This window comes from Pipistrellus hanaki, assembly GCF_964339955.1.
Source record: "Pipistrellus hanaki genome assembly, chromosome: X".
NCBI classification, from domain to species: domain Eukaryota; kingdom Metazoa; phylum Chordata; class Mammalia; order Chiroptera; family Vespertilionidae; genus Pipistrellus; species Pipistrellus hanaki.
The window spans coordinates 34,706,455-34,830,262 of record NC_140524.1 but is presented as its reverse complement, the minus strand read 5'-3'; the positions used below and the strand labels follow the sequence as shown (position 1 = coordinate 34,830,262).

The window sequence follows — 123,808 nt, the reverse complement described above, 5'->3', positions numbered from 1 at the left end:
GCAACTCACAAATATTTTGTTATTATTTATTTGGATAATATATTCTGTTCAAAAGCTTCTCAAGTACAATTTGGCTTTACCTCCAAAAAGGCACCTTTACTAGGCTAATCCTGGGGTACCTCAGCAGCCTTGTAATTACTTAATTTCACTGGTGCTGTTACTTGCAAATTAACCCACCTTGAATAGGGTTTTCTCCAATAATAAGCTCCAGAATCTATCCAAATTGAAATCAGCAAGCATTTCTGTTAGTGTCCTCAAGACTTCGTTGTTACTTTAGTAACCTCCTTTCATGCCTCCTGCAATCTCTAGGTCACCTATGGTGACCATAAGTTATAGCCTTCTGATGCAAAAAAATTATCCTTCATAGTCCTGCATTATACATATACCATTAGGGCAGCAATTGCTGGCAACATACTGAAGTCTGAACATTGAGGCTCTTACAGTCCTTTAGTGTGTGACTTTCCATACCTAACTGTCCATTATGTGTCATGGAGGCAGTACCCCACAAGCACATCACAGCTATTGAGACCTCCTGCCACAGAAAAGAGCCAAACCTGGGATCTTTAGTAAATCTCACCTACAGGAGAGGTCATCTCCTCTATTTTCAGTCACTTGCCAAATGCCATGAAGCTGGAGGAGGTCAGTCCTCTCCCAGACCCTTGACTACCTGGGGACCCCTTTAGGACCAACACTGGGAGTTCATACACTTTATAGATGGTATTGCACCTTATACTTGATGAAGTTCAGTAGACAGTTGCTGTTTTTCATCCCTTAAGCAGAATGTCTCTGAAAAAGATACCGCACAAGAGTCAGCAAAATTGAATTGGCCACACTTCAGGTAGTCATTTTAACATTGGATGCCTTGGCAAAAAGATAGTACCATGTGCACATGTTTACAAAGTCTTGGGAATCTCTTGTCTCATAGATATAAATCAAGGTTATGTATATCTCTACATGTACTAAGGCCACAATACTGATAGTGACAAAAACATTCATTTCACTTCTCAGAATCCACAATGCTGGCTCTTAAATAAAATATTCAGTGGAACTTCCACCTCTCTGATAGGCCTTGGGAAGTTGGATTAATTGAAAGACACACTGAGCTCTTCAGAGAACTCTTATTTAAAAGTTTCAAAGTGGCAGATGGATTCCCCACTGGGTGTCACAATTACCACAGGCATTGATTAATCTAAATCTCTTGCTCCTGGGGGCATAATACCAATGCTACACAGGTCCTTCAAATGCCCTTATTGACCCCAAAGGAAGACACCTTTTAAGTTAAGGTTTTGTAATTATCACCTTGCCACACAGCCCTTTTCCTTCTGGTCAAATGCCTACTTATCTTCCTATAGAGGCACTTCTCCTATTCCCTAAAATCTCAGCCATAACAAAGATTTAAATTGATGTCACAATGTTCAAGTGGTCAGTTGTGACCTGACCTAAAATTAATATTAAATGCTGCCTTGATAGCTTGTAAAATCAGAGGGCCTTAAATAGCAAGTTCCCCTCCTCATTCTGTTCCCATGGACAGTGTTCCCTTAGCTAAAAACTCTCCTTATCATGGGGACCAGACACAGTTCTTGCTCATCCCTGAGTAGCAAGACTCAGTTCCATGCCAGCCCATGAAGTTATTCTAACAATCACATACTTGTGGGAACCAAAGGTAACCTCTCCCTCTTGATATTATGTTTGACTCCTTCTGACCCTGCTTGCTCACCATGTTTCCAAATGCAACCCTCTGTGGCCCTAAATGGCCCTCCCCTGGGCTGTGAGTATATGTGACTGATAAACTGCTGTCCATCTCATCTGTCCAATGTTGAATGTTGGATGTTTGGCCATCTCTATAACCCTAGGATTGGGAATCCATTCTTCACCAATGATGTGAAAAGGAGATGACCAAAACAAGACGTTATAAAGAAAAAAATCATGTTGTCTTTTATATTTACCTATTCAATCAGTTTATTTTTTTATGTGGATTCAAGTTACTACATAGTGTTCTTTCATTTAAGCTTAAAAATCCCCCTAGTATTTCTTGTACAGCTTGTCTGCCAGCAATACATTTTCTTTATTTTTTGTTCATCTGGGAATGCCAGTCTTTTTTTAGCTGATAGTCTTTTTTTGTTTCATCAGTTTTAGTGTGTCATCTTACTGTCTTCTGGCCTCCATTATTTCTGGTATGAAATTAGCTGTTAATCTTGCTGAGCAACCCTTATTTATAATGAGTCACTTATCGCTTGCTGCTTTTAAAATGACCTCTTTTTCTTTGTCTTTTGACAGTTTGATTATGATTTATCTAGATGTGGATCTTTTAACATGAAGTTATTCTAACAATCACATACTTGGCTGTATTTTTAGTTTCTTGGATGTGTAGGTTCATGTTTTCTTTTTTACATATCTGAAATTTGGGAAGCTTTCTGACATTATTTCTTTTAAAAATATATTATTGATTTCAAAGAGGAAGGGAGAGGGAGAGAGAATCACTGATAGATTTCCTACTGCACACCCCACATTGGGGATCAAGCCCATAACCCAGGCATATACCCTGGCTGGGAATCAAACTGTGACCTCCAGGTTTATAGGTTAACGCTCAACCACTGAGCCTCGCCAGCTGGGCCTGACATTATTTTTTCAAATATACTCTTTGTTCCATTCTTTCTCTTTTTTTCCATCTGAGTCTTCCATTGTTCCTATGCTTGGTTGTGCCCAACAGGTCTCTGAGGCTCTGGTGTTGTTTTTTTTCCTTTCTGCTTCTCAGGTTAAAAAAAACCCTCTGACCTATTTTTAAGTTCATTGATTCTTTCTTCTGCCTGCTCAATTTGTTGTAAAATCCCTGTAGTGAATTTTTCATTTCAGTTATTCTACTTTTCAACTCCATAAATTCTATTTCATTTATTTTATAATTTCTATCTCTTTATTGTTGATCACTACTTGGTAAAATATCATTTTCATACTTTGCTTTAGATCTGTTAATTTGGGTTTCTTTATTTGAGTATATTTAAAACATCTCATTTAAAGTTTTTGTCTAATAAGAAAACAAGACCCATATATCTGCTGTCTACAAGAAACCTACCTCAGAAAAAAAGACACACTCAGACTGAGGGTGAAAGGATGGAAAAAGGTATTCCAGGCGAATGGAAATGAAAAAAAAAAAAAAAAAAAAGCTGGGGTAGCAATACTTATATCTGACAAATATAAGTATTTTTTGAGATCTCTTAAAGTGAAAGACATTAAAAGAGATAAGGAAGGCCACTTCATAATACTAAAGGGAGAAATTCAACAAGAAGAAATAACTCTGGTAAACATATATGCAACCAATACAGGAGCACCCGAATACATAAAAAAAAAAAAAAAAAAAAAAAAAAAAAAAAAACTCCTGGAGGACAATAAGGGAGAGATTAACAATAATACAATCACAGTAGGAGACTTTAATACCCCACTATCACCATTGGACAAATCCTCTAAACAAAAAAATCAGCAAAGAAACATTAATCCTAAATGACTCATTAGACCAGATGGGATTAATTGACATCTTCAGAAAAATTCATTCCAAAGCCACAGAATATACATTCTTCTCAAGTGCACATAGGTCATTTTCAAAGATAGACCACATGTTGGGACATAAGAAAAGTCTCTTCAAATTCAAGAAGATAGAAATCATATCAAGCATCTTCTCAGATCATAGAGCATAAAACTGGAAATCAACTACAATAAAAATAATCCAAAGAAATCAAACACATAGAGACTAAACAGCATGCTATTAAACAATGACTGGGTTACCAGAGAGGTCAAGGAAGAAATAAAAAAAAACATCATGGTAACAAATGACAATGAAAACACAACAATCCAAAATCTATGGGACACAGCAAAAGCAGTCTTGAGAGGGAAGTTCATAGCTCTACAAGCCTACTGCAATCCTGAGAAAGAAGAATAAAGTAGGAGGGATCTCAATACCAGATTTCAAGCTGTATTATAAAGCCACTGTTCTCCAAACAGCCTGGTACTGGCACAAGAACAGACATATAGATCAATGGAATAGAATAGAGAATCCGGATATCGACCCAAACCACTAAACTCATTTAATATTTGACAAAGGAGGCATGAACATAAAATGGAGTCAAGACAGTCTCTTCAATAAATGGTGTTGGGAAAATTAGACAAATACATGCAAAAAAATGAAACTAGATCACCAACTTACACCACACACACACAAAAAAAAAAAAAAAAAACAAAACAAAAAAAAAAAAACCTCAAAATGGATACAGGACTTAAACATAAGATGGGAAACCATAAAAATACTAGAGGCATCCAAAGGCAGCAAAATCTCTGACATATGCCAAAAGAACTTCTTCACTGATACTTCCCTAGGGCAATGGAAGCTAAGGAGAAAATAAACAAATGGGACTACATCAAAATAAAAAGCTTTTTTACAGCAAAAGAAACCATCAACAAAACAACAAGAAAGCACAACATATTTGCAAATGTTATCACTGATAAAGGTTTAATCTCCAACATCTACAGACAGCTTATACAATTTAGTAAAAGAAAGATAAATGATCCAATAAAAAATGGGCAATGGACCTAAATAGAATCTTTTCGAAAGAAGACAGAAGGAAGGCCAAGAGACACATGAAAACATGCTCAAAGTCACTAATTATCTGAGAGATGCAAATTAAAATGACAATGAGGTACCATTTCACACCTGTCAGACTGGCTATCTTCAACAAATCAACAAAAGACAAGTGTTGGCGAGGATGCGAACAAACAGGAACACTCCTGCACTGCTGGTGGGAATGCAGACTGGTGCAACCACTGTGGAGAACAGTGTGGAGTTTCCTCAAAAAACTGAAAATGGAACTCCCATTTGACCCAGTAATCCCACTCCTAGGAATATATCCTAAGAAATGGAAACACCAATAAGAAAGGATATATGCACCCCTATGTTCATAGCAGCACAATTTACAGTAGCTAAGATTTGGAAACAGCCTAGGTGCCTGTCAGCAGATGACTGGATCAGAAACCTATGGTACATCTACACAATGGAATACTATGCTGCCATAAAAAAGAAGGAATTCTCATCATTTGCAGCAACCTGGATGGAATTGGAGAACATTATGCTGAGTGAAATAAGCCAGTCAATGAAAGAAAAACATTGCATGATCTCACTCATTTATGGATAATAAAGAAGATTATAAACTGATGAACAAAAAGATAGATACAGAGACAGTAAGGAAACAGACTGTCAAATTACAGTGAGAAGGGTAGGGAGATATGGGAGAGATATGAGATCAACTGAAGGACTGGTATGCATGCATATAAGCATAACCAATGGACGCAAAACTCTGGGGGGTAAGGGTATGTATAGGAGTGGGGGGCAATGGTAAGATATGTACACATATAATACCTTAATAATAAAATGAAAAAAATATATAAAGTTTTTGTCTAGTAATTGCAAAGCTTTATCTTTCTCAGAGACAGTTGTTCTTAATTTTTTGCATGTCACCTAATTTTTTTTGAAAACTGGATGTTTTTCTATAATATAATGTGATAACTGGAAATTAGATTTTCCTTTATGCCAAGGGTGCATTATGTTTTGTTTTGTTTCATTTCTCTGTTTTTATTATTGTTGCTGTTCTTTGTTTCATGACTTCTGAACTAATTCTCTGAAGTGTGTATTCTTTGTCATGTGTGACCACTGAGAGTGATGTCAACCTATTTTTTTTTAAACTGGGTAGTGTTTCCCTATGGTATTCATTTTTTAAAGTTTCATTAAAGTTATGCAATAACATTTCATGCATCAAATTTGTATGTAATCAATAATAAAAAGAAATGAGCTATTCAGCCATGAAAATACATGGAGTAAACTTAAATGCATATACTTAGAGTAGCCAATTTGAAAATGTTATATACTGTATGATTTCAACTATATAAAATTCTGAAAAAGGAAAAAATATGAAAACAGTGAAAATGTCAGTGGTTTCTGGGGGGCGGGGAGAGAAGGATGAACATATGTACCACAGAATATTTTAGGGCAGTGAAACTATTCTATATGATACTATAAAGGTAAATATATGTCATTATACACTTGTCAAAATGCACAGAAAGTACACACCATGAGGGAACCCTAATGTAAACTATGGACTTTGGGTATTAGTGATTTGCCAATGTAGGCTTAACTATTAAAACAAATGTACCACTCTGGTGTGGGATTTTGATAATGGGGGAGTTGTGTGTGAGGGTAAGGGAAGAGGGTATATGGAAACTATACCTTCTTTTTTCTTAAGATATATATTTTTATTGATTTTTTTACACAGAGGAAGGGAGAGTGATAGAGAATTAGAAACATTGACAAGAGAGAAACATCGATCAGCTGCCTCCTGCACACCCCCTACTGGGGATGTGCCCAAAACCAAGATAAGTGCCCTTGATCTGAATCGAACCTGGGACCCTTGAGTCTGCAGGCTGATGCTCTATCCACTGAGCCAAACTGGCTAGGGCTGGAAACTATACTTTCTGTTCAATTTTGCTATGAACCTAAAACTGTCCCCCAAAAAAGGTCTATTTAAAAATCTGTATGTATATTTCATAATTTTTAAAAGAGGAAATGTCTAGAGAAACATGATTATAGTTATAGTGCTCTACATTTCTCATTTTTTAGGCGATACATCAATATATTAACTTTACACTTAATAAGTATACTGGATTGTCAACGTCCAAATTCTTACTTTTCCCGTTATACCATCCTTCTTCTGTAGGATCAAGTTTAGAATTATTAATTACCCAAGTTCTCCTAGGTTCAGTCTTGATAAGTGAACAGCCATATTCAGCACCTGGGCTAATTTTTGCAGTTGTCCTAGCTTCTTTTCTCTGCTTGTAAGGGCCTCTTTGCTGTCATGTTTGAAAGTTCCTTCCAATATCATTCTCTCCAAAGAATTGGTTCCTCTTCTTGATCTTCAAGTTACAATAGCTGAGAGATAATGACCTCCTCCCTCATGCCTTTCCCTGAAGCTAATCACCCTTTACCCACTGCTTCGGGGAGGAACTGTGACAGAAGCCTTGGCATACTACTTGGAAAGGTCCCTGACTTATGATCAAGAGGATTAGACTAAGAAAGAGGCCGAGCTAATGATTAAAGAGAGAGTTAGGGATTATGTTTCCTTGCTTCTATTCCTAGCAGTACTGTACTAGTACGGGAATGGTTCAAATTAACACCTGACTTTCTATCTGTGAAACTAGAGATACCAATCTATTTAGGCTCACAAAATACTTGGGGAAAATGCTTTTATTAATACCTTAGGAGTGACTTACCAGATAAGTCTGGGAATTTTTATAAATAAAATAATTATGAATTGGCTTGTAAACACCATGCCATTCCACAGCATCATTCCTTTTTTTAGATAGTTTTTTTTTTTTTTTTTTTTTTTTTTTTTTTTTTTTTTTTGTGTGTGTGTGTGTGTGTGTGTGTGTGTGTGTGTGTGTTTTGTTTGATTTTTTTGTTTGGTTTTTAGAACAGATTGTGCCACCCAACAGATGCAGGCTTTGCTAGGAAGGAAAGGAGTGAAAGTGTGTTACATGTGTAAGGTACAGATATTGCCTTCGAGGTTCTTACAATCCTACTGGAGAGAAAGAAAATTCATGTAGGAGGAGGAAGGATGATAGCAAACCACTGAAAATATCTCACTGGTTTGGAGTGCAAGATCATTGCTTTATAATGATCTTTCTTCCAAGGTGAGGCTGACCTTGGAAGAAAGAGAGTAAGTTTTGTGTAGCTAATTAACTAAAAATTTAGGGCACTTCATGGGTTGCTTAAGAGTAAAGGCCAAAAGATCTGCTTTCAGACTCCTTCAGAAGCTGTGTTTTTTCTTAAACTTTAAGAATGACTGTTAATGTCAACTGGGATCTGTTTTTTCAAGTCCTCAGCATATTTTACTGGTAGAAGCCTTATTTTCCTGACTCTCCTTTTTCTCACAATGCTGCTGCCTGTCTTGGAAAGTAATAAGACTCCACTCCTTGGACAGTGTTCTACATCCTAGCTAGTCTACAAGTTTAGATTGAACTTTTACCTAGTTAATGTTCAGAAGTAAAGTTTGACTCCATCAAGGAAAAGTGGTAAGAGATATGATCCTTTGTGGGACAGTGTATCTCAAGTGAGGCACTGTAGATCGAATAAGGGAAATGGGGATAATATTCTCTTCCATATGTTATGCTTTCCTGATGACCAATAATTTTGATTTATTTGTTTAATGTCTATTTTCCTAACTAAATGACAGATTCTTGGAGGGTGGTGACTATATCTTTTTCATTCTCTGCTGTATCCCCAATACTTAGCACAGTATCTGACACATAGTAATTGTCCTACAAATATTTGTTAACTGAATGAAGAATTAATTAAATGGGACTTAGTTTTTTATAGATTAAAAAAACAGGACTCAAAGAGGTTAGATAATTTGCTCATGGTCACTATTGTGAGATAATTCCCTGTCTATCTCTCCTGTTTCTGCCCATCTTCTGACCAGAGACACTGACTAACATTGTTCTGGACTATTTTTTCAAGAATATTTATATAGTGAACAGCTTTGGAAGATACAGTGTCTCCTTGTGAAACCAGGAAAGACATATTTACTGCTCAGCTTAAAGATTCATTCAGCTCAATTCAGATTCATTAAGCTCAATGTTACTTCCCTGTAACACAACCCATAGCATGTTCACATATCACCTGGTTCTTTTCAAGTAGCTCCTATGAGATTTGGGGGAAATGGGAACTGGCACAAGAAAATGATATACTCTGGCTATTGCTATTGCTGCGTGAAATAAGTTGCCTTATCTCTGATCCAGAAGTCTCATGTATTATGCCAGCATCCATAAAAATGTGGCAGGCTAACTTGTTAGCTTGCAAGTACACATATATAGTGGAATATCACTCATACATAAAAGGAATGAAATCTTGCCATTAAAAGACAGAAAAAGACAAGTAGTGTATGATTTTATCATACTTATATGTAAAATCTAAAAAACAAACAAAACAAAATAGAGCCTGGCCAGTGTGGCTCAGTGGTTGAGCATGGGCCTACGAACCAGGAAGTCCCAGTTCGATTTCCAGTCAGGGCACATGCCCAGGTTCTGGACCCCCTCCCCAGTGGGGGGCATGCAGGAGGTGGCGGATTAATGATTCTCTCTTAGCATTGATGTTTCAGTCTCTCCCTCTCCATTCCTCCCTGAAATCTATTTTAAAAATATGTATTTTTAAAAATGGAAACAAGCCGAAACCGGTTTGGCTCAGTGGATAGAGCGTCTGTCTGTGGACTGAAAGGTCCCAGCTTCGATTCTGGTCAAGGGCATGTACATTGGTTGTGAGCACATCCCCGGTAGGGGGTGTGCAGGAGGCAGCTGGTTGATGTTTCTTTCTCATTGATGCTTCTAGCTCTCTATCCCTCTTCCTTCCTCTCTGTAAAAAATCAATAAAATATATCTTTTTTTAAAAATGGAAACAAACTCAGATACAGAGAACAAACTGATGGTTGCCAAATGGGACAGAGTCAGGGCATGGGCAAAAAAGGTGAAGGGGATTAAGAAGTACAAACTGACAATATAAAAACAGTAATGGGAGCCAAAACCGGTTTGGCTCAGTGGATAGAGCGTCAGCCTGCGGACTGAAGGGTCCAGGGTTCGATTCCGGTCAAGGGCATGTGCCTTGGCTGCGGGCGCATCCCTAGTGGGGGGCGTGTAAGAGGCAGCTGATCGATGACTCTCTCATCGATGTTTCTAACTCTATCGCTTTCCCTTCCTCTCTGTAAAATATCAATAAAACATATTAAAAAAACAAAAAACAGTAATGGGAATTTAAAGTGTAGCCTACGGAATATAGTCAATAATATTGTAATAATTATGTATGGTATCGGATGGATACAACATTTATCAGGGCAATTACTTCCTAAGTTACGTTATATAAATGTCTAATCTCTATGTTGTACACTTGAAACTAATATAATAATGTATGTCAACTGTAACTGAAACTTTTTTAATTTTTAAAATAATACTGTAATAGCTAAGTATAGTGCCAGATGGGTAGATAGACTTATTGTGGTGATGACTTCATAAGGTATATAAATATCTAATCATTATGTTATTATGCCTGAAGTTAATATAATATTGTATATAAACTATAATTTAAAAATAAATTTTAAGATGAGTGGATAAAACAGCCATGGAACATTTACACAATGGAATACTACTCAGTTGTAAAAAGAAAGAAAATTTTACCCTTTGCGACAGCATGGATGGATCTAGGGAGTATTATGCTAAATGAAATAAGCCAGTAAGAGAAAGACAAGTACCATATGATTTCACTCATATGTGGGATCTAATGAAGAAAATGAACTAACAAGCAAAATAGAGACAGACTTATAGATAGAGAGCAGTTAGACAGTTCTGTTGTGGGGGGAGGAATTTGGCAAATAAGAAAAAAGAAAGAGCTTATGAGCATGGACAACAGTGTGGTGATTGCAGGGGTGAGGGGTGCCATGAGAGAAGAAAGATTGTGGTGAAGATAGCCTTGAAAACTATGAAACTCCAAAGCAGCTTTAATTATCACCATCTTTTTATCTTCCTCTTGTATAATGCTCCTGATTCTTCTCTTGATATTGACTTGAAATTCCCTGCACAGTCTACAGGAAGAGTTTCACAGGGTGCTGGTTGGATTGCCTTAGCTTGTTATTATCACTTCTATCAGGCAGAGCTCTTTGTGCCTTGCTACCTTATCTGTCACCAAATTGTTGGGCCCATTCCTGATATAATCAAGGTCACCTCTAGGCCACAACTAGCTGCATTTGCTTTCCTGAGCAGTATGCAGTAAGCATAGTATTGGAGGATGGCAGTCACCATGACTAATACGGTCTAGTACAGAGGACTTCCCTCTGAAGGTTTATGTCAGCCTTGGTGACAATTCACCTGTGAGAGATTTAGCTGAACAGGATAAAAAACAGGCTAGTTCTCTGTGTATATGGAATAGACAGCTGTCTATGCCAGGGTTTCCCAAGTCATGAGCCTTGAACCCCTGCATCAGATTTATCTTAGTGCTTTTTAAAAAATATTTTTATTGATTTCAGTAAGGAAGGGAGAGGGAGAGAGAGTTGGAAACATCCATGATGAGAGATAATCATTGATTGGCGGCCTTCTGCATGCCCCCAACTGGGAAACGATCCCACAACCCGGGCATGTGCCCTTAACCAGAATTGAAACCGGGACCCTTCAGTCCACAGGCTGACACTCTATCCACTGAGCCAAACCAGCTAAGGCTTAGTGCTTTTTAAACATTCAAATTTCTGGGCTTTAATTCAGACCTAGAGAATAAGAATTTTGGAGTTGGGATCAGGGAATCTGCATAGTTAACAAGTTCCTAACATACTCTGTCCACACTAGAGTTGAGAACCTGTGTTCTATAGTCTTCAAGTTTCATTTGATTTGTTGCTTTTTTCTGGAAAGTTCTTTTCCTATTATCTCTGCTTGGCAAAATCCTGCCCCATCCCTGGAGGCTATGCTCAGATGTAGCTGCTTTCATGAAGCTTTCCATGATTACATGTCTCCTTAACTTCAACTATATCCAGTTGCTATGATATAGGGGACATTAAGTGAATAAGAGCTGGGATGCATGGGAGTTTTGAGAATATGAGAAAGCATACCTGGAATAGAGCTATAGGAAAAGATTTGTGTTTAACACTAAAATTTTTATTTAGAAAATTTTTAAAGTAAACTGTGATGAATACCAACGTACCCTTTACCTTTACCTAGAAATTATTAACATTTTAGATTTGCACACATGTTCTTTCTCCATATAAATATACACCCATATGTAATACAAATACATATGTATTTGGTGACAACATTTGAAATTAAATTGCAGTATCACACCACTTTGCACCTAAATGTTTCAGAATGTATCTCCTAAGAACAAGAGCACTCACTCATTATCTTGCATAATCTAATATTATCATATCCAAGAAATATAACATTGATAGAATAATATCATCCATATCAGTTCTATGTAAAACCTTTGCAAATGATCTCTAAAACACCCTAGCTATTTGTATTGATACAGGATTAAATCAAGAATCATGGATTTCATTTTATTATCTTTTCTCTTTAGTCTCTTTTAACCTAGATTCTATAACAGTACTTTTGGCTTTTTTCTTAATGATACCAATACTTTTTGAAGAGTCCAGTTCAGTTGTTTTGTTTACACTCTGGATTTGTCTGATTGTTTCCTCATAATTAGATTCATATTAAACATGTTTAGCAAGAATACTACAAAAGAATGTTGTTTACTTTTCATTGCATCACACCAGGAGGTCCAAATGCCATTGCCCTGTTATTGGTGATGTTAAATTTGATCACTTATTTAAGGTGGTGTCTTCTAGAACTTTTCATTGTAAAAGTACATTTTCTTCTTTGAATTTAATAAGTAATTTGTGAAATAATCATGAATACACATATTTAAGAAGCTGTCAAGGAGATTCTTGAGTGCACTGAATTCCTAATCACATCACAGGGCTCCTCAAAGGCCTTATCTACTTTTGTCTGCTTTCACCATTCACCTCTCACTCCACCTCCAAATACCTCCTCCCTCTTTCCTGGCTCCAAATCCTTAGCATGAGAGACATTAGTAGGCCAAATAGAGTTGTTGCCTTCAATCTGAGGAGGCTTACTTGCTCCCTTTACCACTCATGTCATTGGCCTTGTGATGAAGAGCCCTTGAAAAAGAACAAGGTATTTTTGATTGTTTGACTTGTTTGTATTGTTATCAATAATCATTGTTATTATTTTTTAATGAACTAAGCCGAGCACTTTATATAAATTACATTATTTGATACTTATTCTAATCCAGTGATTTTCCAGATGGGAAAATTGAGGCTCAGAGAGGAAATATAACATCCCTAAAGTTACACAGCTATTAAGAATTGGAACTGGATTCAAATCCATGTGCAATTATAGAGCCCATTCTTTTGTTGTTGTTGTTTTTTTAAAATATATTTTACCAGAGGCCTGGTGCGCGAAATTCGTGCACGGGGTGGAGGGCGGGAAAGTGTCCCTCAGCCCAGCCTGCACCCTCTTCAATCTAGGACCCCTCGAGGGATGTCCGACTGCCTATTTAGTCCTGATTTCAGTAGGATAGGGATTAAACAGGCAGTTGAACATGAGAATGCCAAACACTGCAGTGAAACAAAATAAAACAAAACAAATCACAAAAAACAAGACTCTTTCCTGCTAGCAAGAGTCACTTGTAATTTTGGGGGATGGGGTTATGGCACAATTTATCTTTAGTATCAGGTTGTCCACTTCTTAGTGACAGAAATATCAGGAAAATATCTGCACCTGTTGCAAAGTTTCATCTATGGCTTGAGATAGACACAGACAAATACATATAGAGTATCATCCCAATTTTAGCATATGTGCTGTCAGAACAAGCATATGTACAAATAAAGTATCATCCAAATTTAGCATATGTCATGATACACAAAACAGCATTGCAAATACTGTAGACACAGAGGATTTCAAAGTGGGAAGAGTTCTAAGAGCCTTCCATCCTAGTCATCACCCTCTCCCACCCGCACCCCCACCCCTGTGCAGCCATGCATGCTTAGAACATCTCTATACTGAGATACACCAAACTTCGGGCAGCTCCAGTGACAAGTTGTTGTTTTTAAAAATATATATTTTATTGATTTTTTACAGAGAGGAAGGGAGAGGGATAGTGAGTTTGAAACATCAATGAAAGAGAAACATCGATCAGCTGCCTCCTTCACACCCCCTACTGGAGATGTGCTTGCAACCAAGGTACATGCCCTTGACTGGAATTGAACCTTGGACCCTTCAGTCTGCAGGCCAACACTCTATCCACTGAGCCAAACCGATTAGGGCTCCAGTGACAAGTTTTAACCAAGTTTCAGAAGCAGCTGGTTTCTGTGACCAGCTTTTCTTTTCTTTCCTTTCCTTTCCTTTCCTTTCCTTTCCTTTCCTTTCCTTTCCTTTCCTTTCCTTTCCTTTCCTTTCCTTTCCTTTCCTTTCCTTTCCTTTCTTTCTTTTCTTTTTTTCTTTCTTTCTTTCTTTCTTTCTTTTTTTTTTTTAAACAAAAGCCTTTTATAAAATAAGGTGAAATCCATTCTCCAAGTACCTTCTAGCCTCTGGGGGATACTTCCTTCCTTTGGAGTCACACAGAACAAGGGATCTCCTTTTCCACCCAGGCCCTATCCCTGACCCTAGAGAGGCTGAAACTTCTAGCATCACAGTTCCCAATCAGGACCCTCTCTGCAATAACTCATCTCTCCTTTCAACTGCTCCCTTTCAATGGTAGGCATCTCCAAGATTCATTCTCTCAGTGGGTGCTGCCGCACATATATTGCTCTGCTCCTCCCTGCCTACCAAGCAAGCACAAGGCTTCTTGGTGGCTGGGCCTCTGCGGGCCCACTGCAGTGCTATCACTCTGCTTGCCAAACGTAATTTGATGCAGCAGGTAAGAAAGCGGTTAGAGAGGTACATTGGGTTTCTGAGAGGCACCAGCATAGCTAAGACAGAAATAGGCTCTAACTTAATAATAATCTGCTCATCGCACACAGTAAGAGACACTCTGACTTATTCAAAGACACCGTGGGTGGTGCAGAGGATGAATAAGCATGATTCATTGCCACTCTGACACCCAGGGCACGAAGAATAATAAAACCCAAAGAATTGTAGGCGCGTGAGTAGTAAATTAAGAGATCCAGGGCTCAGCTAGATGCTAGACATCAATGTTACCATGGCAATAAAGGGCTATAGCGTTCAACAGCTATTACAGAGCAGGCATCTAATAGCCTAGTCTATGTCACAGACAAAGCTCAAGGGGCTAGCAAAGAAGACCAATTAGCATATGCTTTCATTAGGGGCTGCTGCACACTTCCTTTAATTCCAGTTAGTTGTTTGTTTGAACCAACATATCTTGCCTGCGTTATACTCATTAGTGCCTTTTAGCCACTGGAAATAGGTTTGAATCTCCACAAGGGCCTCATAATTTCCCAAGTCTTAATTTTTTCCTCTAGGGGTCTAGGTGTTTACAGTCACAAACCCATGGCCCCCAGTCCCTCGAAATGAAAACATCTCTCACTGTACAACTGTACTTGACAGATGGAAACTCTGTTCAGGAATGTGATGTGCTAAGGGTTCTTCCTGGAACCCAGTGAAATGGGGATCTGGGGCCATTATCTGAACCATTTAGGTCAAGAAAATCCTCTGGCCTTAGCCAGAGAGCCTACTGGCCTCACTTGCTGACCACTACTTGGAGACTAGCTACGCGGGAGGGAGAACTTGGGGCACTGGGGACCATATTGACATCATCAAAGTCGGGCAGTAGCTGTTCTAGCTTGAAGGACTGCCCTTCAAGGTGCAGCCCAAACCCTGCCTATTCCTGGTAGCCTTCCCTGACCGTTGCAGCCTCAAATGAGTTCCCCTTCCTCCATATACTTCTTTTTATTTTATTTTAAATAATCTTTATTGTTCATATGATACCCTATGCCGGGCAGCATTCACAGGCAGCCTCAGGCCCTAGGCCAGCCTGGAGTTTCCTCATCTATGACTTCAAAGTCCACTAGGCCATGAATGCAGGAAGGGATTGGTGTTCTAGACAGCACTCAACAATGACTGGGTAACTCCAATGGCACACAACTTTTAAGCTCCACTACACATGATCTCCCAGAGACTCCATAAAGATTTAGCCAATCCCTAGGTAAAGAAAGTACAAAACTGCTCTTCAATGGCTCTGGGACACATTCCCCCCTCCCACCTCACACAATTGTGGAAATAATCCACCAGAACAGATGCCATCTCAGGGTAGAGACAAAGATTCTCTGAAGAGTTCTATCATCTCTTCCTTCCTTTGGGAACAGGAGGACCCAATCCATAAGACTGTTTCTGTTCCACGTCAGCAACCATGTAGTTTTCGGGGGGGGGGGGGGGGGACGATTGTTAATCATCATCTGAGGATATTTTTCTATTGATTTTTAGAGAGTGGAAGAGAGAGGGAAAGACAGAGAGAAACATTGATGTGAGAGAAATACATCGATTGGTTGCCTCCTGCACAAACTCTGAATTAGACCAGTGAACCTGCAACCAAGGTACGTGCCTGTGACCAGAATTGAATTCAGTACCCTTAAGTCCACAGGCTGATGCTCTATCCACTGAACAAAACCAGCTTGGGCAGCAACCATGTACTATCCTAGTGCAAACAGGAAAGGGGGCTTATAGAAGCAGCTGCTAATACTTGTGCCCAAGGACTGGGCATATAGTTTTAGAGACTTGAATCATTTGCCTTTGAACCTACTGTCATATTCAAAGCTTCTCCTTTCTCCCTACTCTCTTGCCTCTATAGCCACTCCTGCATTATGTTCCCATTTGTCACTCTGTCTCCAATCTGCTGCACTGTCAATCAGATTGCATTCCCCCAAAATTCGTGGGATTGATTTCTCCCTTAGCTAGATTTTTTTTCCCTGTGGATTCATAAAGTTTTCTGTCTTTGAAATCCTTTGGGATTTCTTTATTTTACCCCACTCAACTGTCATTCCAGAAGGCAGCCTGGGCTGTAGTCAAAATACATTACAAATATATTAAGTATATAGCAAGCCTCAAATTATTGAGAATGCTAGGGAACAAGAGATTTTGGAGAATGAAATATTTTGTTACCTGAGGTCATTGTTCCAAGTTCCCTTTTATCTTCTCACCCTTGGTTTTTCCCCCCAGATTTATTGAGATATAATCCTATATAATAAAGAGGTAATATGCAAATTGACCATGATGCCCTCACAAGATGACTGCCCACAACCAGGCCAGCGGGGGGGGGGTTAGTGAGGGACAACCAAATGACTCACAGCAGACTGCATGGGACGACCAGGCCTAGGGGCGCCATGAGGGGTGACCAGGCTGGCAGAAGGAGCAGTTGAGGGCTACCAGGCCAGCAGAGAGGGGTAGTTGGGGGCAGTTAGGGGTGACCAGGAAGGCAGGCAGGTGAGCGATTAGGAGCCAGCAGTCCAGGATTGTGAGTGGGATGTCCAAATGCCAGTTTAGGCCTGATCCCCAGGATCATCCTGGCAGTTGGTCATTCACCAAGGGGTCCTGGTTTGGAGAGAGTGCAGGCTGGGCTGAGGGGACCTACCTGCATGAATTTCATACACTGGGCCTCTAGCGGACATATCATATTGTGTAAGTTTAATATGTACAATGTGATCTGATATACTTATTTTTGTTTTTATTATTTTCAATCCTCACCCAAGGATATGTTTTTATTGATTTTAGAGAGAGAGGAAGAGAGAGGGGAAGAGACAGAGAAAGAGAGAGAAATATGGATGTGTGAGAGAAACATAATCGGTTTCCTTCCACACCCACCTGACCAGGGATTGAACCCTCAACCTGGGTATGTGTCCTGACAGGGAATTGAACCCAAGAACCTTCAGTGTATGGGATGATGCTCCAACCAACTGAGACACACAGCCAGGGGTAAAAGTTTGTACCTTTTGACCAACATATCCCCAGTTCTCCTACTCCCAACCTCTGGTAATCACTATTCTACTCTCTGTTTCTATGAGTTTGGTTTTTTAGAATTCCATATGTGAGATCATACAGTATTTATCTCTTTCAGTATGACTTATTTCACTTAGCATAATGCCCTCAAGGTCTGTCCATGTTGTCACCAATGGCTGAATAATATGCCACATTCTTTTTATCCATTCATCTGTAGACAGACACTTAGGCTGTTTCCATAACTCCAATATTGTAAATAGTGCTGCCTCCCACGCTTGATTTCTGAAATCTTACTAACATTGCTATACTTTCTTTTTTGCTTTAGTAAGATAAGACCAGTTAACTAGGCTTTTGTTTGTGTTTTATTTTTTTATTTATTTCAAAGAAGAAGAGAGGGAGGGAGGGAAAGAGAGAAAGAATTATTGATTGGCTGCCTTCTGCATGCCCCGTACTAGGAATCAAGCTGGAAAACTGGGCATGTGTACTGACTGGGAATTGAACTGTGACCTGCTGGCTCATAGGTCGTCACTCAACCACTGAGCCATGCCAGCTGGGCTTTTGTTTGTTTGTTTGTTTGTTTTTGTTTTTGTTTTTGTTTCCAAAGGTTCTCACATTTAATATCAGGAATTGCACAAAAGTCTCAAGTGGAGAAAGTATAAAAGGTAGAACTTGGTATCTACTGAGATCAGGTTATCCCTTGGAATACATTTGCTTTTATTAAAAATCTAAAAAGAGGAATGAGTTTCTTTTAGTTTTTTAGTGGCCTCTCTTCAAATAAAGGTATGGGAGGCTAAGGAAAAGTACCAATTAGTAACAATCTAGTAAATAAAGTCTTTATTTTAAATTAACCACTACCAAACTTATCTGCATCCAGATAGAGAAATCTATTCAAGGTATTGTGTTATTTTTCTTGGTTATGAATCTGCCCAGAATATCAATATATGCAATATTCTTAGTCATCTGGGTGTAATGGGGAGAAAGAGGGAGTAATTTGTGAAGAAAGGATTACAAACTCTACCCAGGCCTTTTAGCCACCCAAATTCCAGTGGGGTGGATCAAACAGCCAAAAATGCTATACACTGTTCTTGGCTGTTTCTATAATTTTTCTTTTGTTGGATCCCACTTTGGCTTCAAGAGTTATGTATGTCTGGGAAACTGACACTGCAAAGTTCTGGCTTGTTCCCTGTCCCGATGCTAAGGGATAAATATAGATCTCAACCACTACAGAAATTTGGCCAGGATTCCAATGGATGTGTGTGTGAGGGGCAGCGACTGATGGGGCCTTTCTGACATGTGGTCTAGAAAAAGGCTTCTTTATGTTCAAGACCCTCTGGTGTGGGGAGGGGTAAAAGTAAAGCCTGGTTTCTAAAATCAGGACCCATAATCTACATTTTCAGGAGCTCCTGGGTTGACATGGATAAATATTGTAAGTGGCTTGGTGTGTGTGGGATGGGGAGAGCAAAGGGAATCTTTCCTGACACCCTAGATCCTTTTGCATGAGATCAGCCTTATGAAAAAAGAAAGTTATTCTTGGTCATCTCCCTTCACCCCCAACTCCCACTCATGCCCCACCTCCTGCACACACTGATATCCAACTCTCAATTGAGAAGAACACAATTTAAGATTTTCATTGGGCCCATAAGTATCTCAGGCACTAGAGAGGGGCAGGGGGTGGGAAGAGACATGAATTGGGGGGACGTGAGTTGCTCATCCTTATGACCCAGAATATCTCCCCCTCCCTGTAATGATGAGCTTGCTTTTCCATAGGGCTTTCCTTTGATTCAGGGAAGGGGCCAACCAATGAGAGAGGGGCATGTTAGATTATTTTGGGGAAGGACTTATGCCAGGAGGGTTCACTTTTACTAAGCAGCAAGTGGCCCCAGCAACCAGTGTCTCCTGCAGAAGCTCCAGGACTCTCACCCACTTGCCTGACTCTGCTTCGCCTTTGCCCACTGAACAGCTATGAGGAGGCAGCTCCGGTCCAGAAGGGCTCCGGTCTTTCCTCACAGTTATCGCTACAGACTTGTGAGTCCCAGGGAACAAAATACTTTGCTACTTCTTTTTAGTGGGGTGGGTGGGGGTTGTGTATGTCTTGGCTTGTGGCTTCTTCTCTTTGGGATGGCAGGAACAGTGAAGTTTAAGGAAGCACATAATTTCGAGAGCCAGCAGTGACTCCCAGCATTCCATTTTACCTTAAATTTCTGGGTTGAAAGAGGAAGCCTCTCTTCCTAAGGAAGAGAGATAAGGGAAGGGGAAGATGCTAGATAATGAGAGGAAATTTTTCTTCAGAGCTTAGAATTAGAATAAACATTTTGGAGTCTGGGAGTAAAGGTTTCATTCTGATAGCAGGAAATTTAACCAAGAGAGAGGGGAAGGGGAAGGGGAAGAGGAAATGAAAGGCACTGCCTACTCAGCTGTCTTGGTCCCTTTTGGTGGTAGCTTCTTAGAAACCCAGCTTCTCTTTTACTAAATTTCTTGTACAGAAATTCCAAACTATAGCTAAAATCATAGAATCCTAGATAGAAGCTGGTAGTAATCCTAAACATCATTTCTCTAGAACCCCTCATTATGTAGAAAAGGCTGCTGGGGCTCAGAGCACAGGAGTGATTGAAAATTAGTGGAAGTGCCAAGGTGAAAATGCAAGTTTTCTCACTTCTAATCTTGTGCTCTTTCCGTTATACTTGCAGTATGCAGTTACCCAACCCTCTGACCCCCCACCACCCATTGCTATCCTGCCTGTTATCCCAACCACACACACACACACACACACACACACACACACAAATTTGATGCCAACATTTATCACCAGAGTGCATTGCATATTTTTTGAACCCAGAGTTTTTTTTACATTTGCTTTGTTATAATTCATTAATACATGCCACACACAGTACTTGTTTGAAGAGGGGTTTATTCTGAAATCTCCCCCCCCCAAGAGGATTTCTATCTGAGCCCCAGGAGGAGATAAAGCTTAATCCATTTTTCTTTGGGAATCACCATTTATATAATCAGGGAGTTAAGTAAAAACAACCAGCAGAGGAAAACATAAAGTATTGTAATCTTATATGCACCTAAAAGGGGCTTCCCTTAACTTTCCAGCTACAATTTGTAAAATCTTTCTTTTGACATCTCAAAATTCCTTCCAGCTCTTACAGCAGTCACAATCTGTAGGACATATATAACTGTTATTTATTTGACTTCTTTTCTGTGTAATTTTGATGATTTGTCAACTGGTTTGTATTTTCTTCTTGTTTATTATTTTAATTTTTCAATTACAATTTACATTAACTATTTTCTGTATTAGTTTCATATGTACAACATAGTGGTTAGATAGTCATGTACTTTACAGAGTGGTTCCTTGATATTTCCATTATCTATCTGGCCCCATACATAATTATTATGATATTATTGACTATATTCTCTATGCTATAATTTACATCTCTGTGACTATTCTGTAACTACCAATTCATACTTCTTAATCCCAATTCCTTCACCTTTTATTCCCAGTCCCTCAACACCCTGCCCCACTGTCAAGCATCAGTCTGTTCTCTGTATCTATGAGTCTGTTTCTGTTTTGTTCCAATTTGGATTTTCAATGCATCAGGGGATCTTGCTCTTTATAAAGAACACAATCAAATTTAAATTTTTAAAATTTTAAAATTTATTTGATGCAGTGAATAATTGTGTGCTAATTTCTCTTTGAAAATTAACAAATCATTTTTAAAATTTATTTCTATAATTAACAGTATTACAGATGCCCTCCATTTTCCCCCTTTCCCCCCCTACACCCAGCCCCTGCCCTACCCCAGGCCTTCCCTACGTTATTGTCCGTATCCATGGGCTATTGTTCAAATGTTTACAGGGTATTACCCAATGCAGGACACAAATTTATCCTTTGGGTCATACTGCTTGTTTATATATTTGTTTATATGTTTATATATTTAGAATTCTCAAAATGGAGCCACCCTCTGTCCTTCAGACTCTTTCCTTTTAGGGCAACATGATGGCCCCAGCACACACCCACTATTATATCCCAGCACATTCACACTATCACATGAGGGCAGTGCCACTTTAGGAAACTGACAAAAGCAGACCCTCTCATTACCAAAGGATTCCTTACTTGATACCGTTAAATAGTTAGTTGCACAAAAGCACCTCTCTTCCACATAATGAGGTTCCCCTGTACCTAGAAGCAGGGGAGTGGGAAAAGATATTTGAGGTTCTTGATACTGAGGCATCTTGAGAGCCATGGGGAAATCAGCTCTGAGAAGGTTAATTCTTCCCTCGAGGGTAAAGCTCTAATGACAAGCCATCTTTAATAGGATTATAATGAGAGCTCATATCTACAAATAAGATCAGGCTGAGGTCAAGGCCAGCTGCCTCCTCTGTGGAGCAGAGGTGGAGGGCTGGCATAAAGGCACAAGGAGAGAAAAGGAAGTTGTTCAGAAAATATAAAGGGAATATAAATTCCCCCGTAATGAAATGTTACATTTTAAATTCTCTGAGATTTTCAGTTGCAGTAGATTCTGTGGGGGCTATGATAACTACCCAATGCAGTCTACATGACTGTTGAGGTTAGAGTGAAAGCTCTGTGAAAACATTTCCCCAGAGTCAGGCAGTTGTTATTGATATTTGTTAAGTACCTACTGGTTACCTAGCTGTGGACTTTGGACCATCGAGGTGTTAGAATATAGACACTGGCCCCTGGTGCTCAGAATACATTTTGGGAGGTCAAATGTGTACATATGTTCACCCCAAGTGAGATATAAGAACTTTCTTAATCCATTCAACATTGAATAATGGAGTTTATTTTCCTAAGCCTTACAGTGTAAGTCCATGTCAGAGTCAGAAATCCTCAGTTATAAGTACCTACTATATTTTGGGAACATAGAATCTAACATATTATTGTTCTCCATAAATCTGCTAAATCACCTTTAGGCACTTGTGCTCAATGTGACGGAGGAGAAACATTATTGTCTAGGGTATCAGGAGGTAAAAGTTCTGGGGCTGACAATTCTATCATGAACTTACTATGTGGCTCTGTTTAGAGCCTGTTCCCTCTTTGAGCCTCAGATGGACAAGGTCACTATCATTTTCTATATAGTGTGTGATATAAAGCTGCATATTTGAACAAATTAGGGAGTAATTTCAGAGTGCTTATAATCAAGAGTTAGATAGGGCTGGGCAGACTGAATGCTGAGTAGAGCCTTATCATTCTATATCACTTTTATTGATTCTGAACAATCAAATTTTCTGAGGCCCCTCCCCATGAATGGCAGAATTGAGTGTCCTCTAAATGGCCTTTGAGGAATTGAGCAGGGAGGGGGCAGCATGGAGCCCCTGGCCTCTATCATTCAACACATCCAACCCAACAGGTGCACAGGCCCCGCCACTCTGCAGATTTGGACAGTTAGAGAGAAGGGAGGGCGACCTCATTTTCTGCTGCTGCAATGAGCCTTGGCAGATCCACAAAGAACAAAGATCCAACTCCCTGGCCTGTGGCTGGGAGGCATTTTAAATACCATTTGGTGAAGTCTGGTTTTTTTCCCCTTAGAACCACTCAGAGAATATTACAGTTTCACATCTCAAGTAATGGCTGCAATCAGTCAATCAACGAATATGTGCCGAGCACTTACTACATGCCCAGATTTTTGCCTAGTGTATGGGGTTTGGGAGGAGAGAGACTAAGGAAGTGTCAGTTGGGGTACTAGCCCTCAGGTTTTAAATCAGCTTAAGATAGAAAGAAATTCCAGACCTGGCAACAGACAGAGAAGCAGCAAATAGCAACCCCCACCCCCATCACTTATTTCTGCTGGGAGTTGGTAAGGCAGTCTACATTTTGAGAAGGGGTATAGCAGTTGGCCTCTCCACTTGATGTCTATCCAAGGCTATTTTTAGCCACAACTTGGGATGGTGAGGTGGAGCAGCTGAAAGTGTACAGGGTGTTAAAATAAAGCTAGTTTGGACTGATAATTTACCATCATAGACACAAATATCTAAAACTACTCCATCCTCCAGCATTGAGCTCAGCTCTGTCCTGACAATCCAGACAAAGTGAAGCAGGAGGCCAAGGCCCCAGGACAGAGTAATGACACAAGCAGTCCTGGAGGAAGAGCCCAAATACCTAACGCGAGAATAAAACTTATACCTCTATGGAAATAATATTGAATCAAAATGGTCATAGAAAGGATATTTCTTTCAAAAGAACAGAGAGAAAGAAAATATCTCTTGTAACAATGGGTATGTTTATGGGGAAGTGGAAATTTGAAGCATCTCCAAATATTAAGTCGTTTTCCATTTATATTTGGCTGATGGACTGTGCCACTGGAAATTTTTTTTCAAAGAGGGGGATTGTGTTTTGTGGCTGTTCCAGGATGATCAGGATGAAGTGAATCAGAATTACTTAGCAGATGAAGAGGAAGAAGCAGAAGAAGAGGCTCGAGTGATGGTGGTACACAATTTGGAAGAAGAGGAGGAGGAAGATGAGGTGAAAGAAGAGGAGGAAAAGAATGAGGAAGAGGGTCAGGGTCAGCCAACAAGCAACACCTGGTGGCGGAAATTGCAGATCATGAATGAGTACCTGTGGGATCCAGAGAAAAGGATGTCTCTGGCCCGAACAGGTCAGAGTTGGAGTAAGTCCCAGTTGTCCCAGTGCCCCACTAAAATGTCCTTTCCTTTTGGCTTGGTGTACAGGACTTGTTTACCATATGTTGGATGGGCTTGTCTGCAAACTTTTCTTAGGTATCATGTAAAAGAATCAATGCTTAGGGATATGTCTGGACTATGGGCAGATGCCATCAGAACAAACTCCAACTGGGTGAACAAAATTGACTGTAAGGCTGAAATCCACTGGGTTCAAAAACATTTGCAATGCGGAGAGACAGTAAGAATGAATTGGAAAGCACAGACATTTTTTAAAGTCCCAACTCTGTCACCTTCCATCTGTGTGACCTCGGGTTTACATTTCCCCTCACTGAACCTCAGTTTCCTCACCCAGCAAATGAACAATCCTTTTCTTGTCTTTCTCACAGGATCAGCCTGAGGCTCCAACAAGATGTTATCATTGTAAAGTTGAAAGTACTCTGAAAACTACTTCGAGGATATGATACTCAAATCCCTGCTAACCTGAGCAAGGATTTATAAAGCCTCATAATTTCACCTAGAAATGTCAGAGAAAGAGTAAAGAGGCCTGCCCCTAAACCCAGCTTTTTGGTGGTTTACACTCCCATGATGTACACAGAGAAATTATGTTTGAAAGGATAATTTCTAGAGATTAAGGCTGAGCCCCCAAATCACTTGATTAATAGAGGAGTCACATTTTTACTATTTCCTCTTTGTACAACATGCTGCCACCACTTCCCACTTCACAACTTCCCCAGCACTCCTCTCCCAGGGTCTTACTCACCTCTTAAACTATTAGTGCTGAGCCTTCTCCTCAGGAGATTTTGCCTGTGGTCAAATTCACACTTGCCACACTGTTCTGTGCAGCCCAGAAAAAGAGCAGCTGCTGGTTTGGAGAAGAAAAAAAATAGAGGACACCATGGATGAAATAAGAGTTCCCTAGTGCCAAAGTTGCTGAAGTTGATGGTCATGCCTTCTAGAGGCCCTTTGGCTGAGAATTCTCTCCCTCATCATTTATGTTTCTAATTCAGTTCAATGAGGGTGCAGTCAGGGTGAAGCTAGTCCTGCTTCCTGGAATTAGGAATAGCAAGTGTGGGACTCTAAACAACATCTACCTCCCTTCACCCTTCCTCAGTTCTCAACCCCACCCCTGTATATCCCTCAAACGCTCTACTGGAACAAATGTACCATTCAGGGAACATTCCAACATTCTGAAGCTGCAAACAAATGCTGGACACTCACTGGGGCTCAAAAGGGGGCACAGCTGTTTCTCCCTTGCCTAAAGAGGACTGGAAAATCAGGCCTTGTGAAAAGCAAGTGTGACTCTGGGAGAGGGTGCCCTACATTAACCCCCAAGTAGCCATCAATTGGAACTTAATCAGATGAGCTTATTCAAATTGCTCCCGTGGAGAAGTGATAGGCCAGTAAGTAGGGATGAGGGAGGAAGGTACAAGAGCCCAGGGAAGATATGGCAATGGGGACACTGCACAGTAGGCCGTATCCAGGCCTCTGGGTGCAGGTCTAAGGACAGTCCAGGAGTTCTGGCTTCTTTTGTTCAGCTACCCCTGTGCAAAGGGAAAATAGTGATCCAAATGTTTTTGCCACCAAGCATATGCCTTGTTGCCCTCTTGCTTGAGAACTAGGTGTCCACTTGAGCTTGTACAGAAACATGACCAACATAATCACCCACTAGTACTAGGGGCCCAGTGCATGAATTTGTGCACCTTAAAAGGAACTGTGGATCTCAAGGCTGTGGTGGGCACAGGGACGGGTCTTGGCCCATCCTCCTTGCCCCCATCTGGACCTTCCCACTGCAGCCACTGGTCCTCTGTCTGCCTGCAGTCCCACTCTTGCCGCCACTGCTCCCACATGCTAACAGTGCCAGCCCCACTCACTCCTGCTGACCCTGCAGAGTGATTGGGGCTGGTGCAACAGATGGGAGTGGGGCCAGCAGGTACAAGCACCAGGAGGGACTGTGGCACAGGGGAACAAAGAATTTTCAGTAACTCCCAGACTCCCACCCCATGACAGTGACCTGCACCCCACCTTGGTCTGGCGCTCCTGCTCACCTGTTCCACCACCCCACTGCGGCCCACACCTGCCATGTTCCGTGCTCTGCTGCCTGCTGCAGATGCCCGTCATGTTTCACATGCGCCCCTGGGTGGTCAGTGCACGTCATAGTGATTGGTTATTCAGTTGTTCGGTTGTTCCACCATTTGGTCTTTTTTGCATATTAGGGTTTTAGATGAACTTTTCTTTTGGTAGCTGGGCAAGCTCTATTCTCAGGAACTACATAATATTTCATTGGATACTGATAAGAACCATTTGAGGTAGTAATATTATCCCCATTTTACAGATGCAGAAACAGGCTTAGAGAGGGTAAGTAATTTGTTTAAAGTGACAGAGTTAATAAGTGGCAGCGTAAATATTTCTCTCTTTTCTGTGTCCAGCGTGGCTAGAGAGCAGTCCAGTTCCTGAGTAGGGGTGGCTGGGGATTGAGAAAATGAAAGGAAGAGGCAGACACAGAAATAGAAAGAAAAAGCCAGGACCGAGCGGGACCACTGTCCTCTGACATGGACAGGGACAGAGACAGTGACCCTGAGCCAATACAGTGTGTTTATTTTATACAACAAAAAATGAGAAGTTTTACTAAAAGTCAAGACAAAGGAGATTATGTGCATTCTTGCGTGGGCCCCAAGTCGTATTCATTCCTGGTGCTTGGCTGGGTTTAAATAACAAAACCCATCCCCTGGCACCTGGGAAAATCGTGTTTCCAGGATATGGCTTTGCCAACACCACTGGATTCAGCTGACAATAAAGAAATGCCCATGTGCCTTGACAGGCGCTCTCTACGTGGCAGTACTGGGAGTCAAACCCAGATTGGATGAATACTAGGATTCATTCTCTTGCCAGAATACTGAACCATCTTCATGAACTGTAGCAATGAGCAAGGCCCTATTGGGTAGAGCCTCAGGAACTGATGAGGGTGTTTTGGTGGGAGGAGTGAAGAGTTGTGATTATGGGTACCTAGTCTATCCAAGATATCCAGGTCTACCCATGTTTGGGTGGAGCATTCAGAATAGAGCTTTGGATTACCTACAGGAGTGGCCAATTAAAACTTGGATGTCCAGAGTATAAAGGGTTGATGGGGTCAATGAGTTCAGATGGATATAGTGCTTGGTTTTGCCTGTGGCTGAGATTCCAGGGCACAGACTCCTGGTTAAGGCTGAGAGGACTCATTGCTAGTGCCATTCTCCCATCTACAGCTTCCTGGCCACACATCGTAGGCAGGAAGGAAGATGTTTCCAAGGGAGTTTACCTGTATTCTATTGCATTCCTTACATCCACGAAACTAAGTATTCCAGTCCTTGAGCATGGCTTCAGCTGTTGATCTATCCTAGGATGGGGATGAGGGTAAAGGAATGGAAGAGATGGCATAGGGCACATCCTATTAGGACAGCCACTGGTCAGTAGCCAAGTATCACAGGCACACAGGTGTTGCTATTTCTTCTCCAGGGACTCCAGCTGAATCAATGCATTCATGTTCCAGTTCTGCTTTAGTTTATCTTATAAACCATAAACATTCCATTTCTAGTTGAATTACTAAGGATTTTTTTCTTCTTTTCCAATCATTTTTGGTTAATTTTTTGGTTCACGGTTCAATTAAAAAATTAATATTTGGAATTGGGTTTCGGTATAGCAAAGTTATGTGGTTTGTTCCAGTTTCTGGTTCATGATTCAGTTCAAATGTGTAGTTCCAACATCATGTCTCCGTTATGAGCAGAGCCAGATATTGTTGGCTGAAAGAGCCCAAGGAGGACTTGGAAAGAGCTTCTCAGCAATAATTTCACTCTTATTTACCTTACTCTGTGCTGCCTAATCCTGCAAATTTAATTCTAATATAGGCCACAGAGGAGGAATTCACACAGTTATGCTTCTGGTCCTATAGTAATAATAATATTAATAATAGTAATGATGAAGACTGCTCTTTATAGAATACTTGGTATCTGCCAGGCAGTGCTATGCTATTTATGTGCATTATTCAAGTTCTATTATTGTCCTCATTCTACATATGAGAAAATTGAGGTTCAGATGTCTAAGATTAAATAGTTAGGAAGTAGTAAGGTCAGGATAAGATATAAGGAAAGAGTGAATTTCAGATACAGTAGTCCCCCTTATCTTCAGGGGATACATTCTAAGACCCCCAGTGGATGTGAACCCTACATATACTAAAATTTTTCCTGTACATACATACCTATGATAAAGTTTAATTTTTAAATTAAGCACAGTAACAATTACTAATAATAAAATGGAACAATTATAATAGTATACTATAATAAAAGTTATGTGAATGTGGCATTATTAAATAAAACTAGAAGCCTGATACATGAAGATTGGTGCTAGAAATGGCTTTCCTTTCCCTGGCTGCTGGCACCACCTTTTCACTCTGGCCCCACCTTCCCACGCTGCCCAGAGGCCCTGAGAGACTGGGGTGGGTCAGAACACCTGCATCGTTGCCATGGCGATGATGCAAGTGTCCCACCCCCATCACTCGGGGCCTTTGTATGCAAATTAACTACCATCTTTGTTGGGTTAATTTGCATGTGACTCCTGATTGGCTGGTGGTGTAGAAGAAGTATGGTCGATTTACATGTGTGTCTATTATTAGTAAGATAAGGGTGACTTGAACACAAGCACTGTGATACTGTGACAGATGATCTGATAACCAACACAGCTAATAAGTGACTAATGAGTGGGTACCATATACAGAGTGGATAGCTTGGACAAAGGGAGGATTCATGTCCTGGGCAGGATGGAGCCGAATGGTGTGAGATTTCATCATGTTACTCAGAATGGCGCACAATTTAAAACTTATGAATTTTTTATTTTGGGAATTTTCCATTTAATATCTTTGGACCATGGTGTTGGCCGTGGGTAACTAAAACCACAGAAAGCAAAACCGTGGATAAGGGGGACTACTGTACTGATACAAATATGAAGAAGGATATGAGGTAAGTGCTAACCTTATTCCCATTTTACCTATGAGGAATCTTGGGTTCAGAGAGGTTCTGTAATTTGCCCAGGCTCACAGGTAAAACTCACAGGTAGCAAGTGTCAATAATTAAGGATAGTTTCCTACTCTTCCCTTTCCTGTCTTGTGTTAGTATTCCTTTTGAAAAGCAGAGCCATTTAAACTTTTGCTAAAGATGAATAAGATATAAAATAAGTAGGTGAAACTTCAATTTACCTTGATTAGGGGAAATCCCATGGAAATTAATCAAAAGTTTGACTTATAGGCTATGTGGAAATAAATGCTGTTTCCATCCATTGTAAATACATATAATCACTGGAACCAAGCTTCTAGGACTCTCCAGGGCACCTGCTTTGATGATTAGTGAAGAATGATTTGTGCCTAGGACATCAACTGTTGCCCAGAGAACTCCTAAGCAATTTACTCACTGCAGTACTTTAAACTCTATTCTGTAATCTTGTTCATTGTTATCATTTGCTCAGCAAGCCCTTCCATCAAAGACACAATTCTCACCGATTCCAAATTTTTGAAATCTAAATGAGCAAGGAAGGATATACTGAATCTGGGGCAAAACAAACAAACAAACAAGCAAAAAACCACATCTCATATGTTTGGATTGGTTCTGGTTCATAAATTCAATTGAGGATGCAGAATCTGTTGGCAAGCACTGACCACTTTCATCTCTGATTGTTCTGCAGGCTTGATCTTAGTCATTTACTTCTTCTTCTACGCCTCCCTGGCTGCTGTGATCACTCTCTGCATGTACACGCTATTTCTGACCATCGGTCCTTACATGCCAACATTCACTGAGAGGGTGAAGCCTCCTGGTGAGTGCCCAAATGCCCTGTGTTATCAGAACTTGCTGGACAGAAATCTGCTTGCACAGCATGTTCAGCCTCAATTAACTTTGGCTCTTCCCAGTAATGACTTAGGGATTCAATTATTAAGAGTAAAAGTAAATTGGTACTTGGCAAATTATGATCCTTTTCATTTTGATTGCCTGGGGGGAAATGGTTTCATGGGAATCAATACCAAAAAAAAAATTATCCCAAGAATGGGTTAATATATCCAAGACCTGTTTTCATTGCCAGGAGTTATGATCAGACCCTTCGCCCATAGCCTTAACTTCAACTTCAACGTTTCTGAACCTGACACTTGGCAGCATTATGTGATTAGCCTAAATGGCTTTCTCCAGGGTAAGTAAATTCCTCTGAATGGTGCAAATCTCTTTGGAAAGGTTCTGGGTGGGAATTAAAAATTCACCTGACCTACTCTTACTAACCCCAGCCCATCCTGATCTTTTCTTACCTTGCATCTCCCTCAGAACCTGTAGATACATTCAAAACTGCTCTAATTTATGGTTGTATGTTTCCTTGAAAACATATAAGCCAACTTTCCAGCAATCTGATAAGTCAATTGGGGCAGAGAACCTGTCTTCTTTTCTTTAACACCCTATAGCACCTAGTTATGACTTGGGCACATCCAAACAGCTCAATAATGATAGATTATTAAAATATAATTTGGGGGGGGGGTAGTGGTGAGAAAAGAAGAATGTTCTGCAGAACTGGAAGGTCTCTATCTCCTACACTTTCTCAAGGTAAGATAATTCATTTCTTGGAGATGGGCCATCTTGAAGTAATAAAGCAAGGGTCTTTATTTAACAGCATTCCAGAGGGAGTTAGAGAGAAGGAAAAAAAAAAAAAAAAACAACTCTGGGTGACAGTCACTCCTACATTTTAATCAGAAGTGTTTTTAAGATGCTTATGTCTGTAGTGTCATCATATACATTTTCAGTAACTAGTGAATGGCTTTTTGAAAAGCCCTTCCACAGGGTGAAAACTGAGGTAGCAGCTTGGTTAGAGTTGAACAGAGCACACAACCTCTGTATTTATCCATCTATGAAAGAGGAGCTCTAGTGAGTTGACCTGTGATTTCTGAGAGAAAATCCAGTTAGACTAATTTCGTTGGCGTGGCCTGGCTGAAATGGGAGGGGGTGAAGTGGGAGTGCCCAGTAGAATGTGGACTGAATTAAGAGGAAAACAATTTCTTATGTGATAGGAAGTGTTCTTTAAATGAATAAATTTTGTCATTTAATTTTAACCCTGCATAGCAGAGTGTATTGTCTCATTTTACAAATGGGAAAACTGCCGCTCAGAAAGGAGGAGCAACATGATCAAAGTCTCCTAGCAGAACCAGTGTTTAAACCCACATCCGTTTTCTTGACACCCTTAGTACTCAAAGTGTAATCCAGGGACCAGTTACATAAGCATCACCTTGGAGTTTGTTAGAAAGGCAGAATCTCAGGCCCACCCCAGACCTGTTGAATCAGGACCTGCATTTTAACAAGATCTACAGGTCACTTTGTATGACTATTAAAGCTTGAGAAGTGCTGCTTTTCATAATTCTTTGCTGTTGGCATATGGTTAAGAATTAGAAACTCAGCATTGTATCAGTAGTACTGGTGTTATTTTGGGTAACTAAGTTTCAAATGGCTGGGTTCTTTCTGAGTCCATGCAGTTCAATTTTTGGCCCCTCAAATGTCTTGGACATCATAGCCAGCACAATATCTTCTTTACTTTCAAAATGCTTGTGAGCTATTGCAAATGTACTGCTGGGATCTCTGCTGAGGAAATTCCTGAGAAGCTAGTAGGTGGAGAAATACCACTTCTGACCTGATGATAGAGGTGGGGAACATTAAGAAAAGCATTTTTTTGTTGTTGTTGTTATTGTTATTTCTAAGCATAGATAATGTGCCCTGTTTAAAAGGAACACATCTCTGAAATAGAAATCCCACAGTATCAATTTCATTCCCACGAGGACTGGGATTTTGCAATACGGGTCATGCCCATGTCACATTATTTTTTATGGAACTACCTCAAGAGAAACAATGAGCACATGATTAGAGCTTTTATTTAGAAAGTTATTATTGAACATAGTTCTTTTTTTAAAATCTTTTAAAAATATATATTTTATTGATTTTTTCAGAGAGGAAGAGAGAGGGATAGAGAGTTAGAAACATCGATGAGAGAGAATCATCTATTAGCTGCCTCTTGCACACCCCCTACTGGGGATGTGCCCACAACCAAGGTACATGCCCTTGACGGGAATCAAACCCGGGACCTTTCAGTCCACAGGCCAATGCTCTATCCATTGAGCCAAACCGTTTTCGTCTGAACATAGTTCTTGCTCTAAAAAATGATTAAAGCAAAACCTTGAATTGAATGTAGCTTTGTCTGAGGAATAATAAAGGCTTAGCCATAACTGGAACATATTTAAAATTCCCAGTTGCTTCCTAAAAATACCCAGGTTACAACATGTCTAGATGAAGATCCAGAAGTACATTTGGAGTTTTACCTCTGGTAGATTATAGATACACAATCTTCTCTGAAAAACTGAGCTACTTGGAAGATGAATGCACAGGGGCTAGATCTAACAGGACTAACATTATCATTTAGAACCAAATTTGAACTAATGCAGTAACTTCCAAAACCTAGATCTATGACATCTAGTAACCCAAAAAGTCAGCTCATAGATACCCCTTTCAGATCTCTCCCTGACAAGAGTACCTTGGACACATGTTACATTCCATTCAATGTAAAGAGACACTTACATTGCTTCAGGTCCAGAAGATCTCACCCCCTCACCCTCTCAATGGAGATACTATGGTTGTTATTGACTTCTGACTTTCAACCTAAGATTCTATTTTGCAGTGCTAACTTCTCTTTGTAAAGAATGAGGAACTTTTTTATTTTCTCCTCTTCCTCCTGTTCCTCCTCCTCTTTCTCCTCTTCCTCCGCCTCCTCCTCCTTCTCCTCTTCTTCCTCCCCCTTTACCTGTCTCACAACACACACTTCTCTCTCTCTTGCATCAGGTGCCTCTCATTAACTTCAAAGGGATATGTTTCTTAGGCTGAGCTTAAAGAGATTTAATGCAGGAGCTTTGCTGCCTCATATGCCAGGCCTTGACCTGATCCATTCCCTCCTCCAAAATCTGCCTACTATATACCTATTCTTCTCCCAGAAGTAGAAGAGGTAGAGTTCCACATTTAAAATTTACCATGTCTGAAAAGAAATCATGAAAAGTAGAAGTTATAAAGTGACCCAGAGATGGATATCCAAAAGTTCTGAGGAAGCAAGAGGGCAGTCAATCAAAGTGGGCTGAGGGAATATCCTAGAAAGTGTCCTGGAGACATGTTGCTGATGAAGGGCCTTGACCTGATGACATGTCACAAGGCCTAGGACAGATTGAACAGGCTTTCAGAGGAGCACAAGCAAGCTGGAGAAAGGAAACTAGGAAGGAGGACTACTGAAAACATGGTCTTCCCATATAGCACCCATCTAACATGTCTCCTTGCTACCCACACACACTTTAGGTTATAATGACAGTCTTCAAGAGGAAATGAATATAGATTGTCCTCCAGGGCAGTACTTCATCCAAGATGGAAATGAAGATGAGGACAAGAAGGCCTGCCAATTTAAGCGCTCCTTCCTGAAGAATTGCTCTGGCCTGGAAGACCCTACTTTTGGCTACTCTACTGGACAGCCCTGCATTCTTCTAAAGATGAACCGGGTATATTGGCCCTTGACACTCTCGCTATAAGTGGATAAGCTGGCTATAAGTAGGAGGGCTTTGGACACTCCATTTCTCTTGGGCTCTGTCTTCACACATTGCCATTTTTGCCATTTTTACTGACAGCATCAGTAATATAAACAACCGGACAAACTATCAAGCAATAATTCTTTTTTCTCCTTGGACATTCCCTGTTTCCATTCTTCTCCCACACCCCCAAACCTCCCCACTTTGATGCTCTCTGTCAGGAATGATATCCTGAGTTGTTTGGAACAAAAAGTTGACATGGGGTGGGGTGAGGGACAATTCCCATATCACAATAAATGCATTTTTCTTCTCTCCTGCCATGTCTTAGAGGTGTGGCAAAGTCTTACCAGGCACTCCCTTATTGAAAGCCAGAAAGTTATTTACACCTTCAGGGTTATCTTACTGCAGTTACCACTCTATGAATGTCAGGCACAAATACAAGGTGGAAGCTGAGTTGCACAGCTCTAAAGATATTTTACATTTTTTGCTTTTTGTATCATTTGTGAGAGGGCAGAATACATTAAGCTTATGCCTAGGAAGGGATGACTCAGAGGGGATTTATAAAAGCCCCATTTTTACTGTCAAATGTGTTTTTCTTTTTCTTTTTTTTTTTTTTTTTTTTTTTTTAAACACTCTGATTTTCTTTTGACAGATTGTAGGTTTTCGTCCTGAGCTTGGAGATCCTGTGAAAGTTTCCTGCAAAGTTCAGGTAAAATGACTTTTTGAGTAAGCATTGCTAGCACATCTATTTCATGCAAAATGGTGGCTCATACCTTCCAAGGCTTTACCATGGATGGTTGACTACGAGTTAGGGAAAGGGTTAAACTTTTCAAAACTACACCACCCTTTAGTAACTTCAAGCCTCCCAATTTCCAGAAACTATTAATTTCCTATGTGTTTGCGGTGTGTGCTGATTTTACCTGTGAAAGCCGAAGACTGAACCTCAGCTAAGGGCCACAGCAGGGAACAATAATGCGCCAAGTCATTACTTGGGATTCTGTTTACACTTTTGGGTTTTGCTCTAATTACTTGTTTCTTTGAACTAAACAAACAGCTTTCCTTAGAGTCATTAGTCCCTGCTTTTAAAACTGAATTTCACTTTTTGTAGCAATGGTCAGGGCACTGGTGTTGCAATAACAAATGACTACAAGGGAGTGTAAACAGAACTCCATTAATATGCTAATTAACTGTCCTTGGAGGGACCATTAACTCCTATCTCATCTGCCCCAATTAGCTCCTTTGTAAGAAAAAGCCCTAGATCTGGGATTTGCTTCTTAAATTGGCAGTAGCTCCCTCCTGTTTGACAGCACCAACTGTACCCTAAGCCCTGGACAATTGCCTTGCAATTGTGTGAAGCCAGGTAATGCCATTTTCAGTACTAGAAATACAGCTCAAAACCCTAGTCTTGATGGTGGCAGATCAGAAAGCAGTAAAGGCAGCATTTATTGATAACTTACTATAGATCAGGTACTTTGCTAGGTGTTGGGAGTGCAAAGATAAATATAACTCCCTGAAATCAGGACAGTCAAATATTATAGGTGCTATGAAAGGTGCAGTGAGGGCCTTGACTAGGGAAAGGTTGATTCCATGTGGAGGGTGGTGATGCTGAAGACGAGCTTTGAAAGATCAGGCTGTGTTTGCCAGGTGAACAGGTAGAAAAATATTAATTTTGTTCACATGCACGTGAGTATGTGTAAATAAATATATACACATGCAAGGCATGACCATAAACTAGTAGAATTGATTCCACCTACCATTCACAAAAATGAATTTCATATCCCTTTAGAAGAATATGTAAATAAATCATAAAGACCAACTATGTCTGAGAGTAGTGTATTAATTGAATGGAAGCCATTCATTTTTCAGCTTACATCAAACCTTGCTGAAAATGTTTTTTTTTTATTTTAAAAAATATTAAGGGTCTTTATGCATTCTATAATAATCAATACTGGCCAATCTACACCCACTTGTGGAAATCAAGCAGGATGAGGTAATCACTAGAATACATTAAGGAAGGCTGTTTATGTTAAGAACGATTATACTATATTGACAGAAGTCATCACATGGCCTAGTGAGTGATTTCCTAGAAGTGACACATAATTTGTCCCTTATTAGCCCCCAGACTTCTATTATTCAGGGCAAGACTAATGCATAGGCAGAATGGGCAATCCTGGCATGATATAATGAGGGAAGACTTGTTTATTTAATCTAGTACTGGGCCCCACTTGCTTATCCTCTTGACTTCACCTACTGTAATTAAGCACTACAGAGAATGTGAGTTTAGGTGAGCCAACTATAGGCTGTATCCCTGTGTACCTGGTCTGACTTCCAACAGAACCAAATCCACAATGAGTAAGTTGTTGTGGGTGGGATTTAATAAACATGTTCCAGCTTACAGCTGCCTCAGTTCCCAAGTCCAACATCGGGAGCCAGGCCCATATGATTCCTTTGGCAGGGCTCGCCTGGTAAGTCCTCTTGCCAGAGCAGCACCAGGTACTTCAAGCCCCTTGGAGCCCTTCTGTCTGGGTCTCCTAGGAGCCAGCACAGAGCCATACTGAACACCTTCAGCCTCCTAAGTTCTGGCCTTCTAGTCAGTATTTTTTTTAACTGAAAAGCCAAGGCACAATCTCTCCCTGGAAATGCTTCTCTGGGGATAGTTCTGGGTTGAGCTCTGTTTCATTCTGCTTCCATGGTCTTCTTGGGAGAGGTGGTTGTGGGTCTCACAGTGATTTCACCTGGGGCATAGGTCCCTTTAGCTCAGGCTCCAACCAAGTGACCCAGCACCCCATGTATGCCTGCTTTTACTTACAGAGAGGTGATGAAAACGACATCCGATCCATCAATTACTACCCAGAGTCGGCTTCTTTTGACCTCCGCTACTACCCTTACTACGGCAAAATGACTCACGTAAGCCTGTATCCCCTTCTGTCTTTGCTGTCAAAAAGGGCTCAGAGGCAAAGGAAAAGCTGGCTGGGATCTATGAGAGTTAGGGAGTAGGTAGTAGTAACAGAAAGGTGAATAGCTGCTGGCCAAGACCAGGAGCCCACTCTATCAATTCCTATCATAAGTACTCCTTTCCATATCTAAAGGAGTTTCAGATATAGTGTGGTCTAAGTCCCTCAGTTTACAGATAGACAAACTAGGGTTCTGAGAGGAAGTGATTTGCTCAATGTCATGTAGCATTGTGACAGAGCCAGGAGCAAACAAATCACTGCCATTGCACTAAATTATGCCCAACAATCTCCCTTCCCTCTTCCTCCCATTTGAGGCCTTCGGGTAGTGAAAGCTTCTTCTCTAGCATTGAGACTTGACAGATAGTTCCCATTTGATTCATGGATTGATATCCAGGAAATCATACCATACTGAGTTAGAATTGGTTTTCCCCAGAGGACAATCAGACATCTGACAGTGACTTACGAGAGAAATATGTAATTTCCCCGCTGCCTGAGAGCAGAGAGAGCATGTCATTTGCTTTAGCCATTTGTGTCTTAGAATCATGGGATTTACTCAGTTCTCTTTTGGAGGATATCCCATCCTGCACTGATCACTTCCATCCTATCACTCTCCCACACAGCCACCCCTTTTCACACTTAGAATTAATTGTTCTTCCATTTACAGGTTAACTACACCTCCCCACTGGTGGCAATGCACTTTACAGACGTGGTGAAGAACCAAGCGGTGCCTGTGCAGTGCCAACTGAAGGGCAAAGGCATCATAAATGATGTCATCAATGACCGTTTTGTGGGCAGGATAATCTTTACTCTGAACATAGAAACTTAAGAATATCAGAGGGGTCACACCCACCAGTTCTATTTCTGTTTTATTTCATGTTATCCTTGGTAGCACCTGAATTCTTTTTCTTCAAATCAGGACACAGCTAGTTGGACATCTAAGAGCAGATCCTCTTTCCTTGCCTTTGACATATGTATAAAATGACATTGTGGGAACTATTTGATTTTTTTAAAGGTGGTTTCTCCTGATGACAGATTATATTAATTTCCTTTCCCCCACTTAAAACTAAAATCCATTCTTGCTGCTAGAAATCTCAGTGTAGTACAAACATAGTATATGATACAATTCACAGTAGCCATGAAGGAGAATTTCTATGATGATTATAAATTCATTGTTTTCTAAAACGTTGTTGTTTTTAGAGGTGAGATTCCTCCCAACTAGGACGATAACCTGCTTGACAAGGTTCTTCTGTGGGAATCACCAGTTAGACCAACCCAGAATATATCTAGGGCCATGATACTTAAGAAATTCTATATCCTGTCTCATGTGGGCAACTAAATACTGATTCAAAGACTAGGGTATCTTCAACTGAAAGCATGCTAACTGGATATTGCTCTGGATAGAGATGAAGACTTTGCTTATGACTTTTTTTTTGGGGGGGGGGGAGGCAAGGCCCACTGCAATTGAGGAGAATACCTATTATGTGGATATGATTGGTATTTGATTCCTCAATCTACAGTACAATCACCCAAACATTCCTGTAAACAGGGTTGTCTCAGCTTCAGGAAGAGGAGAGAACAAAGAAGAAAATCTCTACCCACTATTTCTTTTGGGCTATTTGACAGTAGTGTGATGTTCTTTGAGACCATGAGAGGTGTGTGTTGACCCCCAGCTACAGCTCTAGGGATTGAAATCATGGTCTGCAACTGATACATTATAAGACAGAAAGCTTCTTACAGGAAACCCTAATTCAAGACCCATTAGTCAGATTTTCATTTGCTTAAAAATGATATGAAGCAGATGTTTATCCAGGCTATTGATCAGCCCAGCTGCTTTGTCATATCTTTGGCCACTGCTTCTTAACACCTCCAGGAGGGGGAGAGATGGGACAAGAAGAAGTGAACATTAGAGAATAGTGTAGTGTCTCAGGATCCAAAGCTAGCTTAAATGCCACCTAGAAGCATCCAGAGTCTGAAACTACTCTATAATGTTTACCTTTTTTTCAAAAAGGAACTGGTAGTTTGGTACTGAAAACAAACAAGTGAAGAAATAATTACAGTATAGTGTGACCACAGTTCTAAAACTAATATGTGGATATGCTATTGGAACATGAGGAAAAGTTACTAACTTGAGCTGAGAAAGTAGCAGGGGAAATTTCACATGCAAAGTCACAATCAGGAAAGATCATGGTGTGTTTGGTTATTTGTGAGCAGTTCATGTCATTGGAGTATAAAGGGCTCAGGGAAATGGCAGGGGGTGACCGGGAGTTGGGCTAGAGAGGTATGCAGGTACCAAAAGAGGACTTTTCATTTTATCCAGTAGGTGAAAAGGAGTCATTAAAGCAAGGAATATCTGTGACCATATTTGCATTTTAGAAAGAGCACTTTGGCAGCCATAATGTGAAGAGTGGATTGGAGACGAACAAGACTGGGGAATGGGCAATGAGGGATAAAGAAGAGTCGAGAATGACTCTGAGGTTTTGAGCTTGGCTAGAGCCAGTGAGATGGTGATACTGTTGACCATGACTGGGAATACAAGAGAGAAGCAGTATTGGAGAGGGAGATGTTGAGATAAATTTTGGACATTTTAGGCTTGTGATTTCTATTGGTCAGATATTGGTGTGGAGATGTAAACACTAGTTGGGTTGGGGAGAAGGAAATCTGAGAACAAAAGCAAGATTTTCTTAAGCGAACTCTCTTAAGAAATTCTAAGCTATTTAATATTGGGAATTAGAGCCAGTTATGTAAACACATCACACCAATGTAGTCTCTCAGATAGTGTTTTTCTCTTGGCTTTGTGGCAGAAAGGCTGCTGCTCTTTGGAATCTTCTTCCCAGACACTTTCCAATTTCTGCCAACTCTTAACAACAGAGTAGAGGGGGGTTGACCACTATTAAGAAGTAATAGAAGATATATGACAGCAGATCCGTGGAAAATACGAAAAACAATAAAACTGTCTCCTCCCAACACTTTCTTACCAAACTCGATTTTAAAAACTAACCTCAACAAAAATCAGACAAGACACATAAAGACAATAACTTTTAAACCATTTAAAAATCACCTCAAATAAACTCTCAAGATTCAGTAGTAAAAGATCACATTAAATCTGGAAAGGATATTAGAGAGCATTTAGGGAAAACAACCTGCATTGCATCTGACTCCAGGTCCAGTGCTCTTTCTACTCTGAGCTGCTGCTTACCAGGAAGTACCATCTTTTTAAAAACCATTGAATGATATCCCCAACATTTTAAAACGTATGTCAAATTTGAGTTATAATAGTTAACATTTTACAGGAATTCAACTACTGGTGCTATAGTTTATACATAATACATTATCCTGTTAAATATGTTAACTATTAAACAAACAAGGAATTATGAATCTTTTGTCATACAGTATTTCTCATTCAATGAAACCCATTGTTTCCACAGTTTCAAATAAATGTTGAAAAGTACTAGGATAGTTTGGGTTGTCAGCTGGGACATAAACAAATACCTTTTTAAATACAGAATTGGATATTATAATGTAATCATTATTAAATTGAATTTTAACAGTTCAATAACTTGTAGTTGATTAATTCAAATAGTCCCCCACATTGTGCTATACCAGTGTTTTATCTGTATACAATTTATTTGAAATGCACTTGGTTTTACTTGATTGTCAATGAGAAATACTACTTCAAAATGCCTTCATGGTTTTGTCCATGCTTAGACATGTGATTTTCAACCCTCCCCTCTTTGAAATCATTTTCCCAAAGTAACCTCTTAGGCATTATTTTCTGGGAATCTTCATGTAGAAAATATTAGTATTGTCTTGGTAACTTGTTGACAACAATAAATAGATTTTTTAAAAGCGTATGATTTCCTCTTTCTAGACTGTACCACTGATTTTCCCACTGGAATATTGGGCATCTATGTAGGTGGAAAACTTGACAACTGACAGCCCATTAATTTAATACTTTCTCTCCCCCCACCTTTTTTCAACTCTTGGGGTTTAGCCACGAGAGGATGAAACTAAGTTGTTTCATTCTGAGCATTTTTTATTTTGCAGTCTCCATGCTCTGGTTTCTCAGAAGACTACTTTCTCAGAGTAAACTTCCTTTCTTCATCAAAGTTGAGTCCAGGTACAAATTGTTCTATGTGTTTGTGTAGAATCACATGTGTCAAACACAAGGCCCGCGGGCCAAATCCAGCCCGCCAGGCCTTGCAATGTGGCCCGCACCGTGCTGTCATCACTGCACTCCGCTGTCAGTTTATGACATTGTCAGTTTATGACTGTTCAGTAAACCATTCGGCCCACGATTTAGGCTGGATTTTAGATTTTGGCCCCTTCTCTGATTGAGTTCGACACCCCTAGTGTAGATGAACACTAAGCAAAAGTTGAGGTGGGGAGAAGGAACCAAAGTACAAAAGAAACTTTAATTGCTTGAGGAAAGATTGGCTAAGTGACTTCAGTGCACATCTGGCCAGAAACTGACTCCCAGAGCAAATCTGTAGTGGTAATTGCAATTCATGACAGAAATATTTATCTCCCTTGTTTGATTCAGAGACTAGGATACAGTAGGAATCTCTTCTTTCCTTGGAAGCTGCCTTGGCCTAAGGTCTACATGAATAATAGAATTGCATTGGGGAGAGGTCCGTGACCCCAATATATTTCTCCCATCTAGGTTCTTTGTTAGAGTAATCTTCCTTACTGACTTCCTTTTAAAATATCCAAACATGATAAAGTAATTTTGCTAAATAATACAGAAATGTGATTTACATTATGATTTTATGCAGGCAGAAAATAGAGGTGTGTGTGTGTGTGTGTGTGTGTGTGTGTGTGTGTGTGTGTGTGTGTTGAGAGGTGGGGGAGGAATGGGATGGATGGAGGTACAGGGCAAGGGAAAAGGAGCTGGAAGACTAAATAGCCTGGCCTACTTCACAAAGTTATTTAGTTTCAGGGTAGGAGGGAAGAAAAGCTGATAGTGGTATCCAAAAAGTTTAAGAAGGATATAATAGGCTCTCAATCTAGCAGCTGAATCTTCCTTTCAGGCTCCTGTATGGGCATAGTATCAGTCAGTGTTCCTATAGGAAATAGTACATTTGACAAAATCGAATATTTGGAAAGGGGGTTATTGATAAAGAGGTTACTTATAAGTGTGTAGATGTAGAGAACCACAGAGAATAGCACAGTAACCAAGGCTAGTGGTTCCCAGAGCTTTGAAGGACTGAGTCGAGTACAATTGACTACCTTGAGAGAAGTAGGGACTTGTTGAAGAGCTAAAGTAGCTCAAGGTGGGATTGTAGTGAGGGTAACAAAAATAAATACCCTACTTAATTTTCTGCCTCTCTCTGATCGCCTCTGATGGTAAATTCACCAAACCCAAAAGCCAAAGGACAGGGAAGCTCATTGATGTCCATACATATCAGCCTCCCAAGGAGGAGAGTGGAGAAGGTTGGACAGTGCAACTGGAGAGCAAACAGGAGATATATAACACAGCCACTAAGTGGAGGTTCTGTTGGGTAGACCCCTTGGAACCTGTACAGTGCTAGAAACATCTACTGAACCAACTCCAGTGACTGGGAAATTTTATCTTCATGCATACTCTGCTCTGTGGCTATGAGATCAATATAATCCTTTCAAAGTCCCAACTTCCTATTTTCTTTAGAAATTGACAAGGTGACCCTAAAATGTATATAGAAATACAAGAGACCCAGAAAAGCCAAAATAATATTGAAAAAGAAGAACAAATATAATTTAGAAGGCTCATACATCCCAATTTCAAAACTTACTACAGCCGAAACTGGTTTGGCTCAGTGGATAGAGCGTCGGCCTGTGGACTGAAAGGTCCCAGGTTCAATTCCGGTCAAGGGCACATACCTTGGTTGCGGGCACATCCCCAGTGGGGGGTGTGCAAGAGGCAGCTGGTCGATGTTTCTCTTTCATCGACGTTTCTAACTCTCTATCCCTCTCAATTCCTCTCTGTGTAAAATCAATAAAATATATTAAAAAAAAAAGACATACGATGTATTTAAAAAAAACAAACAAACAAACAACTTACTACAATGCTAGAGTAATTAAAACAGTATGGTACTGTCACAAGGGTAGATATATAGATCAATGGAATGGAATTGAGAGTCCAGAAATAAACCCACACAACTATGGCCAATTGCTTTTTGAAAATTGTGCTTTCTCCATTCAATAGCCAAATAATACTGTCCTTAAGAAATGGTGCTGGGGCAATCCACAAGCAAAATAAATAAATAAATAAATAAATCTACATTAATAAAAGAGTAAGATGCAAATTGACCATAGCTTCATGACAACCAGCTAATCAGGAGTGAGTATGCAAATTAAGCCAACAAAGATGGCCCACCCCAGCAGCTCTGGGCCTCTGAGCAGCTTGGGAAGGCAGAAAGGTGACTCCTGGCTAGTACGAAAAGGCAGCTCTGACTGGAGCAAAGGCGGTGCCAGCAGCCAGGGGAAGGAAGACCCATTCTTGCACTAATCTTTGTGCATCAGGCCTCTAGTAAATAAATAAATAGAAAGAAAAGAAAGAATTTGGACTCCTGCTTTATACCATATACAAAAATTAACCCAAATGGATAAAAAAAAATGTAAGTGTAAGAGCTAAAACTATAAAACTCTTAGAAAAAAAAATCATAGACATAAATCTTTGTGACCTTGGATTAACTAATAGTTTCTTTAGCCAAAACCGGTTTGGCTCAGTGGATAGAGCGTTGGCTTGGGGACTGAGGGGACCCGGGTTTGATTCTGGTCAGGGGCATGTACCTTGGTTGCGGGCATATCCCCAGTAGGGGGTGTGCAAGAGGCAGCTGATCGATGACTCTCTCTTATCGATGTTTCTAGCTCTCTATATCTCTCCTTTCCTCTCTGTACAAAATCAATAAAATATATATATTTTTAAAAATAGTTTCTTTAAAGTTTCTTAAATATAATATCAAAAGCACAAGTGACAAAAAGAAAAATAGATAAATTTGACTTCATCAAAATTGACTGATGGACCTCAAAGGGAGGGTGGGGATAAAAGGGAGAGATCAACCAAAAGACTTAAGTGCATACGTATGAGCCTAACCAGTTGTCAAGGACAATAGGGGGATGGGGGCATGAGTGGGGGTCGGGGTGGGGATTGGAATGGGGGATTGAGGACAAATATGTGATACCTTAATAAAGATTTTTTTTTTAAAAAAATTGAAAATTTTTGTGTTTTCAAAGGACACCATCAAGAAAGTGAAAATATGCCTTAGTTGGTTTTGCTCAGTGGATAGAGCGTCAGCCTGCAGACTGAAGGGTCCTGGGTTTGATTCCAGCCAAGAGCACATGCCCGGGTTGTGGGCTTGATCTCTATTAGGGGGTGTGCAGGAGGCAGTCAATCAATGATTCTCTCTCATCATTGATGTTTCAATCTCTATTTCTCTCTTCCTTCCCTGAAATCAATAAAAATACTTTTTTAAAAAAGAAAGTGAGAATATAGCCTAAGCCAATTTGGCTCAGCGGATAGAGTGTTGGCCAGTGGACTGAGGGGTCCAGGGTTCGATTCTGGTCAAGGGCACATACCTTGGTTGCAGGTTCCCTGGTTCCGGTTGGGGTGCACATAGGAGGCAACCAATCAATGTGTCTCTCTCACATCGATGTTTCTCTGTCTCTCCCCCTCCCTTCCACTCTTTCTAAAACTCAATGGAAAAATACCCTTGGGTAAGAATTAACAACAACAACAACAAAAAAACAAAAAAACAGAAAAAGAAAGAAAGCAAAAATATAAAGTACAGCATAGGAAATGTAGTCAATCTATCTGTATAAAACCCTAATATGCAAATAGACTGAATGGCAGAACAACCAAACAATGGAATAACCAGTTGCTATGGCATGCGCTGACAACCATAGGGCACACTTGGAACATGGCGGGCATCAGCAGCAGGCTGCAGAGCATGGGACATGGCAGGCGTCAGCCATGGCAGAATGGTGGAACAGGTGAGCAGGAGTGTCAGACCAAGGCGGGGTACTAGTCACTGTCATTGGGTCAAGCCTCTGGTGGTTACTTAAAATTCTTTGTTCCCACAAGCTGCGGTCCCGCCTGGTGCTCACACCTGCTGCCAGCCACAGCCCTACTCGCACCCACTGCCAGTGCCTGGTACCATCCCTGATCGCTTGATGCCATCAGTGGGTCTGAGTGGTGGCTGCTGGCCCTGACCACCTCTCGGGGCTTCTTCACCTCCCCCTACTCCTGAGAGGCAATCAGAGCCGGCAGCCACTTCTCACACCTGCTGCCAGTCACACCTGCTGCCGGTGCTGGTCACAATCACTCTGTGTTGTCAGCAGGTGTGAGCAGAGCTGGCAGCATCAGCATATGGGAGTGGCAGTGGCAGGAGAAGGGCTGCCAGCAGACAGGGAAGTGGGGGCTGTGACAGGAGAGGCCAGGACAGGGCATGGAGGATGGGCTGAGACCCACCCCTGTGCCCAACACAGCCTCGTGGCCCACAGTTCCTCTCAAGGTGCACAAATTCGTGCACTGAGCCCCAAGTAATATTATAATAACTGTGTATGGTGCCAAGTGGGAACTGAAAATAATGGGGGAACACTTTGTAAAGTATATGATTGTCTAATCATTATGCTATACACCTGAAACTATTACAAAATAATACTGAATGTAAATTATAATCAAAAAATAAAATTTTAAAAAGACAGAAACTCTAATGTGTAAGTGCACAGTTGTGATAGAGGTAGTATTTAAAATGATGGGAGTGAATATATTTACCCAAGAAGAGCATACAGAATGAAAGAGGTCTGAGAACAAAACGGGTGAAACACCAACTTTGGAGCCCTGGGCAGAAGAACAAGTAGTTCAAAGAAATTGAGAAAGATAAGGCAGAGGAATAAGAACATCAGTAGAATGTGGTCTCACAGAAACCAATACAGGATGGAATATCAAGGATGAAATGGTCAACAGAATCAAAACCTATTGAAACATCATGTGAGCCGAAACCAGTTTGGCTCAGCGGTAGAGCGTCGGTCTGTGGACTGAAAGGTCCCAGGTTCGATTCCGGTCAAGGGCATGTACATTGGTTGCGGGCACATTCCCAGTAGGGGGTGTGCAAGAGGCAGCTGGTTGATGTTTCTCTCTCATCAACGTTTCTAGCTCTCTATCTCTCTCCCTTCCTCTCTGTAAAAAATCAATAATATTATATATATAAAAGAAAGAAACATTATGTGAAAAATAACTTTCAAAGTATCCAGTTGATTTGTACTGGAGTAGGGACTGCTGGTGACCTTATCAGTGAATTTTTACTAAATTTGGTAGGGGTCAATAAACAAAATGCAGCAGATTAAATGATGAAGGGAGCACAATGAAGTGGACATAGTGTAGACTACTTCCTTTTTTAATTGATTAATGTGTCCTTATCCTCCCATTGCCCCCACCTCACTCCTGTTCATGAACTTTCTTTTTTTTTTTTTTTTTTTTTTTTTAAATATGTTTTTGAGAGCCTTCGTGCAGAGGCCAATGCTCTAACCACCGAGAAATCTTTGGATTTTCTCTTTTTTAAAAATATTTTTTTATTGATTTCAGAAAGGAAGGGAGAGCTAGAGATAGAAATTTCAATGATGAGAGAGAATCATTGATTGGCTGCATCCCGCACGCCCCCTACTGGGGATCGAGCCCACAATCTGGACATGTGCCCTGAAGGCGAATCAAACTATGACCTCCTGTTCCATAGGTTCACGTTCAACCACTGAGCAACACCACTGCGCTGGATTTTCTTTCTTCTTTTCTTTCTTTCTTTCTTTCTTTCTTTCTTTCTTTCTTTCTTTCTTTCTTTCTTTCTTTCTTTCTTTCTTTCTTTCTTTCTTTCTTTTAATATATTTTTTTGATTTTTTACAGAGAGGAGGAGAGAGGGATAGAAAGTTAGAAACATCGATGAGAGAGAAACATCGACCAGCTGCCTCTTGCACACTCCCTACCGGGGATGTGCCCGCAACCAATGTATTGTACAATACATGCCCTTGACCAGAATCGAACCCGGGACCTTTCAGTCCGCAGACCGACGCTCTACCACTGAGCCAAACAGTTTCGGCTGGATTTTCTTAATGAGAGGAACTGCAAGGTGATCTGCTTCAGATGAGGAGGGAAGAGTGCAGACAGTTTGGGATCGTATGGAAAGAAAGTTTGATATAGCAAATGAGAGTTATGGGAGGGGGAGGTGAACCAGAGTGACCCCTTGCAGCTACTCATCCTACTCCCGGGTTAGAAATTCATTCAGCGTGTCTGGGTGTTGTCTGTCAAAAACTCAGAAATTCTCTGAAACAAGAATCCAGTCCTCTCTGGGCTCATTGAAGTGTGTCTCTCCCCCTTTCCCCCCCCCCCCTCCCCCGCACAGTGTCCCAGCAGGCTTGCCCTGAAGGAGGCGTTGTACCAAGAAAAGTAGCGCCCCCACCCGGCCTCCCGGCCTCCCCTCAGAGCTCAGAGCACCTGCGCACTGCCAAGGCCCGTGGCTCGCGACCGGCTTTTCCACATAACTCAGAGCTCAAATCTGTGCGGCGCTACCCCGTTACGAAGAAGATTGGCCTCGCTCTTCGCTGGAACAAGTGAGTGAACAAGGAAAGAGGCCAAGGAGGAGGCCAGGACTGGGCTAGGACTGAAGTGGGGCCAATAGGTAGGTGGCCACTGCTTTCTACAGCAGCGGCGGGGGGCGGTTTGCTGACTGGGCCGCCATGGCAATATCCACAGGGGACTCCCAGAGCGGTTTCCGCTACAGCGAGATAGTTCGGTTCATCAACGAAGAGGTGCTCCAAAACGGCGGCGGCCCGGACTTTTACTCGACATTCAGCACGCGGCCCTGGTACGAGATAGAGGACAAGCTGCGAAGCATTGTGATGAACCCTCAGGTCCCGGACACCAGCAAGAGGGCTTTCGCCTGGAGCGCCTTGGCCCTGGGCGTGCGTGCAGCTGAGAGGCAGCGCGATGACTACGCGCGCAGGGTCTGGCGGCTGCAGGAGCAAATAGAGGAGCAGGAGACCTCCGCCAGGATTATGGCTTCTGAGCTGCAGCGGCTGCTCAGGGAGCGCGACTGGCTGGTCTGGCAGTGCGGTCGGGCTCAGAAAGACCTGCAATGGACGGTAGGCCAACGCGAAGCCATGCGACGGCAGCTGCAATTGGCTGAGAAACGAAGTCAGCCGGTCGTACCCAAGCCTCTAGCTCAACGGCTCTGGTATGATACGCAGCCTCTGAATGTAGGGGAGCAGAGCCAGGTAGTAGTCAAAGTGAGGCAGCATAGTTTGGGTGCTGATTCCCAGAGGAAGAAGACACCAGGTGTGCTTTACGTGCCAGGCCTCCTAGGCCCCCAGATGCCTACTGGGGTGACCCACCCACCTGGCAGGTACCTTGCAGTTGGGTCCAAGAAGAAGAAAGCCCTGCAGTGTGACAAGGAGAGCCAAGGCCAAAAGAATGGTCCTGTGAAGTCCCACTTCACAAACCCGTCAGAGCAGAGCTGGAGCAGAGATAGAACCTCAGAGAAGCAGCAACCTCAGGGACAGGTGCCCAGTCTACTAAAAGGTAAGAAAGTCTTTGAATCCCAGCAAGAGGAGAAACCCAGACTTCAGGAGTGGGTATTGGGACTGTCTGTGGTATAGAGTGTGAATAATTTTTCCAGACACTTTGCTTGAGATAAATGTGATAGAATTTAGATATTGAGGCGGTAAGCCTTGGCACAAAACAAGCGGGGATGTGGGAAAGAATGAACACATACTCCAAAGAGAAAGCGATTTCTAGAAGCTCCCTTCTGATAAAATAAAAATAAAACTTTTATTTACATCATAGAAAATTTTAAAATGTAGCAAATAAAAATTGTCATTTTCCTACCATTAAGCAATAACCATTTTAACATTAATATATCTATTTCCACATGTTGATCTCTTCCCCCAATTTCATATTATACATGTATGTATATATGTGTATATAGTATGTATTGTTTTAAAGAAAGATGAGATTCTATTGAATATGTTCATTAATCATTTTTTACTTTTATTATAGATACTATTATAGATGTCCCCATTTCCCCTTTTTTGCTCACCTCTACCCAGTCCCTGTCCCCCGCTTCCCTCTGGCCACACTGTTGTCTGTGTCTATGGGTTCTGCCTATATGTTCTTTGATTAATCATTTACCTTCTTTCGTCCAGTCCCCACACCCCCTCTTTTCTGACAGCTGTCAGTCTGTTCCATGTATCCATGCCTCTGTTTCTATTTTTTTAATTACAATATTTTAAAATATATATCATTTTTATTTTTAGAGAGAGAGGAAAGGAGAGGGAAAGAGAAATATCGATTGGGGAGTGGAACATCAATTGGATGCCTCCTATACATCTCCCACTGGGGACTGAGCGAGAAACTGGGGCATATGCCCTGACTAGGAATTGAACCAGCAACCCTGTTGTGCACAGGGTTATGACCAACCAACTGAGTCACACTGGCCAGGGCTCTGTTTCTATTTTGTTTGTCAGCTTATTTTGTTTATTAGATTCCACATATAAGTGTGATCATATGGTATTTGTCTTTCTCTGACTGGCTTAGTATTTCATTTAGCACAATAATCTCCAGGCCCATCCATGCTGTTGCAAAAGGTAAGATTTCCTTTCTTACAGCTGCATGGTATTCCATTGGATAAATGTACCACAGCTTTTTTGTTCACTCATCTACTGATGGGCATTGTGGCTGTTTCCAGATCTTGGCTATTTTAAGTAATGCTGCTATGAACATAGAGGTGCATTTATTCATTCGAATTGGTGTTTGGGGGATTCTTAGGTTTATATTCCCAGAAGTGGGATTGCTGGATCAAAAGGCAGTCCCATTTGTAATTTCTTTGAGGAATATTTATTAATCTTTTAAAGGAAAATTTTTCCAATTGCATTTAAGTTCATAGGCGTTGCTACCAATTGGTTGACACCCTGTGGAGGCTGATATGATGAAACATTCTCTTTTTCTCCTTTCTGTATTCTCTGTAACCTCCTCTTTCCCATAATACCAGGTATTTGGCTGAGAATAATGATGCTTTTAGAAAATAAGATACAGTATATTCCAGGAACAATGCTTTTCCTTGAAAATGTGATTATTACGCTGTTAACTACAATAGCATTCATATTTGTTTCTTGATTTGGTTTTTATAATATCCATAGATGAGGGCTTGTTCTTTGTGTCTCTAAGCTCCAGCAACTTGTGTGAAGCTGAAGAAGCTCTGGCTCCCAGTGCGTGAACCCTCACGAAGTAACCCTCCTGCCTCTCAGCAAGCAGCCTCAGTGACACCTCAGCCGGCTGGAGATAAAAACAATGTGAAGGGGTCAGGGAATAGGAGATAGTCTGGCACACATCTTAGAACTAACGAGAGCAAATAGATTTTGTTAGAACTTAATCCTTCTGTTGGTGAAAATAGATTAACAGCACAGTTCAAAGAGGATTGGGAGAGTAGTATTAAATTTTAGAGATTATAGCAATTTTATTGAGTTTTATTCTTTAATTCATTGAACAAATAGTTGTCTAATATTTGTAAGGAACTACAATTATATGTTATGTGATGTACCCATTATTTCCCAGTTGGATGAGTTTGATTAGATGATAGGAGAGAGCCTAATTTGAGATACAGTATAACCAGGGGTGTGTTCTTTGCCTAGCATGTACTGTGGCTTTTGGGTGAATCCAACAGAAATAATGTCAAGATCCATCTCTCCAATTTTGAGGACAAAATCAGAGACTTTCATAGAAGGACTTGAGTGACTGAACCATTCATCATATTAATCCCAATGGAGACGAATGGGCAGTGGCAAAGATCAGAAAAATGGCCTCACAAGAATGTAAGCAGGACTTTTCTAGTATTCTGCTGATTTCCTCCTGAGGCACAGCTGTCTTGGTTGCCTGAAAGGCCACTGGGTGACTGTCTTAAAGAAGGGCAGGAGTGTTGGCTATACACTCAAGCCCTGAGCCTCGGCCACTTTCATCGTAAGTCCCCTTCCAGTCAAGAGTGGATGAAGAGCAAAAGGAATTCTAAGGACAGACATTGCGCTTCTCTTGGGAAGGCTAACTGGATTAAAATTAGCCTGCACTGGGTGGGACAGGCACTCTTGAGAATGCTCCTTCCACTTGGTGCATTCTGGACAGGCTCTCCACTCCTGAGGCAGCTGCTGCAAGGCAGCCATGGTGAAGCGGGGGTGGGGGCAGGGAGGAGTTAGATCAGCCTCCTGTTTGAACAAAAGATGTCCTAGAGTTTCCCCCTTGAGATCTGCCCAGTTCACCAAGCTCACCCTTTGTCCAGGTTTCTCTGATTCTAACTAGAAATAAAGCATGTGCACTTTCCTGCTGTGTCCTCTGCGGTGTGCATCTCGGGGCAGGTTTGCTCAAAGGCTGCAGCTTAAATCTGCATCTTCCCTCCATCCCAATGAGGTGAAAGGTCAATCTCATTCATTAATGAAGGGCCTCTCCTCTTCCTGAGAGTTACTCAAGAATGGGAGGGGTAGACTGTGGGTCTTTCAATCATTTACTTACAGTCTCTGCTTTCCTTGCTGTCCAAGTCTACATAAGTCCCTCGAAGGTGGGCATCTCTGCTGTTTCTGGGCCTGTGGGGCATGAGAGGTGAGGTGGGGAGGGGGCTTCTGCCTAGGCTAGGAGACCTAATGATGTCCAGCCTTGATGTCCTGCATATCTGATGTCCAGCCTCCCTATGTGCACCATTTCCCTGAGGGCTCTGTCCCTCTTGGTAGAAATTTTCTCCTGCATTTCTGTTTTCCAAGGCACTGTCCCCTCCTTCCTGTGCACAAATCCATCAAGGTGCTCAGGACTCTGGAAAATAGCCAGGCTTAAACAGTCTGCTAACAAGAAATTTTCCCTGAGGCAAACGGGAATGTATGGCTATCTGCTGGGTACAAGGGCAGAAATGGGGCAGAGCACAGAAGCGATCTGCACCAATAAAACTGATTATAATGTAAGGATTCTGAGTCATAGAGGCAGTGCGGGAGAGGAAAGTGGGCAGAGATGACAAAGGAGTCAGGCAGGCTTGGTCACTGTGGAGTGTTGGTGCTCAAAAAGATCTTGGAAGAAGATGATTGTGGACAGCGGCTCCTAGAGATGTCAGCCTGGTGAAGCCAGCAGAGATAGAGATGCAGGAAACAGAGCAGCATGTGGTGGCTGGTAGGTTCCTCACCCCACCTCCATAGAGCCCCTTGCCATCAACACTTCCACTCCTGTTTATCTCAGATGTTAACGGTGGTTCCAATCCTGACCCTTGTTATGGGGACCTCTGCAGGAGTATGTGCAAAAGTGTAGGGATGGGGAGAAGCATCTCTCAGGTGTCACAGTAAGCAACTACAGACGAGTGATGTGTGCCTCTGCATCCCTTTGAGAGTCAGAGAGCTATGCATGATGCATGGTAAAGGCAAGGTGAGTGGACTAATGAGCAATGTAAACTATTTTTTCTTTATAAAAACATGTCTCAAATGAGGGGAAAGCCCTCACATCCGGTAGGAATGGAGGCTTTGTCCTCTCTCAGAGCCAGCTATCCTTTATGATAGAATGCAGGAGAGAACTAGGAGATTCAAAACCCACTCTCTTGGGAAATAATTTTCCTATGGCCCTTTCTGATTATCAAAGTAAACTGGATTTACCAAAACAGAAATATAAAAAACAAAATTATCTATGATCTTCAAACCTGGAGATGACTGCTGTTTGTATTTTACTGTACTTACTTTATATATATACACACACATGTACATATATACGTATACACCAAGACAGGATGTGGTACATACTTTTTTTGTAGCCCCCTGGACTGTAGTAGTGGCTCCAATGTGGACTCTTCCTGCATGGGGGAAGGGTAGGAATAAGGATAAGCACCTCTTGGGTGGCAGTGTATATATGCCAAAACAGAATAATGGTACATTTTCTTTCCAACATTCTTAACAGTAAGACACAAACATAGTCTCATATTTGTATTATTTGAGAAAGTGATTTTAAATGGCCATGTAACATTCTGTCATGTCAATGTTTCAATTTGCTTAATTAGTTCTATTTTACTGGGCATTTAGATTGTTTTCCAATTTTTATTTTCACTCTCCACATTATGTTAGCATACAGTTTTCTTTACTGTGGCCAAGAGTAAATATCATCATTAAAAAGACATTATCTAGTTTGAAGGATATCTCATTTTAATTTATATTTCTTTGCTTACTAGGAAGATGGAACTTTTTTTTTTTTTAACTTACTTTTGTTGTTGTTGTTAATCCTCACCCAAGGGTATTTTTTCGTTGATTCCCCCCCCCCCCCCCAGAGGATGGAAGGGATCATCCCTGGGCATGAGGGAGGAAGAGGGGGGGGGGAAACAAAAACCTAACAGTTGCCTCCTGAATGTGCCCCAACCAGGACTGGGGATCAAACCCAAAACTCAGATACGTGCCCTTGATGGGGAATCAAACCTGTAACCTTTCGGTACTCCCGCTGATACTCTAACCATGTAGCAACACTGGCCAGGGCTCAACCTGTTCATTTGTATTTCTTCTGTCAAGATTTAGCTATTCATGTCCTTATTCAAGTTTACTCATGGAATATTCATCATATCTTGTTTTGTATTTGATTGTAAGGATGTTAACCTAATCCTTTGTCATACTTAAGATTGCAAGTATTTTTGCTTATTTATAGTTTAAATTGGTATCTGGTGGCATTTTGATCGTTAGAAATACTAAACTTTTATATATTTAGATTTTTTTTCTACTGTTATTTATTATATTCTTAGGAAGACCTTTATTTTAAGACTAGTGGCCCAGTGCATGAAATTCATGCACATTAAAAGGGAATTAACTGGAGGAAATATTTTAATATTGCTATTTTCCCATTCTCTATAATAGAAGTGTTAATCTGTTTTTGGAATTGAAACTGACACAAGAACTAGTATGTCATACTAAAGGGAGGCTGGAATCTTAGAGTGCTTAAAGACTTCACTTCTGACAGCTTGGCTCTGAATTCCAACTGAATTAAATGGAATAAATGGTAGATGATATAATCCATGCACAGCAATCTCCACAGTGCCTGGCACACATCAACTCTAAGATGTACATTTTTTCACATTTTAACAGGGTTGAAACCAGTAGGCCTCTCATAACCACAGTTTGCCAATATTTGTTACAATTGATGGCATCTTAGATTTGATGAAATAAGGCATTAAGTGCTTAATAAATGTTTAGTTATTACACAAAATAACTGGTCATCCATTCAGCAAATATTTATTCAGTGTGAATTATGTGTCAGGCACTGTTCTAGGGACTTGGACAGAGTAGTAAACAGAAAAATTTCTGCTCCCATGAAGTTTACCTTCTAGTGGGAAACATACATGGAACACAAATTAAGTAAAATATAAGTGTATCAGATAGTGATAGGTGATGGGAAATGAAATAATAAGAGGAATGGACATTTAAAATAGCGAGGAGTGCTATTTTAAACTGATAAGAACAGATACTACACTTGATCTTAGCCAAAAGGCTGAGAAGCGATGAGGAGTGCTATTTTAAATAGAGTGGTCAGTGGTCACACTGATTGGGTGACATTTGAAAAAAGTATTGAATGGGATGAGAGGGTAAGCATGATAACTGCAGGATCTTTCCAAGTAGAAGGCAGGCCAAGTACAAGGGCCTTGAAGTGAGAGCAGCCTTAGGATTTGTGAAGAGTAGCAATAGGGCCGGATGGCTGGAGTGGAGTGAGTACAGGAGAGCAGTAGATGGGGTGGGAAGGGTAGCACTGCATAGTAGGGTTGGAAACTTTAAGTATGTGGGTAAAAATTCCTTGAAATATTTTCCAAAAGGCTCTAGATCTAAGTGAAGAAACTGCATGTTGGGACTGAGGACCACCCAGCAAGGATAGCTGTCATGGCTGTACTGCACTTAAAGCCACAGGATGACTTGGGGTAGGGGTGTATTAATTTAGGGAAAGTGAGGAGAGAAATAGTTCCATTTAGTCTCTTAAACATACTAATGCACCATCAAAATGACTCATGGTGCAGGAGAGTTTGAGGGCAGAATCATAATAGTACGTGATCACAATAACTAGACGAGGCTACTCTGAGAAAAGTGACATTCAGGGCTTAAGCATTACTGATGAGGCACAGCACAAACTGGCCTTGGTTTGTTCTTTCAAAAGGCATGCTGCCACAACATCCATCTGCCCCTCCAGTGGGCTGAACAAAACTCAAGTTATTTTAAGAATACTGAAGAACATTTAGGGGTGACAACATCATACAGGACAGAAGAGTACAAAAATCCAATTTCTATAACCATTTAATATAAGGCATAAATTTAAAAAAAATGATTGTTTCTTAGAAACCAGGATGCAGAGTGGTTAAGAGCATGGTTTTTGAAGGCAGGCAGAGCTGGTCTCAAATGGCAGTGTTGTCACTTGTAGTCCCTGTGCGACTTTGGTTAAGTAACCAACTCAAGCCTCAGTTACTTTATCTGTAGACTTGGAATGATACTGCCCAACCTCAAAGTTGTTGTGAGGATTAAGTGAAATAATATGTGTAAAGTGAACACTACTGTAACTTCTCAGTAAAATTATAGCTACTTTTTCCTTCTAAAAATGCATTGCTTACCAAGATTTCTTCTGTTCATTATGCATAGGTCTTAAAACAAATAGACTGAAATTGACACTATCATAAAAATACAAATAGTAAAAGCAAAGAACCCTGGCCTGGTGGCTCAGTTGGTTGAAATGTTGTCAGATACACCAAAAGGTTGCAGGTTCGATGCCCGGTTGAACAAATATGGGAGACAACCAATTGATGTTTCTTTTTTCTCTCCATTTTTTATTAAGGTACTATATGTGTACATATCTTATCATTGCCCCTCCATCCCACTCCCATACATGCCCTTACCCCCCCAGTGTTTTGCATCCATTGGTTATGCTTATATACATGCATACAAGTTCTTCGGTTGATCTATCTCCTCCACCTCTCCCTAACCTTCCCGCTGTAATTTGACAGTCTGTGTGATGCTTTACTGCCTCTGTATCTATCTTGTTGTTCATCCATTTATAATGTTTTTTATTATCCACAAATGAGTGAGATCATGTATTTTCTTTCATTGACTGGCTTATTTCACTTAGCATAATGCTCTCCAGTTCCATCCAGGTTGCTGCAAATGGTAAGAATTCCTTCTTTTTTATGGCAGCATTGTATTCCATTGTGTAGATGTACCATAGGTTTCTGATCCAGTCATCTGCTGACGGGCACCTAAGCTGTTTCCAAATCTTAGCTATTGTAAATTGTGCTGCTATGAACATAGAGGTGCATATATCCTTTATAATTGGTGTTCCTAGTTTCTTAGGATATATTCCTAGAAGTGGAATCACTGAGTCAAATGGGAGTTCCATTTTTAGTTTTTTGAGGAAACTCCATACTGTTCTCCACAGTGGCTGCACCAGTCTGCATTCCCATCAGCAGTGCACGAGGGTTCCTTTTTCTCTGCATCCTTGCCAGCACTTGTCATTTGTTGATTTGTTGATGATAGCCAGTCTGACAGGTGTGAAATGGTACCTCATTGTCATTTTTATTTGCATCTCTCGGATAATTAGTGACTTTGAGCATGTTTTCATGTGTCTCTTGGCCTTCCCTCTGTCTTCTTTCGAAAAGATTCTATTTAGGTCCATTGCCCATTTTTTATTGGATCATTTATCTTCCTTTTATTAAATTGTATAAGTTGCCTGCAGATGTTGGAAATTAAACCTTTGTGATAACATTTGCAAATATGTTCTCCCATACAGTGGGCTTTCTTATTGTTTTGTTGATGGTTTCTGTTGCTGTGAAAAACACTTTTTATTTTTATTTTTATTTTTTTAAATATATATTTTAGCCAAAGCTGGTTTGGCTCAGTGGTAGAGCATCGGTCTGCAGACTGAAAGGTCCCAGGTTCGATTCCAGGCAAGGGCATGTACATTGGTTGCGGGCACATCCCCGGTAGGGTGTGTGCAATAGGCAGCTGGTCAATGTTTCTCTCTCATCGATGTTTCTAGCTTTCTATCTCTCTCCCTTTCTCTCTGTAAAAAAAAAAAAAAATCAATAAAATGTAAAAAAAGTGAAAATATATATTTTATTCATTTTTCACAGAGAGGAAGAGAGAGGGACAGAGAGAAACATTAATCAGCCGCCTCTTGCACCCCTCACCCCACTGGGGACGTGTCCGCAATCCAGGTATATGCCCTTGACCAGAATCGAACCTGGGACCCTTGAGTCCGCAAGCCAATGCTCTATCCATTGAGCCAAACCGGTCTTGGCTGAAAACACTTTTTATTTTGATGTAGTCCCATTTGTTTTATTTTCTCTTTAGCTTCCATTGCCCTAGGAGCAGTATCAGTGAAGAAATTGCTTTGGCATATGTCTGAGATTTTGCTGCCTGTGGATTCCTCTAGGATTTTTATGGCTTCCTGTCTTATGTTTAAGTCCTGTATCAATTTTGAGTTTATTTTTGTGTATGCTGTAAGTTGGTGGTCTAGTTTCATTTTTTTTTTGTATCTGTCCAATTTTCCCAACACCATTTGTTGAAGAGACTGTCCTGCCTCCATTGTATGTTCATGCCTCCTTTGTGGAATATTAATTGAGCATAGTGGGTTGGGTCAATTTCTGGATTCTCTATTCTATTCCATTGATCTGTATGTCTGTTCTTGTGCCAGTACCAGGCTGTTTTGAAAACAGTGGCTTTGTAATACAGCTTGAAACCTGGTATTGAAATCCCTCCTACTTTATTCTTCTTTCTCAGAATTGCTGCAGCTATTTGGGGTCTTTTTTTATTCCAGATGAATTTTTGGAGAGTTCTTTCTAAGTCTGTGAAATATGCCGTTGGTATTTTAATGGGGAGTGCATTGAACCTATAGATTGCTTTGGGTAGTTTGGACATTTTAATGATGCTGATCCTACCAATCAAGAAAGAATAAGGAAAATCTAAAGCAGGAAAGGGGTAAGATAAACAGGACACCAAAAGGAGAATAGTTAGGAAGAGAGTGATGGCATAAAGGTAGAGTTGAGGTAGAGTAGAACAATGCTAAAGGAAAGATGAAAATAGAATGTAGAACACTAACCCCAAAGTAAAATAAAGAGAAAATAAAATACTTTTTTTAAAAAAATGTAAAATAATAGTAATAATACTTATTTAAAATAAAAATGTAATAATTAAAAAGGTAAAATCAAGTGAGGAAAAGAGAAAAATAAATAGTTTCTTAAGGAAAAGATGACCAGAGACCTCACCTTATCCCTGGCAAAATCTAACCTTTCCTTGGTGGAGTGTAGAGCTCCTCTGAATCTGCATGTTTGCGCCAACTGGAGACCGGTGTTCTGGGGTTCGCAGCTGTTCAATGGTTGCCACAGTGCAGATTTTCAGGCTTCCGATAAGATCCACTTTCCCCTTCAAGATGGCGCAGTCTCCATGTCTGAGCCAGTGGCTCTAGGAGGGAACCCAGCAGCAATGGGGGCTGCCCAGTCAGGGGAACCCTGTCCTGCAGTCCCCCACGTTCTCCTGGATAATATCTGTCCCTTAACTTGCCACCAAGTACTCCCATGCAATCCTCAGCCAGCTGTTTTCTTTCTGCTCCGGGACAAGGCTCGGACACACCTGTCTATTCTGCCGCCATTTTTTCGGTCCCAATCAATGTTTCTCACATCTATGTTTCTCCTCTCTCTCCTTCCTCTCTGACTAAGATCAATAAAACACATATCCTCAGGTAAGGATTTTAAAAAATACAGATAGTAAAAGTAAAGAGAAATTAGAACATTTCTCTAGAGTTTTAAAGGTAGTTCTAGCATTCAGAGTGTACGATTTGAACTTAAGAGAAACCACCAAATTGACTTTTCAGATACATGGTAACCCTCACAGCAATATACAGGGTGGGGGGGAAAGTAGTTTATAGATGTAAGTACATAAAACACAAGAGTTTATTCTTGTATTATTATTTATTAATTATTGTATTATTTTCCACACAAACAACTATAATCCCACTTTTGACCCACCGAACCACTCTTCTTGCTATCAGTAATCACAAAGCAAGGTAAGGCCATTTTTTTCCCCTTAAAACCAGTAAGTGTCTAACAATCAGAATACAAAACCCTATTACTCAGAAACTATAGAGAGCCAATGTTTAATTCTTTCTGCCACTAGAAGTGTCCCTTATTTATGTTAACTAAAATTTTTATTGGTAGTTCATCTCATGATAAAATTGCATGACATGTAATGAACTTAAAGCAGTCATATTATAGTGCAAAAAATTAAAATTTAAACGCTATCAAGATTACATAAAATTTTCAAAAGCCTCCTAATATTTATTTTTATTTATTTATTTATTTAAAATATGTTTTTATTGATTTTACAGAGGGTAAGGGAGAGGGAGAGAGAGATAGAAACATCAATGATGAGAGAGATTGGCTGCCTCCTGTTTACCCTCTATAGGGGATGAAGCCCGCAATCTGGGCATGTGTGCTGACCAGGAATTGAACTGTGACCTCCTGGTTCATAAGTTGATGCTCAACCACTGACCCACACAGGCCAGACAAGAGTTTCTTCTGAGACCAACTGCACATGCTCAGTGTGTTTCCCCAGGTGTCTCCCCTAAGAGCCCTGGGCTCTGAGCAGCAGAGACAAAGCCCTCTTCACCCAGTATCCCCCATGACTCCTGGGAGAAACCAGACTGGGTAAAACTTGGCAAACCTTGGAGAAAGCCCCTCCGTCAAAGCCCCTGGTTTCACAGGGAGGAAGGTGCAGCTCGTGGGCTGCCGTTGCTGTACCTCCATCACGTCCACATTTCACCCCTCCTCCTGGGCTCTCTGGCCATGGGCGCTGTGGCACTAAGAGTCTTAGGTACTAAGCCTTCGGTACTGCGGAGGTGGCAGCACAGAGGGAACCCCAGAATCTCAGGCCCAGGGTCTGGCAGGTCACAGGCACATGACCGAACAGGTGAGACCCCCATTGCCCTGTGGGAGGAGCAGGGGCTTTGGAGTCAGACCTGAGAGCAGTTCTGACAAGCCTCCGAATGTTTAAATAAAAAAGTGGGGATAGTAGAATATCATGTAAGGAAAAATATCCTATAAGTAAATTACATCTAGAAAATTTGTACTTTAGAAAATTAATTGTAATGCTATCAGCAAGACACCCATGAAAAACACACATGGTGTCAAAACAAGCCAGAGGAAAATCATTTGGGCAAAAAATGAAAAAAGATCCCAAGTCGAATTTATAGAAAATATTCCTTTATTAACTTTTGGTCGAGAATATGTTTGTATATTTTCAGAAAACAACACTGAGACCATGTGGATTCCTGCAACAGAGAGGAATTGACAGGACTACTCCAGCCATGAAGACAGAAGAGAAGCAGTCCAGAGATGGAAGACGCTGACCTCGCCTTGCCATACTAGCAGTCAGCAGCTCTACGTCACTGCAGATTGCTCAGCACCTGCATTACCACCATTTGTTCACCATCCAGAACTGAAATATCATTGCTGACATATACACATGAGGAACTGTTTGATATTGAAATTGGGTCTCAAAGGAACTGTTGGCCCAGAAAGAAACTGACTATAGACTGGTTCATTTGCCTTTCAGCATAACTATTATTGCTTGTCTCATTTTCAGTTCTTTTAAATGTATTTTCTACTGGATCTCACTCATCTAAGGGGAAATGATGAACAACATAGACTGATGAACAAGAACAGACCCAGAGCCGAAACCGGTTTGGCTCAGTGGATAGAGCGTCAGTCTGCAGACTGCAAGGCCCCAGGTTTGATTCCGGTCAACAGCATGTACATTGGTTGCGGGCACACCCTCAGTGGCGGGGTGTGCAGGAGGCAACTGGTCGATGTTTCTCTCTCATTGATGTTTCTAGCTTTCTATCCCTCTCCCTTCCTCTCTGTAAAAAAAAAAAAAAAAAAAAAAAAAATCAATAAAATATGTTAAAGAAAGAAAGAAAAAAAAAAAGAACAGACCCAGAGACAAGGAGGCATGGATCAGACTGTTGGACCTCAGAAGGAGTGTAGGGGAGGGTGGGAATAAAGGAGAGAGGTCAAGCAAAGGACTTGTGTGCATACATATGAGTCTAACCAGTGGTCATGGACAAAAGGGGCGTGGGGGCATGAGTGGGGAGGGGTGGGGGATGGGAATGGTGGATGAGGACAAATATGTGATTACTTAATCAATAAAGAAATTTTAAAAAAGAGTGTCCCTTATTTAAAATGGAGTGTGCTGCCATTTAATCCAATTATATAACACTTGAGCATTAGACTATGTTGTAAGGAATTTGAAGACATTTTCAGAAAATGAACAGCTCTTCCTCAGCCTGGCCAAATCACTGAGGTATACCAGTATCTTGCTCAGGATGGCATGAAATTCAACAATGTGTACAGTTCATCAATTCAGATAGATATATGCTAAAAGTACATTTATATAGAAGCTGTTATATTTGTCAGACCCAGATTTGATTCAGAATGTTTTCAGGAATATTCATGATCAGACAGGCCCTCATACTTGAGGTATCTGAACTAAAGGTTCACAGGGATCCTCAAACTTTTTAAAGTGGGGGCCAGATCACGGTCCCTCAGAGAGCTGGAGGGCCGGACTATATGAACTACTAATTCCTACTGTAACACCTTGGCTGCGCTCACTGCCCAAAAAACCTGGCGGGCAGGATCAGACTCCTCTGCAGGCCGCATGTGGCCCGCGGGCCGTAGTTTGAAGACCCCTGTTAAACCTTCTTAATGATGGAACTTAGTTAATATGCAGACCTTTGAGATCATATGATTCCTATTGACAATTCAAGAGACTAGAATTTGAGGAACTTAGATCACACAAATCAATCCAAGCTCTTACAGCTGAGTATATGAATAAAAATGAAGTTATCCACAGTGATATGGATTGTATGATCTTTATTATTTTATAATCCATTGAATATAAAAATCACACATATCAGATCAAACAGGAGTACCACAGTATCCTTTATTTTGTAGGTATTAATTAGTTCCTTAAATTGATATATCCAAAACTTAGCTGCATCAGTTCTTCCAAAGAAGCTTAGGTGAAAAACAATTCTTTTTATTCATGAGCTCAAAGTCCTACTGTCTGATGTACTGTTGTACTGATATAAAAATGAACTCAATAAGCAAAGCTAATTGGACACTCATATCATAGATCTGGGGCTTCCTGTATTTTATTGGAGTTGAAGCAGTGGTTGTTTTAACCCTCTATTAATATTTTGTATTTTAAACTTAATTCTCGAACAAGATTAAACACACATTTGGTAATTATCTAAAATAAAGCCATGAAATTTAATGAATAGTGATATTAGTTCCCTACCCAAAAAGTAGAATACTTTTAAACAAACCTATAATTTTGAATGTATTTGAATTTCCAATTCCTATACTTACAAAGGTCACAATCTGATTTAAATAACCTAGCTTCTAGATAATTATCTCAAAAATGTTTATTGAAATGAAGCTACTGTTCTTTATGGTGACATCATTTTAGCCAAATAACCAACAACCAATTGCTTTTACAGAACATTTGAAAAGAGAACATTCTTTTTAAAAAAAATATATTTTTATTGATTTTGTACAGAGAGGAAGGGAGAGAGATAGTTAGAAACATCGATGAGAGAGAGTCATCCATCAGCTGCCTCTTGCACACCCCCCACCGGGGATATGCCCGCAACCAAGGTACATGCCCTTGACTGGAATCGAACCCGGGACCTTTCAGTCCCCAAGCCGACGCTCTATCCATTGAGCCAAACCGGTTTCGGCACATTCTTTCTTTTTTGTTAATCCTCACCCAAGAATATTTTTCTAGTGATTTTTAGGGAGAGTGGAAGAGAGAGGGAAAGACAGAGAGAAACCTCGATATGAGAGAAACACATTGATTGGTTGCCTCCTGTACCAGGGCCCGGGCAGCGGAGGAGCCTGCAACCAAGGTGCATGCCCTTGACTGGAACTGAGCCCGGGACCCTCTGGTCCGTAGGATGATGCTCTATCCACTGAGCCAAACTGGCTAGGTCAAGAAAACATTCTTGATATACTTAGCAAATAGGGGAGAGCTTGACTCTGCAAGTCAGAACTAGAGTGTTCAAATGGAGAAGTGATTGAGCAATCTGACTTTCTACTCCAGTTTGGAAATATGCTTTTGAGATGCACATATAGGTAAGATAGTAAAGAAAGATATTGATAAATTTTATTTTTTAAAAAAAGATGTTATAGTTTCAGTATTTGGTAGAGTTCTGGCATCAGTTAATGGCAACAATACAGTGGTGAGCATCTGCATTGTGCTGAGAGTAGATGGTGACTTGATCCTTGGTTTTAATAACAAACTTGAGGTTTAAGCTTAATTATTCCATGGAACATTTTTGAAGTGAAGGCAGATCTTTGGAAACCTTTGTTTTCAGTTATATAGAGAAAAAATAGCTTGATAAAATAAACATCTGCCTTATACTAGTAACAGGTGTGCAAAGCAGCTACTTGGGCTCTAGAGAAATACAACACAGTGCTTGTAAATCAAAGGGCAATTCAACAAGCCTTGCCAATCAAACAGATACTGGGATGAGTAGTCTCTAGAATCTTACCCCAAAAGCTAGAGGTCTCTTCTACGATATAAATCCATATCAAGATAAAAAATTTACAGAATAATCCCAGTCCAGTTTTAGCTAGGCAGCCATCTAACTGATGATATGTCAGGGCCCACTAGCCTCTAGAGTTAGCACTTGCTACTTTGAGAAGAAAGAAAGAAATACGTTAAAAATACCCATTAGAACTTATTCACATAGGGAATGGGAGAGTACAGGAGGCACACAAAGTACAGACATTTGTTTTTATTGAAGGACAGATTAACTTTCTGAACAAGTTAAGGCTCTAAAGGAAAAAAAAACATTCTAAATCATAATCCTAAAAAAAACCATAACCCACTCTATATCAACACCTTAAAAAAAAAAGACAAAGATTTTACTTCATCCTTTGGCATAAATGTCAAGTCTGTATAATCAGTATAGTCTAAACTCCAAAGGAAAAGAAAAAGGCATCCTCATTAAAATATAGTAGCCACTAACAGTGAAGAAAAGAGCCAGACTTTTGCTATTGAACACAGTTTTGTGAAGCCATTTCTTTCCTTCCTTTATTAACAGGCAGAAAAACACAGATTTAAATAATCCTGATCAGGAGGTTGGGAAAGGAAGTCTTATTATGAACCAAATTTTGTTTGCCTCCCACAAAAATGAATTCACTATTTTCTTAAATTTATTTCCTGAAGCAAGTTAAATTCTCTAACAGCTTTGATTCTGCAAATAATGTCAAAGTAGCAAAATACAAGTAACTGCAACATATAAAATTATACTTCAGTAGATATGCTTTCATAATTAGATCAAGAGGCTTAAAATTATTTCTTACTAAAAAAACATATTCTAAGCCACAATTTTTCTTTCAATTATACTTAACAAAGAAAGGAAAAATATAAAAACAAAGGAAATTGGTCTTAAAACTTTTTTTTCTTAAATAAGTGCTACTCAAGCCCAAGTTAGCTAGCAATTCACTGAGGTTAGTCTGCATATCTCAAACAATCAATTGCACTGAATTTAATTGGCTACACAGACTGATATCCAGTACGACTTTTCCTTCTTCCAATCATATAAGAGATAAAGACAACAATTATAAGGAAGCCCAAGGCCACACCCACTGCAACAGGAATAAGAAAGTTGAGGTCAGAGTCCACAGAACATTCTTCAGCTGTTAGAAAAGGACAGAAAGCAAGAAACAGAAATTAGTAAAGAATGCAATTAAGCAGAAACAAGCAAATAAGAAATAAGCATTTTTGAAAGTGTATGTAGGTTAGTTTTTTAGAGCATTACCCCAATTCTCTTATTTTCTCTATAACCACTCCAAGATTTCTAAACAGCTGATCCCCTTATATCTCTCATCAGTTCATCTCAGATCACACCAAATGTCTCAGTACACAAAGGAGAAGTTAAGAAAAGAAGGGGGGAAAGTCCAAAACACAGAATTGTGTTTTCCTAACATGGGGAGACTTGATGTTTAATTGTGCAATGCACTGGGGAAAAGAACTAAGACCACTGCCTGAGTATTTCCCCACTCCTTTTCTCCCTTGCCACAACTATAATAAAAGCCTAATATGCAAATTGTCCCCTTGACTGGGAGTTCGACCACTGGCTATGATGTGCACTGACCACCAGGGGGCGGCATGGAACATGGCAGGTATCAGTGACACAGTGCTGGCAGCAGGCAGCAGTGGAGGTGCTGCTGGCCTGATGGGCTCCCGATTAGAGCAGGACCCTGGTGGGATGGTAAAGCAGGTGAGCGGGCGGTGCCAGGCCAAGACAGGTGTGAGCCAGGCCCAACCGCCCCCCAATCACTTCACAGATGGTCAGCTGCAGCAGCAGGTGGGGGGGACCCAGCCCAGATCAACGGCCCTTTAGATCACATGTGTCAAACACAAGGACCGCGGGCCAAATCCAGCCCGCCAGGCCTTGCAATGTGGCCCGCACCGCGCTGTCATCACTGCACTCCGCTGTCAGTTTATGACATTGTCAGTTTATGACTGTTCAGTAAACCATTCGGCCCGCGATTTAGGCTGGATTTTAGATTTTGGCCCCTTCTCTGATTGAGTTCGACACCCCTACTTTAGATGGTGAGATGCAGGGTGTCTGCTGAGCTTGCTCCCACTCCACCTGCTACCCTCTCCTGGGATGCCAGGGCTTGTGCACTGGGGAAGCCCCATGCTCAGGTGCTAGGGCGCCTGTGAGGAGCCTGCCCCACACCCACATAGCCTCTTCCAGGTGATCCAGGATGCAGCCACCGGGACCACACGGGCTGATTGGGCTCCCCATGGGTTGGCAAGGAAATGGTCTGCAAGGCTGGCCAGGAGAGAGCATGCTTGCCCGCCTGGCTTCTGTGAGGCACCACTGGGAAGCCCAGAGGCCTATGCTGTGCCCCAGCCTTCAGCATCCAGCCATGCTCACCACATCTCCGGGTGGGGACTCAGGCACCATGACTCAGGTGGAGGGGGGCACACGGGGGCCCGGGAACCCAGGTGCTACCCAGGGCCCAGAGGTCAGCTGGGCCCTGCCCTTCCATGCCAGATGCTTGCACTTTAGTCACTGGCCAGGCCTAGGGACTGAATTTCATGCACTGGGCCTCTAGTCCTATATAATAAAAGCCTAATATGCTAAGTGTCCAACCATTTGACCATTCGACCAGTTGCTATGACATGCACTGACCACCAAAATGCAGACACTCTGACTAGTAGGTTAGCTTGCTGCTGGGGTCCAACCAATCGGGACTGGGCAAGACGGGCCAGACATGGTCCCTCCCTAGCCCTGATTGTGCACCTGTGGGATTCCTTGGCCTGGTCTGCACTCTCTTTCAATCTGGGACCCCTCAGGGGATGTCAGAGAGCCAGTTTCAGCCCAATCCCCACAGGCCAGGCCGAATGACCCCACTGGTGCATGAATTCATGCATCAGGCCTCTAATTGAAATATAAATAAGAACTCTGTGTGAATAATAGAATTTAAATGGAAAAGGACTTAGGATTAAAAATATGCAGTATAAACTTTTCCACACATGCAATAGGTAATTAAAGGATTATATACAGTTATTTTTAGCTGAGCAGTGGCCTGGAAGAATAACAGAAGAATCCTATACATTTCAGTTCATTCCACTGGACCACCCAGAAGGCAATGTGTGCCACATAGATTTTGAGCTCTGGATTTAGACAGAACAGAGTTTGAATCTTGACTCCATCAATTACTAAATAAAGGACCTTGGTCAAGTTATTTAAACTTGGCCTCACTTTTCTCATCTGTAAAAGTGGGATAATGCCTATTATAAGGTATTTTAGGATTAAATCTAATTGCATTTCTAAAGCATCTGATACACATCAGGTGATCAACAAATGTTCTTTCCCTTCTGTTTTCCTCCCATGTTTGAAATCCCATCCAAGGAGGTTTAGGTTTTGAAGTAGCAAATAGAGATCAAAATAGGAGTGTTCCAGTATATTATTATTATTATTATTATTATTATTGAAAAAGCAAATATTCACTGCTTTAAAAATACTTAAAATAAGTTGAGATCCTGTGTTATTTATTGGAAGTAGTACAGAAATTCAAAGTGCCCCATTCTGATCATATAATTTTAAGTTTAAACTAGTTTTACTATTCAGTGACTACATTTTACTGGGAAAATTTTTAAAAAAATCAAAATCCTAATAAAGGTTTTGTTGATCACTAGATATGTAATTTCATTGAAGTTACTTCCCTTTCTGTAAAATTATAGAGTTAAGAGTAAATAATCTTTAAGGCCCTTTCCAGTATAAGTCTAATGCAATTAATAAAACGTGATATTTGGTATTATTTATGATTAAATAACTTGCATTTTCCTCTAAGTTTATCTTTTCTCCTCTTGTACTTTTGTTATTCATAAAAATAAGAAAACAGTCGCTAAGATTCTGAATATATGAGTTTTAAGTAATTACGGTAGCCTTTGCTGAAAGAATTTCCTGTGTGTTATGTAATGAAAGCTTTCAGAGACTGATAGCTGGGTACCAAAACACTATGACTGGTGAGTTACAGAAATTTTGAACAAGCCAATATACATATAGAATGAATAAATAATCATTACAACGTGACAATCTTCTCAAGTCTATTGATTTAGAGTCCTTCTTGTTTTTATATTCAATATCTATGCTGCACATATAACAAGGAATATGCTTCAATAGGGGCGGGTTATCTAGCCCCTATTGAAGCATTTTAATAATGCCAACAGTTTCTATTTACCCTCCATTTATGCTCTGTGCCCCAGGGACAATCATGAAGAAGCAAAAGCCTAGTTGCTATGCTTCACTGCATCCCTTCTAAGATTGCTGTTAGCTTACATTTCATAGGTACCAGTCGGATGACAACACTAAATAGATTTTAATGCTCTAGAGATCAACAAAATGAGGTACAGAAACACAACACAATCTGTCCTAATTAGTTCATAAAATATTTCTATCTTTCAATGCTAATCAGGCATCCAAAGACAAGAATAACAAGAAAAAAAACGCAAGTGGTTAAATATGCTTGAATCTTTTCAATATCTATTGAGGAAAATGAAACATAAAAACAAAAAAAACAAAAAAAAAACTAATTCTCAGGCCAGGTTAAGTTCTATTGTACCTTTTGGCTCTATTATTTACCTAGAAGATAAAAGTCACAAGCCTAAGAAACTGACTTCATCTGTAACTAGGACTCAAAGAAATCAACAGTCACATAACCTAAAAAATGCTGATGGCCCCGAGGACATTCAACTGAAAAGCAAGTTTGAGTATATCTAATGGACATTCATGCCACATCAATATTTAATGAACTGTATGCAAAGACACTGTGATGAGTTTAAATCAGTATAGTTCTTATACATTGAAACAGAATACTAGTAGTGAAATAACTTATTAATTCTATTAAGAGACAGGTACATATTTTATTCTTATAATGACCATTTTAACAAGTTTAAGGCATTTTAGGATCAAAATTTGGCCAAAGCTTAAGACAGATCTTAAAACATTGCACACCAATGTTCTTTTTAGCAAGTTTATATTCAGGACCAGCAAAAACATTTTTTATTTTAAGCTGATCAAACATAACAGGTTTTTATTTATAAAGATTTATCTCAAAATGCTGGCACTGATTTAATAATTAATTTTAAGGAGAAAAGTGTTTCAAAATGAAGAGGCAAGAAAATTTTATGTGCATGTATTTTTATATAATCAATCAGATTGCAGGTTCTAAAACTGCTCATATCCAGTGTGATGGTGCTTGAGACCAATTAAGTAAATCAGGAACACTAGAATAAGTAATACTGCCAACGCTGCTCCCACTGCTATGGGCACAAGGAAATTGTCTTCATCTGCAATGCAGTCTCGAGCTAGATGTGGAGAAAGGAAATTGAGACAGAAAGTGACAGAACTTCAAATCTGTAAATTTTAAGTTAAAATGAGAGCACTTCTCAACACATATTTGTTTTTCACACCAAAGCAACAAGTAATTGGCATTCATTACCAGCAAATGAGATGTCCCACAAAAGTGATTTTCCAAATAACAAAATCACACATTTTTAAGCACCCCCAAAATGCAGTCATTTTGGGTGGAAGTTATATAAAATGATCACATACTTCCCAGATTTCTGAAACAGAAGATAATGGATAAATATAATTAGCTTTTCCTTGATGATCATGCTGTGAGTCTTTAGAGGCAAACTGTTATGATGTTGAAGCACAGTGGAACACTGCAGGTTGTGAAGTATTAATGAAATGAACCAAGTGAACAACTATACTATGCAGACCCAAGAACCCACTGCATAGCAATCTGGAGTCATTTATTAGTGGGAAAAGATGCAAACTAGCCCTGGTGGTATAACTGTCGGTCTCAAGATGATCAGTCCAGTGTGAGAATCAGACAAAAAAAAAATCAGTGATTATAATTTAAAAATGGACTGTGATAGAGGCAGGACTGGAAGTGTTCAAAAGCACACTCAACTCAGCCTTGTTACACAAGAAATACTTTAAAAAGAAGTAACACTGGCCGAAACCGGTTTGGCTCAGTGGATAGAGCGTCAGCCTGTGGACTGAAAGGTCCCAGGTTCGATTCCGGTCAAGGGCATGTACCTTGGTTGCTGGCACATCCCCAGTAGGGGGTGTGCAAGAGGCAGCTGGTCGATGTTTCTCTCTCATCGACTTTCTACCTCTCTATCTCTCTCTCCTTTCCTCTCTGTAAAAAATCAATAATATATATATATATATATATATATATATATATATATATATATATATGTAACACTGGAGCTGTTTTTAAATAACCTGATGGGTAAAATAGATCCAGAGATATAGAAGCATGGAACAGGCTGATGAGTCTCAGATGGAAGGCAGGGGTGTGTGGGTGGGTGGGTGAGGAGAGATGACCCAAAGAATTTGTATGCATAACCCATGGACACAGACAATAGGGGAGTGAAGGTTTGGGGCAGGGGATGGGTAGAGGGGATCAATGGGGGTGGGGGAGAGGGATGTCTGTAATACTTTCAACAATAAAGATAATTTAAAAAAAAAGAGTAGGAATTAACTATGCAGTTAATGGGGAAAAGGCACTCCAGATACAGGGAACAACACAGACAAAAATAAGGAAGGTTTGGAAACATGGCACTTCAGGAGAAACACAAAAAGGTTGGCATAGCTAGAACATCAAATCAAGAGGTACTCTTGGCTGGAAAAGCAGCAGGAAAGGGGTACTAGTACCAGCTCACAAAGGCATTGTATGCTCTAGTAGTTTTGGCCTTATCTGACAGCCAAAAAAAAAAAAGTGCAGCAGGATTTTTAGTCAGGAAGTTTTGACAGATGGAAGAGTGGTACTATTAAGTTAGAAAGCACCTCTATTGCTAGAGTTCAGATGTCCAATAATATGGTCCTCAACTGGGTTAATGAAGTGGAAATGCATAAGGGATAGGCTAGAGATCTGATTAGAAGGCAGAACTGACCAAATTGATGTTAGAGGTGTGATAGGAGGAGATAATTTGAATGGATTCCAATTCCACACAGCTTGAGTGACTGACTGTGTAGATGCCGGTGCTAGTTCATGATGATAGGGAATACAGGAGGAAGAATATATGCATTTCAACTTTTTTAAAAATATTTTTTATTGATATTTTACAGAGAGGAAGGGAGAGAGATAGAGAGCTAGAAACGTCGATGAAAGAGAAACATCGACCAGCTGCCTCTTGCACACCCCCTATCGGGGATGTGCTCGCAACCAAGGTACATGCCCTTGACCGAAATCAAACCCGGGACCTTTCAGTCCGCAGACCGACGCTCTACCACTGAGCCAAACCGGTTTCGGCTGCATTTCAACTTTGTTTGTAGTTATTTTGTGTGGGGTTTATTTAATTTTTTAAATTTTGTGTATGGGGGAGGGTAGAGAGGGATATGTGCAAGATGGGTATGTTCAGTGTTAGATCTGCTGAGTTTAAAATGCCTGTGTCTGAGTCAAGTGGTTGATGAACCTAAGTGGTAGTTAAACCACAAAGACATTTTTCAATGACAGAAAGTAGTAAAAAGAGGACCAGAGGCAAAGCCCTTGGGAATACCACTATTTGAGGGATCAAGGAGCAGGAAAAAAAGTAGGAAAGGCAGGTAAGAAAATAGTACCACAGAAGTCAATGAAGGAAAGTTTCTGGTAGTGTGGGAGAATAGTGTAAAATATTAGAGAAGTCTGAGAAATTGCAATTGGATCTAGCAATATGGAAAGTGAGGGCTATGAGTCAAATTGCTTCAGGTTTAAGAGTGAACAAGGAGTGACTGTAGAAGATCAAGAACTTGGGATGGGGAACACACAATACTCCTTTCAAGAAGTTTAGAATAACAGAAAGGACAGTGGGCAGGCAATTATTAGGGGGATACAAGAATATCTTCAAGGTGTTTATAGAATGAGGAAAAGGGCTATTAGTACCGTGTTTCTCCGAAAATAAGACATCCTCCGAAAATAAGACCTAGCGCATGGAAAGATAAGACATCTCCTGAAAATAAGACCTACCGCAACTTTGGGAGAAAACATTAATATAAGATACTGTCTTAATTTTGGGGAAACAGGGTATCTAATAGGTTAGAGATGCTGAATAATACAAGGTTTCCTAAGAGGTAGGAGAAATGGGATTCCAGAAGCATTGACCAGGAAAAGAAAACTTATTGAGACTGGAGAAGATTAAGGAGCAAGTGGTTCAGATAGAGATACATTTGTGAAAAGGGAAGAAGGCTAGGATGTTGATTCATCACCTCTAACTATTTTTCCATTTCCTTGACTCTTAATGCCCTAGATCTCCTCCTGGCTGGCAATCTACCTGGAATGTACAAATAAGATAATTAAACTTATTAGAATTTGTGTCAAAAATAAGAATGAATAGGCTGCAAGGCAATTCTGATTGTGTTTGTATTTAAGAAATGTGCCACCTAGCCTCTGGGGCATTAACTGGGAACAAGATGCAGTCCTGGAGTTTATGGACTTTATGACATCAACTGTGGCTACCAGCTCAATGATCTTTTTTACCTGCTTCTTGGTCCTCTTAAAAATCCAGATAGCTGAGGTTGCTAGATGTGACTTGTAAATACAAGGTGTTTGTTAAGAGCACCCAGTTAGCTCCTCCCCTTCAATTTCCCAAATTAACACCCAGCACATAAACTATTAGGTAACATACACCTTATAGTGTTATGTCTTGAATTTAATATAACTTGGGTTTTTAAAAAACTCATTAGTAGGTTAATTTCTTTTTTCTTTTTTTTTTTTTAAATATATTTTATTGATTTTTGTACAGAGTGGAAGGGAGAGAGAGAGAGAGTTTGAAACATCAATGAGAGAGTCATTGATCAGTTGCCTCTTGCACACCCCCTACTGGGGATATGCCCGCAACCAAGGTACATGCCCTTGACCGGAATCGAACCTGGGGCCCTTCAGTACCCAAGCCGACGCTCTATCCATTGAGCCAAACCGGTCCCGGCTAGTAGGTTAATTTCTAATTCTGGCAATTGATTCATAGTCATCTTTCCCAAATTGGATATTTGACCTAGTACTTAAACAGTTTTCATAAATAGTGCTAATAAAGCTTTCATGTAAGACAAATATTCCCAAAGTAGATCAAAAAGGCAATTCCACTCTTACAAAGATCTTTCTAAATGCTGTTACTTATTTAAAATGCTCTCAATTAGCATGTGACATATTAATTTATAATAAATAATGATTTTGTGCATCCAACCTTTAAGGATTCTTTAAGTAATGGGAAGATATTTTGGTAAAACAGGAATTTTAATAGGATCACATCCTGAAGAAAAGAAAATCTCATCCTATAAGTCATTTTGTTCCAATTTTAGTATATGTGCTGCTGAAGCGAGCACTCTATAAGTCATTTTGAACCGATCTATTTGCCTAATGTACACTTGAGACAGTACTGAAAATATTTTTGGGGAAAGGAAAAGTGTATTTTTGGAAGAGTTTAATAGTCAGAGAAGCAGTGAAGATTTTTAAAAAAACTATTCATGGGCATTGAAATTTCAACAAAGTTTCTTGTAGATTAAAAAAAACTGTTATCTTCAAATTTCTGTTCAGAAATCTTTCAAAAATAATATTCAGTGTGAGTTGGAAAGCTGAGATACAAATTTTTTGAGATATACACTTATTAAAAATGTAAAACAGCCGAAACCGGTTTAGCTCAGTGGTAGAGCGTTGGTCTGCGGACTGAAGGGTCCCAAGTTTGATTCCGGTCAAGGGCATGTACATTGGTTGCGAGCACATCCCCAGTGGCGGGGTGTGTGTGTGTGTGTGTGTGTGTGTGTGTGTGCAGGAAGCAGCTGGTCAATGTTTCTAGCTCTCTATCCCTCTCCCTTCCTCTCTGTAAAAAATCAATAAAATATATTTTAAAAAAATGTAAAACAAAATCTCCTCTTAAAATCAATTGTATCAAATTTCTGTTTGTAAAAGTCAGTGTTAGGAATTACATTCTTATGTAACAGCTTTTTTTTTTTATTACATATCTTTTAGACCTATAACCAAAGTGAACTATATCACATGAATCTGAAAAGATATCTCAAGCTATTATCACACAAATATGTCTATACTACTTTCAAAAACAAAATATGGCAATTTTGATGCAGAAAGTTAGCTACCAAAGGTAATAGATAAGGAAACGGGTGAGAGAGAGATGAGCCCAAGCCAATTTAATATTTTCTACCTAAACAGAGATGAAATGCTATAATCTTAAAAAATATGTGTGTGCTGCCGAAACCAGTTTAGCTCAGTGGATAGAGCGTCAGCTTGCAGACTGAAGGGTCCCAGGTTCAATTCCGGTCAAGGCATGTACCTTGATAGCGGGCACATCCTCAGTAGGGGGTGTGCAAGAGGCAGCTGATCAATGATTCTCTATCATCGATGTTTTTAACTCTCTATCCCTCTCTCTTCCTCTCTGTGAAAAATCAATAAAAAATAAAATAAAATAAATGATTTTTAAAAAAATGTGTGTGTGTTATAAGAATTCCTCCTAAAAAAGAAAAGAAACAAGATGGTGCATTTTACTCTGTATGTGAAGCTATGTTCTTGATACATAATAAGGAGCTTCTTATCAGATTCCTTCTACTGGTGGTAAATATACTCAAATCTTCACTGAAATGGAAAACTACCACTCAAAAGAAATAGAGAAATAAAGCCCCCAGCTTTAAGAGACCCCAGAAGTTAAGCAGCTTGGCCAAAGTGACATGGAAGCTAATAGCAAAGTTAAGCTATGTGACTGCCAGATGATTAACTGGCAGTCACATAGCTTAACTGGGTAATCCAGAGGAAACTTATGAGCCAGATTGCTAAATTTGTGTGTGTGTGTGTGTGTGTGTGTGTGTGTGTGTGTGTGTGATATACTAAGGTTCAAATATTTTAGAGTGAGAGATTGCACACAATCCTATTTTGGTTCAGATCAATAGTTTGGATTATATGGCTGCAATGCATAGCTGCTATGTATAGGTATGAAATATCAGCCTCATTTTAAGAGTTGTGAAATATGCACAAGGTACTCTGATGCTTTTCACTATTAAGTAAATATTCTTCTGTTGTTGTTGTTAATCCTCACTCGAGGATATTTTTCCATTGATTTTTTTTTTTTTTTTTTTTTTTTTTTTTTTTTTTAGAGAGAGCAGAAGGAAGGGAGAAAGACAGAGAGAATAATCGATATGAAAGAGACACATCAATTGGTTGCCTCCCTCACACACCCTGACCAAGGGTGGGGAATGAAGCCTGTAACCAAGGTAGTGCCCTTGACCAGAATCGAGCCTGAAACCCTTCAGCCTGCAGGCCAACGCTCTATCCACTGTGCCAAACCAGCTATGGCTTAAATGAATATTCTTGATTGCTGGTTCCACAATTGGCTACACACCAGGTCTGGTTGAGGAGCTTACACACGCATGCATGCACACCTTATCCCAGATCTGCTAAATTAAATATTAAATACTCTAGGAATGGTGCCTGGAACTTGAATTTTTGTAACAAGTTTCCCAGGTGATTCTTATACTGGAGCCAGCCCAGCATCAGTACAGACCCATGTATTGGACCACTCTTCCAGATAGTAATAACGCAACAGGACATTTTGGAAATAATTTAGTTCTATTTCTAAGCATTTGTAAAGTTTTTCCTTTCAGAGGAAATTGCCATTATATAATATACAAAATCTTGACTTCAACCAATGGGAAATAATGTGAGCAAATTTCCTTAAGAAAAAAAAATAACCTTTATTGTTTGTTTTAGAAGCAATATGTTGAGCAAATGGACAAGCAAATATCTAAAGAAATACCATACATCAACTAGTGGCTTAAACATTTGAAAGCAAAACATGAGAAGTATTTACATGGACCAGTTTTTTTTTTTATATAAATGCTAACACATGAAAACCACTCAGAACCATCTAGATTGTTAGACCATCAAGGTGCAAACCCAATAAAGCAAATGAAACTACAAAAGGTACAAAGAGCATGTGGCTGTAGGAAATAACCGTATATAAACTGGCCCATGTAAGATACAAAAATATTCAATGAAGTCAGATTTTCTAGAAAACAGTGTTAATGAGAGATATTTTCATATGAATCAGATATATAATTAAATGTAAAAACCTTTAGGAACATTAACAGCATTAAGCCAGTGCCACCCACTTATGCTTTAATCTCTCTCTTTTTTTTTTTAAAGCTGTTTTGTTTTGGCTTATTAGAAACATCTAAGACCTACATTCTTATAAGCATTATCCATTCTTTTAAGGTTAACAATCTTCCACTAACATACTATTTAAATAAAAAATACTTTTAAAAATCAGATCTATATTTTGTCTTTTATAAGTGCCTTAAGCTGACAATGCAGCTCATTGTAGCTTTAAGAGAGGGGTTGATCAGGAATCTGATTCTGAGCCAGGAAGAATTTCAGGCTACTCTAAACAGAGAGCAAACTTAAGTGGGAAAAAATATTCAGTACTCCAATATAACTCGAAAGATAGTTTTAGCTATACACATGCTAACAGGCAATTGCTTGTTTGTGTTTGTGCGTGTATTTTTAGTTATACTACCAAATTAATTCAACATTAATAGTACTTTGGAACCCAGGTAACTCATTTTTCAGTGAATGGGAATATATAATCTCCTATCCCCCCACCAAAACAAAAAACCAAAACAAACAAAAAACCAAAACAAAACAAAAAAAAACAACCTCAGGCACCTTTGGTATATGGCTGTATATTAACAATTTCTAAATATTTGCTCAGCCATTCCAATAAAAAACACCTAGAAACAGCAAGAAATACTTGATATGTTAACTGTGAAGCTGAAATGTTTTGCTTTCTCATATAAGCATTAGGTGGTTTGTGGTAGATGGACAACTGGTGCATCTCCCCAGAGGATAAAACTGAACACAAAATACATGAATTAATAATGATTCTACCATAATGAACAATAATAATATAAGTTTTGATTAGCATATAATCATTTAAATAGGAAAGCCAAATTAGTAAATGTTGTAGCAATCACTGGAAACTGGAAACAAAGAACAACTCTTTAAAAAAAAAAAAGAATAACATTTTAATGGAGAAGACAGTGACTTTTGGGTTAGGTGGAAGTTACTTTATAGAACCTTCTTTATCTAGGTTCTAGGACATACTGGCATTTCTTCTTTAAGGAAAAGAAAATATAAAAATGGAATAAAAGCTACTACTGCCTTCAAGGATACTGGAAGTCTAAAAAGAAGTCTACATTAACTTTAGCTCTGCAGGTAGAGACCAATTTACGGGTAAAATGACAAAGGTCCAAAATTGGCACTGCCTAGCAATTATCTCTAAAGCACCTAGAAAATTAAAATGCCCAGGGGGAACAGTCTTGTATCTTGCAATTTAAAAGATTGAAATATTCAGGGTTTTTTTTCAGGAGGGATTAAACAATAAATTTAACATCTATTCTAAAATTTCAAAAGCTTTGCATCTTTTGTCATTATAGCCACATTAAATACAAATGTATTCAAAAAGCATTAGGAAAGTAGTCATTGCTAAGAACATAATATTAGACTGTTCAAATCTATTGGCATATCTCTATTAGGTCAAATATGTAGCAATGTCAAAGCAGCTAAGTTAACCTGCAAACAAAATCACAGAAAAAAATACAAAAGGAGCAAGTACAAATCCACTGTAGAATGTACTGTCTCAATTCAACCACATGCAAGAAAACAAATCTCTTTTTAAAACCTGTTTTTCCTAAACTGTATATTTCTAGTCAGAATGACTAAAGTAAAAAAAAAATCAAACACTAATTGAAGCCAATAAAATAGAACCTATAATCCAGGTGATTTTGCACATGCCTTCGGCTGAAGAAACAACAGATTTAATTGCCTTTGGTTAGGAAAACCAAATTCACATGACCAATTTGTAGTTTATAGTTTTGGGGTATTTGTATTTATTTAAGTACAAAATCCCCCATACCACTGGTTCTAAGATCAGAACTAAAAGTAAATATACCTTAAATTGGATAGTATTGCATGTTGGAACTTGTACTTGCTTTATTACTTTGGAACAGAGATCACATATGCATTAGCATTACAGAGTCTGATATCCAGCATAACTTTTTCTTCTGCCAATTAGGTAAGCAATCACTATAACGATAATCAAGCCTGAAAGACCAGCACCAACTATAATTGGTATTAGAATGGTGTCATCATCCAGCGAACACTCCTGGGCTGTAGGTGAGAAAAAGTGTGTAACAAATAATGAGTATAATAAAAAAAATAATGTCCAAAAGTAAAAGATGTTGATTCAAAAGTCAGAAGTGCTCTTACAAGTTCAACTTTAAGTAATTAAGACAGGTATATTTTAAAGATAAAGCTATAGAATATTATAGATTGATCTAAAATTAAAATCCTAAGACTCGTTTGTTCTTTCATTCGTATATGTTTGTACATATATTAGTAATATGAATACATATATATTTAAATTTATGAGTAAACGCATACATGAATACATGTTTCTTTATTTATATGCAAAATCCTTTCCAAAACAGGAGTATTACTCTATTTAAAATGAAGCAAGCTAATCTAGCCCATTTCACATGGCCAGATGAGCCTCTTGGTGGTAGAGTGAATGTCTTTTGGGAGACTGGGACCAGATAAGGATGGTTTAATCATGGGATTAGGATGGCCAGGCTAGCTCTGGAATCCGTTAGACAGAGAACGGCAAACTAGTCCATGGGCCAAATTTGGCCCAAGAGCTAAAAATGGCTTTTAAACATTTTTAAATGGTTTAAAAGAAACAAAAAAGAATATTTTGAGACATGAGAACTACATGAAACTCAAATTTCAGTATCCACAAATAAAGTTTTATTGGAATACAGGCACACTCATTTGGTTATTGCCTGTGACTGTTCTCATGCTACAATAGCAGAGCTGACTAGTTGTGAGAGAGACCATATGGCCTTCAAAACTGTCTGGGCCTTTTTAGAAAAGTATACAGGTCCCTGACTCAGAGTACTTGATTTTAGTGGCTGCAAAAGTCAAGAAACTGGGGCCTCTTACTACTTAGAGTGTTTTTATTACATTTATCATACATTTATCAATCTGGTCAGGATTGGCAGTCCATAGAATATTTTTTCTATTCCTAGGGAGCAGTCTGATCCAGTAAAATCCAATCAACACTCTTTTACCTTACTACAAGTCTATTCCTTTCTCCTATATAGTCAAGTATTACCAGTGAGTTGTATTTATAGGCACCTACAGTCAAGAGCATAGCCCAACAAATTGGTGATGCATTCATTATCAACACTGGGATTAAAGTTGTTCATATGGAAAAATACAAAATAATAATACAAGGATAAACTGTTTTGTGTACTCATAACTATAGACCTATTTTGCCTACCCTTATATTAAATGTTATATACTCCTTTAGGTGACATTTTAAATTCTATGTACATAAAAAGCAAAGTTTCAAATTAGAGAATTACAGAGCTCATCTCTATTACAGCTGACTAGATATACAGGCTTGAGCTGATATTACACGGCAAATAATTTTAAATTCTAAACACAAATCTGGACCTTAAATTAAGGTAATCATGTAGAAGAGCTAGATCAAGACTCAAGAAGAGCCGAAGCCGGTTTAGCTCAGTGGTAGAGTGTTGGTCTGCGGACTGAAAGGTCCCAGGTTCGATTCCGGGCAAGGGCATGCACATTGGTTGCGGGCACATCCCCGGTAGGGGGTGTGCAAGAGGCAGCTGGTCGATGTTTCTCTCTCATCGACGTCTCTAGCTCTCTATCTCTCTCCCTTCCTCTCTGTAAAAAATCAATAAAATATAAAAAAAAGACTCAAGAAGAAAATTATTAAAGGATCAAAATAATGGAAGTAAAAAAGAAAAACAGACAAAAGGGAAAATAAATGTTTTAAAAATTTTTAAAGTGTGATTAATCGCTCTTGTCACAAGAATGGTAGTAGGGTGAAGAACCCAATTTACTGTGACCTAATCAAGTCAGGCTAGGTATTTAGCACTACTGCAAAAGTAGCTGAATGGTTCAAAGCATATTGATTTTTAAGCACAGCTTCTACATTTCTTTCTAAACCAGGGGTGGGGAACCTTTTTTCTGCCAAGGGCAAGATGGATATTTATAACATTCATGGGCCATACAAAATTATCAACTTAAAAATGATCCTGCTATATTTGGTAAAACATTTATTTAATTCACCCTAATGCCTCGGCAGGGCCAGACCAAATGATTTAATAGGCCTTATACTGCCCACGGGCTGAATGTTCCCCACCCCTGTTCTAAACCATGGAATTAATTGTTAAAAATGCTGTGAATGACTGGATAGCTGTGCTCCGCACAGCTGCAACCCACAAACAATGATTTTAAGTAGAAAGGTTTAAAAGGTCAAGTCAATTAAGGAATTTCATGTACCTTTTCCTTCAAAAAATTGTAATCTTGGAATGCCAAATGCATCTTTCATACTCATATAAACACTGTAATGAGCTGCTGGCAAAGGTTTCATTAACAATCTGATAAACACTATCATAAGAATTGAGAAGATCAAAAAGGCTCATTCACACTGGCACATGCTTTTTAAAATCTCCAGATCATTGTGGCTGGCCAAAGCATAGTTCCTGATATTTGAGGCTTTGCTACCATAATCTTTTGTCTCAACAAAATATGACCAACTGCTTTTATTCAAGTATGAAAATGTTTCCAGCTGGAAAATGGCCCCAAGGCAGATGCCAGATGCTCAAAGCTGCTGCTCCCAAATGCCATCCTTCTCACAAACTAAAACCTGGGGGAAGCGTCCCTACCTTAAGTAAAGCTCATGCGAAGCTTTTATCAGTTTTTAGCTTTAAGAAGTTTGTTGCAAATGGTTTTCAGATCACACGAAAATCTACGGTTGAGCAAAATAATGAGCCAAGTATAGAGTGATACAACTTGCTCAAGGCTTTGAGAACTCTATAATGGAATCGAGAGGGGAGTTTATATTTCTCTAGTTCAATGCTTAAGTTTCCATGACTCAAAGTAAAAATCAGCATACGACTACCAATTATTAATAAAGCTGGTTTGACTCTTACCTGTGGAATACTTTCCTTCTTTCACATTGAAAGGCTGAACCCTTAGATAAAAGGTATTTATCTGAAATGCTCCAGACACTGAAATCGTCTGCTCTTTGTTGCACATATAAGAACTTCCCAGGGGGGCATCCCAGTAGCTAAGGTTGTTATTTGCAGTGCTGAAAACTTTAAAGAAAAAAAATATGTTAGTAACTTCTTATCCTATTAATATAAAAAATGAGACTGTCCTCGGGATTTTTCAGTGAAGTATAAGAGGTCTACCTACAAAAAGCAATTCTTCCCATCACTAGGTTCCCTATTTCCTTTTTTTCTAAATTTAAGTATAGTTACTATACAATATTATATTAGTTTCATGTGTACAATACAATGATTCAACATTTTGTACCTTACAATATAATCAACTCACTAATTCTAGTTATTATCTGTCACTGTTCCATGTTTTTTCTATAGATGTTTCTATAGTCTAAAAATCAGTCACATCCTTAACTATTACCCACCATGATTTGAAAATATGGTATACTGCAAAAGATAGACTACTGTAGTGCTAAGTTACTGATTTTAAGTTGTAGTCAAAGTATGATTTTTTATACAAAATCTGTCCCATTAGATAAGGCACTATTTGGTAAAAAGACAATTATGGTTTTATTCCTTCAGTGTAACACACACTCTTTACCCCGAGGCCAATATTTTGCTTACCAGAGCCATTAACCAAATACATGCTGACATTCACTTCCTTCAGATAGAATCGGTTTTCATTTTTCTATTTTAAAAAAAATGAATTTGCAGTTAATCAACACATTATAAGGACTGTTTCATATCAGAGAATTTACAGAGCTCATCTCTATTATAGCTGACCAGATATTCAGGCTGGAACTGATATTACACTGCAAATAATTTTATAGGTAGTTACTTTCTACACAATAAAAGCAATCTAATACCATAACCCAAAAGATAAAACTATGAATTAGACCTTTATTCAACAGAAAGTATTCTACAGGTCTAATTGCTGTGCTCAACAGAGCTGTAATCCCTTGGGGGTTTTGGAATGTTTCAGTGGGTACTGGAATTTAATATTAGAATAAATTGTAACTAAGTAGAGAATACAAAACAGGAAAGAAACCCTTTCCCTCTGCATTTTGTTTCCAATTTTTGGACCAGAGATATAGTATATGGTTCTCAGACACTCCACAATTAATTTCCTCCATTTTATTCCTCCTGTCACTTGCTAAGCCCTCCCCACCTCTAGCTGGGATCATAATAGCCTCTAACTGAGCTCTCTGCCTTTCAGCCTCTCAAGCTCAAGCTTTCCTTCTCTGATATTATTTTTCTGAAGCACTCATCTGACTAGGCAGTCATTCCAATTATGACAGTGCTTAGTATGTACAAGGGAACATATTGAAGTGCTCCCTGGAGCACTAGCAAAATGAACCAGCTTTGAATCCTGCGCCCCCACCCCCTTTTTGCAATTTGCCAGGGAAGATAAGATAAATACAGTAGTCCTCCATTATCCAGTTTTGCTTTCTGCAGTTTCACTTTCCATGATTTTAATTGTTCATGATCGACCACAGTACACAAATCTTAAATTGAAAATTCCAGATATTTGTAGAGAGAGAAACCAAATTCATGTAACTTGTATTACAGTATATTGTTCTAATTGTTCTATTTTATTATTTATTGTTAACCTCTTATTGTGGCCAATTTATAAATTAAAAATTTTTAATGTATTTTTTTATTGATTTTGTACAGAGAGGAAGGGAGAGAGATACAGAGTTAGAAACATCGATGAGAGAGAGTCATCGATCAGCTGCCTCTTGCACACCCCCTACTGGGGATATGCCAGCAACCAAGTACATGCCCTATAAATTAAATTTATCATCAGTATGCATGTATAGAGAAAACACAGTATATACAGGGTGTGGTACTATCTGTCATTTTAAACATCCCCTGGGGGTCTTGGAATGTTCCAGTGAGTCTTGGAATTTAAGATTCTATCCACTGGTCATATATGTACTATAACAGAGGGATGATTTGAATGTTAGAAAAGGAAATATTTTGGTAAACCTTTCTAAAATATAATTAGATACAATCCTCAATTATTCGGCATATATTCCATAGAGAAAAAAGGTTTTAGGTTCAAGAAACCAAGTTCAGATATTAAACAATTAACAGATCTAAATATATATATATATATATATATATATATATATATATATATAGTACATAAATGACCATATTACAAAAAACAGAGTGATTAAGTTGTGAAAATAAAAAGGAGAAAAATTACTTCCAACTAAGGGAGGAGCAAAAGTAATGCAAGCTTAGGGATGGGCCATTTGAATTGGGTAGGATTCAATTAGAAAACAAACAGAAAAGGGTATTCAAGAAGGCAACAACATGAGTAAAGGTAGAAAATAAGTGCAACCATGCCCTTGCTGGTTTGGCTTAGTGGATAGAGTGTCAGTCTGGGGACTGAAGGGTCCCAGGTTCGACTCTGGTCAAGGGCACACACTTGGGTTGTGGGCTCAGTCCCCAGTGAGGGGCATATAGGAGGCAGCCTATCAGTGATTTTCTCTCATCATTGATGTTTCTATTTCTTCCTCTCCCTTCCTTTTTGAAATCAATAAAAATATATTTTAAAAAATAAGTGTAAACACAAGTATACTAGCATCTGAGAACTTACTAAGTGCCAAGCACTGTTCTTAAAACTTTACATATGAAGCTTCATTGAATAATTACACCACCCCATTTTGAGATGGGGTAATCTAAGTGAAGAGATGTTAAGTAACTTTCCCAGAGGCTATATAGTTAGTAGTCAGGGAGCTGAGATTTGAATCCAGGAAGTCTGGCTGCAGAGCCTGTGGGCCAGTTACTACCTATCTCCTACCTCATTGGATTGTGTACAGAAAACAAGGTGAGGAAAGCATGAGATTCATGAAGAGGGAACGAAGGAAACAAAGCTGGATTGCAGGTTACATTGCACAGTGTTGGGGAGGGAGGCTTGAACTATCCTGCCAGGAATTTAGATGTTATCATGCTGGCAAAACAGAACCACTGAAGGTTTCTGAGCAAGGGCTGTGCTTCAAGAAGATGCAGAACATTGAGGGAGGGGAGGAAGAAGAGGGATTGATTAAGGAGACTGAATAGTCCAGGTATGAGGTAAAGGAACTGGAATCAGGGCAGTCAGTAAGGAATGAAAACAAGGGGACAGACTCAGAAATTTCAGAAGGAAGTATAAAGGAATATTTGACCACCTCCTCAAATCTTTCCTTTGCTTAGGCTATGTCCTGGCTCAGCATTCAAGGCTCTCCACAATTTGTCCCAACGACTCTTCCATATTTATCTTTTACTAAACATGCTACAAGCCCTTGACTGGGTTACTTTATCCAGAGATAACCTTTACTTTTGTACTCACTCCCCTTGTGTACAAATATGACCCATCCTTGAAGGTCCAACTCAAATGTCATCTATTCCATTAAGCTTTCCTGACTCACCAACAGCCAGAATTAACCACTCCAGCCTCTGTACTCCCATAGCACCTGCATTTTCCTCTGGTCTAACACTCATCTCACTTTGTATGTACCTTCTACAGTACTCTATTGCCTACAGAATCAAGTTCAAAAGTCTTAGCATGGCATTCAAGGCCTTCCACAAAACAGTAATTATTTGTATATTTCTATCTTTACCACTAAATTGTGGGCACCTTAAGAATATATGCCTTCTTTGTATCCCACCATAGCATCCTGCAAATAATACACTGGAATTCAATAAATCCTCCTTTGTAAGCATCTATCATGAAGGTGAGATGGGCCCCACTGAACTCTAGTGACATTACAGGTGTTTCCTGAATTTTCAAAATGCCTGTAGCGTGGTTAAAATACAACTATTCTGGATTGCACTTTAAAATAGTCTGCTAGGCAAATTCAATATTATAATCTAACCTAATAATAGAGTAATATGCAAATTTACCATCACTCTGCTACACAAGCCACACCCACCAGCCAATCAGGGTGAGTATGCAAATTAACCCGCACAATATGGCAGTTAATTTGCATATCAAGACAGCATAGAAAGAAACCAAGCCTGCAGAAGGGAGCAAAGCTATGGAGAAGCAAGCAGGGTGGCTGAGAAGTGAGGAAAGCAGGCAGGGTAGTGACGGCCACAGCAGGAAGCCCTATTGCATGAATCTTCCTGCAATGGGCCACTAGTTATTAAATATTTTCCCATGAGAGTCAGCAGAAACCATGGTCCTTTTACCATATATAGGACGTTACCATATATAGAAAGATCAAACTCAATCACTCAAAAGGGAATAAACCTAAAATATTAATTTCCTCATTCTTAGTGACTATAGTATAATCACCATGCAACTTTAAAAGATAATGTGTCATCTGGCTGGTGTGGCTCAGTGGTTGAGTGTAGGTCATGGTTTGATTCCAGATCAGGGCACATGCTTGATTTTCAGGCTTTATCCCCAGTGTGGGGCATGCAGGAGGCTGCCAGTCAACAATTCTCATCATTGATGTTTCTATCTCTCTCCCTCTCTCCCTCTCCCTTCTTCACTCTGAAATCAATGTAAATATATTTATAAAAATAAAAGAGGATGTGTCTGGGGAGGCCTACTCTTACTATACTGAAAAGGACAAGTGTAACTAAATGGTTTTAATAGTAATTCACTGATCATATATGTAGTATAACAGAGGAATGATTTGAATGTTATAAAAGGGAAGATTTTTGTAAACCTTTCTAAATTGTAATTGTCTAATATAATCCTAAATAACTTGGCATTATATTCCATAGAGAGAAAAAAGATTTTAGATCCAATAAACCAAGTTCAGATATAAAACAAATAGTAACAGACTAATTTTTTCTATATCAGATGTCAAGACTATTTTCCCATCCCTTAGATAAATACACACACCCCTCCAAAAACTGTGGGGATAATTGCTTTGGAGAAGGTAGAAAATAGAAAATAAAGGTTCCCGATGATTCATTTATGCTAGCAAGAAGTAGAGAATATGTGTAACTTGGAACTTTCTGTTTAAGGTTCAGCCCTTGATACAAATATGAACAAAAACTTGAATGCTGCCATTATAAACTGTCTTGATTTAATGAATTAATGCATGTAAAGTACTTATACAGAGCCTTATAGATATCAATTACTCAATAAATGTAGCTGTTATTACTGGTACTATTACAAATATAATAGTATAGCTTCCAAAATGCCTAAAATATTATAGTACACAAACATGAGAGTTTTCTAACCAATAATAGAGAAAAAATGTATGGATATTATTTTATCTTTTATATATATACTAGCAGCACTGTGCATGAATTTGTGCATGAGTGGGATCCCTCAGCCTGCCTGGTGATTGGGGCCATCTCCTCCAGTCAGGCAGATCAGACTAGGGGGAGGGACCACAGGAGGTTGGCCAGGCATGGGAGATTGGCTGTGGGGTCACACTGACCAAGGGGCAGCTCCTGCATTGAGTGTCTGCTCCCTGGTGGTCAGTGCACATCATTGCTACCAGCCGGTCGTTTGGTCATCTGGTCCTAATGGTAATTAGGCTTTTATATAATAGATAATTATAAGTATACATGTGCACATATATATATAGATACATATGTATATATACTTTTTATATATGGACAGATTAGACAGTTGTTGTTTTTAATATATTTTTATTGTTTCAGAGAGGAAGAGAGAGATAGAAACATCAATGATGAGAAAGAATCATTGATCAGCTGCCTCTTGCATGCTCCCTATTGTGATCAAGCCCACAACCTGACCAGGAATTGAACCAGTGACCTCCTGGTTCATAGGTCAATACTCAAACATTGAGCCACGCTGACTGGGCTAGACAGTTTTTTTGATGTGGGTTAATTCATGCTCCTACCCTAAAATCTATATAAATGCAGAATAGCCACAGTTGGTGAACATTAATGAAGAGTCCAGCCACAGATCATTGAGGTGACCCTGAGGGATTAACAGAAATCAATGGACTACACTCTATAATTAAGTAGTGTTGGAATGGAAAATAGAGCTAAATATCTCCCCAACACACACACACACACACACACACACACACACACCTATTTATACTTTCAGATGTCTTTCTGAGAGAATAAGCCTAATTTTAGAAAAATCTATTACTCACCACAGCAAAGACAAAGTCAAGATAGTTAATGTTGCTGCTGTTTAGCCTAAGCAGAGCAGTTTGAGAATGGCAGCTGCCAGTGAAGTCAGTTGTATTTGGATTGATGTTAATAACTGTAACAACCTTTAAGGGAAGAAGAGGGGAGGAAGGTACAGATTAGCCACAAATGTCTACAACAAAACCTTATAATCTAATAAGACCAATTTTAGTAGAGAACAAAAAAATCCTTTTGTCTGGATACTTAAATTTATGATGTCTTACTTTAAAACAAAGTTGGCACAGGCCCTCAAGCTGTAACTCAGATGACTTTTTTAAAAAAAGAAATAAAAACAAGAGGGAAGCTTCCTTAGTAAGGAGCCAAATGAAAATACACATAATTTATGGAACAAGAGCTGTCTGGCTTGTTTAAGTCATGAGTCTCTGGAAATGGGATTTGTTTGTTGGTACACCCTCTGTAGGCTCAGTGGAACACTGCAATTAGAAGTGCCATGCTGTATGTAGACATATCTATATGATTCTAGTCATCAAATAGCAGGAAAAATAGATAACTACCTAAAGTGCATGTTTTCAATAAAAGTGTTAAGGAGTTATATTTAAACTGACTGAAATGATAATCAACTCTGATATTGCCTGATCTACTGATGGCAAATGGAATCTAAACCCAGAGTCCTTTAAACTGCTAGGTTTCCCACTGTCCGATATAGCACCTAGAGAACGACATTAACTCTTCATGGTTATAGTAACTCCAAACTCTTCAAAACTCAATGAGTCAACATCAAATCTCCATTTAAAATGCCGTCATTCCAGTAATACTACTTGAGCTGAATGTAGGATACACTATTTGAAAGGAGATGCAAATAGAATGTAGCCATAAAAATAAACAACCATACATTATCTTGAGTGATGTCTATAGACAAATATACCTTATCTTGAGTCACGTTCAGCTGCAGCCCCATAGAAGCCATAAGACAAGTACCATTGGTATTATTAACTGAATAGGATCCAGTCTCTGGCTTTTCCTTTTGAGCAGGTGTTGTAGTAGGAGTAGGAGATGGTAAAGTTGTGGGAGTAATGGGCACAACAGTGGTTGAAGTTTTATCTTCATTACACAGGAACTCTAAAACAAACAAAGGACAAAATAAACTAAAGTAGACTTTTCCTTAACTCATAAGGCCTAGGAAGAGCAAACTATTTATCATAATAGAAATCCAAAAGAAGGGGAGGGAATACCTTGATATATTTTAAAATAAATGAGCAAGATTTCTCAAACTGCTGCTTCATATGCAGACAATCTCTGAGAGTTATGACACAGCAGACAGGCTCGACACGCAAATGCTTTATCTACCCAAACATGGCCGGCTGCACATCCATCATTTCAGACACTTAAGTCCCTTTATTCCCAAAAAACTTCACTGTCTCTTATGTGAAAATCAGAGATTTAAGTTTGAAAACATTTTGCTCCAATGTAGGCCTGTCCCTTTCTCTCCCATATACAACCACTATAAAGAAGGATAGTGTTTATCAGATGAAAGTTTACAGATTATTGAAGGATTTAAATACAAATGAACTTTTTTATTTTTGTTACCCCTATAGAAGCAAATCATGCCTCTTTTTAGGAAGTGTTGGTTGTTTTCCAGAAGTGATGAATGAGAAACTGTTACATTTCCATAAAGTTATATGAAAAATATAAAGCCAATTTATAAAATTCAAGATTAGAACTCAGACATATAATTTCTATGCTTTGGACTTGCATCGTCAAAATCAAAAGAGCTGAGGATCAAATACTATTTGAGGATTTGATCAAACAAGGACTAGATTGTATTGGCTGAAAACACTAAAGCATTTTAATATATCATTCCAGCCCAGCTGGCATAGCTCAATGGTTGAACTTCAACCTATGAAATAGAAAGTCATAGTTCAATTCCTAGTCAGGCTCGATCCCCAGTGGGGGGTATGCAGGAGGTAGCCAATCAGTGATTCTCTCTCATCACTGATGTTTCTCTCTCTCCCTCTCTGAAATCAAGAAAAAAATATTTTAAAAATACCATTCCAAAAGAGGTACATTATAAACTTAAAATTACAAACTCCATAAGAATTGTTATTATTTATAAAAATTTTACAGTCCAGTGTAAACTATGAATAAACCTTAGTATATGCTTGCTTGCAGGTAACAACTTCAACAAAGCTACCTGGTATACTCATCTTAATTTAGGACCTAAGTACAGAAACATATACTTTAAGTAGTCACCTTTTGTGCTCACTGTGCCATTTTGGACAAAAGCTTGTACATGAACAGCCCAATAGTGCTGGACAACATCTTTCATTCCTAAAGTCAATATACTATTGCATCTAAAGATCTCATCCAATGGAATTTTGAGTGCCACAGGTTCATGAACTGTAAAAATTTCTGTAAAAAAAAAAAAAGGTTAACAATAGCTGTTTTCAGGAAAGTAGGGGGAAAAGTGATAATATAAATATACATTATACTTTCTTCTCTTCTGCCTGCCCCACCCCATCTCCAAAGTGACAAAAGACATGGCATCTTCAGGGAACAACACATTTGCTATGGCTTAAACACAGGGTATAAGAGAAACAGGGGTTAGGAAGGAAAGACAAGCTACAAGTGGTCACACTCTGAAGTATCTTATCTGATTTAAGGACATGTTAGTGGGCCTTAATTTTTTAGCAGTGGGAGGTCAGCTCCAGTTTTTAAAGCTGGAAATAAGTTGGTCCGAAGGTTGTGGGTTATTGTTAAGGAAAAAAAAATTAAAATAAAAAAATAAATAAAGCTGGAAATAAATAACACATGTATAATTTATTTTGAAGAAAATAGCAAAAGTATAGAGGGTAGGCAGGGGAGGAAGATGTTAGGGGAAATAATTTAAAAGGGAAACCACTTAGAAGGCTGATGAAATGGTCAAGGTAAAAAGCAAGGAGGGGTACGCGGAAAACTACAGGACACTGAAAAAAGAGATAGAGGAAGAATTAAAGAGTTGGAGGAACATTCCTTGTTCATGGATTGGTAGAATCAACATCATCAAAATGTCCATACCACCCAAAGCAATTTATAATAGATTCAATGCACTCCCTATTAAAATACCAACGGCATATTTCACAGACTTAGAAGGAACTCTCCAAAAAATCATCTGGGATTAAAAAAAAAAAAAAGACCCCGAATACCTGCAGCAATCTTGAGAAAGAATAAAGTAGGAGGGATATCAATACCAGACAGATATCAAGCTGTATTACAAAGCCACTGTTCTCAAAACAGTCTGGTACTAGCACAAGAACATACATACAGATCAATGGAATAGAATAGAGAACCCAGAAATCAACCCAAACCACTGTGCCCAATTAATATTCCACAAAGGAGGCATGAACATACAATGGAGTCAAGACAGTCTCTTCAATAAATGGTGTTGGGAAAATTGGACAGATACACACACAAAAAAGTGAAACTAGACCATCAACTTACACCATACACAGAAATAAACTCAAAATGAATATAGGACTTAAACATAAGATGGAAAACCATAAAAATACTAGAGGAATCCACAGGCAGCAAAATCTCTGACATATGCCAAAAGAACTTCTTCACTAACACTGCCCCTAGCGCAATGGAAACTAAAGCAAAATTAAACAAATGGGACTACACCAACAAAACAACAAGAAAGCCCACTGCATGGAAGAACATATTTGCCAATGTTATCACTGATAAAGGTTTAATCTCCAACATCTATAGGGAACTCATACAACTTAACAAAAGGAAGATAACCCAATCAAAAGGGCAAATGACCTAAATAGATACTTTGGCCAAGAGACATATCAAAACATGCTCAAAGTCACTAATTATCCAAGAAATGCACATCAAAACGACAATGCAGTACCATCTCACACTTGTCAGAAAGGCTATCATAAACAAATCAACAAACGACAAGTGTTGGTGAGGATGGGGAGAAAAAGGAACCCTAGTGCACTGCTGGTGGGAATGCAGACTGGTGGAGAACAGTATGGAGTATCCTTAAAAAACTAAAAATGGAACTTCCATTTGAACCAGTGATCCCACTTCTAGGAATATATCCCAAGAAACTAGAAACACCAATCAGAAAGGATATATGCACCCGTACTTTCAGAGCGGCACAATTCATCATAGCTAAGACTTGTAAACAGCCTAAGAGCCCATCAGTAGATGATTAGATTAAAAAACTGTGGTACATCTACATAATGGAATACTACACTGCAGTAAAAAGGGATTCTTACCATTTGCAATAGCATGGATGGAACTGAAGAGCATTATGCTAAGTGAAATAAGCCAGTCAGAGAAAGATAAATATCACATGATCTCACTCATTTATGGAATATAATAAACAACATAAACTGATGAACAAAAACAGATCCAGAGTCAGAGAAGCATCGACCAGATCATCAAACCTCAGATGGAAGGTAGAGAAGGGAGGAGGTAAGGGGGAGAGATCAAACAAAAGACTTGTATGTGTGCATATAAGCCTAACCAATGGACACAGACAACCGGTGGGTGAGGGCATGAGTGGGGGGTGTTTGGAGGATAAAGGGGGGAGATAAGGACACATATGTAATACCTTAATCAATAAAGAAATTTTTTTTAAAAAAAGCAAGGAGAGGGATGCCTAAACTAAGATGGTGAGAGGAAGAAAGCAAAGAGGGAAGGTTGAAAACATATATCTAAGTTAGAATCAACAGGACAGTGACTAAAATGGAAGAGAGATACACTAATCAGGGATTTTATAGTAAATCCTTATTTTTGTGCTACTATCCCAAGCAAGTTATAGTAACTATATGAATTTTTGGAACCTCTTCTTGGATAGAATTCAAAGACTATTCCATTTCATAAAATCTCCAGAATGTGAAAGCAGTAAGTCATAATCATATACTATACATAGTATTTATTATACTTCCTATAGTAAAACTTAAAAAGACTGCGATCACACTTATCCACCCAAAAGTAGTTTCATTTGGAGAAGCAGTAAGGGAGGAAGGTACTATTCAAGGTCCATAATACAGGCTGCTTTCTGTGTCTCTCCATCATATAGCTAGGCAGCCAGTTAATGCTGCCTTGGCGCCCCCTAATGGCCAAAGAAAAAAATGTTTACCAATAAACTAGAACATTTTGCCTAAACCGGTTTGGCTCAATGGATAGAGCATCGGCTTGGGGACTGAAAGGTCCTGGGTTCGATTCCGGTCAAGGGCATGTACCTTGGTTGCGGGCATATCCCCAGTAGGGGGTGTGCAAGAGGCAGCTGATCAATGACTCTCTCTCATTGATGTTTCTAACTCTCTCTATCTCTCTCCCTTCCTCTCTATACAAAATCAATAAAATATATTTAAAAATAAAAATAAATAAATAAATAAATAAATAAATAAATAAACTAGAACATTTTTCTCCAAAATTTTTATCCTTAAAGTGAACAGCTACATGAATTGGCTGTATCTAGACCTCAAAAAACAAATGAATATAAGCCTAACCAATTGACACAGACAACATAAGGGTATGAGTGGAGGGTATGGGGGGAGTGGGGGGATAAGGACACATATGTAATACCTTAATCAATAAAGAAATTTTAAAAAACACAATGAATGAAAAAAACAAGTTGTAGAAATATTGAATTATACTATAAAATTATCATTTTAAAACTATGTATTATTTGTGAACAAATATATTGACATGTGTATTAGTCAAGAATGAACAAATAGACAGGAAGGCTATACTCCAAATTCATGAGTGGTTACCTCTCAGGAGGCAGAGAGGAAAATGGCTCTAGAGCAGTGGTTCTCAACCTTTCTAATGCCGCAACCCTCATGTTGTGGTGACCCCAACCATAAAATTATTTTCGTTGCTACTTCATAGCTGTAATTTTGCTATGGTCTTAGGTTCTACAGCAGCGGTTCTCAACCTGTGGGTCGAGAACCGCTAGCAGGGTCGCCTAAGACCATTGGAAGACACAGATATTTACATTACGATTCATTAACAGTAGAAAAATTACAGTTATGAAGTAGCAACGAAAATAATTTTATGGTTGGGGGTCACCACAACATGAAGAACTGTATTAAAGGGTCGCGGCATTAAAAAGGTTGAGAACCACTGCTCTAGAGAGTGGGTACAACGGAAGCCATAAGTGTATTTGTAAGATTTTATTTCTTTGGCCCAGCCAGCGTGGCTCAGTAGATGAGTGTCAACCTATGAATCAGGAAGTCACAGTTCAATTCCTGGTCAGGGCACATGCCTGTGTTGTGGGCTCAATTCCCAGTGTGGAGTGTACAGGAGGCAGCTGATCAATGATTCTCTCTCATCATTGATGTTTCTATCTCTCTTTCCCTCTCCCTTCCTCTCTGAAATCAATGGAAAGGTCAATGGGGGAGGGGGGGGAGGAGATATATGTGCTATTACATGTAATACTTTAAACAATAGAAAAAAGGAAAAAAAGAAAAATATATATTTAAAAATAAAATTAAAAGATAAGATAAAGGTGAAAAACAATGGCATTTACTAATTCTGGGTAATGGGTACATGTGGGCTTATTATATTATTCTTGGTACTTTATTTTAATCAAGAAAAAATGTTTTAAAGAAAACAGCAATTTCCAAGTCACTTCAATTATCAGAAGCCTAAAACGAAAACACAAAATTATTTCAAAAACCATCAACAGTCCATTTAAGGAAGCCCTTTTAAATTCCAAATAGTTTCAAATATTATACAGATACTAGTAATAAAAATATCCACATTCTCCTTATTTAAAATAAAATCTGGATTAAATAGGTGTTAACTTTTAGAGTCCAAAGTTTTCCCATCAAATTTGTCAGATTAAATCCCACCTCCTTTTCTTGCCACCCATTTGGTCCAGGCCCTCATCACATCGTACCTTAATTACTATAATAGCCTTTGAAGCTGGCTTCTCTGCATACAGTCTCCTCACTTCCAAATTAACCCTGCAGAACATTCTTTATAAAATAGTAGTCTCTACTTTTGTTTTATCACTCTCCTGGTAAAAACCTAAAATGGTTCCCCAGTGCCTACCCCATCAAGCTAAATGCCTTTCCTTGGCTTCCAAGGCTCCCTATAATTTAGACCCACTGCCACCTAGCCAACTTGATTTTCTTGGTGCTACACACACAGCCTCTATTTTAATCAGGCAACTGTCCAATTACTACTGCACACACTATGCTTCCCCCTGCTGGAAATACTCTGCTCAAAATTCCCTGCTTACTCTAATTCTACATTAGCAGAGTTTTGGCTCAGGTCCTACTTTTCACTTCAATACACACTGACCTCTCCTTTCTCTGTGCTCTTTCTTAATCAGGACCCCTTATGAGAACACTTTTATTCTGGCCTCTTAACTGCAGGCATGCACAGATGGGCTCAGGGAGTATGTACAATATGCAAAAGTCACTCTATATTTTCAGAGAGGGGGTCTAGAGCTTCTCTCACATTGTCAGAAAAGGTTTACGAGCCCTCCAGCCTCCCAAGCACAAACAACAACTTCACACAGATCTCAATGCCTTCTAATTTTCCCATATAACTTGAAAAAATATTATCACTTTTTCTCTCCAACTAGTGTTTAAGCTCCTTGAAAGTGAGGGGCAAATCTTATACTAGGTCTGAAATACAATGTAGGGCACAAAACTAAATATATATACAATATCTCATAACAAATTTGCTTTAATTATCCCCTCAAACTAAGAGATTAGTAAAAAAGAAAACTAGGATTTGATTTCCAAAACTCAGTCTGCGATAACTCCCATTTTATATGACCACATTCACTTCTGGGTCTTTAAAATATAATCTTTTGATATCCCTATATACAAATGAGTCATTTATCTCCAGGTCTAGGCAACTGAAGTCTCTGTATCTATTTCTGGTGAGAAATGCGAAGCTACTACAAACATCATGTTAACTCAGCTTCAACAGAGGGGGAAGAAAGGAGAGAATTATATCCCTAACACAATGGAAATCTCCATTATCCATGCCTTCAAAACATTTTAATATGCATTTCAGTTCTAGTAGTTACAATGGTGACCTAATTGCCAGTGCTTTCTCCAAGTTCATTTTGACCTGACATTGTCTCAAAATAGCAGCAAATGTTGATTCCAGTCATTTTACCTTTACTTAGTTATCATTTATTTTTGGCAAAATCCTACTGAAATGTTAAAAAGATTTGCAGATGAAGCATTTCTGCTGCTCTTAGATTATTGAACTTATACACATTTAAAATAGTTATTAAAAAGGATTTGTTCATTGATTCAACATTTATAGTGTGCCCATTGAATGAAATAAATAGCAATAGTTAAGTGTGTACCTCAATAGACTTTGGTTCAAAAAATAGCTCACCCACTTGCTAGCCTGTGTGATGTTTGGGAAAGTAATTTAATATCATCAAGCCTCATTCCTTTTACCTATAAAGTTGGGGAAATATCTACTTCTCAGGCTTATTGGGAAGGATTAAGGTATTATCTGGCACAAAGCATAGCAAATATCAATGCTGTGTTGAACATGGGTGTACATGGGTGTGGAAGGATACAAAAGCATAGTTTCCAGTCTAGTTAGGAAGGCATACATGCATAAGCATAATTTTTAAATTATTCACATTTTTTATTATTAATTAACAGCAAGAGAACATAACACAAATCCAATTATTAAGGTTACCTTTCTTTTTAGCATCAGGAAATGTTGTGTTATCATTAGTGTTATAGGAAAATGAGATACTTTCAATTAAATAAGTAGACACGTCCTTTGTAAATTTCGCAGTCCAGGAAAAACCAGATCCAAATTGCACCTCAATTTTGGAGCCATTCTGATGATCACCACAGATGCTTCCATTATATGTTGCACTGCTAGGGTCTGAAATGGTTACAGTTTTCTAAAAGAAAAAGAAGTTTGATTTGTGGATGATTAGATAAAAATGTGGTACATACATACAATGGAATACTACTCAACCATAAAAAGATGAAATATTGCCATTTGCAACAATATGGATAGGTTTTGAGAGTATTATGCTAAGATGAAAAAGGACAAAAACCATAAACTTTCACTTATATATGAAATATAAAATAAAAAGCAATAAACTAACAAAACAAACAAAAACAAGCTCATAGGTACAGACAACAGGGGAAAGAGAGGTGGAGAGAGCAAAATAGGTAAAAGGGATCAAATATAAGGTAATGGGAAGTAGATTGAGTGTTGAGCATACAATGCAATATACAGATGATGTATTATAATTTTGTACACCTGAAAATTACATGTTATTTACCAATAAACCACAATAAATTTAATCTATACTAATAAAAGCCTACGTGGTCCTCGCGCCCCCACATGACACCCTCACATTATCACAAGATGGCCACCACAAGATGGCCGGCAGGGGAGGCAGGGAAGGGCAGTTGGGGGCAAACAGGCCAGCAGGGGAGGGCAGTTGGGGGCAACTGGGTCTGCAGGGATGGACAGTTTGGGGTGACCAGGCCGACAGTAAGGCAGTTGGGGGCAACCAGGCCTGAAGGGGAGGGCAGTTGGCAGTGATCAGGCCTGCAGGGGAGAGCACTTAGGTGTTGATCAGGCCTGAAAGGGAGGGCAGTTGGGGCAATCAGGCTGGCAGGCAGGTGAGCAATTAGGAGCCAGGAGTCCCGGATTATGAGAGGGATATCCAACTGCCGAGGGATCCCAGATTGGAGAGGGTGCAGCTCGGGCTGAGGGATACACCCCCCTACCCCATGCATGTATTTTTTACACTGGGCCTCTAGTAGTAATATAAACAAACAAACAAGATGAAGTTGAAATAAAACAGTTTGTAAGGAACAAACAGACAGTAGTGAGCATCAAGCATTTTCACAGGATGTGCCACTTCAGTCTACATCACACACCCCCCATGGCTAGGTTGCTCTTTGCCTGATTTGCTGTGTAAACCAGTCTCAGATTCCTCAGCTACACACCAGTCTTCTGGACAAATGACTATGTCTGAAAGGAAAAGGAAAACTAGCCTGAACTTCTGTTCTTACGTTGATTTTTTTTAAAAATCAGGTTGTAAGCAGGCAAGACCTTAACTAAAAGAAAATAAAAAGGCAAAGGGATTGAGAAGTACTGCCCAAAATGGAGATTTTTAATAGCAAGCTATTTTAAAAGGGACAAGCTTTGATGTTAATACATGTTAAAAAAAAAAAAAAAAACATTACAGAAGTAATTAGAATACCATAGAGTCTTCAGATCATTTGCCCTTAAGCAACTCCAAAAACACTTCCAAGAATCAATTAAAATATTCCTTCCAACACCTATCAGAATATATTCAAGGATACAAGTTTGTTTAAAAACCCACAGAATTTAAGTCAGTCAACATATGAAATCTTATTTGTATAAATGCATGTAAAGGATAAAAAGAATAGAATTAAATTCCTGCTATAAAACTCAAAGAAAAAGAAAAATACTTACATTACTTTTGCTTGTAGTTTCATAACTTATTGTGAAATTCATCTGCCATTTTGCATAAAGGCAAGTGGCATTTTTTGAATCCTGCAAATTAAGTTCTAATGCATAAGATGAGACAGCTCCTAAAAAGATTAAAAAAGAATAATATTTTTAAATTGTAGTACAAAAACACATAAGAACAAGCTCTAGCCATCACTGAAGTTCAACCAGCTCTAAAATGAAACAAATATTTTTAATAGATACGGTATCTTGGTCATTGTTTTTCTTTTTATCTTTAGTGGAATGCTATTGATAAAGTTAGCATTTCTTCTTCCCAAAAGAATGATTGCTTGACCTAGGATGTATAGGTAATGGCACAGGTTGGTGACATTAATCTGTGCCTTGCTGTCTTTGTTTTAGCCAATTATACTTTGCCTGTTCAGATTTTTGCCCTTTAGGATAAACGAGGTAAGGGGGAGCTTTGAAAGGGTATTAAACTCCTGCTCCTCTCAAACCAACTCAGGGAACTCTCTCTGTAAAAATAATGATAGATATGATATTCAATGGTCTTGTTGCCTTAAAGTCTGTCAGAAACTACATGAACTATGACACACAGATGTCTAGGCAAACTACTTTCTTCTGATGTAAAGAGGTGGGATAACTCGATGCATGTCTACCATATGAGCAAAGGAGCAGAGTTGCAAAGGTCGTTTCATCCATAAGCAAAACGTTATTTTTTATAAATGCAATATTGGTTCATCACTTTTTGTTTCACTTACAAATCCTATTAATTAGAAAGGCTGATGGATCCTTTGACACGGACTCAAAACCACTTCCTGCATTGTCAACCTGCTACCTCTTTAGGTAGAGAAACCATGCGGGAGAGAGACAAGCCCTTGAGTATTTTCTGCTAATTTGAGTAAGATCTACACTAAGCTAAATATAGGGAAGATATTACCTATTACCCTGGAGCAGGGGTCTTCAAACTTTTTAAAGTGGGGGCCAGATCACGGTCCCTCAGAGAGCTGGAGGGCCGGACTATATGAACTATTAATCCCTACTGTAACACCTCGGCTGCGCTCACTGCCCAAAAAACCTGGCGGGCAGGATCAGACTCCTCTGCGGGCTGCATGTGGCCCGAGGGCCGTAGTTTGAAGACCCCTGCCCTGGAGAGACCGAGGACTTAAGGTACTATAAGCCAGCAAACACACCAGCAGCTTCAATGATGGGTCACTATCTAAGGATTTTCTTCATTATTTCACACCTCACCCAAGGGGTGAGCTGTTTCCTGGTAAGATAGATGCAGATCCTTTACTGATATCTGAGCAATCTAGCATAATCTACAAGTAGGAACATGTTACAGACTATAGAGAATAAAGTCCTAAGAGGAATACCAAGAAGGCGTGCCTCAGCAACAGCTTACAAGCTGTACACAAAAGCCTGGACTCTGTCGGGCTCCAGAGTCCAGGCTGCCTTGCCAAGCCTGAATGTTGTGCTAAAGCTTGTGGTTACTGACAGTGCCTAAATGTATTGGCTAAGGCTCAAAAAGACCTTGTGCGGCCTTAAGTAGGTTTTACAGCCATTCTTTTCTAAGCACAATATGGAATGGAGTTGTCATCACTGATCCAAGTGGTGCTGAGAATTCCAGCTCGTAATTTTTCTAATCTACTGGAGGCCTGCTTTTTATATGCAGCCACTCTCAGTCTTAGCTTGAACATATTCTCCTTGTATTCAAAGCATTCAAAACTATTAGAAATAACCAAGAGAAGCCTCATATGGATTAATTACATACACTTCAAAGATATTAGAGTAATAGAAAGAAAACAGCATCAAATAATAATAGTATCAATATGGGCCGAGGTTAAGCTTTATGAAGCAGAAAGTACAATTTGTAGTCCAAATTTTCCACTACATTATATTTACCACTACATTAAATGTGGGATCTGACAAGCACTCTGAGCTCTGTCACATTTGTTCTAGTCCCTTCACACCCTCTATTCCTGTAAGAACTACTAGTATTCCTTCCGCAGAGCTTACTTCACTGTCTGGCCTCTTATGTCCAGCTGCACAGGGACTACTTTTAAACTCAACAATTCAAAAATGAAAATTCATTCTTTTATTTCCTCCAAACTGGCCCCCTTCTCACCATTTCTAGCTCTGAATGAAAGGCGATACCACATCAGGCTCAAAAGTAGAATTACCTTTTCCATTTTCTTTGTTAAATCCTATTGATTTTTCCCCCCTTCAAATGCTCTCTTAAATCCAATCTTTGTCTTTTATTTCTACTCGCAATCCACCACCCATTCCCTAAATTACTAGCCACCTCCTAGCTGCTGCTCCTAGAAGTGTTGCCAGATTAATGGTCCTTTAATACCTCTTCCTCTCAGGACACATTCTTGTTCACAAACTTTTATTGGCTCTGAAATTCCCATATTAAATTTGAATTCCTCTGCCTGGCTTTCAAATTAATCCTTAATCTTTCCCACCCTACTCCTTCAACTTTTCTCTAGCCATTTTTCCAGAACACACCCTTTGACCTGGTTAAACTTGTTCCACTGGACCCAAGTGCTATGTTGTATTCAATCTCTACCCCTAGACACTGTACCTAACATCTGAAATTTACTTTCCTTTACTAACCTAAATGTTCACCTCAAGAAAGATTTCACTTTGAAACACCCCCTCCACTGCCTCCTCCTCCCTCTCCCCTCCCCTTCTTCCCTTCTCCCTTCTCCTCCTCCGCCTCCACCTTCGCCTCCGCCTCCTCCACCTTTTACAATTTCTGGCAGACATCACTGCCTACTTTAAAAGCTAAAAATGTCAGATATTTGCTTTCCCAAGCTTCCCTTGCAGCAAGGTGGGATCTTGTGCTAGGCTCCACTTAACAAAGGCATCCACACCAGAATTTGTATAGGAGCCAAGAATGGAACTGTCTCCCTCAGGTGGAAGTAGCTACAGCAAAATTAAGCTCCCAAGGAACAAGGCAGGCAGAGCTGGTAGTGGCAGTGGCCAGTGGTGCAAGCTTCAGCTCAATGCTTGGCAGTGGAAATGCAGTTCAAGAACATGATTTGGGATACTGAATCAGACTTTGGGATATGTAGCCAGGTCCTCCAGTAATTCTGCATTACCTAATATGCATATTTTATAAAGGAAAATTGTATTGATGTGCAACACACGTATGGAAAAGTATGCAGCATAACATATGGAAGGGAAAAGTACGCATAGCCCAGCTGGTATGGTTCAGTGGTTGAGCATTGACCCTTGAACCAGGAGGTCACTGTTCGATTCCTGGTCAGGTCATATGCCTGGGTTATGAGCTCAATCCCCAGTGTGGGGCATGCAGGAGGCAGCCTATCAATGATACTCTCTCATCATTGACCCCCCAGAATTTCTAACTCTCTCTCCCTCTCCCTTTCTCTATGAAATATATAGTATATATCCTATATAATAAAAGCCTAATGTGCTAAATGTCCAGTCGTCTGGTCAGCTGTTCAACCAATCAAAGCGTGATATGCTAATAATATGCTAAGGCTGCTCAACCACTTGCTATGATGTGCACTGACCACTAGAGGACAGATGCTTCCACCAGTAGGTTAGTTGGCTGCTGGGGTCCAGTAGACTGGGAATGAGCAAGGTGGTCCAGACATACCCTGAAGCCCTCCTGAGCCCCTCCCCAGGATTGATTGTGCGCTGGTGGAGTTTCTCGGCCTGGCCTGCACCCTCTTACATTTGGCCCAATGGCAGAATGACCAGTTGCTATGAGGTGCACTGACCACCAGGGGGCATACACTCAACACAGGAGCTGTCCCCTGGTGGTCAGTGGATTCCCACCAGGGGAGCGCTGCTCAGCCAGAAGCCAGACTCACTGCTGACGAGCTTAGTGCTAAGGATGCTTTTGGGGGAGCAGGCCTAAGCCATCAGTCAGACATCCCCCAAGGGCTCCCAGACTGAAAGAGGGTGCAGGCTGGGCTGAGGGACCCCTCCCCCCTGAGTGCACGAATTTCATGCACTGGGCCTATAGTATATAAATAAAACTATGCATAACATTAAGTATACAGCTAAATATTTTTCACAAACTGAACCCACCTATGTCAAGAAACAGAATATTCCAGTACTCTCACAGTTCTCTCTGTTCCTCCTTCCAGCTACCATTTCCCTCCCAAAGATAACCATTATGCACTATCTTAACTTCTAACAGGATAAATTAGTTTTGCCTGTTTTTCAACTTGATATAAATGGAATCACTCTATGCTCTTTCATTTCTGGCTTCTTTCACTCAATATGTTTGTGAGGTTCATTCTAGTTGTGTGTAACTACAGTTTGTCCATTCTCACTCTGTATGTATAGTTTTCTATCATTGGGTGACTGCTCTACTACTCATTTATGCTACTGTTGATGGGCATTTGAATAATTTCCAGTTTGGTTCTATTACAAAAAAAAACACATCAGTGAACCCATGTGTATGTGCATCTCTTGGGTATGGGGGTCAAAGGGTATGCATATACCCAGATATCTTTTTAATAAATTCCTTTTCTGCTTAAAATCAATTGGATTTTATTTCTGTTGCTTACAATTAAAGAACCTGGACTGATATGCTATCCATTTTTCCAGCAGCCATTTTCTCCACAAAGATTTCCTTGACTATAAATGCCCTGGAGGAGCAGTCACGGTGCACATCCCCAAATTTCAATATATCTCATACTATCCTGAATTATTCAGTTACCTTATGTCTGAAAATCCTGTCTTCCTTATTGTCATAAGCTCCAAAAAACAGTTTTCAACTATCACTTCCCAATAAACTGATGTACTATGGTAAATTATAGCATGCAACAAATAATCTGTTAACTAATAAAAAAAATACCAAAGTCTATGACAGAATGATATATATGAATTCAAGATTTCTTTTGATAATGTCTCTGCAATTCCTTTGAATTCCAATATACTCCTTTAAACAAATGATCATATCTATGCCACAGCCTCTAGAAGTGTGTCTTTTATATGAATGTCATCCATCATGGGTGTCATGGTGGTGGGAACTATGTCTATTACCTTTATTCTATCTCCTATCATTCCTAGTAGTGCTGAATATATATTAGATTCTCAATAAAAACTGATTGATTATATCAAGGTACAAATACACTGCAATAAGGACCTGAAATATAGCTTAATCTAATTATAGGAAGGCCAATCTTTTAGCTCTTCCAAAATCATGAACCCTACCTGTCAGCTTTCTAGATGCTCCTCCAATCCCTATGTCAGTTTCCTCAACAAATTTTGATATAAATTCCGGGCTAGAAATAATGCTTTTCTCACAAATTATGTTTATATTTGAAATATTTACACTTTGGTAAAAAATCTCCAGCACCTTCCATCCTGATTTTGGTGTTTGATTTTAGACCAACCAAACCATTTTTGTTTAAAGGCTTTGTGCCATTAAAAAACCACAGCTGACTATATCCTAGAGTATGTAATTATAGAGCTGACAGTTCATTCTCCAAAGAAAAGAAAAAGGCAGTCCTCAAAATCTACTTTCTCAAATTCAAATATCCTCTCTAATTTGTTTTTAAAGAGATCATATATAGGTTCTTTTAGAAATCAGAAGTTATTTCTCAAAGCATAAGATACTGCAAAAAAAAAAAATGGCTAGATTTTTACAAGTCTATTTTTTCCCAATGCAGCTGAAAAATATTCATTTGTAAAGAAGATGGGGTGGGTGGGAACATAATACTGGTAGTAAAACAATGATCTAAGAGGCAATATTATGAGGTGCTTAAGAGCCCCATCCCTGGAATTGAAGAACTAGAATTCAAATCAGACCATCCAATTTACTAGCTGTGAGTTAACCTTGTGAAGAATTGTAGTGTGCATATTTCTCTAATAGGTTTTTCAAAAGCATATAAAACCTCAGAGCTAAGAGAACTTTGCCAAGCAAGTTAGAGGTTCCAGCTTACAAGCTTCCCTTCTAGTAAACACAGCACCTAAAAGAACCCTTCCCAACTTTTAGGTTTATGTTTACTTTCATCATATTAAAGTTATGGATTCTTGTCCTCACACTCACCAATTCAAAATGATGTTGAACAGAGTCTTAACAAAAGTACAGGACAGGCATATACTACCTATTTACTCTTTTTTTTTTCCTATTCATTGGGTTAAGGCAGATTAACTGTTCCTCATTTACAATTCTTCACTTATAATTTTTAATATAGGTACAATCATCACATTCAGTTGCTGATACTCTTGATTTCTGGTAAATCTCTTAAAAATAAAAGTAATAATATGATTGCAAGCTTCAAAATAATTTAATGTTTTTAAGTCACAGAGTGGGTAAGGAAATAAGATTCAACATTATCCGACTAGTGGAAAGTGCTTATTGCTATATGGTATTTGGCAGACCTCCAGAAAACTCTCTTGCAACATATAGCAGGATACCAACAAGTACTCATAAAGTATACTTTTGGATAGGAGATCTCTGATCACTGCAATACAAAATTATGACCAAAATGCTTTTGTTACTACATGAGGAAAAATAGCCTTCCTGCACCAATGGATCACTTAAGTCAGACATAGTACTGTAAAACAAACCTTGATTATAAATTCCACCCAAGGATACAGAGGAAGAAAGCTGCACTCATATGAAATATCTGAATATTTACAATCCTATCAGATGTGAAAACCAATGATATCCTGTCCTTTAGAGTCACACTAATATAGATAGAATAATTTTTAGCAGAACTCTGAAATCAAAGTTACCAGTTTAACCAAATGTGGTTAGGCTACAGAAAAATCTCAATGCTCACATTCTCTTTGAGATCACCCACAAAAGGAGAGAGAAATTGGTTCTTTTTTAAAACCATATTCTCCTTCTCACCAGACTTCCTTGTTCTTGTTAACCTTCACTACTATGTAGGTATATCTGAAGGGATACAGGTAAGATACTAGCATTATTATATGGGATTATACTTTAGTAAATAGGTTTATAATTATCTGTACTGCTTAGCACTAATCTCGATGTTCTCAATTCAAAGACACACAAAAACAACTTCTTTGAAAACATAATTTAAGATTCAAGAGGAAGCCGAAACCGGTTTGGCTCAGTGAGCGTCGGTCTGCGGACTGAAAGGTCCCAGGTTCGATTCTGGTCAAGGGCATGTACACTGGTTGTGGGCACACCCCCGGTAGGGGGTGTGCAAGAGGCAGCTGGTCGATGTTTCTCTCTCATCGACATTTCTAGCTCTCTATCTCTCTCCCTTCCTCTCTGTAAAAAATCAATAAAATATATATTTTTTAAAAAGATTCAAGAGGAATAAGAAGACCAAGTTGGTCTAGTTCACCATCATATCCCCAATGCCCATCAATGAGTACCCTCAACAAACATTTATGGAGAGTTAAATATGTACCAAGCCCTGTGCTAGGTAGACACAGGGAAATAACTGTACATAAGATAGTCTCAACTCTCAGAAATGAACACCATTGGTACTGTTAGGGGGGAAAAAAGAGTGAAAAATAGGCTAGCGTAATGAACTAAGAATTTGGGAAAGTCAAGATTTACTCCTGCCGAAGCCGGTTCGGCTCAGTGGTAGAGCGTCGGTCTGCGGACTGAAAGTTCCCAGGTTCCATTCCGGTCAAGGGCATGTATGTTGCTTGTGGGCACATCCCTGGTAGGGGGTGTGCAAGAGGCAGCTAGTGGATGTTTCTCTCTCATCGACGTTTCTAGCTCTCTCTCTCCCTTCCTCTCTGTAAAAAATCAATAAAATATATTTTTAAAAAAAGATTTACTCCTGTTCCTCCAGATGCCTCTTTCCAACAGTCAGGTCTCTGTTCAAATGTCAAACAACAATGAAAGGCCTTATGACTCCATTACCCCCCCCCCCATCATCTGCTCAATCCTTTTCCACATTACCTGCTGCATTTTCTTCACACTGCCTAGGACTATCTGAAATTCTATTGTTTACATGTTGGATTGTCTTCCGCCACTAAAATGTAAGCTCCCCAAGAGCTGGGAGCTCATCTGTCTTTCCTTTTGCACTATCTCTACCTTTCAGCTAGTATAGTGGCTGGTACAAAATAGGCATTCAAGAAACATTTGTGGAAAGGAGGGGCTCCAACCAGTGAAACACACACTCAGGATATTTCTATGAGGTTTTTCCCTCCCAGAAAAGTTTCAACCCTATAAAAACCAGAAGTCACTAGTTATAAGAATCAAAACCCACAAAATTCTGAAATCTCTGATGTCACATGATGGGAACACAATTAGGCAATGATGCTAGGAAAAGATTTTCATTTAGTACTCTCTTTATAATGTTGCTATTATATATAGCTCTTCTCCAGAAAGTGCTCTAGTCAGTTACAATTCAAATAAATATCAGCACATTTAACTCTGTGGAAAAGGCCAATAGTTAGACTCGAGGAATTCTTTTCTGCACTTCCTCTAAAACAGTTGTTTCTAAAAAGTGAAGTTACTGGTGAAGTTGGGATAGAGTTATAAAGTCACAAAGTGGCACAGCTAAAACACTAATGCTAATGAGGCTATAAAGTCACTTCAGATCATCCTTCACCACCATCTTAGTACCCAGGAACAGCATAGGATCCATAACATATACTTTACAAATATTTATTGAGTTTTCAAAAACTTATTCTTGGTAGCCATTTTGATATATAAAAGCAACATGCAAAATGCACCAAGCAACTGAAGACCTGCTAAAATTTCAATAGATAAAACCACATGGGAGGAGTTTAGTGCCACACTGAACCAACAGTTGTCAGGGAAAAGCAGCTGTATGGAAGACATGGTTTCTATTTCATCCTGGTACTTTCTATTTTTTTTTTTTTTACATTTTTTAAATTTTTATTTTATTGTTTAAAGTACCTTTAAAAAATCTGATCTGGGTACATTATTAACTTTTACTCCTCCAAATCCTGTTTTGAACTTGCAAGGGGAGGTAATTAATCTAGGAAATCTTCCCAGAGATTAGTCCCTAGTTAGTCCCAATCAATAAATGGCAAACTAGCAGATGAACTGATAGTTCTTTTATGTTTCTTTTGCATGTTTGTTTTCTGCAATGAGCAAGCATTGCTTTTGTAAAATCAAAAGAGCATTCATTAAAAAAAATTAATGACATGAAAAACAATAAGTAAGACAACTGTTTATTAGTTTTACTTTCTCTATAAACAATAACAGTGTTGTATTTGTTCAGATTCAATTGGCAGTGAATTACTGGTTAACAGATGCTGTGGTTAGATGCGTTCTAGTCACTGATAAGGTGCTTTTTTGGTAAATAATCCTTTCTTAGGATTGCTTAGTTCTCAGTAGCATGAAAGCTTCAAACTGTGCTTGAGCAAAGCCTCAACAACCCCTTTTCAGAGAGGCCACAGAAGAGTTTCCTGCACTTGCGGACAGCTGGACTAGATCTGAGAGTCACAAATGTTTCAGTTTCAAGACCCCCTTTACTCTCTTATCCACCGAGGATCTCAAAGAGCTTTTATGGGAGTTCTATCTATAGGTATTTGCCATAGAATTTAAAATTGAGAAGTAAAACATATCAGAGCCATCAGGGTGATGTCATCACTCATTATGCGGCTTCTGGAAAACTCCACTGAACACTGGTGAGAGGATGAGAGTGAAAATTACAAATAATATCTTAGTATTTTTCTGTAAATAGTTTTGATCTGACAGACTCCCAGCAAAGATTCTTGAGAATCACTACATCAGATAATCAAGAATCCTTTCAATGCTATGGATGTGGAGCAATATTTCTCAGTTTTGGTACTACTGACATTTTGAGGTGGATAATTCTTTGTTTGGGTCGGGGGGGGGGGGGGGAGCTGTCTTGTGCATTGTAGGTTATTTAGAAGCATACCTGACATCTAACCACTAGATGCTAAAAGCAATCCCCAGCTGTGACAACCAAAAATGTCTCCAGATATTGCCAATATCCCCTGATTGAGAATCCACTGTTCTAGGGGGCTGATTTTATTCTCTTGAAGTGTGAATTATAAGATGTGTACTCTTCACTGTCTTCTCAGGCCCCTAATATATCGATTTCCTCTCCGCTCCCATCTGATCTGTCTCTTCAGTTTTTTGTTTCTTTTTTAATTAGGTCACAAACAGCAAGAGTCAGTGGGTAGCAACAAACAGGATGAATCAGGTCAGGAAGAGACATTTTAGTCAAAGTTCACCTTTCAAGCATTAAACTGACTGCTTATGGAGGGGGGAGGGGAGACACGATCAGCCCAGCCATTCTGAGATAAGATAATATTTGTCTTTTTCACTCTCATCCCCTCACCAGTATTCAGTGGAGTTTTCCAGAAGCCACATAATCAGTCATAACAACCCAGTCCTTAGCAAGTTACCTACCCTCCTCCACCTTTTCCTCCTCCAAAAACCAAGTAATAGGCCAGTTGTATGATATGGAAAAAGAAAACGAGCTTCTGAAAGCAAAGAAGCATACAAGACTCGTATACATTCTCAAAACCTTGGATCTGGAAGGTCCTTCCAATTGAAAAATTTGAGGATTTAGGGGCTTGGAAAAGTAGCAAAATTAGTAGAAAACGAACACTTTCAACACCTCCAAGTCAGATATTCACTCCCTATAGAAGTTCCCACTCATCCCTTTACACTTCAAAGGTTGAGCCCGAGTTTTCTTGCCTGGAAATTGCCCAGCCACCTTAGGTCCCTTCCCCCCTCAGAAATCCAACTACCAAAGTCAAATCCAGAATCATTCCTCATCTCTTTAATCACCCTTCCACCAAAGCCCCCAACCCTCTCACTGTCCCTCAGAGTCAACTGTCATATCTGCCCCACTTCCCTCAAGTTCTTCACGCAGGCAGTCTTTTCCTTCCCCAATTTTCTCTCTCGCCCCTTACTTTTCCACCATCTTCAAAACTCTTCCCTGATCCTAGGAAGCCAGGTCTTTCCTAATTGTCTCTGCCACCCCAGAATCAGCACGTATCCACTATCTAAGCTCATTCCTTCGTCTTTTCCCCGAAATGACTCTTCCTACCGCAGCCGCTTCACTCCTCGCACTTTCCTACCTACTCTCTTGGCATCCAGCCCACTCTGATTACTTGCCCTTTCTTACTCTCACTGGCCCTTCTTCCTCCGCCATCCCTCCCGTCGGATTTTGTCTAAGTCATTGCTTGTCACCTGAGGCAAGCGCCACCGCCCAGGGTCAGCTGTTCAGCCTCTCAACCTCCACCCCTGAGACCAGTTGGGCAAGTTGTGGCCTTTGAACTGGGCGCCCGGGGCCCAGGCGGGGCGGGTACTAAGCTGGAGGGCCCCACAACTCACCCAGAAGGAGGCAGAGCAGAAGGAGCCCCGAGCCGGGCACCGGAGAAAGGCGGAAGCACACCATGATCCGGAAGAGCAGGCAGCGGAGAGAGCGGCAACACCGCGGAGAGGCTGGGGGAAGCGGAGGAAGACAGTTGCTGACCACCGACCACAGCACCGTGAAAGCCGGGACTGGGAGCTTCAGCGCGGGTCATAAGACTAGGGGCGGGGCTCTTTCTTGCCTTCAGCCAATCCCTGAGCTCCAAAGCCGCGAAAAGGGTAGTGATGTCGGGCGGGTGGGCGGGACGACCACGCCCTGGCTTTTTGGTTCACAGTCCTTCATACTTTCTTCAGAGATGTGGTCGGACGGCCTTATCTGAGGCAAAAGAGAGAGGATGAACTTTTGGTTGGTGTAGAATGGAGATTATTTCAGTTCCTATTCCTTGAACAAGAGAATAATTTTTCTGGAGTAAAAACGGTTGCTAGGCATCACAACGTAACACATACAAGAATCATATACGATGATTCTCCGAACACTGTTGTTTTCTATGCAGTTCATGCTATTAAATGGGCAAGTGAGCGAGTAGGTAATATGAAGTCACTGACCGCCAGAACAGGACCTGGTCTTGAAGGTCCTCACTAAGTTACAACACCCTGTTTTTCAGAAGGGGAAATTCAACTCAGAAAGAGGAAGACACTTCTTTAAATAGAGAAAATGAGATAGAAATAAAATAGAAAGGGGGGGGGGAAACAAAGATCATCCATATACCTACTATCCAGAGACAGTGTTTATCTATCTATATCCATCCATTATCCTTCCAGTTGCTTTTATCCTTTAATGAATTCATACTAAACTAAATTCATCTTTGGTTTATTTAACAGTTGAACAGATGAAACCTACAATACTCAACAAATGAAATCATTCAAAAGCTATAAAAAATTTCCAATAGAAATAAAGTACTGCTTCTCAAATGTAAGTTTCCAAAAGAATCATCTGGGTATTTTTAATAACATACAGATTCCTGCACTTTATTCCCTCAGAGATTCTGAAATAGGAGGCCCTGTCTTTGTGTGTGTGTGTGTGTGTGTGTGTGTTTTGTTTATTTATTTTATTATTGTTGTTGTTGTTATATGTTTCTTTTTTTTATCAAGAGCTGTTTCTCAATCCTGTTGGAATCACTTGTGGTGCTTTAAAACCAGAGGTGCCCCCTTGGTCCTGTCCCTTGAGATTCAAATTCAGTTGGCATAGAGTGGGGCCTGGGCATTGCATTTTTCTCAAAACTCCCCAAGGCAATATTAATGAGTCAGACATTATTTCTAAGTGGTTCCAGCTTTATAATTCCAGGAATCTAGAAGAGTAAATGCTCTTTTATTTAAAATACTAGAGGCCCAGTGCATGGATTTGTGCATGAGTGGGGTCCAGCCAGCTGGACTGGATTGGGGTGATAGGGCAGGGTCAGTCAGGGGGAGGTTGGCGGGTCACCCTGCTCCTGATGGGGGGAGGGCATTGGGAGCGGGGCTGGCTGGGGGAGGGGCCTCGGGCAATTGACCAGCCAGCCCTGCCCCCTGGTCGAGCTCCCAGTCAAGGGGACAATTTGCATATTAGCCTTTTATTATATAAAATAAGGAAGCAAAGTGCCTCAATGAGTCAAAGATCTGGTTTAATAAATTGTTGCCCTTAACCTCTTGCAGATGTCATCAAATTAAAAAATGGAACACAGTAAGATAGATCAGCCTTTTATACTAAATCCACCATTGCAACCTTTTCCCCTGACAAAACAAACGCTGGTTCCTTGACTGGGACAGTCATGTTCATGAGACAGAACAATGTTTTGGAAGTCATTTTGGAAGTCATTTGTAAAAAAGGAAAATAGGCTAAAAATATTTAAAGCTTTGTTTGGTCTGAGCTTCTATACTTAGAGTTGTTTAATGTTCCCACATCTCAAACCTTGTGAAAACTACTTACTATATATATATATATATATATATATATATATATATTTTTTTTTTTTTCCAGTGAGGACGGGAGAGAAGAGGGAAACATCACTGATGAGTGAGAATCATTGATTAGCTGCCTCCTGCATGCCCCCTACTGGGTATTGAGCCCACAACATAGTTATGAGCCCTGACAGGGAATTAAACCATGACCTCCTGGTCATGGGTCGATGTTCAACCAACTGAGTCACACACGCCAGCACTGAAAACTAGTTACTTTAGTATACAGTCTTTCATTACCCTAGCCCAGCTGAAGGAGCTTTCCCCAGGCTCTTCTGCAGAAGCCTGTGGGACTAGGGTCGATGTTTGAGGAACTCTAGAAGATCCCTTCCAATCTGAGCTTCATATGTATTGACTATATTGTTGATAGTGCTGCATCCAGAGTGTTTTCATGTGCACTTCCTCTCCTACCATACCTCACACCTCCCCAGTGGGCAGAATTCCTCAGCAAACACGTACACATACACACACACACGCCCAGTTAGATTATGAGTCTTTGGAACCCTTTGAGAGCTCATGATTCTTTGGTCAGGGAGCAGGGATCATTAGAAAACACTTCCTAAATGTCAAGACACTGAATGGTGTGAGAAATAATGAACTTATCACATTTGGTAAATGATAGACAATGAAATGTGTAGGTCAGAGGAACAGAAAGTCTGTCTACCCAGCATTAGCAGAGCCAAACACTAAACACTAAAAATTGCAGTGGAGAAATATTAGTTATTTTATTATAAACTAGAGTCCTGATGCACGAAATTCATCCAAGAGTAGGCTTTCAAAGCCCCGACTGCCCTCGCAGCCCCAGCTGCCTCAGCCCTCACAGCCCTGGCTTCATCCGGAAGATCATCCAGATGGTTGTTCCACTGTTAGCCCATTTGGTCAATTTGCATATTACACTTTTGTTATTATAGATGACAGCACCCAGGAGAATGGGAAGCTGACATTCAATATCCCCAACTGCCTGATGGCATGTAGGTTACAGGTAATAAAGGGCAAAATCACAAGACACTTGTGTGTTAGGGGTTTTGGGTTGTACTGGGTGCTGATTGGTCAGAGGTGAGGTAAAGGTAATAAATGATTTCTTCTGGTCTTGAGGATAGTTCTGAGGTCTGTTCTCATGTCCTTCTGTCCGGTTTATTTGGAAAGTAGTCAGGGGATCATTTCACCTGAGGTCCTGGAGCTGAAATGTAACTTAGGTCAATATGTTATCTTTAGCCTGCCAGAGGTCCAGACCTTGACACCATTAGTCAAGACTGAGTTCTATCTTTTGCTGTCTTGTGGGTTAGTTATTTGGGGGCAGGAGGGAGGATAGATCTCTGAGGGGTATATATACATATACAGAGAGAGACATATGATTTCTACAGCTATGATTTCAAGCTAAACTTAATCAATGTCATAAGAACCTTCAGTTTCATAGACAATGAAATGTGTGAGTCAGAGGAAGGAAATTAACAAAATATAGAGATTTATAATTTTAAAATGATAAATATGAATTAACTCAATGAATGAGTGGCCCTAAGGTGTTGTTGTCATATACTTGCCATCTATGACTTTTTTTATCTTCATTCTCTCTCTGCCATTTTTTCTTTCTTGACTCATTCTTGCTTAGTTTCTTCTATACTCCTTTTACCTTTCTCCTTTTTTGTTGATTTCAGAGATGAGAAGAGACAGATTAAGAAAGAAGAACATCAGTGATGAGACAATCATTGATCAGCTGCCTCCTGCACACCCCACACTGGAGATCTAGCCCACAACCTGGGCATGTGCTCTGACTGGGAATTGAAATGTTACTTCCTGTTTCATAGGTCAACATTCATCCACTGAGCCATGCCAGCCTGGTTCTCCTTCTAAAATGTTCCCCTTTTCTACATAATGCCTTCAAACTGGCAGTACAGTTATCACTCAACCCCAATGTAGAGGTCACAGTGAGCTCAAGGGGCTGCCAACCTTTGACCAAGAGCTTGCTGGTTGAATGGGGAACATGTCATTTTGAATTATTAGTTTTCCCCAGGAGGATTCTTCTCAAATCCTCCTTTCCCCCAACACCACCACCAAAGATCTAGTCTAACCTGCTAAAATAAAATGATTCTCAACTTTGAGCATGTACCAAAATTACCAAGGGGCTTTTTAAAATACAAATTTCTAGGCTCTGCTATGGAGTTTGAGCAAATCTGGGGTGGGACATGAGAATCTGCATTTCTAGCAATTTCTCAGATTATCCTAGTGCTGCTGTTCTGGAAACCACACTGAGAAACCAGGCCCCAAACTCATATCCGTGGTTAACTGTCCTCTAGGAATGGGATTAAGAGGTGGGAGAGAAGGGACTTTTATTAACTTCTGCTGTATTTAAATTTTTACAGCAATTGGATTGTGTTTGTAATAATTATTTTTAAATTAATGGATACAAATCATTAAAAATTAAAATATTTATCCCTAGCTGGCATGGTTCAGTAGTTGAACATCGACTTATAAACTAGGAGACCACGGTTCGATTCCTGGAAAGGGCACATGCCTGGGTTGTGGGCTCATGGGGTACCCACACACACATTTCCCCAACCCACACCTCATGCAGGAGGCAGCTGATGTGTCAATCTTTCTTTCCCTCTCCCTTCCTCTCTAAAATCAGTAAAAATTTAAAAATTAAAAAGATTGAAATAATTTTAAAAGATATAAAATCTAGAGAAAATACCCTTTTCCCTCCCTTGGACCACAGTCCTACTCTTCAAAGTAATAACTGTTGCCTGACCTGCATGACTCAGTGGTTGAGTGTCAATCTATGAACCAGGAGGTCATGGTTTGATTCCCAGTCAGGGCACATGTCTAGACTATAGGTGTGGGGCGTGCAGGAGGCAGCTGATTATTTATTCTCTCTCATTATTGATGTTTCTATCTCTCTCTCTCCCTCTCCTTTCCTCTCTGAAATCAATATATATATTAGCAATAACTAGGTGAGGTCATCACGTGGGCGGGTGGGGTCAAACGGTTTGAACAAGAGGAAGATGGAACTGAAGCTGGGCTCTGCAGTGGACGTGGTTCCTCCGTGAGCATAAGATGGCAGTGAACGCATATTCAACATCAGTCACCAGTGATAACCTAAGTCGACATGACATGTTGGCCTGGATCAATGAGTCCCTGCAGTTGAATCCGACAAAGGTGAAACAGTTGTGCTCAGTGGCTGCCTATTGTCAGTTTATGGACATGCTGTTCCCTCGCTCCATTGCCTTGAAGAAAGTGTAATTTCAAGCTAAGCTATAACACGAATACACAGAACATGTATACCCAGAACTTCAAAATACTACAAGCAGGTTTTAAGAGGAGGGGTGTTGACAAAATAATTCCTGTGGACAGATTAGTAAAAGGAAAATTTCAGGACAATTTTGAATTCGTTCAGTGGTTCAAGAAGTTTTTTGATGCAAACTATGATGGAAAAGACTATGACCCTGTAGCTGCCAGACAAGGTCAAGAAACTGCAGTGGCTCCCTCCCTTGTTGCTCCAGCTATGAACAAACCAAAGAAACCTCTCGGCTCTAGCAGTGCAGCTCCTCAGAGGCCCATTGTTACACACAGAACTACTGCAACCCCTACGGCTGGCCCAGGTGTGCTGCGAAAGAATCCTAGTGTGAGCAATGGGGACAACGTAGTAACTGTGAAAGAATAAAAATGCTTAAAAGCTGTCTGTGTTATCTCAACTATCCAAGGCCCCGCCAGTGATGGGAACGGGAACAGGACCCTTAAAGTTGTCTCAGGAAACAGCCCTGAGCAGGGAGTAAACAGAGCAGGGTTTACTCCGACAAGATAAGAGAAACAGGATAACAGAGTAAACCTTGCTTTGACAGTTCAGTGAAATAGGGTGCGAGGTTACCGGACAGGACTGTTGACTTAGCGCAAGCCCTGTCATAAAATACGTTATTAATGAACCCAGTCTCCCCTTTTAGAATTCCTTTGTTCCCCTCTTCCCCCTCCGTGTGTAACCCCTCCCGACATATAGTTTTTGCCTATATATACTTGTAAGATTTTCTGCTCGGGGCTCGACTCCTCTGCTCCTGCGTGAGTTACGAGTTGAGCCCCAGCACGCTGGAATAAAAAAGCCTCTTGCTGTTTGCATCAAGTGACGTCTCCTGCGGTTGATTGGGGTCGCCGTCGATCATGGGACAGAGTGAGGGTCTCCCTCTGGGGGTCTTTCAACTGAACTGGTGCAGCAGGTCAGCATATAGAAACTTACCCTCGAAGAATTGGAAAAAGAGATTTCTATTGTACTTTGGAAAGCTAAGGACCTTTAAATTGATTTGCCAAGAGAACTAGGGAGAAAGCAACCATGTATTGCAGAGGATTGTGGACATTTTCTATGCCAAAGATGAAGCCTTTGTGATACTGTTGGACCCCCCGAAGGAGACCCCTGCCCTGACCCAGGATCAGCGACGACCCAGTCAAACGCAAGAGACGGCACTTGATGCAAACAGCAAGAGGATTTAATTCCAGCATGCTGGGACTTGACCTGTTACTCATGCAGGAGCAGCCAAGTCAAGTCCCGAGCAGAACTTCTTACAGGCTTATAAAGGCAAAAACCGCAAAGTTAGAACAAAGGACAAGGGGAGGGGGTCTTCTAGAAAGAGGGACAGGAATTCCTTGAGGGGAGGATAGACATTATCACAAGGAACAGGGTGGAACCGCTGCAGGACGTTGATACTACACCCAGTTTACTACCTCTAGGGGCTGAGTCTGGTGGTCTGGTGCTGTGTTGATAATACCCTGTTTTTCCTGGGGCAGTTCTAAAGGTCACATTCTCATGGGAAGCTTGGGCTAGCAGGGGAATTTTTCTATATTATTTCTTTCAGCCTCTACAATACCTGATGAAGTGGGGCCAAAGGAGGAACAAGAAGAGTATTAACAGCTTGGGCCAGCAAAGCAACATCCGAATTCTTCACTCTAAATAATGTGGTTAACTGTAAATACTCCCTTTTGTTATTTTTAGAAGACTCACTGTTTTGGTTTCATAAACAAAAGTACCTCTTATTAAAGTGCACTTTGTAGAAGTTTCACTCTTTTTTCAATAAATAATGAACTTATCACATTTGGTAAATTAACATGTAGTTGGTTCACTTAGGGAACAAAGAGGCTGACCATGGGCTTACCATATGGATGCTGGTAACACTGATTTCTGGAGAAGGTGTTTTTATGTGATACACTGAGGTGGATACCTCAGTAGCGAAATGTAAAGACTGATTTTTAATTTTAAACTAATGTGAAATCTTGGCAGTGAACGTTTTAATAAATGAATGCCTTAAGAGTATTTAAATTACGTTTGCATATTTTAAAATATAAATTTTAACCTGACAGAGTTTGTGTGTTGCCCTTGTGTCTGGGAAGGAAGGGCCAGACCTTGGCACCTTTAGAACTTGCTGTTCACAGGCCTTGCAGGGCTGCTTGAATCTTCATAGGCCTAACCTTGGCCCAGAAGGAAAACTTAAAAAGTTGCTCTCTAAAGCCATTTGGTGTCCTTGACCAATTGCATCTCTGCTAAGAAACAAGAGGCATTGTTAGCTGAATGAATAAAGGGTGTATTTCAGCCCTAAGATATCTGAGTTGAATAGATTCATTGAGCATTTCTCTTATGATTTTTCCAGTTACCCTGGAAATTTCTGTGTATTGTGTTTTGGGGAAATGAGGTGTGTTCAGTTTTAAAATCTAACAACTGGGAGCATTATTTCAATTCGTAGAGGTTCTGCATCCCAGCATATGTCGACAGTTTGGCTCAAGTAAACTCACAAAAATTCTTTTTAAAAAAAAATAAATAAAATCTAACAACTACTTTTGGGGACTTGCACACATCTCTGAGATTTGAAAGGGGGGTTGTATCCCATTTTGCTGTCTTTTAAGTTTACATTAAACATGTTTTTCTGCATCCCTTTCCCAATGGGGACTCCTCTTTGGCTCCTTAAAGTTTGCTGTTTAGAGTGAAAGTTCAGCAGGCAGGTGATCATGCTGCAAGTTCTTTTTGGGTTTTTGACAAAGGGAGTGATCAGTGAAGGCCATTGCTACCTTGAGATCTGCAAGGCTGGGTATTTTTGGTACTTGCTGTCCACAGCCCTCCACTGTTATCAGAATACTTTGCCAGTGCACTAATCTCTTTGGAGATAAAATTCGTTAGCATGCTACTGAAGGTTAAGTTTCTTTTGCAGAAATACAGTATCATGTCTGAATTAATTATTAATATTTAAACGATTTCATTCCTTAACACCCCTCATTTGCTTTGCCTATAGCATATTCAGTTCCTTTGTTTGGCAGAATTCTGCAAAATGTGTGTTACCCACTTTTCAGTTTGTTCAGCCCCTGATGTGATTGTATTGATTTATTAATGGTGGTAGTTTGTCCTAAAATGTGTGTGAAAGCAGGTATTTTATAATAAACTAGAGGCCTGATGCACGAAAATTCATGCAAGAGTAGACCTTCCTTCCCCCAGCTACCAACACCGGCTTCCCTCCAGCACCTGGGACCCAGGCTTCCCTCCTCTGGCCACTGGCAGGCACCCAGGACCCGGGCTGCTTCCCTCCAGCCCCGGCTTCATCAGGAAGAATATCCAGAAGATGTCTGGTCTAATTAGCATGTTATCCCTTTATTATTATAGATTATTGTATAGTGCATGCTCTGTGTGAAATTCAGAGAGAAACCCTGATTCAGAGATTAACAATGCCAAAAATGCAAGTAGTTAGCCATTATTTAAATAACAGTGGTGCTGTTTCTCTTTTGTGGCCTTTAGAATTTTGTTGCCCTAAAATTCCATTTCATTGGGAACCTATTTCCACCTGGTCTTTCTTGACAGAGTTGTTTTCTTTTCTACTTTAAGCAGATTCTAAATAAAATTCTGTATTTCAAGGGGAAAAAAAAGCAATAACTGTTAACAGTTTCTTTTTTTACATGCTCAGGTAAAAAATATGCATATATCTGCATACACACACACACACACACACACACACACACACAGAGTGGCCAATTGTTATGATCTCTGAATGCATAATAATCTGGCCACTATATATATATATTTGAGGCCCGGTGCATGAATTCGTGCATGGGTGGGGTCTAGTCAGCCTGGCCAGGGGAAGGGGACATGGCAGTTAGCCAGCCTGTCTGCTGGTCGAACTCCTGATTGAGGGGACAATTTGCATATTAGCCTTTTATTATATAGGATCATAATAATCTGGCCACTCAATATATGTGTATGTGTATACTCTTTTTTTTTAATTAGACAAATGTGAGCCTGCTCTTCATATTGTTTAGTGGCCTGCTTTTCTCACTTATTTACATATCTTGAAAATGTTCCTTAAAATCATATGGTTTTACCTCGTTCTTTTGGATGGCTTTAATTATGTAGCTCTATCACAATTTATGAAAATACCACAAATATTCTTAAACCCCTGCTTCCTCAAATAACTATATTTGTCTGCAGCATAACCATGTGGTTAACATAGGGATTGCATGACAGCATACCACCATTAATACATGGGGACTTTTAATAAACCATTTGGATTTTTGGCACTGATTTGAAAACCGGATACTTCCCATAAAATAAGCTTTGGCGTGACCAGATCAAAGCAGGGGTCCTACAGTTGGGATGCTAAAGTGGATTTTTGGAACCCATTCAGCCATCAGCTTGTCACGAAACCTTAGGAAATTCACTTGCTTCTCTTTGTGCATCTGATCTCCCTCTTGGCACACACATGAAGACTCTCCCACCCTAGCTGATTTGGCTCAGTGGATAGAGTCCCAGGTTCGATTCCAGTCAACGGCACATGCCCAGATTGTGGGCTCAGTCCCCAGTAGGGGCCATGCAGGAAGCAGCCAATCAATGATTCTCTCTCATCACTGATGTTTCTAACTCTCTCTCCCTCTCCCCTACTTGCTGAAAGAAATAAAAATATTTTTAAAAAGACTATCCATTGACCACCCACCCCACTTGGAAGAGACAGAGACATAGTCAACTGATGGCAAGCAGTTGCTTCTTATAAGAGGAAGGAGTCAAAACTCTAGTTGATCTCTGTGTGTATCACTTTTTAATCTTGTAGAGAGGGGCAGTACAATGTAGTAATAACAAGCCAGGGCTCTGCCATTGGGTTATTTGGATTTGATTCCTGCCTCTACCACTTAATAATTGTGTGACCTCTGGGCCTTAGCTATTTCATCCATGAATAAAGATGATAATAATTGTACCTATCATGGAGATTATTATAAGGATTAAATGAGGTGCCTGGAAAACACTAACATGTAGTAAGAGCTCAACAAATATTATCATTACTGTTATTATTAGTAATAATTGCAGTGTTCTCTTCTCTCCCTGTCAGTGTGTCACAAAGCAGAGGAAGTTCTCATTGGTGCTCACTGATTAAGAGAGGGCCATTGTTAATATTATTCAGCCATAAAAAAATAATTAAATCTTATTTGTGACAACATGGGTGAACCTAGAAGGTATTATGCTAAGTGAAATAAGTCAGTGTGAAAAAGAAATGCCATATGATCTCACTTATATGTAGAATCTAAAGAACAATATAAACGAACAAACAAAACAGAAACAGATTCAGAGGTACAAAGAACAGACTGATGGCTGCCAGAGGAGAGGGGTTGGAGGACTGGGTGAAAATGTGAAGGGATTGAGAAATACAGATTGTTTGTTACAAAATAGTCATGGAGATGTAAAATACAATATAGAAATATAGTCAATAATATTGTGGGGGTGGGGCTGGAGTGAAGGGGGTCAATAGGGTAAAAGGGGGACATCTATAAATGCTGTCAACAATAAATATAAACTTAGAGGAGAAACCAAGATGGCGGCATAGGTAAACACCTATACTGCTGCCTCACACAACAATTTCAAAACTGCAACTGGAAGACAGAGCGGACATTGTCCAGAACCACCGGAAAGCTGGCTGAGTGGAAACTCTTCAACAAGAAGGAAAGAGAAAAGGACACTGAGACTCAGAGGAGCTGTGGAGGACAGAGGTGCGGAGACCCACGCACATGGAAAGGGCAGGCAGCTGAATATGCAGCTGGCTTACTCTCAGAGAAGTCAGGCAGCAAGCACTCGGCTAGCTTTCTCGTTCAGGAGGGAAACAAAACCTTCCAACTGCACTGAAATCCAGTTCCAGGTGAGACTTTGGATACCCACACTCATTTGGGGAGAAACTGGACTGTCTGGCAGCAGACGAAACTCGAGAGCAGCCTTCTCTCAGAGATGCATGCAGCCATTGCCACGGGACACTGAGACACAGGGACCTCTTAGGTCTGGGCTGATGGGAAATCAAGGCTGTCTGCTCCACCCTGAGACTCTGCCCCATCCAAGCTGAGCACAGGGCTCTCCCAACGGAGACACAGCTGATCCTCACAGCCAACTGGCCTGGAAGTCAATTCCCCCCAGTGATACTAACAACAATCTAGGTTTAACTACAACAAGACTGCACACACATTCCACAAATGGACACACAGAGTGTCCACCTCAGGTAAGTGGGGAGGCTGAGACACTGGGCCCTGCTAGGACACCTAGCACACAAAGCCACTCCATCAATTCAGGGAAGCAGCTAAAATGTGGAGACAAAGAGGCAGGTCACAAATGAAGGAAATGGAGAAAAGCAAATGAATGAATATAGAGTTCAAAACCACGGTTTAAGGCTTTTCAAGAATTTCCTATAAAAGGCCAATAAATTTAATGAGACCCTTGAGGATATGAAAAAGGATCAACTAAAAATTAAGCATACATTGACTGAAATAAAATATTATACAGAGACATAAAAGCAGACTAGAGGATCACAAGAATCAAGTCAAAGATTTGAAATACAAAGAAGCGAAAAACACTCCTCCAGAAAAGAAAAAAGAAAAAAGGAAAAAAAAAATTGAAGATAGTGTAAGGAGCCTCTGGGACAACTTCAAGCATACCAACATCAGAATTATGGAGGTCTCAGAAGAAGAGAGAGAGCAAGATACTGAAAACCTATTTGAAGAAATAATGACAGAAAACCATCAAACCAGAGTTATATGAAATGCTGAAAGGTATTCTTTAAGAAGAGGAAGAAGAAGATAACGATAAAAATTATGAACAACAAATACATATCTATCAACAAGTGAATCTAAAAACCAAGGGAATAAAAAATCTAATGAGCAGAATTAACTGGTAAATATAATAGATCAGCAGCATAGAAAGGGAGTGGACTGACAATTCTCGAGGGAAAAGGGGAGTGGGGGTGAGGGAAGAGACTGAACAAAAATTGTACACCTATGGATGAGGACAGTGCAGGGGGAGGTAAGGGCATACGGTAGGGTAGGAACCTGGTTGAGGGTAGCTATGGGGGTGGGAAAGAGGAACAATTGTAATAATCTGAACAATAAAGATTTATTAATGTTTAAAAAATAAATAAATATAAATTTAAAAATAATATTATAATTACTATATATGGTACTAGGTGGGTATTGAAAATGTCAGGAAGATCACTTTGTGAAATGTATGATTGTCTAACCACTATGCTGAACATCTTAAAGTAATACAAAATAATATTGAATGTAAACTGTAATTGAAAAAAATTAAAAATTTTGAAAGTAGATAGCTATTGCTATTTTTTATATCTTAGTATTCTTTCTATATAAATGTAATATATGTCCAATGAAGAACATTTTAAAAACACTGCTAAACACAAAGAAAATAATTAAAATAACCTGTAGTTCTACTTCTGCCTAAAGAATTCTTTCTCCTTCCACCTCCTCCAACACCAGGCTGCCTTTCGCTTCTCCTTCAGGTGACATGATTTTTTCCAAAGAATCCTTTTTTAACAAGGCAAGGATGAAACTTGGGAATTTTCACTTAATCCCTGGACTTCCCTCATCAAGGCATTCATCATACTATAATTGTCTGTTTGCTTGACCAGAACCCATTGCAGCCTGTGAGCTTCTTTAAGATAGAGAACATGGCCACTAGTCTATTCTCATAGTAAGTGCTCAGTAAATGTTTATTGAATTAATAAATAAATGGCAGGTATAAGAATGAGTTCTAGCTTTCGGAGACTATATTGCCTAAGTGCCGAGTGGTGGAATGGCCTTCCCAGCAATTTTTCCCATCTGTCTCATAACAGAGAAAGTGGCAGGATATATGCCTTCTTTCCACTAGACTTGCCAGCTGACCGTTGACACACTTATGACTTCTGCTTCTACCACTTTCTCCTTGTCTATAATATATATTTCTCTTTGACTCTCTCTTTTCTGTGTCTCCTCTCTCTCTCTCTCTCTCTCTCTCTCTCTCTCTCTCTCTCTCTCTCTCTCTCTCTCTCTCTCTCTCTCTCTCTCCCCTACACACACACACGCGCGCGCACACACACACACACACACACACACACACACACACTTGTATGCCAGTCTTACTTATCTCTCCATTGTAATCTGCACCTTCTCCTTCAACTCAGTAGATTATGAAAGGAGAGTGATTCCAGGACATTGTGACCCATGAAACTGAAGTGATGTGTTGCTTAGGAAATAATCATATTGTTCTCTTCCTTTGCATTAGTGGTTTAGATGAGAGAGTTCAGATTCAGAATTCATTACCTACTCTTTATGACACTATTATGACTTGACTCTGAAGGTGTAACTGAGAAGGCTGCAGCCAGCTCTTTGGATTAAGATGGCAGCCATTTGCTGGAGACTCTTGATATGGAATAAAAGACATTTTAAAACCAGAAGAGTCTTTGTCTGCTTCAACCCCTTCATTTTGCTCAGGGAGGTCAAGTTACTTGCCCAAGTAGGCAAGAGAGCTGACTATACAACTCTTACCTCTATATTTCTTGTCTGCAGCTCTATTCTCAGTTGGCTGAAACACTGTGCTCTAAAAGGCCCCCTTCATTGTCCAGCTGGCGTGGCTCAGTGGTTGAGCATTGACTTATGAACCGGGAGGTCATGGTTTGATTCCCAGTCAGGGCACATGCCTGGTTTGTGGGTTCGATCCCCAGTGTGGCAGGAGCCAGACGACCAATGATTCTCTCTCATAATTGATGTATCTATCTCCCTCTCTGAAATCAATAAAAATATTTTTAAATAAAAATAAATAAAAGGCCCCCTTCATTAAAGTTTCATGTCAGCGAGAAAGGCCAGGAAACACTGAAGGCCCTGGTCAGTTCCAATATAGAACTTATTAGATGGAGACCTTAATGGAAATGTGTAAGTTTCCTAGCAACTTCATTCTTACAAATGTTATTTATTCTGTTTTCTACCTGACTTTTCAGGAAAGTACTTGCTGGCTTTACAATGGGCTTTCAGGAAGATAGTCCATCCCACCAACCCTTTCATTAGAGATTTACTAGAAGTTAAGAAAAGTAAGTACACTTTACTTGACTCCATCTCTTTCTTTCCATCCATATTTCCCCATATTTTCTCCTCAGACACAGTGATTTCTGAAAGCCAAGGTGGCTTACAGGGGTAGACACATCCACCTGAAGACCTATTAACCAGGATAGAGACACCAACCACCTAGATGAAACCTAAGTAACGGGTGCCCTGGGCCCCGCTGAGGCTTTCCCATATACTGCCACATCTAGCATATACTTGCACCTAACAGCCACTCACTCTTCTCAGCATAAATATCAGAAGAGCGGCTGAAACCAGTTTGGCTCAGTGGATAGAGCATCGGTCTGTGGACTGAGGGGTCCCAGGTTCGATTCCGTCAAGGGCATGTGCATTGGTTGTGAGCACATCCCCGGTAAGGGGTGTGCAGGAGGCAGCTGGTGGATGTATCTCTCTCATCGATGTTTCTAGCTCTCTATCCCACTTTCTCTCTGTGAAGAATCAATAAAATATAGGTTTTTTGGTTTTTTAAAAATCAGATGAGCAGCCTGCCTGGTGTGGCTCAGTAGTTGACCATGGACCTTTGGACCAGGAGGTGATGGACCCTGGCACTGACCAATCAGTGGAGACCACAACCCTGAAAGAGCACATCTAGAAAGCTGATGAATTGTGAGTCCCTCCACTGAGACCTCCCCTAAGATTCTGCCTACAAGAGAGATAAATACTCTCAGGATGAAAAACCCTGCATGCACTCTCCTCCAGGGAAGCATGCTTGAGCCATTCCCCTTCCCCTTCCCCTTCTTTCCTCAGGGACTCCATGAGACTTACCACCAGGGGAGCAATGGACAGTGGCAGTTCATCCCAGGCTAACTCCCTGAACCTGTCTACAAGGCCCCCTTCTCTGACTTCCCAGTGAACCAAAGCAGCCCAGCCTAGGCTCTCCTGTTTCTTCTTCTATGCATCTTGCTTGTTTCACTGTCCAAGTACAATATATTTTTGCTGTGGCCAATAAATTCTTGCTTATTTTGCTAAACTTTTGTCTCTTGATTAAAATCTTTCCTTCCAGAAGACAAGAACTGATCTCCTTGTTGTCTTGCCAGTAACAGGTCTGGAGTAACTATTCACATTTCAAATGTTGTCTCACTACACAGAAAGAATTTACAACAGGATTATTTTAAACCAGAGGCCCAGTGCATAAAATTTGTGCATGGGGGAGAGGGGGTCCCTCTGCCCAGTCTGCACCCTCTTGCAATCCAGACTGCTGGTTCCTAACCACTGGCCTGCCT

The 123,808-nt window shown here is 39.8% G+C and overlaps 2 protein-coding genes, 1 long non-coding RNA gene and 1 pseudogene across 8 annotated transcripts; 3 read left to right on the top strand and 1 right to left on the bottom strand.

Moving 5' to 3' along the window:
• Positions 1-19,114: 19,114 nt before the first annotated feature.
• Positions 19,115-40,602, top strand: ATP1B4 (ATPase Na+/K+ transporting family member beta 4). 3 transcript variants are annotated; one of them, XM_084870401.1, is made up of 8 exons: positions 19,115-19,560; positions 23,906-24,164; positions 29,884-30,012; positions 30,277-30,381; positions 33,558-33,754; positions 34,434-34,490; positions 36,593-36,688; positions 37,400-40,602. In XM_084870401.1, the coding sequence occupies exons 1-8, from the start codon at positions 19,498-19,500 to the stop codon at positions 37,559-37,561; spliced, it is 1,068 nt and encodes a 355-aa protein (XP_084726527.1). In that variant the 5' UTR covers positions 19,115-19,497; the 3' UTR covers positions 37,562-40,602. The 3 variants fall into 3 exon arrangements, with proteins under 3 accessions (XP_084726527.1, XP_084726528.1, XP_084726529.1); XM_084870402.1 differs by having other exon boundaries at positions 19,221-19,560; positions 23,906-24,152; XM_084870403.1 differs by having other exon boundaries at positions 19,221-19,560; positions 33,606-33,754.
• Positions 40,603-63,556: 22,954 nt separating this feature from the next.
• Positions 63,557-108,443, bottom strand: LAMP2 (lysosomal associated membrane protein 2). 3 transcript variants are annotated; one of them, XM_084870380.1, is made up of 9 exons: positions 108,243-108,443; positions 96,983-97,101; positions 95,210-95,423; positions 88,781-88,939; positions 87,456-87,649; positions 86,533-86,655; positions 81,074-81,137; positions 80,378-80,542; positions 63,557-64,481 (listed from the first exon to the last, which is right to left on the bottom strand). In XM_084870380.1, the coding sequence occupies exons 1-9, from the start codon at positions 108,304-108,306 to the stop codon at positions 64,339-64,341; spliced, it is 1,245 nt and encodes a 414-aa protein (XP_084726506.1). In that variant the 5' UTR covers positions 108,307-108,443; the 3' UTR covers positions 63,557-64,338. The 3 variants fall into 3 exon arrangements, with proteins under 3 accessions (XP_084726506.1, XP_084726508.1, XP_084726507.1); XM_084870382.1 differs by lacking the exon at positions 63,557-64,481 and adding an exon at positions 68,195-68,670; XM_084870381.1 differs by lacking the exon at positions 63,557-64,481 and adding an exon at positions 75,025-77,522.
• Positions 69,564-77,093, top strand: LOC311615161. The gene is made up of 2 exons (XR_014793739.1): positions 69,564-72,043; positions 72,290-77,093. It is a non-coding gene; the product is annotated as an uncharacterized lncRNA (long non-coding RNA).
• Positions 108,444-113,209: 4,766 nt separating the features above from the next.
• LOC311615642 (microtubule-associated protein RP/EB family member 1-like) lies at positions 113,210-115,104 on the top strand (annotated as a pseudogene). Its single transcript has 3 exons — positions 113,210-113,862; positions 114,431-114,581; positions 115,057-115,104. The product of its transcript is annotated as a microtubule-associated protein RP/EB family member 1-like (transcript).
• Positions 115,105-123,808: the final 8,704 nt, after the last annotated feature.

Bases quoted from the DNA above. Each gene is read 5' to 3' on its own strand.
- ATP1B4 (XM_084870401.1), top strand. From the start codon at position 19,498: ATGAGGAGGCAGCTCCGGTCCAGAAGGGCTCCGGTCTTTCCTCACAGT. The intron at 19,561-23,905 runs GTGAGTCCCAGG...TGGCTGTTCCAG, and splicing joins ACAGTTATCGCTACAGACTT to GATGATCAGGATGAAGTGAA. The intron at 36,689-37,399 runs GTAAGCCTGTAT...TTCCATTTACAG, and splicing joins ACTACGGCAAAATGACTCAC to GTTAACTACACCTCCCCACT.
- LAMP2 (XM_084870380.1), bottom strand. From the start codon at position 108,306: ATGGTGTGCTTCCGCCTTTCTCCGGTGCCCGGCTCGGGGCTCCTTCTG. The intron at 86,656-87,455 runs GTATATTTGTCT...CTTCCCTTAAAG, and splicing joins TGAACGTGACTCAAGATAAG to GTTGTTACAGTTATTAACAT. The intron at 64,482-80,377 runs GTAAGAGTCAAA...CTTTTCTAACAG, and splicing joins AGAAGGAAAGTATTCCACAG to CTGAAGAATGTTCTGTGGAC.